Source organism: Coptis chinensis, chromosome 3 (genome assembly GCF_015680905.1).
Source record: "Coptis chinensis isolate HL-2020 chromosome 3, ASM1568090v1, whole genome shotgun sequence".
Taxonomy (NCBI): domain Eukaryota; kingdom Viridiplantae; phylum Streptophyta; class Magnoliopsida; order Ranunculales; family Ranunculaceae; genus Coptis; species Coptis chinensis.
In genome coordinates, this window is record NC_141458.1 from 119,107,714 (window position 1) to 119,214,957 (window position 107,244).

General features: G+C 37.4%; 6 protein-coding genes, 3 long non-coding RNA genes, 2 other non-coding genes and 1 pseudogene across 16 annotated transcripts; 6 read left to right on the plus strand and 6 right to left on the minus strand.

Annotated features, from left to right (window-relative positions):
- Positions 1 to 32,601: 32,601 nt before the first annotated feature.
- LOC147513660 (DNA polymerase alpha catalytic subunit-like) lies at positions 32,602 to 36,118 on the minus strand. Its single transcript, XM_086599550.1, has 6 exons — positions 36,091 to 36,118; positions 35,114 to 35,277; positions 34,866 to 34,980; positions 34,094 to 34,149; positions 32,784 to 33,344; positions 32,602 to 32,680 (listed from the first exon to the last, which is right to left on the minus strand). Exons 2-4 carry the CDS (start codon positions 35,263 to 35,265, stop codon positions 34,105 to 34,107), a joined length of 312 nt encoding a protein of 103 aa, XP_086455676.1. The 5' UTR covers positions 35,266 to 35,277; positions 36,091 to 36,118; the 3' UTR covers positions 32,602 to 32,680; positions 32,784 to 33,344; positions 34,094 to 34,104.
- A 2-nt stretch (positions 36,119 to 36,120) lies between these two features.
- Positions 36,121 to 38,233, minus strand: LOC147513661 (uncharacterized). Its single transcript, XR_015215572.1, has 5 exons — positions 37,817 to 38,233; positions 37,693 to 37,738; positions 36,540 to 36,604; positions 36,310 to 36,452; positions 36,121 to 36,189 (listed from the first exon to the last, which is right to left on the minus strand). It is a non-coding gene; the product is annotated as an uncharacterized LOC147513661 (long non-coding RNA).
- A 4,223-nt stretch (positions 38,234 to 42,456) lies between these two features.
- Positions 42,457 to 44,010, minus strand: LOC147513662 (uncharacterized). The gene is made up of 2 exons (XM_086598938.1): positions 43,576 to 44,010; positions 42,457 to 42,771 (listed from the first exon to the last, which is right to left on the minus strand). Exons 1-2 carry the CDS (start codon positions 44,008 to 44,010, stop codon positions 42,457 to 42,459), a joined length of 750 nt encoding a protein of 249 aa, XP_086455064.1.
- A 1,287-nt stretch (positions 44,011 to 45,297) lies between these two features.
- LOC147513663 (uncharacterized) lies at positions 45,298 to 45,753 on the minus strand. The gene has a single exon (XM_086598939.1). It carries the CDS (start codon positions 45,751 to 45,753, stop codon positions 45,298 to 45,300), a length of 456 nt encoding a protein of 151 aa, XP_086455065.1.
- Positions 45,754 to 52,251: 6,498 nt separating this feature from the next.
- On the plus strand, positions 52,252 to 54,251 carry LOC147513664 (protopine 6-monooxygenase pseudogene; annotated as a pseudogene). Its single transcript, XR_015215573.1, has one exon. The product of XR_015215573.1 is annotated as a protopine 6-monooxygenase pseudogene (transcript).
- Positions 54,252 to 55,751: 1,500 nt separating this feature from the next.
- On the minus strand, positions 55,752 to 58,203 carry LOC147513665 (RHOMBOID-like protein 2). The gene is made up of 5 exons (XM_086596844.1): positions 57,775 to 58,203; positions 56,837 to 57,000; positions 56,524 to 56,687; positions 56,120 to 56,370; positions 55,752 to 56,016 (listed from the first exon to the last, which is right to left on the minus strand). Exons 1-5 carry the CDS (start codon positions 58,059 to 58,061, stop codon positions 55,905 to 55,907), a joined length of 978 nt encoding a protein of 325 aa, XP_086452970.1. The 5' UTR covers positions 58,062 to 58,203; the 3' UTR covers positions 55,752 to 55,904.
- Positions 58,204 to 61,027: 2,824 nt separating this feature from the next.
- On the minus strand, positions 61,028 to 62,450 carry LOC147513666 (large ribosomal subunit protein eL24). The gene is made up of 5 exons (XM_086596845.1): positions 62,315 to 62,450; positions 61,916 to 61,991; positions 61,707 to 61,808; positions 61,449 to 61,597; positions 61,028 to 61,334 (listed from the first exon to the last, which is right to left on the minus strand). Exons 1-5 carry the CDS (start codon positions 62,323 to 62,325, stop codon positions 61,178 to 61,180), a joined length of 495 nt encoding a protein of 164 aa, XP_086452971.1. The 5' UTR covers positions 62,326 to 62,450; the 3' UTR covers positions 61,028 to 61,177.
- Positions 62,451 to 66,675: 4,225 nt separating this feature from the next.
- Positions 66,676 to 67,875, plus strand: LOC147513667 (uncharacterized). Its single transcript, XR_015217403.1, has 4 exons — positions 66,676 to 66,814; positions 66,926 to 66,984; positions 67,085 to 67,213; positions 67,424 to 67,875. It is a non-coding gene; the product is annotated as an uncharacterized LOC147513667 (long non-coding RNA).
- A 7,226-nt stretch (positions 67,876 to 75,101) lies between these two features.
- On the plus strand, positions 75,102 to 80,216 carry LOC147513668 (uncharacterized). Of its 5 annotated transcripts, none has more exons than XR_015215575.1 (5): positions 75,102 to 75,294; positions 76,966 to 77,030; positions 79,018 to 79,082; positions 79,534 to 79,686; positions 79,793 to 80,216. It is a non-coding gene; the product is annotated as an uncharacterized LOC147513668 (long non-coding RNA). The 5 variants fall into 5 exon arrangements; XR_015215578.1 differs by having other exon boundaries at positions 79,561 to 79,686; XR_015215577.1 differs by lacking the exon at positions 75,102 to 75,294 and adding an exon at positions 76,024 to 76,090.
- On the plus strand, positions 75,588 to 75,687 carry LOC147513669 (small nucleolar RNA snoR126). The gene has a single exon (XR_015219706.1). It is a non-coding gene; the product is annotated as a small nucleolar RNA snoR126 (small nucleolar RNA).
- Positions 75,788 to 75,877, plus strand: LOC147513670 (small nucleolar RNA snoR8a). Its single transcript, XR_015219711.1, has one exon. It is a non-coding gene; the product is annotated as a small nucleolar RNA snoR8a (small nucleolar RNA).
- A 9,505-nt stretch (positions 80,217 to 89,721) lies between the features above and the next one.
- Positions 89,722 to 95,316, plus strand: LOC147513671 (homeobox-leucine zipper protein ANTHOCYANINLESS 2-like). Its single transcript, XM_086596847.1, is given in 10 exon segments — positions 89,722 to 90,388; positions 90,503 to 90,714; positions 90,798 to 90,915; positions 91,006 to 91,390; positions 91,393 to 91,697; positions 91,908 to 92,009; positions 92,112 to 92,324; positions 93,657 to 93,879; positions 93,882 to 94,195; positions 94,435 to 95,316. Coding segments are annotated over 10 exon segments (2,448 nt in total). The 5' UTR covers positions 89,722 to 90,220; the 3' UTR covers positions 94,843 to 95,316.
- Positions 95,317 to 107,244: the final 11,928 nt, after the last annotated feature.

The following is a 107,244-nucleotide window of genomic DNA, read 5'->3' on the forward strand; positions in this document are numbered from 1 at the left end:
TAGTCAAATACTATGTTGTGTTCATTTGAGTCTATAGAATTGAAGTGCTAGTTTTCTATAGAAGGAAATCCGTTCTATCTTGGGAGATAGTTTCTCATCAACCTTCAAGAACCGCCCTGGGGAAAATCTGTCTTAAGGACATAGTGTATCTACACTAGGCTCGGATTTAATTAAGAAGTACAAGACACTTACAAGACAAAAGGTTTGTATAGTTTGGTAATTGGTAAAGAGTAAGTACAATTAAGTTGTATATTCCTAACAACTTAAGACAAATCTCCTTTTTCTTCTTCTTCTTTACCGAACAGAATTTGTTTTTCTTTTCTTTTCTTTTTTGGTTTAAGGAAATAACGAAGGTGTGTTTCTATTTTAGAATAGAAATGACAACACCACCAGGTTCTCCTATTCATGCTGTTCCTATTTCATTTGTTAGACCTACTAGTTCGTTGAATGGTATGAACATTTTGGTCCCCGATGACGACCTTATGTTCGTAGAAGTGGAACTCAATAACTACGGGTGTATACTAGCAATGGTAGATACTGGTTCAACTCATACGTTAATCTCTGAGTATGTATACGAGGCTATTGGATTGAAACTAGCAGAATGTACAGGCTCTATGAGAGGCTTGAACCAAGAAGCCGAACCGGTGAAAGGACTCGCTTTGGAAGTTGACATTAAGATGCACAACTGGCGAGGAAAGGTGGACCTGATGGTAGCTCGCTTAGACCATTTTCAAGTCATTCTTGGAATGGACTTCTTGAAAGCAAACAAGGTGGTGGTAATGCCACACTTGGAGGGAATTATGATCTAAGATTCCGAGAATCCTTGCTTCATTCCAGATGTTAGGAATGGCTGGTGCTAAAAGGGTTCTAAAAATATTGTATTATTTGTAAGATATATGTGTTTTACTATTGCGCCAAAGAGTGTCAATAAAAAAGATTGCTTAAGATATTGTTTTATAAACATACTTGTAAGCAAAATTGAGGTCTTAGAAGTGTTTTCGACACTATATGAATGATATGTGACATTCATTAAGAAGAAGCCTCACTTGAAAAACATATATCTAAATGGTTTTCCAATTTATTGACTTTGTCATGAGAAATTGGAAAAATGTGGGGGATTATGTATCTTCTTGAATTACTCAATTCAAAATTGAAAATTTGTTGAAGCATTACTCAAAAGACATCAAATGTGGTGTTTTGCTCTAGGAGAGATGCATAAATTTCAAAGAAATCCTTATAGCAAACGTGCATAGCAAGGTCCACTATATATGGAATCAGAATTCATAGCGTTGGACGAGGCTGTAGACGAAGCTGAGTGACTTTGAAATTTCTTAGAGGATATTCCAAACGGGCTAAACCTGCAGGGTGGTGTGTATACACCGTGATGGGTGTAATCTGCTATTGGTCGAGCACGAGTAGCATGTATAACGGAAGTCTCGACATATACGCCGTAGACATAATACCGTTAGACAATTGCTCTCAAATGGAGTTATCTCAATCGCGACTATGTAAGGTCAAAGATAACATTGCGGATCCGCTTACAAAAGGTTTAACAAGAGAGCAAGTAGAAAGATTATCAAGGGAATGGGCTTAAAGCTTTTGAGATAATCAACCAAGAGTCATCATAATGGAAAAACCAACCTAGTTATTTGGAGATCCCAAGATCTAGGTTCAATGGGCCAACTGAATTATGTTAGTGACTCGGTTAGCACCGGAGAGTAATATTATACTCTAACTCATTCCTATATAAGACAAATGCATATCCGGCCAGAACCGTGATAAGTCAAGCTTTTAATGATTTACTATATCTTGGAAAATTATGTTATCCAAGTGGAGTATTGCAGATATACTCTTTATAGAAATCACCTATGTTAGTGCGAAGTGGGGCCGCTTCTATGAGAATTTTAAAGACAAATGTCTCAAAAGCACTATCTGAAACCAAGAAGTGTTCAAGGCCAAAATGAACACAAACGTGAGAACCAACAAGATTCGGTGACGCTTGCATCGCGGAAGATGATTGTCTAGGTTTATACAAACGGCTGACAGTTCAAGGACATTAATTGAAGTCTACTGATCGTCCAATTAAATCCGATCGTCTTTCACTAAGGCAAGTTCAAGGCCTCCCATGCTACTTGACCTGATGCGGTATCTTTTCATTTGTAAAGAACGAACAAATCCGATGTTTATGATAGAAGAAGCCAAATTTTCATTCATGTGGGGGATTTTTTCTAACAGAGATTACACAGGGAACTACTTGGTAAGCACATTTCAAACCGTAATATGCAAAAGGAGGGACAACTAAAATGGTAGCAAACTCTCACCGATAGATTTTGGTGCGATCTACCAAACCATTTCCCCGTGTCACCTACCCAAAGACTTGATTCATCCTCCTCTCTGCTTAATACAATTTATGTCATAGAAAAATTCCAAATTTAATCTAAGTGGTGAATTTTTACCATGAATTGTCGCCTCAAAAAACGTAAAAAAATCAATTCAATAATAGAGACGGACTACTAATCTACACAATAAAGATAAATAAGCAATGAACAACAAATTTAATAATAAGAAAAAGAAACAAAAATATCGGACCAAAACTATAAATATATTGATAGGAAAAAGTATAACACAATTGAACAAGAAGAAAAAGCATCGACATGAGAGAGGAAAGTTCGGACTAAACTCTCTTTTTTGTCGAAGTCCGAACACAACATAGTATTTTGACTAAGAACGGAGGAGAAGAGAAAGATCGAGAACTCAGTGTGATCGGTGTATCTTTCTCTCCAAATTCATCCACTATTTATAGGTGAGTGGTGCCTTTTCAAAACAACATTGACTCTTTGGAAAAAGTAAGCAACTCTTTGAAAAGTCACATGTTTCGAAAAGGACACACCATTTTCGCATATAGATCGTTTGTTTCAACCGGTGCCTATTTTCGAAGGTTGCACCTTTTCGGCATGATAATGTTCGTTTCAAACCAAATTTCCATTTCGAAAGGTCGCGACCTTTTCGCATAATGCACTTTCAAACAAATGCATCATTTTGAAAAGGTTTTTCTCACATTACGCACGTCTTTTTGAAAACCCATTTCATCTTAAGTGGGGTAACTTGGGAGACAAACTACTCATTCATATTTAAATGGATTTGAGCAAATCATTTTTCTAACAATGATTTGACAAACCAAAACATAACTTTAAATCTACACTGTTTCTTTCAAATCAGTTCAAGATAAAAAACTGCTCAAACCCATTATCTTATTTTCTTTGTATCTTCTGTTGGTCAAGACCCCTTATCTTATTTTCTTTTGTATCTTCTGTTGGTCTAGAGATTGAATTAAAAGGCTATGAAATTGTCATAAGGTAACAACATAGCCTTCTACTTGTCTTCTCAATGCGTGACTCTTATTTTTTCATTTCAAACTTCATTCAACTACAACGATCAGAAAATGAGTTTTTCAAACAGTTCGAAAAGTCCGAATCCTGGAAGGGTTAAGTTCACACAAATTTGATATACACCAAAAGCCACTAATAGTTTCGGTGAAAGAGCTTCAATCCTATATTAATGACTGGAATACACTAAATAATTGAGAAGAATATAGTCTTTGATGGTGTATGCATGTTTAATATTACACTTCCCTTTACCTCCGTTAAACCCTTGACTCCCTTTGAGCACATGCCAAAGCCTCTAATGATATATGTAGTAAACATCAACTAATATACTAAATAGACATATGTTTCTGTGCAAAATAGACATACAAATCAACTAATCAAGTAGAGTCCAGTACCTTTCACATAAAAGATATTCTATCTTCATTTTTCAGCTCAAGGTAGGTTTTGGAGTAAATTGTCTCCTCCCTATAGTACGGAGTCATAACACTGAATGAGAGCATCTTACAGCCACTTTTAAAACATGTATGTTTTTTAAAATGTGCTTCGTCCTGGCATTCAATGGATGGTAAGCAACACACTAGGGGGAGAGAATTTCAAAGACTTAATCACTGATGCCATCGTACACGCTCTGTTTTTGGTGCCTTCGTCTTCGGCCTTGTCATACCCAATGGACCACTTGAAAACTTCTCTTATAGAGAAGCTGGCCTTCACCTACAAAGTTTTTTTTTTTTTTTTTTAAGGCACTTATCTTTTAAATTAGCTATATTTAAACAATTAGTTGTATGGTTATTTGTGTTACCTGAAATTCTTTAATGGTGCTTTCTCAAATATCAGAAGCAGAGGACTTTCGCAGCAAAGATCAGCTAGCGCAATTTGATATTCATGATAGTGGCACTCAACCCTTAAAGTCAGATTGTTAGTAAATGTATATTGAAAGCTCAAACATGGATATTAACAAAGAAAGTCCTTTAGCGCGTAATTCTTCAGCAGTTCAAAACCCATCTTCCAAAAAATAATAATTACCTATATATTCTATAAACTTTTAGGATTTTATGGTTACCTTTTTTATTTAGTGAAACATCTTGAAAATTTATTTGAACTGTGAAGAACTTTGAGAAAGAAGTGAATACCCCACCTTGATTAGAATGTTATCTTCTTCGGTATTATCATCGTTTCGTAGAATCGTAGACGCAACTGAAGATATATGAGTTTTGGTAAACCTCTGTTTTCGGTGTTTGAGAAAGAGTTCTAGGGCTGAGACACATAAAAGCCAATAGAGATCCACATGGATCACTTCTTAACAGAGAAAGTACCACTTAGGAATTAAACTATCCTAATATAGAGAGGTGATATAGATTCACATTCATATGTCGAGCCCATTTTTGCTGCAATTTTCCTATGGTTAGTTTGTTTCTGGCTGTAAAGGTGTGATGTGATTATTCCCTTACAAACAGTCTCTGGGGGACTGATATGGATGGATGGGTGAGACCGAGTTCGGCTTTGAGAGCGAACTGCCTACGTATCTTACTCTGGGTTCTTGGGGTCAGAGTAGAATCAGGTCTGGCGTAGTTCATAGGAGTGGTATTTATAGAGATTGAAAGTGTATCCTCACCCTCCACATGTAAAGGATGTCACCAACGTGGGGTGTGGATCATGGGAGCACGTGAGAAATATCTACATAGGTCTGCTGTGATGATGAGGAGTGGCGGTCGTGAGTAGCTTGCTGGCCGCGGACCCGATGACCGATTAGGGATGAGTGCAAGTACACCTTCACCATGATTGCTTATGGATAGGGTCTGTGGTCACCGCTGGGCGAAGTTCGCATGATGTTGCGATCCGGCCCCGTGGGCGCGATGTTGGCTCATGGATGCGACACAGGGACCATAGGTCGGTGCATTAGTTCCACCATGTTAAGCGTCTTTGGATATAGAGAATATCACTCCCCTACATTGCCTCTCGGTAGGTTGTGATAACGACTACCGAGAGAGAACGTGGCACGCGCAGCGTACTATGTGATAGGTGGGAATCTGCCACGCGATCGATTAATAGAAACGACTAGTGTTAACCGCGTGAGCAAGTTGGTGCGATTATTGGCGACGCTGCGGTGCGAAGACGATGGATCCGGCGATTCTGCGAGAGAAAAAAACGTGGCGACCGCTTTTCGGGATGTGAAAAGACAAAGACAGTTGTTTGGAAGTCGTGGGCGGCTAGGGCTAGGGTGTAATCATAATGCCTTGGAAACTGGAGGGGCGGTTGTTCAAAAATTTTACTTGCTTGGCTGAGACTTCATTTGGCTGCTTCATCTGGTAGAGAGAAATTCATTAGCGCATCAATCTTCAGGTTAGTTCTCTGCCATTTTTGAACCCGTTTCCCTTGTTTGGTGCTAAGCTTCTGTGCTAGAGTTGTTAGGGTACTCTGTTAGATACTAGTAGCTAGATTTGTTAAGTTTAGAGGAGAAAGATGTCGGATTCTGACGACACTTTCTTCGACGAGGTTCGTGAAGTTTCCCTCGGTTGGGAAGATGAGGAGGAGACGCATCTAATCGGTTGGTATCTTTGGGTGAGGGTGATGGGGATGAGGCTGTGAGTGAGGAAGGCGATGCTCGACCGCTCCTCGGTTCGGGACGTTAGCACTTCGGGACGCGCGAGAGGTCGCCTTCGGGCGAAGCTGCCGCTAGGGCTGTGGATAGACACGCTTTGAGGCGTTTCCATATCTAAGGAAGAGATATGGTATAAACGTGGAAGGTTTGGAGATCCACGAGCCCGAAGCGTAGGCGATTTGGTCTTTGGCGAGGTACGCCCCACCGCACCACCTGGGTGATCGTCTGCGAGGGGGTACCGAGGGCGTATGACGATACCATTTTCGGTTGGTTTGCGAATTTTTGAACCGTTGTGGCAAAGCTACCGCGGTTAGGTTAAATTGGGTAACACGCGGCGGTTGTTGAAGGTGTTCGACTGTTGAACGCCCCGTGAATACCGGATCGGTCGCCGATATTATTGAAAGCACTTCACTTTGAAGCGATTTAGGGCATATAACTTTAGCTTGCAAACCCGAAGCTACTCACGCCTCGCTCGATGGAGCGAAAGTAACGAAGTCTTGGGATAAAAGACCGCTCCTCGTTAATCGGTAACTACCGTGTGAGCCGGTTTAGTGTGGACAGAAGACGCGTGGATTTTATCGGGTGGGTCCCAAAGACGCTTTCTTAGGTTTCACGCGATATCGACCGATCCCCGTATTGATCTAACATTTGTTATTTTGTCTTTTGTACGATAATTCGCCCCGCATTGTGAGACCCGAACCGAAGCGGTGATCGAGAGCTTCGCTTTAGTCCGACTCCGGTGAAAAATCGCTAAGTTGCCGAGGTCGCCGGATTCTTTAAGGAGCGCGGGAGGGCTGTCGTTCCGGAAGAGAAGGGAAGCTCGAAAACAAGGGCTCGTGGGGAAGGGAAGCCCAAAGTACGCATGTTATGGAGAAGCGTGGGAGTGATCCGGGTGACCGAGAGGATAGAAACCGGGCCAGCATCGGGTGAAGCGACCCTGGGTGCTTTGGGCCTCCGGTCCGATCGGGAAGCGGTCGGGAGGACGCTCCTTTTGATGTGGAGGACGCTCCCTCCGACATTCCGGAGTACCGACCTGCTAAGGCTGCGAGTGGGCCCGCACCGCATGGGTGGTGGTGCGAACGGGTGGGAGGGCGCTCCATGACCCGAGGTCGAGGCCGATGCCCGACTTCAGCGTCCTAGTTGAGGACGGCCCGGAGGATACTCCGGAGGCTGCCCCGGAGGTCGCTCGACCCCGGGTTGTTGGAGATGCCTCAGGCAAGATGAAGGGGAAGGTTGGCTCAAGAGATGCCGGTAAGGGGGCGCCCAAGATCGGGTAAGGACGATCCGGAGCGCAACCCGATGTACATTGAGGTGGTGGGAAGAAGCCGCTATGTGAAGAGGTCGGATCGCAGCTACAAATCCGCACCCATAGCCGCTGTTTGTTGGAGGGGATGACGCTTTGATGGTGATAGGAAGGACCTTGATGCCAAGGAGCCGGAGTCGAATCGGTAGAAGGGTGGATAAAGCCGATTTGTCCGGTAAGTGGTCACGCTTCGATTTGTGCTATTACTTATTGTACAATCGCTGCTTATCGCTTGTTTGTGGTACTATGTCCGAAGCCGGCTGCACCGGGTTGCCGGGTATCGAAATTGAAGATACCGCGACCGTTTCGCTGAAATGGAGAAGTCGGAGGTCGAAGTCCTTGATGCTCGAGGTCTCTCGATCTCCGGCGATATAGCTCAAACGGAGAAGGTGGAGCCGGATACTCGGAAATACCGTCACGCTTATCTCCGAGAGGACGCCACCGTGAACGAAGGCGATTGGGCTGAGGCATTGAGGTCGCTGATCTAAGAAAAAGGGTGTTGCTGCTAATGCGTCGCTGAACGGTGTAAAGCTACCGCGATGGAGGCGGAGAGGCCTATATTGCTATCCGTGTGGCGAAATAGAAGAACTGGAGGCGAGATACGGCGACCTGCCCGAGGAACCAGCTCAGGGACCTACAATAGACCGACAGGTCGATTCGCTAGAGGTCGGTAGTGCTGGTCCTGCGGTCGTTCTCGCCCCGGCGGTGAGGTGGTTGCTGACGCCCTCCGTTGTTGGTGGTCCGGGTGGGACGCTTAATCGGAGGAGTGGTGGCGTCTTGTCACACCCCGATTTCGGCTGCATCTCGAAAAACATTATTTGTTCCCCGACTCTTCGATCTCCGAGGTGTGACGACTTCCACTTCCAAAAGCCCATAAACAGCTTTAAAATATCTGCGGATAATTAAAACCAATAAAAATTTTAACTTAAACAAAGTCCTCTTCATTATAAAACAATTTACAAAATGAAAATGCAAATAATATTATCTCAACCGAAAATCTATATCACCTCGAGGAAAACAAAACACAACCTCGAGATGAATGCTAACGCAAAACCACAAGCAAAGAACCAATCTTCTTCATCACTAAACCTCGGTTAAAGACTTATCAACTATGTTCATTTATCGAACACACCCCGATAAGCAAACATGCAATCGGTCAAAGATTATAAACAATGCCGGTGTGAGTAGCCCTAAAATACAAATATACTTATACATATATATACAATAATCCACAAGGCGCTTAGTTCCTCCACCGAGGCCTTTTTAACTTTCAACGACAAATACAACATCCTTAAGAATAATAATTAAAGGCGGTAGTTCCTCCAATCGAGGCCTTAAGTTCCCACTAACCACACAACAAACTATACACATAATAAATAAGGCATGTAGTTCCTCCATCGAGGTTTTAGGTTAAACTAAACAAATAACCAAACAAACGTATTATATAATGCATTCTCATTCCACGCTTTCAATCACGAGGTCGCCTCCTATAAGTAATTAATTTGACCCACCCTTCAAGAAAACTATATATAATCATCTATCTACGGATACATCATTAACAAATATATTACCATAATTATATTAATTAAGGTTTTCTTTTCATGTCCCTAAAATCACGTCAGATCTATGTCTTTACCTAGTTTCCGGCTACCACAATCGCAACCCAACGCCGAACATGTACATCCACATGCCTCCCCTTACATAATGAGAGCCACTCCGTATGTAAATCCACTCCCGAAATGGATGCCGCGACACCGTAAAATCCTCACACGGAAGCCAAATCTATGTAAGCAAGATCGCCACTATTAAGATAAAATATTATGCGATCATCGCTCTATTTTGCGAACGGAATAATCAAGTTAATACTATTCGACTACGCCAGAGGAGGGCCGCCAAGGCCATTCAAATTTTAACTCGAACGCCGTATAAGGGCGGGCCCATTCCGATTAATCAAACGCCGTAGGGCCAATCACATGAGTTGTGGTAGTCGTTCTAGGATTTTCGTTATGTAATTTATTCAGTGTCATACATTAATGACTCATAAACATTTCTACTATATCATGCGGGTCAATTACCTTATTGCACTAAGCCATAATATCTAGAAACATCTCAATTATATCTCATAGTCACTTTCGTTCTTTCACGCCAATATATTATTGCACTACACCACACTCCCCGTGAATAAATATTCACCGATACTATATTAGCATCTCACATATAAAATAATGGAGTGTATATACATTTCTCCAAGATATTGCATTAATATAAATATCCCAAAGATATTATATCATGTCACAATGCTTCAACGATCGCATACATTTTATTATAACGATTAGGAATATAATATCTCCTAACATCTCAATATCGCCACGTGTCAAAAATACACAACATCAAGGTCAAATCTTTCTTAGATAATGACCACCAAATTATACAAGCTTCCACAAAGATTTTATTACGATATGTGTCCATATAATATACACATAAAACGTGATCACAAATAAACAAAATTCACGCCCACAATCGAGCCCAATATATATATGCTTTACACACTACTCACGCCAAATCTAAATTAGATAATGACCAACCAAGTTATACAATCTCAACCATATTTTATTACTATATTTATCCATATAATCAAACATATGAAAAATTGGAAAAGTCAACATTCATACCAACGGTCAAAGTCAATCGGTCAACCAATCAAAAGTCAATCGGTCAACGGTCAAAGGTCAACACCTCGGGGTTAAGGTCAAACTCAACATGTCATGGTCAAAACCAAACCGGCCATCGTCAAAGTCAAAGGTAAAAGTCAACCGTCCATGGTCAAAGGTAAAAGTCAACCACAAAGTCACCTGGCCGATGGTCAAAGTCAAACCGTTCTAGTCAAAGTCAAACTATCCAAGTCAAAAGTCAAACTGCCGCTGTTCGACAAAGTTCATGGTCATAGCCATGGTTCATGGTTAAGGTCAAAGTGCATGGCTCTTCATGGGCTCATGACCAAGGTCATGGTTCGGACCAACCGCCAAGCCCCCAAACCTTAAACCCGAAAAGTCTACACGCTTTAAAGACCCAAGTAGATCTATTTTAAGTCCAATGGACCGTCCATGCAATATTAAAACCCCCAAAAAGCCGTTAAGTTAAACCGGGTCCACAAATACAAATGAAACGGACCCATAGGCTAATATTAGAACCGGGTCCAAAACACAAATGATAATGACCCATCAATTTAACCGAATCGGGTCCACAAATCTTAATTAAATTGATCCAAAAATTTCAAACCAAATAGGAAAAGGGCCCAACCACTTAAAGAAATCGCCCAAGACAAAAAACAAGACTAGGGCCCAAGAACCAATCTAAACCGGTCCAAAACTAAAACAAATGTAACCGCCCAAGCAAACAAAACAAGGTCGACCCATATAGCAAGTGGATTCGCCCAAGGCCCAAACCCACCGACAAAGCAGCATCTTCTTCACCCATTTCTCTCTTCCACCACCACCAAAAATCCGGCCACCACAAACCTCCACACAACCACCCATTTAAACTATGCGGTTTTACTCCAAATGAAAAACCCCACATCTTTAATGAAACCTAAACTCCATTCTTGTGATTTAAAATCGTCCAACCCAAAACTAGATCTAAAAATCGTGACCGCCATTAATGGCTTCCCCCAAGCTTCCAACAGCCCCTATCGACAGCCCACTACCACCATTCATCAATCAAACAACCCACAACATTTCCACATACTTCAAACAACGAAAAATCACAAATCACAAACCGCAAGATCACGGTTTACCGCTTTCACCGCAAAACACCCAACCCAACACATACTGGTTCATACTACACATACAGGGAATAGTAATAAATACTAGTAAGAGGGACTTTAAGTGTTCTTTCTTGAATCCCAATAACAAGACATCTAGCAAGAGCTATCTCAGTAAGTAGCTTGAACTCTCTAGAGATTTTCGCAAATCCAAAACGTCTACTCTCTAAGCTCACCCAATTCACATCGAGAACCATCTAGTCTTTGGATAGTCATATAAACTAACAAGTTTTCGATACTAACCATAAGAATCATCTTTGAAGAGACGAGCAGAACATAAAAACGCACAGTTGAAGTAAACTGTGTCTTATATACGAGAAAAATATAAGAAAAAAACTGCCACACTTTTACGGTTTATGTCGACGGTAAAATGAATATATGACATCGAACGTAACTTAACTTGAACAACGAGCAAAACTTATATAGCTTGGACAAGAAACCAGAATTCAAAACCGATTTAAAATCTTAATTTTTAGTAGTCGCTGAAAGATAGAATCTACTCACTTGTATGAACAAAATCCTACTGAATTTCTCCGAGTCCGAGCCGTCGTCAACCCACCTTCCGTAAATCCAAATTTTCATGCTCTGCCTCCCATTTTCATTATTTTTTATTATCTTTTAAACCCTATTCCCTAGAAAAATGTGTTTATATACTTGGGTCCGAAACCCAAGCCCAACACCGACTCGGGCCCAAAACCAGGCCCATGTATCCCGAGTCCAATCCGACGAATTTTGAAAATAATTAAATTAATTAATTAAATAGATAAAAATGTATTTTTAAAATACGGGCGTTACAGCTATACACATCTCAAAAGGATCTCGTCCCGAGATTCGGAAGTAAAGCTATACGAACAACAACGTTGGTTATTAACTTAGAACCTATACGAGAATGTACGTTGATTAAACTTAAGCAAGATAACATTGGTATTAATTTTTTTTTTTAAAAAATTCCAGAATATATGTCCTCATGCCATTACAAAATCTATTACAGTTTAACTGTCTATATTAAAACAAATTATTACTTTCACTTAAACGCAAGATAAATACATCATATCTTTTTAGCATGCAGTTTCTTGACACGTAGCAAACTCTACGAAAATAATATTCTACTTAACTACTCAATAATATATGGTAAGTTCATCCCTGCATAAAACATTATGGAGTTTTCCATTATCATGCGTAAAAGAAAATTAGTGTCCTAATACACTTAAAACAAAAATCACCCATGTCATTGATACTACAATAAACTTTATATTACTTTAGTCATGCTCTCAGAAATATTAAATTTAAACAACCCTTGAATCCTAATTCATGCTTGCACTGGATCAAATATAGCACGTATCAAAAAAAATAATTTTTCATATTCCTCTATCAAAATCATATAGACTGAAACAAAACAATTAAGAGTAAATACTCGAATATGCCAAAATCATGTGAAACAAATTTAACAATATTAATCTATCGTGTCATAATTTATCGGCACGAAGCACACTTATAAGACAAAATAAAAATCCGTTTGTTGTTGAAATACGATCATCATTATATTAGGACATCCTCTACATAAATTCCAATATAGTTTAAAAATAACAATTATCACCATTATTTTAATTAATCATTAGTAACGTGACCTTAAGAAAACAACCTACACATGCATGTTTTCTTGGTACAACAATATTAATCATCACATACGCACAGTAATAGTTCATCTATATACAATATATAAACGTGTATACGCAGGTATACACATCTCAAAAAGAATACACGTGTATACGCAAGTATACACATCTCAAAAAGAATACACGTATATACGCAAGTATATACATCTCAAAAAGAATACACGTATATTTTATTATTATATTCAATCTATTTCTAACTAATCACCTCTAACATATTAATCTCTTACACTTCAAAATACTATTCATCCATTACAATGTACGAGTGAGGCGAGATAGTTCCTCCAACACCGAGGCAATTAGTTCCTTACTCAGTACGTCACAACGCCATCAGATAATACAACTCATTCAATATAGATTAAAAATATCTCATTATTTCTTGAATAATATCATACCACTCAAATACAAAGTTCACAGACATGTGGTCATACTTAATCCATACTCCACGTGAAAATGAACACAAACAATAAAACAAGATTATAACAGCACACATCATTTTGATCAAATCCATTAATATTTAACATATTACAAATATACCCACTCCTCATATGATAAGGAAAAAAAATAAAAGCATCTCATATGCACTCCACCAGAGTAACTAATATAAATATACACATTACACATACAATCAAATCACGAAAAATATTGACTCTCTTTATTTTTATATCTCTTTCATTTTCTTTGTAAAAATAAAACAACTAAATAAATAGTTTTGAAAAATATTACTTCTTAAACACTACCCATAAACCACGATCCGAGAATCACCTAGACTCACCCTAGTCTAAGCTAACCAAATGCTCGATATTAAATCGTCACACCCCTAATTTCGACAGGTTGAAAAACATTATTTGTTCCCCGACTCTTCGATCTCCGAGGTGTGACGACTCTCCACTTCCAAAAGCCCATAAACACCTTTAAAATATGGATAATTAAAACCAATAAAAATTTTAACTTAAACAAAGTCCTCTTCATTATAAAACAATTTACAAATGAAAATGCAAATAAAATTATCTCAACTCAAAAATCTATATCACCTCAAGGAAAACAAAACACAACCTCGAGATGCAATGCTAACGCAAACCACAAGCAAAGAACCAATCTTCTTCATCACTAAACCTGTCAAGACTTATCAACTATGTTCATTTAATGAACACACCCGATAAGCAAACATGCAAATCGGGTCAGCATTATAAACAATGCTGGTGTGAGTAGCCCTAAAATACAAATATACTTATACATATATATACACAATCCACAAGGCAGTTAGTTCCTCCACCGATGCGCCTTAACTTTCAACGACAAATACAACATCCTTAAGAATAATAATTAAGGCAGGTAGTTCCTCCACCGAGGCGCCTTAAGTTCCCACTAACCACACAACAAACTATACACATAATAAATAAGGCATGTAGTTCCTCCATCGAGGCTCCTTAGGTTAAACTAAACAAATAACCAAACAAACGTGATATATATAATGCCTCGTTCCTCGCTTTCAATCACAGAGGGTCGTCTCTGCCAAGTAATTAATTTGACCCACCCTTCTGCAAAAACTATATATAATCATCTATCTACGATACATCATTAACAAATATATTACCATAATTATATTAATTAAGGTTTTCTTTATGTGTCCCTAAAATCACGTCGATCTATATGTCTTACCTAGTTTCCGGCTACCACAATCGCAACCCAACGCCGAACATGTACATCCACATGCCTCCCTTTACATAATGAGCCACTCCGTGCGTAACCACCTGAGCCGGGATGCCGCGACACCGTAAATCCTCACACGGAAGCCAAATCTATGTAAGCACCGCCACTATTCGCATAAAATATTATGATCATCGTTCTATTTTGCGAACGGAATAATCAAGCCACTATTCGGCTATTCGCCCGGGGAGGGCAAGGCCATTCAAATTAACTCAAACGCCGGAAGGTCGGCCGAAGGCCATTCAGATTAACTCAAACGCCGGAAGGCCAATCACACGAAGTTGTGGTAGTCGTTCTAGGATTTTCGTTATGTAATTTATTCAAAATGTCATACATTAATGACTCATAAACATTTCTACTATATCACGCGGTCAATTACCTTATTGCACTAAGCCATAATATCTAGAAACATCTCAATTATATCTCATAGTCACTTTCGCTCTTTCACGTTACCCAATATATTATTGCACTACACCACACCCCCGGGGCAAATATTCACCGATACTATATTAGCATCTCACATATAAAATAATGGAGTGTATATACATTTCTCCAAGATATTGCATTAATATAAATATCCCAAAGATATTATATCATGTCACAATGCTTCAACGTGATCGCATACATTTTATTATAACGTGATTAGGAATATAATATCTCCTAACATCTCAATATCGTCACGTGTCAAAAAATACACAACATCAAGGTCAAATCTTTCTTAGATAATGACCACCAAATTATACTGAGGCCACAAAGATTTTATTACGATATGTGTCCATATAATATACACATAAAACGTATCACAAATAAAATCCACCATCCCACAATCGAGCCCAAGATATATATGCTTTTACACACTACTCACGCCAAATCTAAATTAGATAATGACCAACCAAGTTATACAATCTCAACCATATTTTATTACTATATTTATCCATATAATCAAACATATGAAAAACTGGAAAAGTCAACATTCACAAATCCAACGGTCAAAGTCAATCGGTCAAATAAAAGTCAACGGTCAAAGGTCAACACCTCAGGGTTAAGGTCAAACTCAACATGTCATGGTCAAAACCAAACTGTCATCGTCAAAGTCAAAGGTAAAAGTCAACCGTCCATGGTCAAAGGTAAAAGTCAACCGTCAAAGTCACCGGTCGATGGTCAAAGTCAAACTGTCCTAGTCAAAGTCAAACTATCCAAGTCAAAGTCAAACTGTCGCTTTCGTGTTCGACAGGTTCATGGTCATAGCCATGGTTCATGGTTAAGGTCAAAGTGCATGGCTCATGGGCTCATGACCAAGGTCATGGTTCGGACCCAACTGGCCAAGCCCAAACCTTAGAACCCGAAAGTCTACACGTTTAAAGACCCAAGTAGATCTATTTTAAGTCCAATGGACTGGTCCATGCAATATTAGAAACTGGCCCAAAAGCTGTTAAGTTAAACTGGTCCACAAATACAAATGAAACGGACCCATAGGCTAATATTAGAACTGGTCCAAAACACAAATGATAATCGCCCATCAATTTAACCTAACCGGGTCCACAAATCTTAATTAAATTGATCCAAAAATTTCAAACCAAATAGGAAAAGGGCCCAACCACTTAAAGAAATCGCCCAAGACAAAACAAGACTAGGGCCCAAGAACCGAATCTAAACCGGTCCAAAACTAAAACAACAGAACTGGCCCAAGCAAACAAAACAAGGTCGACCCATATAGCAAGTGGATTCGGCCCAAGGCCCAACCACAGCTACAGTGCATCTTCTTCACCCATTTCTCTCTTCCACCACCACCAAAAATCCGGCCACCACAAACCTCCACACAACCACCCATTTAAACTATGCGGTTTTACTCCAAATGAAAAACCCCACATCTTTAATGAAACCTAAACTCCATTCTTGTGATTTAAAATCGTCAACCCAAAACTAGATCTAAAAATCGTGACCGCCATTAATGGCTTCCCCCAAGCTTCCAACAGCCCCTATCGACAGCCCACTACCACCATTCATCAATCAAACAACCCACAACATTTCCACATACTTCAAACAACGAAAAATCACAAATCACAAACCGTCAGTATCACGGTTTACCAAATCAACCGCAAACACCCAACCCAACACATACTGGTTCATACTACACATACAGGGAATAGTAATAAATACTAGTAAGAGGGACTTTAAGTGTTCTTTCTTGAATCCCAATAACAAGACATCTAGCAAGAGCTATCTCAGTAAGTAGCTTGAACTCTCTAGAGATTTTCGCAGTCCAAAAACGTGTCTACTCTCTAAGCTCACCCAATTCACATCGAGAACCATCTAGTCTTTGGATAGTCATATAAACTAACAAGTTTTCGATACTAACCATAAGAATCATCTTTGAAGAGACGAAGCGTAACACAAAAAGCGCGACAAATTGAAGTAAACCGTGGTCTTATATAATGAAAATATAAGAAAAATAACCGCCACACTTTACGCTTTATGTCGACAAAATGAACGAAGTCGATCAAAACTTCGCTTTGACGGTCCCAAATCACCGATTTTGACGTGGACCACGAGTGCATCGTTAGCGGGGAGGCGACCTTTGTTGAGGTCGGCCTCCGGAGAAAGTGATGTCTCCTTCTCATACGCCTGAATGCAAGGTGGTACGGCTTGTTTGGAAGAGAAATTGTATACTTCATGGAGGCACCTACGCCTTCTTTTTCCCATGAACTTGAGACGGAATCATCTTGGAGAGTGATCATGTGGATGGTTCGTCGGCTCGCGACCTCTTGGACGGGACGGCGATCTTGATGGATGCGTTCTCCGAGCGCCCTCTCGCTATGAATGGCGACTTTGAGACCTCGAGACCTCGACGCTCCGCCCGGTGGGGACTCGCTTCAGATCCTCGCGGGCCATGAGTTTGTGGCGCAGTCGCCGTCGGATTAGTGTATTATCTTTGATGTGCCCCAACCGACACCCGTGTCTTGCAAAGTAATGCTTAGCCCCCCCAGACGCCGGGTCTCGCGTGGCAATTGGCGCGTGAAAAGCGCAGTAGGGCTGGTCCGGGCGATCTGTTGGTCGCCTTTATCTCCGGTCGGTAGAATGCAGCTCGCTGATCTTTTCTAGTATGTAACTAGAGATCCGGTGAGCACGGCCGAATTCCCCCATCATTTCTTGGTTTGGTCCGAGGGTTGCCCTTGCCGTCGGTCGCTTTCCTGAGGATGATGCTACTCCGTAAACCTCTCCCTCTTACGTTTCTTCTTCCGCTTCGTTTCGCTTTTAACAAAGCCTCTTGCAGCTTTTGATGTATTTATCCACTCGAAGGCATACTTCGGCCAACGTTTCGGGTTGGTCTTTTCAAGAAGAGCGACACTGGTTAGGTCGGTGTTCATGGGCGGGCGGCGGGCAGTGAAAGCCAACACCGCGCAAATGATTCCTTGAGGCCGCTTTCCATGTCCAAGAGCTCTGTTTTGACCGGCAAAGAAAGGAGATGTAGGTTTCCTCCTTGCCCAGAGCGAAATGGAAGAGTGAATTGAGATCACCCTTCTTGCGTCTGTGGTAATGCGATTGGTTCGCGAACGCCTCGGTAAGTCGCTCAAAGCTTCAGATGGAGTCCGCTCGAGGGAGAAGAACCAATCGAGTGGGCCGCCCTTAAGCTTGCTGGAAAGAGCCACGATCGGAGATGGTCGAACTCTGGCGGCGCTACCGAGAGTCGCGGGCTTTGAGCATATCGTGCTATATGCCGGCCCGGGCATAATGCGACCGCCATATCAAATGGGAACCGTGGTTGGACAAAATCTGGAGGGAGACCTTGTGAAGTACTTCAAAGAAAAATGGAGATGCACGATAGGTTTTCAGCATTTTCTGCACTATCTGGGTGGAATCTTTCTTGACCGCATTCTTGTCGAGCCTTTGGTTTAGCTCGGTGATCTGTTGACTGACGTTGATGACGTCGTCTTCTGCGGTGCCAGCTAGTGGGCTCTGTGTATCAACTTGTGCACGTAATGTGATGTTTTCTTGTCTGAGTTGGGCAATTTGTTCATTCATTGTTCCTAGCTGGTCTGCCAAAGTGTGGAATTGAGCTTCGAGGCTTGCCATGCTTCGTGGGCTTGAGAATCTTTTGTTTTGATTTTTGGCTTCTGATTGTAAAGTGGTTTGGTTTCTCAAGTAATCGAGACCACAGACGGCGCCAATGTAAAAGTGTGATGTGATTATTCCCTTACAAACAAATCTGGGACCGATATGGATGGATGGGTGAGACCGAAGTTCGGCTTTTGAGAGCTTAACCGCCCACGATCTTACTCGGGGTTCTTGGGGTCGAGTAGAATCGAGTCCGGGTGAGTTCATAGGAGTGGTATTTATAGAGATTGAAAGTGTATCCTCACCTTCCACGTGTAAAGGATGTCACCAACGGGGGTGTGGATCATGGGAGCACGCGAGAAATATCTACATAGTCCGCTGTGATGATGAGGAGTGGCGATCAGGCGAAAGTAGCTTGGGTCGTGGACGATGATCGACAGCTAGGATGAGTGCAAGTACACCTTCATCATGATTGCTTATGGATAGGAGGTCCGTATCACCGCCTGCTAAGCGTGGTTCGCATGATGTTGCGATCTGTCCTGTGACGCGATGTTGGCTCATGGATGCGACCTGGGACCATAGGTCGGTGCATTAGTTCCACCATGTTAAGCGCGTGCTGGATAGAGAATATCACTCCCCTACACTGGCCAAATCAAAAACTGTTGTGGACATGTGGTCATTGATAACGGAACCAAGAGTTTTACTCCATTTTTGCTCTTGATAGTGACTAAAAGGCAAATTTAGCTTTGTCAGTCCTTGTCAATTCAACTATATACCACCAAGCCCACTATAAAGCAATTGTTTTGACTTTTGATATAGAAATTTCCTATCACTACTGCAGAAAAGAAAAGTGCATAGATAGCATAAAAAAAACTTTATGAATTTTACTTGATAGCATTTACAAAACGCTATCTATGACCATGTTATGCTTTTTAAGATAGCGTTTGTGTTCAAAACACTATCAAATTAATAGCTTTTTGTTTAAAAATGTTATCAAAGTGATAGCGTTTTTTATAGCATTTGTTAAGAATGTAATAGATTCTATAGCGTTTTTGCCTCAAAACGATAGCATTTCTTTCATGCTATTAAACTTTCATAACGTTAGGAAAATGCTATTGTTTTTGTTAATATAAAATTAGAAAATTCAAATGCATATTAAAATTATTAAATTAGCGAATGAAAAAGAAATTGGATCTAGATGGATTCAAACCATCAACCTCTCATTTATTTGAGCGCTCTTCCATTTCGAACTTATGGATCCATTGTATTTCAACCCCCTAATTTGTCATTTTACATAATTCACCTATAATGATACGGAAATACTTAACTACAATATCTCCAGACTATACACATAATACATAGATATAAACATGGTTAATCCATGAAAATTACTTATACAACATGCAAGATTTGTACTATGCAAAAGTTTCATACTTATTTTAATTCAATGGAATGTTATAAATTTTAAAAACATAATAGAATAGGCAATAGGTATATACTAACCTCAATAGGGATTTTGTAACGCCCCAAAACTCGAACAATTGCAAACCTATGATACGTGGCTTTTCTAGTAAAATTTCGACAAAGTCTCCTCAGTATTTTCGATATTACATAAACATAAAACTTGTTATAACCTAAAAATCAAAACAATATACATCTCATTGATCAACTCAGCTAGAAAACCGTCTCGACTAATGCCAGAACAATTAAGTAACCAATGTACAAAAATGAGATCACTACAACATTGAGACTGAGTACTTGAATGTCTCGACGACTAATGCCAGATCATCCAAGCACATCGTTCTAGTCAATATGAGCTTATACCTATGCTTGAACTCTTGCCTCTAGTTTCATCTCAAACTTTACGAGACGGAATAAGGGAATGCATAGTTGACACAATCCACACGTACTACCCCATCTTCATCCTTGCTATCGAAAGCCCTTTTTCTAATTGTGATTATCTCTGAAGTTTCATAGCTTTATGAAAACTAGACAAAGGAAAAAAAATCTTTTGCTTGTAGTATAGGACTTTCTGTCGAACCAACAGTTTACAACAACCTCACCCTGCAGTCTACAACATCAATACCATTTCTCCAAAGGCACATGGGAATGTATCAAAAGTAAATTTCGAGTCAGACCTGATTTCTACTGCTGACAATAAACAATTAGAAAAGGCAACAAATTCAGTGTCCATTGCTTAAATCTGCTGCCTTGTGGGAGGCTACCATGGGTGGTATGTTCTAATTATAGAGACACAGAGATCATATAAATCGCTATGATAAGTCAACACCAAATCCCTTATTCTGTAAGCAAATCCTAGCATAACCAAGTCTATACGGCCTTTTATCTTTCGAGAAAGCAACCCTACTTACAAGAAACTAACAACCTCCATTTATGGGGTGTTGACAATATCCTAGAGCAGCAGCCTTAAGAGAAACGTATTTGAGCAAGCAGTCCCTACATCGCAATGTTTTTAAGACAAAACATGTTTAAGCCTAGAGGAGGGGCTAGCAAGTCTCTGAGATGTTACGAAGCTTAAGCCCAATTTCATAGAATATATAAACTATTTCTAAAATTTCTAAAACAATAAAATTAAACCAAGAAAATATGTAACTCATGTAAGACCTCACGTCTTATGAATGAAGCAACTAAAACAAGCGTAAAAGTAATTGAGCCTATAAGTTTTACTTTTACTTTGCAACTTCCAGTATCCAGCTTCATATAGCAAATCCCAAACAAAACAAAGTGGCATAGAACTAAAAGAAGATAAAATCTATTGAGACCACACTTTTACTATCCTATGTGATTGGGTAAATATATCACCTTATCACCATTTTGTTGCAGTCCTCATGCTTGACACTATGCTGAACCATGAATTTAAATTTGAAAGCAGATGCTACTATTTAATCCTGAACTTTGAAAATTTGTAACCAGACAATGCCATATGCCAGTCGAAATTAACCTCAAACTCATAGTCGAAATTAACCAGACTAAATGTGTAGGTATTTCGTAGCTAGAGTTACCCTGCTTGCAAAAATAGCAAGTAAGCCACAAGTTAGGCTACCATCCACTTTTGATGATCTTCCTTGTCACAAGAATTTCTGTTTGAAATGCATATTCCAGCATTTGCGGACTTCGTAGCAGCTAGGATAGATGCTTTTCTCCTTCCTTTTCCTTTTTTTAGTTTGTTTTGAACTCTGTCAACATACCAACAAATATTCTGTTAAATGAGAAACAAGTGTATATACAAACATTATCAACAAAAAATCTTACCTCCGCTTTCAACATTTGGTTTAAAGTGTCCTTAGTTCCTTGTCAAAATATTGAAATGACAACGACGCATAATAATGTGGCCGAAACCATCGATCAGGACATAATAACCTCCACTTTTATACTAAATTTTAGAATATTAAGTGCCAAACAAAACTTATATGAACGAACGACCCAAGTGCCAAAAAAAAATCATAACACATATTTTTATGAACTAAAAAACCCAAGTGCCAAACAAACCTTGAAAAATTCAAAAGAAAAAATATATATAACTAAGCAAAAGATACAATGTGGTAGTCATGTAATCAAAGGGTTTCAAACTAAAAGATACCGATGCGATGACAATGTGGTAGTCATGTAAGCAAAAGGTTTCAAACTAAAGCCCAATTTGTAATCTGGTGGATCGATATGCGTGTCCATTAACTCATGTGTCTAAAGCTGAACCTTAACCACATGGCTTGCCACTAATGTACGTAAATTTATATTCAGATTCGTTTCTTATCAAAAAGATAATTATCAGTTGAGAGTTATATTCAATCACAATTACTTAAGCTACAAGAATACTTGAGTTACAAGGAATCTCTACTCTACCTATATAAATACTAAACTATTTTTCATAAAGAACTACATTCTTGAGACTTGATCTCATCGATAATTTGGGTACGTAGGCAACCGAAAGGTACGGTCTCAACATTCACTCAATCACCATCACTTTTCTCACTATTTTTCTACGTTATTCATATCTTTCGTCACTACTTAGTGTTTTGATCATATTTGGTCGAAACATAATTGGCGCCGTCTGCGGTTCCTATTCAAAACCGACGATCACGTTCTATAAAAATTATGACGAATATTTGACGAGCCTAAGTTCTCGATGCACTTACTGACGATCATCACGAATGTGAGGTTCAAGGTCACCCTAACGGTATCGGACTACTCCTTCATATTCCTTTTCAATACCCGATTGCATGCGACCTGGCTACCGTTCCACCGATGCGCCAAATTATTCGGCACGAAGTTATTACCTCTGACGATTCTTCATCATTTGTTGCGGATAATATCAGTCATATGTCTCGAGAAACACTTCTTCAAAAGTGCACAAGTGTACGACAAACATAACAACTAATACAACCGTCGTAAAAAACGAACCATTCCTCTCGTAGATGATGTTGTATTTATCACACCACAACGTCACACACGCCAACAATATAGTTGCATGTGGGTTCATTTAAGTGGTGATGATTAGATTCTCGTTATTCGCAATGGTTACCCATGAGTTCAAGACAATACATACGGACTTCATAATGGTTATTTTTTACGAATCTCAACAAAGCGTATCTAATTCATATTTGTCCATTGTCGTTTGATAGTGATGATGGTCGTCTCATATTATTTGTTAGTACGGCTCTTATTTCAACTGAATAGAGGCATTCTTGCTTTGAGAAAATTGCATTGGCCTTGTTTCATGTTGTGAGACGTCTTAAGCTTATTTGATAAGTTAAAACTTATCGAATATCCGTTGTGCAAGTTTTTTCGCAATGTCTACAGATCGAGTCGCAGAATGAAAAAGTTACCTTAACGCTTACAACATTGTCTCTGACACTCATACAGTTAAAACGAGACAAACTTTGGTTTTGCTAATGGCTGATTTTCTTATCGATGATATTCCTATGTCGAACGTATTACTCGATGAGAAACACGTCGATCCCTAATTGTCATTACCTCCCGGGGGCGATGACTTGAAATACTTATCGGATATATCAGCTGATTGTTAGATTTACACCGATAGTTTGCATAATAAGTCTGGCTTCAGTCTTGGTTTTGACATCTTGAAACTGAATGAAGACATAATTGGAGGTCTTTACATTTGGGTTTTGACGCTTCACATAATATGACTGAGTACGAAACTGCCATTTACAGTATACGCACAACTCTTCAGTTGGGGGCTATTAAGTTACGATTAATTATTCTAAGCTAGTTGCTAGCCACTTTGAATGATAATATGCGGTTCGCGATGATAGAATAGGACGTTTATTTAGACTTAGTTCAACGAATTGCATTAAATTTTACATCTATCAGTATTGTACAATATCCGCGTTATGATGTAAGGCATCCTGATTCTATCGTATACTTATCCGTGGAAAATCAAGTCATCGCTGTCACGACAACACTGGATTAACCATTTATGCTGTTAGATGATTCCAACGAGCTTGACACTGATAATGTCTCGGTATCTACCGACGATGATCATGCAGCTGACGATGCTCCGAAATTCCTGATGACCAAACACTCTATCGCAGCGACACAAGTCTCAATCCTGCCTTTCGTTGTTTGGGCAGAACGAACGATTTACTAGGCCTCGAAAAAATTTATTCAAGACTATGTGAACACCACTCCCGGGGGCGAAGTCTCGCTCACATGGCAATGACCCAATAGTATTAGTGACCGTACATATCAAAGGATGTTAAATGTTTGTCTGAGAAGTGTATGCCTTGTCAAAAACATGATATGTGATATGGGTCAAACTTCCCGTGATGAAGCGCCATCCAATCCATAAACCTTGGTCATTTGCAAAATGGGGCCTTGACATTGTTAGTTTATTTCCGATAGCCTCGGCAGTGTTCGTTTCTTGCTTGTTGTAATAAATTATTTTACTAAGGGAGCGGACAAAATAGACAAATTGAACGAAAAACTGGACAAAAATTTGTTCGTCTGTTTCCAATTCAATAGTTTTTTTCCGTTATTATCTTTACACTTTTTAAGATTTGGTGTTCAATAAATCATTTCTTTCACTTCAGTTCTAATAATATCATTTTGTTTCCATCGCAACATTATTATCGCTACGACAAAATCTAACGAAGTTACCGTATTTAGCTTCGTCAGTCTAAGTTTGAACGCTTTTACGCTCGCTTAGTTCATTACTATTGCTATGACAAAATCTGACGAAGTTACCACGTTTAACTTCGTCAGTCTAAGTTTGAACGCTTTTACGCTCGCTTAGTTCGTTACTATCGCTACGATAAAATCTGACAAAGTTACTACGTGTAGCTTCGTCAGTCTAAGTTTGAACGCTTTTTACGCTTGCTTCGTCTGTTACTATCGCTACGACAAAATCTGACGAAGTTACCACGTTTAGCTTCGTCAGTCTAAGTTTGAACGTTTTTACGCTCGCTTGGTTCGTTACTATCGCTGCGACAAAATCTGACGAAGTTACCACGTGTAGCTTCATCAGTCTAAGTTTGAACGCTTTTTACGCTCGCTTCGTTCATTACTATCACTACGACAAAATCTGTCGAAGTTACCATGTTTAGCTTCGTCAGTCTAAATTTGAACGATTTTACGTTCGCTTAGTCCGTTACTATCACTACGATAATATCCAACTAAGTCACCGCGTTTCGTTTTGTTAGTCGAAGTTTGAACGTTTTTACACTCGCTTAGTCTAATTTTGCCAAGTTAAGTTAGCATTGGGGGCGTTTTTCTCTACATGGAAGCGTCTCGTTCTATTTCATTTCAACTACATAAATCAACAACATTGTCAATTTTCCGCAGGTATGTTATCTGACATCACAACAATATTCAATTGCCAACACATACTTTATATTTTATTTTCATCACAAGAATTTTTAATTCTATGGTATTACGTTCACACAATCACATAATCATTGGTTTGGGAATATCCAATGGTTCATTATCAGTTTTTTGCTTATACAACAGCGTACAACTATTTTCGTTTCAAGCAAAACTATATGCCAGCTTAATTATTTTTTCTAAGGCATTGTACCGATCTTTCTACGAGAAATTTTCGCTTTCGTCAGCTTCATTATTTTTTCTAAGGCATTGTGTCGATCTTTCTACGAGAAATTTTCCGAGCGAAAATTTTCGTCAGCTTCATTATTTTTTCTAAGGCATTGTGCTGATTTTTCTACGATAAATTTTCCGAGTAAAATTTTTGTTAGCTTCATTATTTTTTTAAGGCATTGTGCTGATTTTTCTAGGAAAAATTTTCTGAGCAGAAAATTTCATCAGCTTCATTATTTTTTCTAAGGCAAAAAATTTCAACAGCTTCATGTCGGTCTTTCTGAGCAAAACTTTTCGAGCAAATTTTTTTGACGATTTTGTTATTTTTTCTAAGGCATTGACTCAATTTTTCCGAGCGAGTTAAAACTTTCCGACAGCTTCATTATTTTTTCTAAGGCATTGAGGCAATTTTTCTCAACGAAACTTCTGTCAGCTTTTTTATTCTTCTACAACATTAATTGACATATGCACGAAACCTTTCTCCATCGACTCTTTGTAAATATATTTTTCTCGTAATACCGCGTGTTTCTCCGTGCGGCAAAAATTCGCATTACTAATATTTTCTGTAGTTTTTTAAGTGACCATCTCCGCGGCTTCGTGTAGTCGTTGTATCTATCACCTTCTTTCCACCTCACCAAGTCTACGATCGTCATTGAGGGGTTTTTTTTTTTTTTTTTTTTTTTTTCGATTATCTTTCGCCCGTATAATATGGCCGTTTCTCACCTGCCAAAAAAAAAAAACAAAACAACAACAACAACAAACCGGGTCAGATAGCTCAAAAACCGGGTTCCCTAATTCCACAAGGGTGAACCGGGCCAAATTAATGCAACACAGGTACGGTACCCTTCTTTTGCTGGTGCTGCACCGTATCATGTTTGTTAATTTCAGTTTTTGAATACTGGCGTCACCATCATCTCTCGCCACCACAGAGTTTTCGTTTTTTTCTTTTCACATCTGCAGCTTCCTCCACATGCACTTTTCTTTTTCTATACACACCGCCCCCAAGACTTTATCTCCACAAAGCTTCATGGCGACAACACTACAGCGAATAAACATCGTGTTTGTTGATTTCAGTTTCGAATATGGGCGCCATCTTCTACAGCGTTTTCTTCACAGAGTTTCGTGTCCTCCACATGCAATTTTCTAGTTTTATCCACACCAATGCAAGTCTGTATCTAATCAAAGATTAATGGAGAGAGACGTACCTGTTGGTCGACCCGACAAAGGATCACAGAGTTATAAAGCAGCAGTGTTGGCGATACTGCTGACGACAGAGCTGACAACGCGACTCTCTTTGTTATTGTTTTGCACCACGAACACGTTGTTGTGCTATAGCTTTCTACGATTTCAAGGTACGGACGTGCAGCGCTCAACACTGATAACCCTTGGTTGTCGTATCTGCTGAAGTAAGGTCGTGTTGGTTGCTGAACTTCCACGTAGAACTCTCGTCAGGTTGTTGGGTTTGTGTTTCGACAATGGAGTGACGATACTTGTTTACGAATACTTGCCTCAAGGGAGCCTTAGCCACGTTCTGTTTGATGAATCACTGTTTTTTCCTGGATTGGGACATGCGGCACAACACTTATATAAGGTTTTGTCGAGCTGTTTTCCAGTGCTGATGGGATTCTTTTCTAATCCAATTTCATCTCTAATCTCAATTCTTATCTACTCCACATTCTTATCTCATCCAAACACTTTGAGTCAAATTAGTATTTAACTTCTTTTTATTACTATTATTACTAAACTGCCCCTACATTTAATTTTAACTATCTAATCCTAATATAAATCTTCCACTGGCATGAGTAGTCAAAATCAATTTTATTATTATTACGTAATTATTTCGGTACAGTTTTTGCCATCAATTTCTTTTGCAATTTTTTATGTGCCACCCATTTCAATTCTCACTTCAACCATCTTTCATTTAACTACATTGCATCCCATAGAAGTTAGTTTGACATTATTTCGTTCACAATAATTCATTCACGAATTTTTTCCGACAGTCCATTTTCCTATCGTTTACATTCACATGACACTTTGTTATATATTTTGCTCACTCTTTTCTTATTCCATTTTTTCCTTAATTTTTCTTCTCTTCTTTGCCATATGAACTTTGTTCGCATGCCAAAGAAGGGGCGGTGTTTCGACCCCCTACCTACGTGGCAAACATCCATTAGTAGGGGGTATCTATTTTATTCGTTTAATCGACAGGGCTAAAGCCTAATTTGCAATACCACAGATCAATGTACAATCCCATTAACTCATGTGTCTAAGGCTGAACCTTAGTCACATGGCTTGCCACTAATGTACGTTAATTTATGTCCAGATTCGTTTCTTATCAAAGAGATAATTATCAGTTGAGAGTTATATTCAATTACAATTACTTAAGCTACAAGAATACTTGAGTTACAAGGAATCTCTACTCTACCTATATAAATATCAAACTATTTTTTATAAAAAACTACGTTCTTGAGACTTGATCTCATCGATAATTTGGGTACGTAGGCAACCGAAAAGTACGGTCTCATCATTCACTCAATCACCATCACTTTTCTCACTACTTTTCTACGTTATTTATATATTTCGTCACTACTTAGTGTTTTAATCATATTTTGGTCGAAATAATTATAAACGGGTAAAGTAAAACCTTAAGGACCATACATATATACGCATATACTAACGAAACCATAGTACATGAGATTATGAGAACTAAATACTGATAGATCAACAGCCTTGACCTCTTTTTCTATATTTTTATTCCTCTTTTGATGATGTCTTAGCTAGACAATACCTTGAGACAAAGATTCCTGAGAAGTGTTTTTCTCACATGTAAATTTCTTTTATACTAATAGCCGATAATGGTCCTCCTTATCCCAACTTGTCCAAATCAACTTGTTGATTCAACCCACTGATGTTTATAATTTTAACATCTTATGCATTTCTAGTGATGGATCATATGAAGATGTATGTACCTGTTCTGGTCATGAGGAAAAAGTAAAGAACGAGCATTAAAAGAGTACCTAACCAACATTTCAGGCTGAATTTAAACTACATCACTACAAATAAACTGCAACATACAAAGCATAATGTGTGACTAATGGAAGTTGAGTGAGAAATGAATGCAACATGTCAACAAAAAGTTACTCTAGTAAATCATATCGATGCTGGATTGTTGAGTAGCTACGACAACTAATGGCTGTGATCATCTTCATTTACTTTTTTAAATAACTAGAGGTCAGCAAGGTACATTTATCAATTTCCTAGCCATATACGATCCCAGTGAGCAAGTAAAAAATGTAGTGCTGGAGGAACTAATGTAAATGTGTCCTTACCTAACTTCTTGTTTACTAAAAACCTATACTAAATTATGGTGATTGCCCAAAACACACATACAAACAATTGAATGAAAAGACACAATCGAGAGCTGTAAAAGAATTGGATCATTGTAAATTACCTTGATCGAAAGCAATAGACCTCCCCCCCCCATAAATTTCTCGTATTCTCTTCTTCAAATGAAATCCAAGACTCAATTTTTATAAAAGTCGCAGTCTTTAGCGTCCGCAGTTCAATCAACCTTGAAAAAAAATCAAAAGAAATATTTGTTTTTGTTAAAAATAGAGATAAAACTGTAACAATTGAAGATTGAGTTTTTTAAGATGGAGAAGATGAGTACCGATATGATAGAAGTTTTTGCTTTGCTGTTTTTTCAACTTCAGGAGAACTACATGTTGATGAAAACACCAAAAAAACACCAAACCAAACACCAAATCGACCAATATTTGGTTCTAGGTTTGGTGCTGTATTAAATCATTCACGCGGTTTTGCCAAAACAGTATGGTTTTTCCAACACCGCGTGGGCTTGGGCTGCTAAATGGGCTTCTATGGCGCAGTTTTGGCAAAACCGCGTGGGCTTGGGCTTCAATGGTTTTTGCCAAAACGCGTCGTTTTTTAAAAATAAGAACCGTGGTGCATAGAACTTGAAAAATTATGAGTTGTGCATAGAAGTTAAAAAAACAATTGTTTGAAGAAATTAAAATTGTAATTCAAAAATCAAAAAATTAAAGAAATTAAAACCTATGATTATGATTATGCGGTCCAAAATCTATGATTATGATATAATCATATAATATCCAAAATAATCCAAAACCTATCATATTACATCAAATTTATTTAGCTCTCTTCTTCGCCCCTTACCACTCGATCCTCTCCTCTCTTTTGACGCTCAAGTCGCTCTTCTAAGTTCCTAATCTGATAATTATGATTTTCTCTGTCTGCACGGAGGTTAACTACTTCAGCCTGAAGTTCCTCATATCCCTGATGTTGTTGCGTGTACACTTGTTGCATATCCTCATACGCTTTTCGAGTCTCGTCATACGCACGCTGGGATTGCTGATATGTCTGAGAATATGCCTCCTCTCTTTCTTGGCTATAATGATACAGGGCAGTCCTCATCCCATCAAACATAAGAACCTAGTTCTCATATCTTTCTAGAACCTCAGCCTAAAAATCCAAGAAAATACAGTGTGAGTACATATTATATATATAATGAAGAAGATAAATAAAACAATTAAACTCATCATGGTATACTGATCAATATGTGGCTCTAACTCAAAGAAACGAGCATGAGGCACCTCAGGAATGGAAATATAAGTAAGCTCCCCATCGGTCCACACCGGCAAACATCCGAGGATTCTTGGCGGAACCACGTGAGTCGGCCGATATGCATTCAGAGGTTGTGGGTTGTAAACAGGCTGTGGCGGATGAGGAATAGCGTAGCTCACGTCTCATCCCTTCCAGGCCCACAAACTCGAAGTTGCTAGCCCGACCAACAAGAGGCAACAACGGACCCATGGAGACACGGTTCCACCATCTATAATACTGATCAGCAGTTTGTTCAACAACAAAAGAAGACGCATCTAGCCAAGGACCACCACTGGCATGAACTTTATGAACTTGAATTCTACCCCACGACTTTGCATCACTAACATCTGGCATGGGAGCACATGGAACTCTATAACGTCCAGTCATCTGCCTCCAACATCTGTCACCACAGTACCAAACCTGACAGTCACGTGCGGCAAAAACAACTTTGTGATGTGACAACACACAAGCATGTTGTACAACTGGATCGTCAAAGGCAGTAGACAAACGCCAAGGTCTCCACTCAATAGATGACAATGATCTAATATCAATCTGAGCACGAGCCATACAGATATTATTCCTAATCGCCTCTTCTTCACGAGTCAAGTGAGGCCCTGACCAACTAGCAAATCTAGGGCGAGTATTAGCAATCATGTCTATGTTAAGACAAAGACATCGAAAGTACTCATAAAACCAAATCTCTAAAGTCCCGTGAATCCTGCAATCTGAGGACTTCTACTTCCGAATGTCTGTGAAGCTATATCTAACACCGATATCAATGTGGCATATACTGAGCTACCCAGGAACTACACCATAACAGGCTATTTGCAACGGCAAAAAACCGTTGCTAATAATTTTCGCAACGCTTTTTAAGTGTTGCAAATATGGCGTGGGTAAAGTGTTGGAAATATTTACAACGGTTAATAATCGTTGCAAATAGAAATTTCCAACGGTTATTAACCGTTGCAAACAGAAATTTTTAACTCTTTTTTATAACTTTCATACACAAATTTAAAACATTTGCAATGGTTTTTTATTTCACAAACGCTTTTTAAGCGTTAGTAATTTGTTAAAAATATTACCAACGGTTCTTAACCGTTGCAAAGTTGTTAGTGAATTTAAAAATAAAAAATTTAAAAATCGTTTGTAACGGTTATAAACCGTTGCTGATGGGTTGCTGATAAAAAAAAAATCTCATATATTTTGAAGTGAGACCAGCTAAACCTACAATAAACATATATTACTATGTGCCCGTATTCATAGCCACGCTCACACACATATACAATATGGTGTATCACACTCTAACAAATAGAAAGTCATATCAAACTAAAGAAATTACTAAACTGATCAAGAATTTTCAGTAACCTTCAAGGAACAAAAGCTGATCCCACAGAGACCATTACTCTAGATAGATTCCCATATTATGTGAAGATATAATACAATTTCTTCATATACAAAAAGTGGTGTTAAATTACCAAAATCAGCAGGAGATTTCAGTCGCTCAGGAGTACATGCTTGAGATTGAGACCTTGAGTTCTCAGAATTCTTAGATCTGGTGCTTTCCTGACGAGGAACTATCGAGCTTTTGGACAGAGAAACACCAATCTGTTCTTTCTGTAGTTTATTCCTATCAGGATGCTCTTTGTCCAATTCAAACCTATTACAAGACAAGGAACAAACCGAGTAATGTTGGCATGAACTGAAAAGCTGATAATTTGCATATAAGCCGATATGTGAAGCAAATATAAAGGTTCCAGCTCTTACAACTGCCTACATTAAAATGGAAAGCATGTTTGTCAAATTAAGGGACGTTCCATGGTCATTAACAATAAGAAGTGCTTGCGGGACCATTTACAGAATAAAAAAGTGATGGTCGAATTACACTACTTATTTATCAACAAAAAGAGAAGGGAAAGGAAAACTACTTTCACCATTGTACCTGAGCTGAAATCTCTTTTCGTCCATATGTTTTTCTTTGTATCTTACAAAATATATTGAGTTTTACATTGAAGAGGTCAGGAAATTCAAAAGAGCTGATTTTTGTATGACTTTCCTACTATGGAGATAATGTTCATCAAGTACATGTTGGCAATCCATTAGTTACTATAACCTCGTAAATACAGTCTGAAGTTTTTTGGAGTATGGCGCCATTTTTATTTTTACTTTTATTTTTTCATTCTAGTTTTCGCTTTCCACACTTGTATAGCATTACTAATATGCTGAAGTGCCAGGATTGGTGAGATTTTAATGTCTAACAACTTATACATATATATAGTAAAGTTTCCAATGTTCAATGCAATATAGCAAAACAAGCAATTAATTAAACAAATTCAAGTACAACTTGCTTACCAATGCCACATACTCTTCTGCAAGGCCAGGCCCAGCTACAGCATGCAATCCAGGGCTGCTTTGTGCTTTGTCAAAATTCTGTTCATCACATCAAGTCACAAATACAATAGTTCATATACATCCACTGAAATATTAAGCATGCTCAGCATACACGAATTTGAATTTCACCATAGCTACTCACCTCATTAGTGGAGTTAACCACACAGCATCAACTTCAAGGTTCCAAGGATTTCCCCGCCACAAATATATCTTCGAATTAACATCATGGTCAAATATAGGCATCCCGCCTCGAGTAGTGGCTGTAGCCACACTCCTATACATATTCCTAATCCAAAAATCCTATATCTTCGATACCCAACTCTTTTTACACAGCCACAAATCTCAATTCTACTCCAAACTCCAAAAATTAACTAAAACAATCCACACCAAAACTTTATTACACTCACTTTTCAAATCAAAACCCCATATTACATAAATTTAAATCCAAAGACCTGAATCCAAAGACCTGAAGCGATAACCACTTGGCTATACTTTCGTTGAATTGCGCTGAATGCCAAAGACCTGAATCGAGAAAGAGTATGACAGTCTTATCGCCAACCCAAACTTGTAAAGTATAATTCAATCGGAGAAACTCCAACATTAAAGCAATACATTGAATATAGTATGGCGGAATATTGTTCAGAACCTCAAAATCACACCTTAAATTAATTCCATTTTGTCCTTCGCTTCAACACCAAGCGAACTGTTCATATTTGAAAGAAGTAAGAAAAAGTAGCTAAACTAATCAAAACCCTATACAACTATACATCTTAGTTGACAAATATGACAGTATGGCCTCCTTATTCAAACAATAAGGGTCACGCATAACTTCTCATAAGTCATATCAGCACTCCATACACATGTGACACCATTGCCTTAGCGAATACCTAATGAGAGAATATTACATTAATGATGTATACACCTAGGCCTTTTCTTTTCAGAAACAGTGTTAAATTCCTAAGAAAGAGTTTGGAAAAAATGATTTGGGAGAAAATGGCAAAATTTTGCCTTAGCCTACAGTTCAAACAAGACACTATAAAGCTCATTTACAAACATAATTTCGCATATGGTAATACAATGATCACATGGCAATCTACTAAACAAACGATGGTGGAGAATCTCAAACACTCTACTACATAAAACAGGCCATTAATGCCTATATCTCGGATCTATTATTCGTCATACCAAACAACGTGAAGCATTCATTCAATAAGCTCCTAGTGACGTTTACAATTAATGACTTCTTCTTACTCCTAAAAGTGAATCAATTGTTAAAACTTATAAACATGAATTCAGTGCATGTGCCTGTGACGAACATTACTGACGGTTAATTTCATTGTTTATATAGACAAGCCAAACAAGTATCCAAAACAAGTAGACAAGTTGTACTTTCTACTAAACATGGGAAGTTATCAAAACAGGAATTTGATAATAAGGTAGCAAGAAACTTACTTGCTCATCTGTTATTTTGCGTAGCGGTGATCTTCCCCCGATATTGAGCTAACAATCTAATTAGAAACAAAAAAAATTAACAAATATTGAGCTAACAATCTAATTAGATTACTCGAAAATCAGTATATGCAAATAAGAAAGTTAAAAAGTAAAGATTTGGAAAAACTTACCCCAAAACTCAAACGACAATATTCCATACTCCTCGAAGGTTTAGGGGAGAGTCTAATGCTCGAAGCACACCTGAGTACGGGAGAATTAAAAGGAGTTGGACACTTGGAAAACTGACGACGGGACTGGCTTGATGGACTAGGATTGAAAATTACACAAGGTGTATAGCTAAGCAGGCCTTGGGTATCAAGTTTCGGTGAAAACAACCTGATATTCTTGGAGGTTTCATATTCAAGGAGGTTCAAAAATATTAGATGAAAAATATATCACGGGTTAATTTCTGATTTATTCCTTTCTCCCACTATTTTTGGTTGTAGATGCATAAAAGGTGCATGTAACAGTCTATATGCATTCATTACCATTTCATACATTGATCACACTAGTTATTCTGTTCTATATCGAGGATAAAATAACAGTTACCATAATGAGTTGATTAGAAGGGACAGGTTTTAGACTGTTCACATTTAAACATTGAGTGATTGAGATAATATTAACAGTATGAAAATCCAAGGACTACCTGCTAGTATGCTACCATTTTGTTCATAGTAGTAGGTATAGGAACAAATGAAGAATATCGTAAATTCGTAATATATTAAAATATAACCTGAGCTCTGTGGAGAAGAATATCCAAGTCAAACCTAGATATGTTGTGCCCAACAAGGACATCACTGTCCAATTTGTGTAATTCAAGCATCAGGCGATTCAACAAGGCTTTTTCACTGCAAAATAGTTAACTAAAAAATTGTGAAATTGATTTGCAAGAGGATGATGGTAAATTTTTCCAGAAAAACTGTTAAGATGTTCTCTTAGAAAGATGAAATGGAACAATATCACATCAGAAACAAAGTTTACCTGCTTTCAACACCAAGTATATTCAAACCAGCCTTTAAATTTCTATCAGTAACCTCTTTCGTGAAACCCATTGGAAAGATGCCTCCTTCAAGCTTTCTTATAACAGTAAAATGGCTAAGTGCTCCAAGTCTATTCAACTCAGATGCCAACATAGGAGTGTCAATCTGGAAAGCAGAAAAAAGGACAGATCGACATTATTTCCATCATTGCTTGTTCCTCAGGAAAAATTTAACACTACTAACAAAAACCTTGGTTATAAAGCTCCATCAAACAAAAGATATTCTTCAAGTCCAAAAGTCATGTTAATTCCTAGGCTTAAGAACTTGCAAATTTTTTAGGCCTTAATTAAAAGTTCACATCAATTTTCATGTCCAAGTAGTGCTGTCTCATTAATACAACTCCATGAACAGCAATCTCATGAATGAAAAAAAAAAAAACTGCTATTAGCTTGAGCAGAACATGAATGCTGTGATATTACAGTTATTGGAACTAGACTCACATAGAAAATGCACCAATAACAAATAACAGAACTAATGATCTTTATTCAAAAAAATTAGATGATTGAACTCCTGGAGAAAACTTCTTGTAAGCTATAAACGACCATTTTTTATATACGCCAGTTTCCAGTTTTGAAAAACTACTCCCTAGTGGCGTCCTCCTGATATTGGTAAACCAAAGCCAGCAGATTGTATAATGGAAATCAGTTGGCGTCCTCCTGATATTGGGTTTGTTAAAGCCAAAACAGATAAAGTGCCTAAGTAAAAATATCATGACTTTTGGCATCCAAGAAGCTTGGCATTGACACCAGGCACAATCCTGTTCTCTGCCTTCCATCTAACATAATTAGTGCGAGAGAACTTGGTGAAACCCCATCCACGTACGTCCTCCTAACTTAATAAGGGTTTGGGAAGACAAGACAAGACATATCCTCTGTTCATATTCTTAGTCTAGACATAATTAAATTAACAAATTATTACCTGAGATGCATTTCCAAGCCCTAAAGATTGTCGCCTCATAACCTGAGTTACTGCTTTCACACGCTCTCTTCTCTCTTTGAGCAATATCCTTATAAGGAGCTGAAATATTAGATTCAGTTACCATAATGAGTTGATTAGAAAGGACAGGTTTTAGACTGTTCACATTTAAACATTGAGTGATTGAGATAATATTAAACAGTACGAAAATCCAAGGACTACCTGCTAGTATGCTACCATTTTGTTCATAGTAGTAGGTATAGGAACAAATGAAGAGTCCAGCCAACAGCCAATAGCTGACAGAAGTACATTGCATACAAGGGTATGGCATAGAGCAGTCTGCAGATCGCAGCACAAGCAGCTGACTATGCCACCAAAATCCACAAACAACAAACAAGGTCATAAAAAGTGCCAATAGCTAAGGAAAAGATAAACAAAAGATATTGACTCACCTACTTAATCATATACAGATGCAAACGAGCAACTAGTTACTTCATGTTCCATAGGACCAATGAAGCTGGATAACAACAGGGTATGATAGGAGAAACACTGTTGACCACGATTTCAAGAGAGAAAGAGAGTTGTACAGGTAGAAGAGAGTACACGCGGTTCAATAAAATATTATGTACATACAATTCAACTAAAAAAAACAATCAAAATTTTAAACCAAAACAAAGTTTAATTTTGTGATAAAAATCTCAGTTGGTAGTAAATAAATATCGTGAAAAAGGAAAGCCTACTACTTTGATTTGCACCAACCAAATCAAATATTTCCCATGCCCCTCCCTCAGTTTGTTCTCTTCGAAGAAAATTATGAGGGTAGAAAATGGATTATAGAAGCTTCATGCTATCTCATGAAAATTTACCACAACAAACTGAGTTATGCACCATGGATTTTCTCTCGTGCAAAAAAGAAAACATAATTTTGATAGAAATGTATGCGTTATATTTATCCCACCAAGGACAACACCAACAACAAAACCCCTCTTTTATTGCTAACTGCCCCAAGTGAGAAGGAAACACCAGCCAAGCCACGCATTCATTCAATCAAACACATAAAAAGCAAGACAAGCTATTTAGAGAACAACCAACAAACTACAGTGAATCATCACAAATAAATCTTAGTAGAACATTTATTGCAAGTTTGACTAAGAAAAACAAGTACAGATATTTATGCTACAAATCAGTATTTAGTATAGAAAAATATAAATGTAAAATCATGGTCACTCTGGAACTGATGAAACTAAAAGGAACATAATTTGCATACACATATCACTTGGTGCACAAAACAAAAACAGAAAGAAAACAAATAGAAAAATAACAAAAAAAGGAAGTTGCAAGCAAAATGAAGATACACAATGTAAACTTCTCAAGCTCCTTTACAGCACATTTATAAAATCCAATTGCAAGGGGGTCAGTTTTTTTTTCCATTTTGCACAGCAGCATTAACATTGCAATTCAATTCAAATATGTATGTGTATAGATATATATATTACGATAACTACATTACATTAAATTACTGTAAATCTCAGCGATAAGACCACATGCCTAATAAAACTATTAAAGATCAAATAAGATAATAATAAAACATTGATGAAGCCATACCAGTAATCCGAACCATGGTTTCCCTTCCAGAGAAATCAGTAACATGCTGCAGTTCAAACAAACACATTTCAACTCTCAATTATCTAGAAACGAACTGAACAGAATTAAATGACCTAATACTTACAATGAAGGTGTCATTAAACGATGCATAAATATGGGCCACGCCAAAAACATACTCCCCATCTCGTACAGCAGGTCCAAGGCTTGTCACATCTCAAACTTAATTGGCAAGAAGTCTACTAAGATTTACTCAGAGGAGTAGGAGTGTGATGACAAACATAGATCAAACACCAGAAATTTCGAAGTATAAACTCGAAATTCTTACAAGATGAGAATGAAGAAAATCGAAAAAGGAATCAGAAGATCTTGTGAAGCACGAAACGAGAAGAACACAACCTGATCTCTTAAAGTTTAAAATTTACAGTCATTCAAGTATACAGAGAATAGAATTAAAACAACAATGTCACTAAATACATAAACAAAAAAAAAATAGTCTTTTCCAAACAATCTATTCAACCAAGAATGATTTAACAAGTAGACATAGCGAATATGAGAAAAGGAAAGGAAAGGAAATTATAACGAACAAAAACATACGATTGTGAAGATAGCTTACAGAATTTCTTCATTGAAGTTTCTGGTTACTTGACAAAATCTCTTAACAAACGCTTGTTCAAACGATACAAAACAAAACCACAAATATTTCTTCAAAAATGCATAAATTTAAAAACAAAAAAAAACAAATGACTAGAAATTGGATTGGGATCAATTTGAAGAGCAAGAACGAGAGTGGGCTGCAGAAGTTTGGTTGCACACACACTGATCTCTTAAAGTTTGGGTTCGAATTGCAGAAGAAAGTTTAAGCCTACGGTTTGGAGTTGGTGGAGTGTGTGTGGGCAGAGAGAAAGAGAGGGAAGAGACTGGAGAGTGTAGCGGCGGTGAGAGAGAGGAGAGAGAAAGTAAAGTTTTGTTTTATATTTCTAATTTGTAACACTTCTCAAACACTTTTTAAGCGTTAGCAATTAATTCCTGAAATTCACCAAAATAAAGTAACACTTTACAACATTGCTAACGCTTATAGAGCTTTGACCAACGCTCTATAAGCGTTGCAAAGCAAAAAATGTGCGTGTTGCAAATATCCTATTATGGTGTAGTGTCATAATCTCTCATAGTATGCAAATCATATACATAAGCATAATATCCCAGTCGTACCGTAGAATGACCATTGGAAAACAAAACATGCCCAATAAAAAACATCAAAAAGCCTAACATCTTGAATCGGCAAAACATCAAAAACGGTCAAAGCTAACTCCGGCTTCGTGTATCGGGGATGCAAGAGGGTTCCATATATCTTGATCTTAATATGAGATAGCTTAATCCCGGAAGAATCATAAGCATCCGCGACCCAAACGAGGAAAACTTCAAAGCATACTATCCATATTCTCATAATTTGTATGAAAATGTATCGGTTGGCTATCTACGATCTCAACCCGTAAATCATAGTGAAGTCATGAACCCAACTCCTTTCGCTCGAAATGTATGAGTTCTACTCCACCATCTTTCTACTAAAGCTATGACCCGGCTGCTCAATCGTCTTCTCATAATCCGTCCATCAATCAAAATACCCAAAGGTGTATACAAAATATCTCTCAATATGTACAAACTCATAAAACTCCTAATAACCTTCCACCACTCTCTAACACCAAGTAAAGCCGATCTAACTTCGGTAAAACATCTTTGATATTATAAAAAAAAAAAATCATTATAAGATAAATAATTAATTGGTCAACTCAACTAATTAATATTCAAAATATTTAATCAAAACTAATTAATTACGGTATTAGCCATCGCTCGACCGTGTTTTGTATCACGTGTAGAAGACACAACTTCCATATCAAGTGCTTCTCCAGGTGCAAATTGCCAATCGAAGTCGTTTATCTGATACTCCAGTACATAGGGATGTCTATCAGTCGGCACGACATCCTCCGGTTCTTCTTCCCCACTGTCTTCTCCCCCACCATATTCTACTTCCTCAGGTTTTTCTCCCTCATCGCCAATGTCGTCTGTGTAGTGCCAATCATCACCGTTGAAAGGTTCAAAATGATCCATATCAAATTTTAAGAGTTTAGGTAGGTTTTTGTTTTTTTTTAACTAAGGAGAGGGTTTTATAATTGTGAGAAGAGGTGAAAGTGGCCGAAACCGTAGCGGCTTTGGAGTTTATATATAAGTAGCACGCGGTGTTGTTTCGAACACCGCTAGCGGTTTTAAAAAACCGCGTGGGCTTGAAACTTTGTCGGTTGGGCTTTAGTGGCGCGGTTTTGAAACAACCGCGCCGGGCTATATGGCACGGTTTTGGCAAAACCGCGTAGTTGCTTGGTGTGTTTTTTATGTTGCTCCTAAAGTTGCTTGGTGTTTTTTTGGTTTGGTGTTTTTTTTGTTGCTCTGCTAAAGATGCTCTAAGGGATTTTGTTTGGAAAGATTAAAAAAAAAAAAAAAAAAAACTTGAGTGGGCTTCTTTTGGGATTTTTGTTTGAGCAGGCTTAAGAATTGGGCGTTGAAGTCCAACAATGACCTGCCGTAAAACGCAATCAATTTTATAGCGCCTATTCATAGAAACGCAATTATTATAAAGTTTTAAGTTGAAAAACTTGATAGCACTAAACCAGAAAATGTTATCCCCAAAACATTTATAGCGTCTTTTTATATATATTATTGATTAAATGCTATCTATTTGCATTTTTGTAGTAGTGTATGGAAGGAAACAAAATGGTGTGCACTTGTGCACCTCTCACGCCCCAAATTTGCCCCAAACTGTAGCGTTTGTGTATTGCTCTAAATTATGACTAAACATTTTTTAATAAATATTTTTAATAAAATGTCACGCCCCGAGACCCAACACACATCCCGAGGACGTGGAATGAATCTCGAGGCGGTCGCTATCCCGATTCTACCAAAAATCATTTCACACGAAAAGCTATTTATATATATATAGTTTATAGCGAGAAAATACAATCTGAAACATGAATATCATATATACATGCATGGTTGATCTGAACTATCTATTTTCTATTTAAACAATTCAAATCATGCATGAAAATAAGCAGACCATATATTGGTATATATGTAGGTTCCTACCTTAGCAAGCTCCGTTCTCCTCAAGCCCACTTAACCGAATCAAGCCCACTTAACCAAATCCACTTGAGATCACTCCTATAACATCGGATGTATATCGTCGGTTAGTTAGAGTTTATCAAACTAACGAGGAAATTCTTATCTACGAAAGTCGAGAAGAATCTCGACGTTAATAATTTGGTTTCGGTTAAATTTTCATCTAACTACCGTTAACAGAGCTACAGGCCATTTCTGGCACTGATACTCTGACCGTCTCCACGGCCTTTATGTCAATACCACTCCTATCAATTCCACTAACGATTAAGATTTTTCCAACTCCAACTACAAACAAATTCCACTCTTCAATTCACCTTAAATCTAGAAATAATTACGGGGTGTTCCTTATCAATCGTTCATCAATCGACCTAATCCTAAACAAGTATATAACTAACATACACTTCTCTAAAATATAGTGAATATTTATAATTCTTACCGAGTCAGTAAGAACAGCTCCCTAGCTAGCTGCTCCACCAATATCGCTCAACTCAATCTTCTCCAAACAAACTACTGCCGACATTCAACAACCAATTTCAATTATTATTTTTTTTTTCAATACATCACAATCCCATCCAAATTTCAACACTCCAACCATAATAACTTCATCAATGAATGGGTGCGAATTTACTCTAATACATATAAACTTCGAATCATTTCTTTTAAAATTCCGAGACATATGAAACAAATTATAGAACTAGAGAATATAAAAGTCTCTTACCAAATCGATAAGAATTCTTCATTTAGCTTTCTTCTCGGCTGATTTAGTTAAGACATTACCTCTCCAAATAACTCTTTGTCCGAATTATACAACCACCCCATTCAAATATCTTGAGAACACATCAAATCCATTGAAATGAGTTTAAACTAGTTGTTTGAAACAAATTAAACTCACCCGGGCACAAGGTAATGCAATGAAAATTCCACTCAATTTGAATCTTCACGCTTGGTTTTAGTGTTACTAAGATTGGGTGTGAAGAATTGTTGGTTTGGATCGATTGAATTTGGGCGAATTGGGTTTCTCTCTCCTAGGTTTTAGTGGTTGGGCGAAATTGGAGAAGGAAAGAAATTGGTGCGATTTGATTTGGGCGATTTTTTACTGTTTTCGCGATTTCGTTCTATTTTGGTGCGATACGTTTTTTTTTTTTTTTTTTTTTTAAGTTGTTAAGACCCAAGCCCAATATGACCCAATTAGGCTTAAGGTCCTAATTAACTTCTAACCCCCACTAATTCGACTTAGCGTCTTAATTATTTTTCCGCCCATCCCGCTAAATTTAATCTCCTATATTCTATCTCACTGCAGGCTATAACGATGACCCACTCATGCGTGTAAAGGCGTTAACTTCGTGCCGACTTGAACAGAAAACCGCTTAACCGCATTTTGTCAAATTTTCGCATATGGGTCGCTTACCTAACGTGACTTATGAGTCGGAGTTAAGTTTCAGTAAGTTACGTACATTTGAAATATAAACCCGACGACCAATTTACATAAATGACCCTAGATTTGATATGAAATTTACAAAAATACCCTTAACGAGAATTTGAGTCTTTACATCCTACCCTCCTTAAAAGAAAATTTCGTCCTCGAAATTAAATCATACCTTAGTTCTCGAACAATTCTGGATATTGTTGCCTCATATCGGATTCTTTCTCCCATGTTGCTTCCTCCACGTTGTGATTTCTCCATAAGACCTTTACCAATGGAATGACCTTGGACCTCAATCTTTTCTCTCTCGCATCTAGGATCTGAACTGGCCCTTCCGGATGGGTAATGTCTTCTTCCAACTCCAAAGATTCCAAATCGACAACATGTAGTGGATCCGGCTCATACTTGCGTAGCATCGAAATATGGAACACGTTATGGACACGTGATAGCCTTTCTGGTAGCTCGAGCTTATAAGCTAGCTCAGAGATCTTCTGAATAATCAGGAATGGTCCCACATATCTAGGTGCAAGTTTCCCTTTCATCCCGAACCTCTGAATTCCCTTCTTCGGGAGATACTTTCGAAATACTCATCGCCTTCATAAAATTCCAAGGGATGTTTACTATCTGCATAGCTTTTCGGCGACTCACGGGTTGTGAGCAACCCGATTCCATTATCACTCTAATATTCTTCGGTGGTGTTACTAACCATCTCGACCCCAACATAATACTATCTCGGTTTTCAGTCCAGCGAGAGGTGTTACGCAAGGTCCCCATACAACGCTTCAAAGCGGTGCCATACCAATACTAGATTGGTAATCTGTTATTGTAAAGCAAACTCAGCCAATGCCAAATGAGTCTTCCAACTACCCCCAAAATCAAGCACGCAAGCCCGAAGCATATCTTCGATGATTTGGATGACTCTTTCCGATTGCCCATCGGTTTGCGAATGAAATGCGGTGCTAAATTTCAGTTTGGTCCCCAATTCCCTTTGAAGACTTCTCCAAAACGAACCGGTAAATTGAGTACCTCTATCTGAAATTATCGAGAGTGGTGCCCCATGCAACCTCAGTACATCTGACACGTAGATCCTACTTAACTTTTCAGCAGAGTAAGTAGTCTTAACAGGTATGAAATGGGTAGACTTCGTCAGTCTATCAACAATGACCCATATAGAATCCATTCCCTCACTGGTCCTCGGTAACCCGGATACAAAATCCATGGTTATATTCTCCCACTTCCATTCGGAATCTCCGGAGGTTTAAGAAGACCGGGTGGTCTATGGTGTTCACTTTCACCTGTTGGCATGTGGCACACTTCTTAACATATTCCGCAATGTGTCGCTTCATGCCCGACCACCAAAACTGACGACGCAGATCTCTATACATTTTGGTACCACCAGGATGAATGGTATACTTCGATCTATGTGCCTCATTCAAGATATTATTACGCAAAGAGTGATCAAAAGGTACCCAAATTCTTCCTCTGAATCTGATGCTTCCATCTCTGGATTTTTCCCAATCAACATCCTCAGCATTATTCACGTATCCTCGGTACCTAGGTCCATCCCTCGATGTATTCTGAGCATTCACAATCTCCTGAACCAAGGTGTTTTCTGCCGTCACTGTCATCTGTGCTAAATAACAACACTTCTGAGGATCTCCACTTCCATTTCCCGTGATTTCAAAACCATAAGAAGCAGCAGACTCCAGCAATTGCCACTCCTTCATCATCATCTGAGCACAAACATGTTCTCGCTTCCTACTTTCGATTAATCGGCAACTACATTTGCTTTACCGGATGGTATTGCAATGAGAATGTATAGTCCTCCATGTACTCGACCCATCTCCTCGCCTCATATTCAAATCTTTCTGCGAGAACAAGTTACTTGAGACTCTTGTAATCGAGAATATCTCAAACTTCTCACCATACACATAATGTCTCCATATCTTTAGAGCATGAATAATCGCCGCTAACTCCAAGTCATGAGTAGGATAATTCTTCTCATGGGCATTCAATTGTCTAGGCATCGCTATCACTTGGCCTTCTTGCATTAAGACACATCCTAACCCGTGTTAGAGGCATCGGTATAAATCACATAGCTCTTCTCGGATCCGGAATAGTCAAAATTGGCATTTGTTATCAATCCGTCTTTAGCTCTTGGAAAGCTTTTTGCATGCCTCCGTCCATTCAAACTTCACATCCTTCGTGTCAATCTAGTTAAGGACGGCTATGCTGGAGAATCCTTCTACAAAGCGGCGGTAATAACCACCAATCCCAAGAAACTTCGATTTCGTCGTGGACGTCGGTCTCGACCAATTATTCACGCCTCTATCTTTGAGCGATCAACTTTGATTCCATTCTCCGATCAACATGCCCTAAGAACCTCATTTCATTCAACGGAACTCACACTTGCTAAACTTGGCATAAAGGCGATGATCAACTAAGGTTTGGAGAACAATCCTCAAGTGTTCCTTATGTTCATTTCTAGTCTTGGAATAAATCAAGATGTCGTCTATGAATCACGATAACAAATTGATCTAAGTATTTCCACCTCACTTTCGGTGCATGAGATCCATAAATGCAGCTGGAGCATTGGTCAATCAAATGGTAACACCAAAACTCAAAATGCCCTAGCCGTGTTGGAAAAGCTATCTTACGTATGTCTTCTTCTCGAATTATCATCGATGGTAACTTTGTTAGAGATCTATATTCGAAATACTTGGCACCCTTAACTCCCGATCAAATGGGTTATTGATCCTAGGCAACAGATATTTGTTCTTGATAGTCACATTATTCAACTTAGATAATCCACACATAGCGAAAAAGACCCATCTTTCTTCTTCTTCACAAATAACACCGTGCTCCCCGAGGTGGTGGCTTTCCCTTATAAACCCCAATCTTTTCAATTCATCTAATTGGGATTTGAGCTCTCTCATTTCAAGAGGAGCCATTCGATAAGGAATCATCGAAATAGGCGACGTTCCCGGCATTAGATCTATGACAAAATCTATCTCACGCTAGGGAGGCAATCCCGGCAATGCCTCTGGGAACACTGCCGCAAACTCACGAACCACGGGAACAAGCTCGGAAGATTCGAACTTCGGCCCTTGGAGACTAAGACCAGCTAACAATCCGTATCTATCATACTTGAAGTCAGGCTTGGCCTCCACAACTCGAGATACCGTATGTCTAATCCCCTTGAACACAACCTCAGGCTGTCCCGGTACTCTAAGCGTCACTGTTTTGGCAAAACAATCTACATGGGCATGATACTTCCCTAACAAATCCATCCCTACGATGACATCGAAATCTTTTAGGTCCATCACCGTTAGATCGACTATCATCTCCCTATCACCTATCTTTATCACACAATGGTGACAAACTTCAAAGAACATAGTTTTCTTTCCTAGAGGAGTAGATAAAATAAGCTTCCTCTCCGTATTAACTACTTCCAACCCAAGAATTTCCACCATATTTTTAGAAATGAAGGAATGAGTAGCACCCGTATCAAACAAGACATGCACCTTATGTGTAAACAAACATATCATACCTTCAACCACTTGATCGGTAAGATATCTACCCCCATAGCATTATATCTTTTGTGGCTTCCTCTTGGGGCGATCACGGGATCCACAACTTCTTCCTCCGCACTAGATAATACACCTTGCCCCGGGTCTCGTTCCACCCCTGAATTGGACTTGGGACAAAACCGCTGATATGCCGGTTTCACCGCAAACTATAGCAAACCACACTCTCTCTCCCCCATTGTATACTCGGTGGTATTACAGATTGCAATCTAGCTCTCGACCACGAGGGCCTCAAATTCTGCTTGACCGGTGTGTCTCAGTGCGAGAAGGAGCAGGTACCCTCGGTGCCATCGTGATCCACTCATCGGTCTCATGGCCCCGGTAGACTCGTGGCTTTGGCCTAACCACATTCAAACCCCTATGTACACGGTGGTGCCCTCCACTGTGGTGCTGCTGGATGACCGCCTATACATCTGTTGCAACCACTGAACCACTACCTTGGTAAACACCGCTCGTTTCCGTATCCTCGCCTTAACCTACCCCGAAATGCCGAATGTCTTACCGCTTCCAACCTCTTTGCCTCAGTAGCAATAACCGATCATCCACTCTTTCAATACCTTGAGCCGCTTCTCACAACCTCGGCATAAGAATCGATCGGAAGGACCGACATCTTGCTCTCTGCATATACTGGTTTCAGCCCGTCAATGAATTTCCTCGCCTTAGCTTTTTCCGTGGAAATCAACTCCTTCCCATATCGTTGAAACGTTGAATTTCTCTTAAGTCTTGTCCCGGGTCATGTTTCCTTGTTCCATTTGAGGAATTCCATTCGCTTTTTAGCTCTCGCCTCGGTAACATACCTCAAAATGAAGAGTTCCTCAAACTTAGCCCAACTCATAGGAAACGCGTCTCCGCCCTAAACACCATCCACCGGTGTTTGGCTTCCCTCTAAGCATGAAGGCAGCCAAAGTAACCCGTTCCACATCGGTACACATCATGGAGTCCGGCATACTAGACATGTCTAACAACCGGTCTTGGCTACTTTAACCTCGAGAAGACCCCACAAATTCAGGTGGGCGTGGCGATGAAATTTGCAAGCGAAACCCCGATTGACTTTGCACCGGTGGTGCGAACTCCTCAACTCTCACTACGGTTGGCGATGCTACCTCTGGTGTTATGCCAGGTGGAATAACAGCGGATGTTAGAAGAGGTTGGGGCTCGTTCCGACTAGCCCTCAAACTTTTGATCTCAGCTTTCATCTCATTTTGTGCTTGAGCCATTTGATTCATCATAGCGAGGAGCCTATCCATTCGGTCCTCTCGACCACGATCCGTAGTATCATCCCCACTAGTACTTTCCGGATCCATGGTAACTATTCTGCGCACATATACACGCAGCCAATTCGATTGCTTGATAAATGAGAGAAAAGTTTTCAAAATTATGCAAGAGGCGCGGTCGGCTCGGGTAAAGGCTTAGGCGGTCGGTCGCTACCGCACCTCGAAATGAAAATTCACCGACCTTATGGTGTCCGATTCGTCAAATTTTTCGACACGTGTCCGCTCTCTCTCGCAAGACAACTACCGTCGCGGCGTCTCGACATTGCTAAGCTAGTATTAACGCTTTTAATGGAACGTAAATACTACTTTGGGTTTTATCGGTTCGACTAAAACTTATGAAGCGCGTCGCGATCGAGTCCCCACTACACTCCCGGGACGGATCTAATAATGGGCGGCTCTAATACCGCGTTACATCGCGCGAGACCCAACACACATCCCGAGGACGTGGAATGAATCTCGAGGCGGTCGCTATCCCGATTCTACCAAAAAACCATTTCACACGAAAGCTATCTATATATATAGTTTATAGCGAGGAAATACAGTGCAAAACATGAATATCATATATACATGCATGGTTGATACGCAACTATCTATTTCCTATTTAAACAATTCAAATCATGCATGAAAATAAGCAGACCATATATTGGTATGTAGGTTCCTACCTTAGCAAGCTCCGTTCTCCTCAAGCCCACTTAACTGAATCAAGCCCACTTAACCAAATCCACTCGAGATCACTCCTATAATATCAGATGTATACGTTGGTCGTTAGAATTTATCAAACTAACGAGGAAATTCTTATCTACGAAAGTCGAGAAGAATCTCGACGTTAATAATTTGGTTTCGGTTAAATTTTCATCTAACTACCGGATTAATGAGCTACTGTGCCATTTAAGCATCGATACTCGGCGATCTCCGCGGCCTTTATGTCAATACCACTCCTATCAATTCTACTAACGATTAAGATTTTTCCCAACTCCAACTACAAACAAATTCCACTCTTCAATTCACCTTAAATCTAGAAATAATTACGGGGTGTTCCTTATTAATCGTTCATCAATCGACCTAATCCTAAACAAGTATATAACTAACATAAACTTCTCTAAAATAGAGTGAATATTTATAATTCTTACCGAGTCAGTAAGAACAGCTCCCTAGCTAGCTGCTCCACCGATATCGCTCAACTCAATCTTCTCCAAACAAGCTACTGCCGACATTCAACAACCAATTTCAATTTTTTTTTTTTTTTTCAATACATCACAATCCCATCCAAATTTCAACACTCCAACCATAATAACTTCATCAATGAATGGGTGCGAATTTACTCTAATACATATAAACTTCGAATCATTGCTTTTAAAATTCCCAGACATATGAAACAAATTATAGAACTAGAGAATATAAAAGTCTCTTACCAAATCAGTAAGAATTCTTCATTTAGCTTTCTTCTCGGCTGATTTCGTTAAGCCATTACCTCTCCAAATAGCTACTGTCGAATTATACAACCACCCCATTCAAATATCTTCAGTAACACATCAAATCCATTGAAATGAGTTTAAACTAGTTGTTTGAAACAAATTAAACTCACCCGGCAGCGGCGGTACGACGAAATTCCACTCAATTTGAATCTTCACGCTTGGTTTTAGTGTTACTAAGATTGGGTGTGAAGAATTGTTGGTTTGGATCGATTGAATTTGGGCGAATTGGGTTTCTCTCTCCTAGGTTTTAGTGGTTGGGCGAAATTGGAGAAGGAAAGAAATTGGTGCGATTTGATTTGGGCGATTTTTTACTGTTTTCGCGATTTCGTTCTATTTTGGTGCAATACGTTTTTTTTTTTTTTTTTTTTAAGTTGTTAAGGCCCAAGCCCAATATGACCCAATTAGGCTTAAGGTTTTAATTAACTTCTAACCCCTACTAATTCGACTTAGCGTCTTAATTATTTTTCCGGCCCATCCTGCTAAATTTAATCTCTTATATTCTATCTCACTACAGGCTATAACGATGACCCACTCATGCGTGTAAGTTTGTTAACTTCGTCTTGACTTGAGCCTTGAAAAACCTTAACCGGCATTTTGTCAAATTTTCGCATATGGGTCGCTTATCTAACGTGACTTATGAGTCGGAGTTAAGTTTTAGTAAGTTACGTACGTTTGAAATATAAACCCGACGACCAATTTACATAAATGACCCTAGATTTGATATGAAATTTACAAAAATACCCTTAACGAGAATTTGAGTCTTTACATCAAAACACAAGTTCACTAATTAAGAGAAATGGAGAATAGAAACTTCCAAAACCAAAATGTAAAAAATTTAGTAATACGTTTTTTTTAAGACCATTGAATTTGGATTTGTATTCTCAACATAAGTTCACTAATTAAAATTTATACATACATTTAAGATTTGTGTGATGGATAACAATGTTTCTTTACAAAGAGTTTTTTTTTTTTTTTTTTTTTTTTTTTTTTTTTTTTAAAAATAAAAATCCACACACTAATGACACTATACTCAATTTTCACTGTTTTGTTTCATTTTATCTCTTGCTACAGCATTACCAAAATCCATCCATTATAAGTGATACTACAAGAAAAAATTAATAATAATTAAGTATCGGAAATTGAAAATGGAGGCATGTAACTAGTCTCAAACTTTGACTCACAACTAGGGTTGATCAGTTGGACTAGGACTTTTGGGCTTGGTTTGACCATTTTAACATTTTTATATATATTTTTTTTTGCTTTAATTAATATAATTAAATAATTAAATTACATTGAGCGAGGCGACAAAGTGCACCGCGAGTTCCTTTGCAATTGCAAATCCTACTCTCAAAAACAAACTTGTTTGCGAGAGTCCCTTTATTTAAGTTTTTTTTTTAAATAAAATAATATCCGACAAGTATAAATATTATATTGTGATATCCGACTATCGTTTGAGCTTGTGTTTGAACTCGAGCTCGTAGTGCAAAATAAGTCGAGCTTGAGCCCCATATTAAACTCGAAGTCAAGTTTGATATACAATTATTGTTCATATCAAACTCAAATGAAAAAAAATTGTAATTTTTTTTGAAATAAAAAGAATAAGCTAGAGACGATATGATCATAGTTCCTGATTTTGAACGGAATCTCGGAATTCATCCGAATATTTTGATTTTTAGAGATATTGAAAAATTAATGTTAGGGCCGAAATATGAATTTTTCTTATATTTTTTTTGGAATATCATCTAGAATTTTGATTTTTGAAGTTTTAAGTATTATTTCGAGAATTCTAAAATCTTGAACTATGGGATATGAATATATGATGCACAAACAATAATACATTTGTGTACCTGAAAGGATTGTGTAATACGAATGTGGGTCATCGCTGGATTAATATTCCCCGTTAGACCTGCATAATGGTTTAATTTAAATAATTTTATCATTTATATCTAACTACTCAGAAAACGGTCCGACTTATAGTAACTCATCCATCATCCATGCCTCCATGGCAAGGATTTTTGTTTTCCAATTCCACCATTTTTATTTACATTACCCACACATAATATCCTAAATAAATTGACATTAAACAAGAGGGTACACATATAATTGCAATATTTAATTCCTACAAATATCCCTATTCAAACACACAACTTACAAGATGAAGACATTATTTTTTCCAAATTTACCATTATTATCTCCTTTAAATAATCTCACTAATAACAATACCACATCAGTAAATTATATTTATGGGATGGGCATATATGTAATTTATTTTAACCCTGCCAAATAGGATCCCAAATTTGCCTTCAGAAAGTCAAATAATTGAATTTAAAACAAAAAATACCTTTTACCTGTAATCATATAGTTCGTGATTTCGAACAAAATCTTGGAATTCCACCGAATATTTTTGTTTTTGAAAAATTTGGAATTTTATGTTGAGGGCCAAAAAATTAAATTGGATATTTCAAAATCTATTCGGAATATACTCGATGACCCGGCTAGAATTTTGGTTTTTGAAGTTGTCGGAATTCCATAAATTCCGAAATCTTGAACTATGCCTTAACCATAGTTTAAGATTTCATAATTGCTAAAATTCCAAAATTTTCAAAAACCGAATCCGAGAGTATATTCGGATATATTCTAACCATATTTCGAAATTATTAATATTTCAACTCTTAGCATATAATTTCAAATCTTTCATAAATAGAAATATTTAGTGGAATTGGCATATAGGACACTATAGATTGTACAGAAATGCTAGTTATAAGAGGAGGAGGAGGGGGTGTTTGTTTTGTCTTGTTTCTTTTTGTTTTGTCTTAGAGGCAGACTGAAAGTTTGAATAAATAAAATTTGACTTTTGGACGGAATGAACTTTGGGTCCGTATTTATTGACAAGTGGAGACTTTTTATTAGACCGGAAACAAAGAAACAAACTAAGCATTGCATAAATTTGACGCAAATTTTAACCAACTCTAAGTGGTCACAAATATCATTTGCAAATTTGGAATAAGGGTACCTTGCACGACATTGATGCGGTCGCCCCCAAATTGAAAAAAAAAAAACTCACGCGACATTCCCACTGTCACACCAAATTGAAAAAGTAAAAAATAATAACTAGCGCAACATTAGCAATGGTGCACAACAGTACTACTGGCGCGTGGTGTTGGTTAAAGTCCAAAAAAAAAATTGTGGCGCAATGGTGCACGACATTACCACTGTCGCTCCGCATCCGCATCCGAAATGTCAAATTTGTGAACAAGAATGCAGCTGGACAGGTAATGCGACCGAATTTGCTTCTACCTAGAATTGGAATTCCGGAAAATTTCAAGTTTCGGAAACAAATTTGAATTTTTTGAAGGTGATACAACCACCTAGAGATGCTCGTATGTCTATACGCAGTCCAAACTCCAAAGAGTAAAGGTAATAAAACAAATATGTATATATATATTGTGGTCTTTGTTTATAGTTAAATATTTGAAAAATGTGTATAACAATTAAAATTTTCTATTTCTTGTAGAAACCGCAACGTAGGTCGTCACCAACTTCTAAGAAATGATATTTTAAATACTTCTATATATCGAACTTTCAAGTCTGGGTATTTTACCAACGTGTTGAAACACTTGAAAAGTATTGGGTATATTATTCCAATTTTCTTCATTGACTGATCGAAAGCATGCATGAAACACCTCTATATAAACCAATCAAACTATGTACTTAAATCACATTCAAATTCATTCCTCATATCTTTTCACTTGAATCCCATAAATATTATACTTCTTGATATCTTCTTCACTTAATTCACGGCGTTTAATTCATATTCATTATCTTCATCTTGGAACATTTCTTATCAAGTCTGGGTATTTCACCACAAAAGTTTAACTAATCGAATTCTCCAACATGATTCTTCAACTGGTATTGGCCCTTCTTGCTGTATTTGTTCTTTATACTAAATTTTGGTACAAATCTGCACCAAGCAGAAGTAGCACTACCAATTATAAAAGAAGGAATGTAGCACCAGTAGCTGGTGGTGCAAAGCCCATTCTTGGTCATCTCCAAATGTTAATGGGAGGTGAATTGCCTCATCATGTTCTTGGAAAATTGGCTGATAAGTATGGACCAGCCTTTATGATCCAAATAGGGCCACACCCAGAACTCGTAGTCAGTAGCTGGGAGTTGGCAAAGGAGTGTTTCACTACCAATGATAAATACTTCACGAACCGTCCCAGCAACATGGCAATGAAGATCATGACCTACGACCAAGCATCGGTTGGCTTTGCACCTTATGGACCTCTTTGGGTGGAAATGCGCAAGGTCTCTAAGTCTAATCTTCTCACTAGCCAAAGGATTCAGATGCAAAACCAAGTCCGAGCTTCTGAAGTGGGCGCGTTCTTCAATGAGCTATACCAACTCTGTTCAACTTCAAACGACACTACTTGTACTGTTACTGATGGTGCTATTGGTCATGAAGTTGGTCAGGGTTCGGTCATGGTAGAGATGAACAAATGGTTCGAAGAGTTGACACTCAATGTGGTTACTAGAATGGTGTCCGGTAAACAGAACTATGGGACCAAGGCGCGGCGAGGTAATAATGAAGCAAAGCATTTCAAAAAAGTGATTGATGATGCAGCTCAATTCATGGGAAACCTCGTGATCTCAGATATATTTCCATCACTTGGATGGTTGGATTACATGCTTGGTCATGTTGGTGCAATGAAAAAGACAGCCAAGGAACTTGACTCCATATTCGGTTCCTGGGTGGACGAGCATCAACAAAAGAGAAAAAGAGTGTCCGGCAATACCGAAAAAGGTGAACAAGACTTTATCGATCTTACTTTGTCAATGATGGACGAGATTCAGCTCCATGGCACTGATCCTGAGACCTTCATCAAATCGATATGCGTGGGAGTGATCCTTGGGGGGAGCGACACAACATCAGTGGCCTTAACATGGGTCCTTTCTCTACTACTAAACAATCGAGACATTCTGAAGAAGGCTCAGGATGAATTAGACCAACATGTTGGTAAGGATAGAAATGTTGAAGATTCAGATATTAACAATTTGGTTTACCTTGGAGCCATTGTAAAAGAATCGATGCGTCTATACCAAGTTGGGCCTCTTATCGAACGTGAGGCCACACACGATTGCAATATAGGTGGCTACCATGTCAAAGCAGGAAGTCGATTACTAGTCAACATTTGGAAGGTGCAACAAGACCCAACCTTGTGGTCTGATCCTTCAGAATTTCGACCGGAAAGATTTCTCGATGGCAACTCGAAAATGGATGTTAAGGGTCAGCATTTCGAGCTCATTCCTTTTGGATCTGGTAGAAGGATGTGTCCTGGGCTATTGTTTGCCCTAAATGTCATCCATTTGGTGCTTGCTCGTCTCCTTCATAGCTTCGATTTGGCGACACCAATGAATGCTAAAGTTGACATGACCGAAACTTCAAGTGTTACCAATTACAAGGGAACTCCATTGCAAGTGCTACTCACCCCACGACTCGGTTCCAAGCTCTATGGTCAGTAATACAGGAATATAATGTATAAATACACATTAGCATTCTTTGTAGTGATATACCAAGTGTAGCTGCAGAGCAATTCAAATTCAATTGATTCAATTCATATGTTTTTTAAGAGAACAGTAGCATGGCATAGCATCTCAATTGTTTTGTCACTGAATTTAATTTGTTCCATATATTTAGACATGTCCACCAATGTGTTATTCTATTGGCATGTGTCAAGTGAACTAATTCAAATTCATGTGTAGCTGCATAGCAATTCAAATTCAATTAATTCTGTTCAATTTTGTAAAGGGATAGTAGTATAGATTCGTAGCAAATATCTCACTTGTTTTGCCACTGAATTTAATCTGCTCCATATATTTTGACATGTCCACTGAGGTATTCTATTGGCCTATTAGGTCACGTCAACTAATTAAGTGATTGGTCTGATATGGCGCCGTTGCACATCAACACCACATAATCCAATTGGTAGCATGAAGCAGAGATTGGTAATAAGAGACCAGCAGTAACTAAATCTCCAATTGTAAATCTACCTTTGAATGATAAAAGGACAAACTCAAACATTGTCATACATTCACGTTTTTTCACATAAACATATGTTGCCAGTAAAGTTCTATTTCATATTTTCATCCCAGTAAAGTTCCTCAATCCAATCATGATGAATTGCTTGATGATCCATCAAGACGTCAACGAATTCTATAACGGAGTTCTCTACTAACTTTGTCAAAGGGGAGGGCTGTCAATGGGTTTCAATAACCCGATAACCGACCGACCTGAACCAAGCCAATAAGATGATTTAGTTTTGGGTTTGTCCCCTACCGAACCGATAAGAGCATCTCTAGGTGGCTTCAAATTCAATCGCATCCTTCAAATTTGAAGAAATACTTCGGAATTTTCCGGAATTTCAACTCTAGGTGGTAGTAAATTCGGTCTTATAACATATTCGTTCGCATTCTTGTTCGCAAATTTGGCAATTTGGATCTTTGGATCTTGGATCATTAGTAATGTCATGCCGCAACCATTGCAAATATCACCCCAATTTTTTTTTGACTTTGACCCGATTACCATGGCGCCCTTGCTACTATCAGCGAAGTTTTTTTACCTTTTTAATTTGGTGCGACAGTGAGAATGTCGCGTGAGTTTTTTTTTCAAATTGGGGGCGACATTGGTAATGTCGCGCAAGGTAGCTCTATTCCAAATTTGCAAATGATATTTACGACCACCTAGAGTTGGTCGAAATTTGAGACCAGATTTTTCAAAAAAATTCTTCAAATTTGAAGAGTATACTACCACCACCTAGAAATGCTCTAATATGACATTTTAGTAATATTTATAATTAATTATATATATATTTATTAATTAATTGTGTGGTTGAAATTAATTGATTTTAAAGTTTTCAGTTCGGGTCGGTTCGTTTCAGTTTGTAATATATCTTATCGGTTCGGTTTGGTTTCAGGTTCCTAATTTTCTTATCCGTTTGGGTTCGGATTTTCGAGAACCCGACCTAAACCGATCCATTGAAAGCCCTGGTCAGGGCAGTGCAGAGACTCCTTCAGACCATCTTTAAGAATGATAAATTAACACCAGGAAAAATATATATGTAGTAATACATCAATAGGTTCAAACAATGGTTAATTAGAATAGGAGGACTAAGACAACCTCCACCAATGGAGTTCATATAAAGAATTTAAAGCAAACCAATTTATAGTGTATAAACTATGCATGTACAATGAAAAATAACATAATCACAGGAAATGGGAAACTGCTTCATCAATTGTCACATTTCCAACTTGATGTCGGAACACAGCTAAGGTAATGACACCAATTACAGTGATCATTTCCATTTACTCCTCGGAACAGCATCACCAACCCCACGACAAATCTGCAATATTTGCAACAAGAGAAGTCTAAGTTAATTTGCGACAAAATGCAAATGTCTGCAGGACACGGTTTCAATAGTGTGAGTTTGTATTTTTGAGGTTTACCCAGCAATCAACAACGCAAAAGCTATGATCCACAGTACGTATTGGTACATCTTGTGTTTAGATTTGACACGAACATCAGCTGGAAGATTCAAACGTTCCATCCATCCATATTGAGGACGAAGCAGCATTACAAAGCCGAGAAGGAAACCCGTCAGAAATCCTCCAATATGGGCAAAATTATCAACATGAGGCAGTATTCCAACAGCTAAGTTGATAGCGATGATGAACACAAGCGTGAACACTGCTGCTGCCTACAGGAGAAGAACAGCCAAGTAAGATATTCAACTCATGGTAACTGCAAACAACATATTAATAATTTGCATAAAATGCACGAAATAACATATCTTCACCAAAATGAGTGGCGTTTTAAACATTCATAGAAAGCAGAGGCGGGTAGGTCTGACCTTGTTGGTATAAATAGTCCAGTTGGTAAAAAGTTCCGAGAGCATTGCGCCAAGAAGTCCAAAGAGAGCGCCGGAAGCTCCAACAGAGATACTGTTTCTAATGAAAAGGGTTGAGAGGACACTCCCGCCAAATCCTGACAGAAGGTAGATTATCCCTATCCTGACTGAAATATCGTAAGTGTCAGGAAGAACTTTTCGTGACGAAAGGGAAAAACAAATTAAAAACAAAGAGTTAAATTCAACTACATAGATAATAATTAAGCTTCAGTATATTAGAAGTAACAATTCAGATTGTAGAAAATGTAAAGCTTACCAAATCCAAATTGTTGTTCAAGGCGAATGCCAATAAAGATCAGGCTCAACATGTTTGCAACCAGATGGACAATACCAGCATGCAACCACATACAAGTGACAAGTCTCCATCCTTCATGCTTGTGAACAATTTTGTTCCATTTGAGACCCCCCAACTTCTCTAACCTGTGAATGTATGAGTGGTATATAATGAATTAATGAAAGGCAAATTGTATACATGTAGCAAGAGCTCAAACTATTTGAAGAAAACTCAAATCAAAAGAAAGGGGAAAATAAAAGTGAAAGATAAATCCGACCAATGAAACTGACTATAACAATGGATTACAATACCAAACTAACCTTTGCACATTCAAATATTGTAATCTAGTAAATTTTGTCAAGAAGACAAGGTTCTTACATAAAAATCACCCACTATTTACTATAGGATTAATGTCGTGAACATCAAAATGATTTGATAGAGTTTATGTGGCTGTGACGATGCCAATAACGGGGGGCGACGAGAGACCTACCCATGGAAATAGGACTTGAAGATGCAAAAACTGCCTAAAAGATAGAATGTCATGCAATCACAGAGGCATACTTATGACTTGTACACAACAGACATCTTTCTAAATCCTCAACCACGACATAGGCTGAGGCATCCATCTTTGTTGAGTTTCTTGCCCAATTAATCGTAAAAAAATTTTCTAACAAAACCTTAAACAAAAGTGATTAGAAATTTAGAATTAAAAGTTGAATGCAAATTTCTAAAACTGCTTAACAACTATCCAGACAGTGCAAAGCCCACACTGGTTTCACTTCAATTCAAGACTTCCCAATCAAGAACAAAACACCAAAATTCATTTATAACAACATAGATCAAAGAATCAAAGCCACTAGAAACCAAAACAACTAAGAAAATAACAAATAACAAATAAAAGGGTACGTAAGAATCATTACGTGGATGAAGAAGGGCCTAAGAGTGGATTCTCTTTGAGGGGTTGAAATGAAAACCTTCCAAGAAACCTTGCAAAACATTTCCGTTCAAATGACTGAATGTTGTCTGGACAGTTGTTGATATACATAGCAACTACGAACACAACAATGTTTGCCACAACAAACACTGGAATCAACCATGATGTCCAAACTTTCTCCGTATTCTCTTCATAAGTTGAGTAATATGAAGATGGATTGTTTCCATTTCCTCTGTTTTTCACTCCCCTGCTTTCTAAATCTTCTCCAGCCATGTTAACTCTCTCTCTCTCTCTCTCTCCCTCTCTCTTTCTCTGAATGAATGAATGAAGGAAGTTAAGAAAGGTTTGTTGAATACTTAAATTGGAGTTGGTTATAGATAAAGAAGAAGAGTGGCTTGGAAGGGAGTTGTTGGCAGTTGTAAAAAGAGAAGACTCCTGAACGAGTAGAGAAGATTTTTAATTTATCATATGATGGGTCCCTTTATTACTGAAACTGACAAGAAGGTTCAGTGGAAATGTGACATATTTGATTTTTTTTTTTTTTTGTTAACTGGCAGAGAAGTGGGCAAGGAAGCTGATGAGAGAATCAACATAGATAAGCTCAAAAGAAATAAAATGAAGTACTGACAGTGGCAGAGTCCTTGCATGAGTTTCCTAAACAATGGCAATGAGTTTCCTAAACAATGGCAGCAAGTTTGATTTAATTTTGGTAAATATTGGTGTTAGGAAGTAATTTTAGAAAATCTACAATTATTAGAACAGGTTGGAAGATAAACTAATAATGAAAAGAATCTACAAATTAAATTGTTACTTAATAAATCCAGTGGTTATAGTCTTTTAGATTACCAAATTTGTTATCAATTTTTATATGGGTCAGACCAAGGTGGAAACTAAAAAATATTAAGGCCTAGATCAGACAGAGTTCTACCACATGTGCTATATGCCTATATATGTTGGCTCTTCAAATATTTAATCGTGGCCAATCATGAAAATTTCGTTTATCGCCATATGCTTTATATCGCTTTTAAATACATGCTGGAATGGATCTAAATGCATTTAAATGATTTGCTAGGAATTTCAATATTACCAAATAATATAGAAATATATATTTCAAGAATTCATGTCACATTATGCATAGCATGAAAACTTTCACATTTTCTAATTAGTGGACAATGTCGAAGTATTAACATTTGCATAAACATTGTTCAAGACTTCGAAATTACAAATGGCATGAACGAACTTCCTCCACGAGCAAAGAAGGGAGCTAGCAAATTTTCAATATTTACACGAAGTAACTAGCCATATTTGGATGGCCTGGTCGGCTGGTCCACACGGTTTCAGATACTATTGAAAACAAAGTTATCAAAATAATTATGTCTAATGAGGCCTGTGTCTTAGTACAAAAGTCTTTCAACAACTTTACCATTACAAAACGGGAAAAGAAAAAGTCACCAAAAAAGAAAAATAGTAATGAAAAGAATAAAAAATGTGAACGACGCAGGCTGATCTGTGGCATTGGAAAATCTTTTGTTTTCCCTCTCAAACATAATTTTATATCATTGCCGTGTTTCTAAAATACTGTGGGCATTTTCGTCATAATGAAAATGAAAAGGTGCAATCGTGATTGTGAGTTCACTGAGTTGACTTGTGACTGCTCAAGTTTATAATCGAACAAATGGGACAGCCACGTTTAACAGTTAAACACCCAAAACACGTTATGTGAGGAAGTGGATTTAGTTGGTTTGTCCAGAAATTAAACGTGGAACGGTTGGGACTGGGGAGTAGTTCTGTTTGTTGCTTACAAGCTACTCTCCCTCGTCAGAACGACAGATATTCAACCTTAACTTCCTTCTTTGCATCATCAATTTATCACCGCATTCACCAATTGGCAACATGTGGCACTTGCTATGAACACAGATCACCTACGCCATTTGGTTCATGACAAGTCTCAAAATTCTTGTGGATAATTTAGCTTTGAAATTAACTTGCTGCCAAGTGCCAGGAGTCTCGGTTAGCAATTTAGCACGCACTCGGTGTTTAACTTGAACATTGCGTGTAATGAGAATTCCACGGTTCACACAATCGCATTTCTGGGCTGGTTATTCTTTTACCTTTCCAACTTTCTTTTATCGATTTTTTGCACACCTTTCCAACTTTCTTTTATCGATTTTTGCCCAAAGTAAATTCACGTTGTGATGAATGAGCATTCGCTAGTGAGTGCATATTGAATTCGGACGTGGGTGGGAAAGATCATTGGGCCAAAAAATGTAACACAGTTAAGAGTTAGGACTTAAGAATTTTGCACTATTCACTATTGTTGCTTACCTCTTCTCAGAGATGACTGTGGAAGCCGCTGACATTTGGATCCATTTAAGATTTCCTAACATACTAATATGGTATTGCACGCCATACTTGATTAAGCTGAAGAAAATCTAAGGTTGGTAGGTGCTTAGTCGCTACTTACAAATACTTGGTACCAAATCTGATACCAATTTCTTCCTTCGACTTCTAAAAATATCTTTATTAATAAAGACAGTAAAATGATCCTCACACAGGAAAATGTCATTTCTCTAGTTATCTCTAATTTAACTAAAAACACGCTAAACTTGGTGGGAACCTACTGAAAAAGAGTAACCGCCGTAAACAGTTTCCCCATCAAAGGCTGCCTACAACATCGAGCTCATAGAAACACTTTTAAACCACCACTTTCAATCTGATGTTGTGTGCATGAGAAATCACCCTCATCAATTTAAGATTTATTAAATTACTAGAATGGAATCCAGATATCAGCAAGTCGCATAGCTAATTCCAGAGACTTCTGTTGTTTTCATTAGTTATATATGAATCTATTCCATTGCTTTATCAGTGAAGAATTCATTCCTGTGAAATACTAACTAGGATGAAACAGAGTAAATGCATCGACCTTTACAATACTGTAGAATAAATGACTACTAATATTTACTCAACGGTGAAACCACAAAACTCTAAATGGTTTTCTGATTGAAGTATATACCACTAGAAAGTAGAAACTGATACAGAGGTGCCAACATTCCGATATAGATACCACTTTGATGTTGCCACAACTACACACATCATTGACCCTTACAAACCTTAAAAAGAAATCTGCAGACAACTAGATGCTTTTTAAAATTATTCCCCATACAAGCGATGGAGACAGTACGAATCTGTGTATCTAGGATTTTAGGCTAGCGATCCAAAACCAAAATCGAAAAAAAGAATAGAGAAAGAAAACAGTTCATAAGTAAAAACATCCAAACATAATGAAATCATAATAAACAAAACTAATATCACCCTACAACAAAATTCATAAACAAAATCCAATATTTAGGTGTCCACTATATTAAACCAGTGAAAGAAGATATGCTAGCTCAGCGTTTCCCACCACCGCCTCCAAGTTTTGGGCCCTTCGGTGCACCACCCTTGGGCATATTACCTTTAGCCGAACTCTTCTGTGACTTGGCCATCACCTCCGCCTTTTTAGCCTTCTTTTCGTCTTTAGTTTTCTTGATCCTCTCCTTAATTTCACTGCAGAAGACATGAAATTGTTCAACAGTGAGAAAAAGTTCAGAAATTCCAACACTAAACAACCTTAACTCACTGCCACAGGATCAAAAGTGCACTGATGGAAAGAAACCTTACCGAAGAGCAGCCTCACGAGCAGCATCACGGACTTCAGCCTTTTCAGTTCTTCTCTTCTGAATCACCTCCAAGGTAGCACCAACAATGGACCTCGAGTAGGGTTTCTTGGTCGCCCGACGCCTCTTCTTCACAGCTTCTGCAGCAATGTCCTTGAAGCATTGCAGAATAATCAATCAACAAATTCAGAAAATGGACAACCTTTAAAAACAAAAATGAAGCTGAGATTTGTAAGAAAATGGCCGTGTCAGAAGTAAAGACCTTCTTATGCTGCTTCCTGTACATGGCTGTCCAGGTAAGCTTTGATGGCTTCAATTTGTTGTGGAAGTATCTCTTGCATTTGGAATTCAAAAAAAGGAAGACCTATATGAACAAATCAGGCAAGATATTGAAACACGAAAAGGAAACTATGATAAAATTGGGAAAAAAAAAAACTGCGACAAGAAAATAAAATATAACTCCCAACTTACCTGCGAATCAGCCCGAACAAATCTGATACCCCTACCAGGGTAAATCTTAGCCCCACTGAAGCGGCAGAGTTCAGTCCTAATACCCAAACATACAAATTCAGTTTAAAACTTTCTCCAAAATACTAACTCCAACAAGAATATTATTATAGAGTACAAGGCAATATTATCTCCCTTTGAGCTTTTGTGTCCAGCAAGGCAGATTTTATTTCTTTTAGTTTACATTGTTACCACTGACCACATTATCTACTACTTAAACACAAAATGCATTTCATTTTCCATCGACATACTCTTACTTCAATCATGGTGCTTAGATTACTCATCAACAACAACACTAAACCACTACTGTCTCATTGTGTATTAACAGAGACTATTAGATTGAATAAAGAAATGCATACTCACTTGAGAACCATGGCGGCTACTAATCTTGATCTCTCTGTGTACGTACCTACCTACCTTGCCGCTGCCGAGTTCAGAAAAACCCTATCGTTTCGAAACTCTAAATATATCAAGCATGGAATTAGGGCTACAACCTTTACATTGTACCCACTTTTTTACTTATTATTTACTAAACTACCATCGCATCAATTTGGGCTGGGTACGTTTTTCCTATTTGGTCTGGGCTCTATTCATATTTTATATTTACCAGGATTTATTTGCCCATATTATGTTTCTTGAGCTGGACCGCGCAGCTTAATCACTACGCATCTTATATTTTACGCTAAGCATATACCTATATAAGGGCATCTCCAATGGAGGGTAAAAATCCGCCCATCCACATAGGCTATATATAGACGTCATTAGGATTATACACTCTATCTAACTCCCAAATACATAAAGTATATATTTTCTATTTGTGGCTCTTCCAATGGTAGGTGGAGACAAATGTGTAAAAAGAGATAACAACGGACTTAAACTATCACAGCCCATTCAAAATAATGAAAAAATAAGAGTTTGGCCCGTTAGTGGTCCACTTTCATACGTCATTCAAAACAACGTCCGTGTTTTGCAATAAGTTATTAATCACTAAGCGACAGACTTAGACCATCGCAAACAAAAAAATAAAGCTTCAAACGTCAATTGAAGTGATGCCCGAGTTTTTAAGTTATACAGATGTTGCTATAAGTGGCGTCCGGGCTTTTTTATCAATTAATAGTCTAATGAGAAATTCCCCACCCCATCTATTGACTAATAACGATAAATAACCCCCATTTGAAGGAGTTTTTGACACTTAGAGTGTAAATTTTACACTTTATACTGTTTACACCCCCATTGGAGATGCCCTAACTAACCCAATCCGAACTGAGTAGTCCCTTTTTAGCCACAACAATTGCATAAGTCACTAGTGCAAAGATATGTTTTGTTTATTTCGGTATTTATGTTGTTTGCTTTCTAAGGGGTCATTTGTTTTTGCCTCTTATAAGACCTTGAGGTCTTATAACCTCTTATAAGATGTGGCCCAATGATTTATGACATTTTTTTGTTTGTTTTTTGCGTCTTATAAGAGACATTCTACTATAAATGTTTTATAAGAGGTTCCAATTCTATAAGTACCAAAATTGGATCTACTTCAATTCTATAAGTCTTATAACTTGAAAAATGACTTAAACACCCCTGTCCATATACTCCTAGCTAGGGGTGTGCATAAAACCAATGTACCCGACTAAACCGACCGACCCGACCCAACCCGAACTATACGGGTCGGTTATCCATTTAAGACGGTTCGGATCGGTTTGTTAAATAGCAAAACCGAAGCGAAGTCGGTTCGGTTAACTTTCGGTTTGGATTTGGTATAACCGAAAATAACCGACCCGATCCGCAATATCTTAATACACTAGATTAGTAGAAAATTAAAAATATATCGTACTAATCAAATTACCAATTAGTAAAAACTAAAAAGTAAAACCCATTAACTAGGGTCGAAGCCGCTTACATCCCCCACCAATCTAGGCGCCACCATTCCTCCACCACTCTTCCATCAATCAAAGCATCATCATTAACAAAGGTAATAACTAATAATTTGGTTTCTTTCTTTCTTTCTTTTTTTTTGTTTTTTGTTTCTGTGCTTCTCTCAAAAACAGTAGAGCCAAAACCAATCTAATTAGTGAATTAACAACATTACAACAACATCTTAATGAGCCAAAAGCATTGATGGCGTGTTTCTACAACAAATATTCCCACATCGAAGTCCGGCCAAGCTATTATTCTATTTACGTCATAGAACTTTTTGTTGTTGTTGTTGGTTAAAGAGATGTTGAAAAGGTAACATGGTCATACTGGAGATCCAAAATAACTACCCAGTATACAGGTGTGGTTCTTTTGTTGTTGCATTGTTGTAAGATTTAAAGACAACAAATAAAATACCTATATCAAACCACCCTTTCCATTAATTATTTTTGCTTGGAATCTTGTGGAGGTAAAACAGGTATAGAGGGGGGGAGTAGTAGTTATATTAGTTTTATTGTTGTGATTAAAGATGCTAAAACGTTGGTCCTATTGTCACTAAAATGGGTTTTGTGAACAAATTTACAATAAAGTCTTGTCCCTTTTCTGTAAGGTACCAACAAAAGGTGTTTTTAGTCCCCAAGAGTTTTCATAGAATTCGTGCCTAAGCAAGTGGTCCTATTGTCACTTTAAACTTTTAAAGAGTTATTATTCTATTTCCTTTCTTTATGAAATGGTGACCCCTTTCTCATTGACTACATATCTCGATTCAATTTATTTGTCACATGGTTCCCCACTTCCCACAATTAAATATAAATGAGTGCACTTTCAGTCTTTAACACTTGCTAAATTTATCGATCTATCATAGGCTTTTTGTTTTATCTCAATTGCTAATATGTGTCATTTTTATTAGATAGCTTCTACTGAGGTTCCTAGTGATGGTCCATCTTTACTGATCAATCATCGAAAATCCTACTGGATCACGGTCGATCCTACTATGGCGGGGTAATAAAAGAAAATCCTTATCTTCCCCTGCTTGGGATCATTTTCATAAGATAGAGGTTGTGATCCCAAAAATCCAAGAGCCAAATGTAATTATTGCCCTGTTAGTTATGCTTGTGCTTCGAAAAGTAGTGGAACTTCAAATATATTGAGTCATATGAAAGTATATAAGAAGAATCCTAACAATAAGGTGGTGGCTGATAAATCGCAACAAATATTATCTTTCAAAGATAAAGAGCTTGTTGCTGTTAGTTTTAGCTTAAAAGCTTGTAGAGATGCTCTGTCTAGAATGATTATTATTGATGAGTTGCCGTTTAGTTTTGTGGAGGGTGAAGGGTTTCGACATTTTGTGAAGGTTATACAACCCAAGTTCACAAATTTGCCCTATCGAACTCAAGTTGGTAGGGATTGCATCGAACTTTACATGGAGGAGAGAAGAAAGTTAAAGAGTTTTCTGCATGGTAATAGAATATGTATAACAACTGACACTTGGACATCTATTCAAAACTTAAATTATATGGTTTTGACTGCTCATTTCATCGATAGTGATTGGAACTTACAAAAAAGGATTTTGAATTTTTGTCTAGTTCCAAATCACAAAGGTGAGACCATTGGAAAGATGGTAGAGAAGTGTCTTCTTAATTGGGGTGTCCATAGTCTTTTTACTGTAACTGTTGATAATGCAAGTTCTAATTCTGTTGCCATTGATTACTTGAAGAAAAGCAAAAAAATTGGGAAAGACACCGTTATGGAACATAAGTATTTACATATGAGATGTTGTGCTCACATCCTGAATCTTATTGTTTGTGATGGCCTGAAAGATGTTAATGATGCTATTTTTTTCAGATGCATCTTTGCGAGGAGGTATGTGAGGTCATCTCCATCTAGGTTGGCCAAGTTCAAGGAGTGTGTGAAGGAAGAACAAATAGAGTGCACCAAACTTTTATGCTTAGATGTGGCAACTAGATGGAATGCGACATTCATGATGTTAGAAGTTCTTTGAGAAGTTCCAAAGTGCCTTTGAGATATTGGAGCTTGAAGACCCACGATTACACCCCTTTACTTTGATGATGACAAGATCAAAGGGCCTCCAACCTTAACTGATTGGAATAGTGCTAGACTATTTGTGAAAAATTTCTAAGAGTTTTCTATAAAGGCAACATTGCGATTTTCGGGTTCTCGTTATGTTACCTCGAATAATTTCAGTAGTGAAATTCTAATTGTTCGAAGAAATTGATTCAGTTTAATGGAAGTGAGGATGCACGTTTGAGATCAATGGCATTATGCAAACTAAATTTGATAAGTATTGGGATATGGATAAGATTAACATTTTGTTATATGTTGGTGTTGTGCTTGATCCCCGCTTCAAGATGAAGTATGTGTGTCGTATTCCTTCAAACAGTTGTATGAAGAAACTAAAGCTAATGATGAAGCAAAGAAAGTGAAAGATGCTTTGGTTTGCGTTGTATGAGTGGTATGTTGGGCACTATCCTTCTTCAAATCAATACATATTGATGTGAGCGTGAGCCAAACAGCAAGTTTAATGGATGTTGATGATGATGAGCAAGATCCTACTATACTAGCCGCTGAATTTCAGCAACACTTGCTAGAGGAAGATAACTTACAAAATGAGTCTGAGGTTGAGAGGTTTTTGGCTGAAACTAATGAAGTTGGTGGGGATAAGTTTGACATTTTGGGTTGGTGGAAGATCAACGCTTCTAGGTATCGGATCCTTTCTCTTGTTGCACGTGATGTTTTGGCGATTCGATATCTTCCGTAGCTTCGAAAGTCCGTGCATTTAGCACGGGGCGATACTTGACCCTTTCCGTAGTTCGTTAGCTCCTAACACAGTGGAAGCCCTTATTTGTGCACAAGATTGGCTTCGTTCTCCATCAATTCCAATTAATCTTCGACAGTCAATGGATGATATCGAGCAATATGATAAACTAGATGGAGGTAATAATTTGCATTGCAATGTTTAGTCTATCGTTATTTTCTTATGTTAAAATATATACTTGTGTAGTTCGACTTACATATGTATATGTTTGTGTTTTTTTTTTTTTGCAGAATTATTTGGATCGACTTCTTTTGAGCCTAATGATGCCAATGCTGCGGAGAATTGATTGGTAATCAGGTTTTTAAGTTTATTTTTTTGTGAAGTTCATTCACTATGTCTATTTGTGAACTTGAATAAGTTGGATTATTTTTGTTTGTTATGAAATGCAGTTGTGCTTAGAGCTTGATAGTGTGGATAGGCAGATAGATGTAGATCATGTGGATAACTTTTGTTTTGATAGCTGTGGCTTATGTGGATAATTTTGGCCTTTGTGGATGCTATTGGTTTTTGGTTATATAGTAAGTTATTTTTTGTTTAATAATGTTTCTGATGAAGTCGATTGGAATGGAGCATTTGATTTTTTAAATTGAATTTGGATTTTTTTATCTAACTGCATTGACAAAACAAGTCTGTACATTTTATACTAAACTAAGTTTAATTAATTACAGTCTTAATACGGAGTTGTGCAATTGTCTCATATATTGTTTTGTGCGTGGTTTATGAATCAGCTGATCTTACACAACACATCTGTACAGCAGCGGAAATTAAGTTCTACTTCGAGAGTTTTTTCGGAGGGGGTTCAAAGATTACGATGGAGCTTAATCAGAATTGTAATTTGACATCATGCATGGAAATCTGGATGTGTACCAGGATGGGCTTGTACTCCCTTGTAGTGTTGCCTCTAGTGAGAAAGTTGACCTTGAAAATTCTAAGAACATCCCTGCAACTCTGCAAGGACTCTTGATTGTCAGGCTTGTTTTGAAGTTCTATTTAAACTTCTTCAGTAGTATGGTGTTCAGGTGTTGGTATACTATCTGTTTTGCTCTCAATCTATGGCTTGTTTACTATATATATTTCTGCCGTTAGAATCCTCTTAGGCTCTTACCATATTATCATGTGTTGTGTGCTGTTATTATTGGAAAATAATGTTGTCTTTGTGAAATGGTTAATATTTGAGACCGGATGCTTATATCTATTCTAGGACCTGATCATCACGGATGCTTTTCTTCACTGCTTTGAATCCTTTGATGCAGCATTCACATAAGAAATAGTTGGTTTAATGGCATTAGCCATAACACTGCAAATTTGCAGCTCCTATAGTCCTATCCCTGACCAGATACTACTCAATCGGAGTTCAGTTTTTCATGTCCTGATGTCCAAAGAGAAGAGGTACACCTATATGATTCTCTTCTATCGACTTGAAGTTGTATATATGCTTCCTTGTAGAGACTAACTTCCTCAATCCTCATGCAAGGTATGTATCCTTTTTCTTTGTAGTAATAGTGTATTTAGATATGGATCTCTCAAGTGTCAAACGTATACTTCCACATGAAGTTGTCGTCGACAAAGGTTGGAAAGCTACTGAAAAAGTGACCTTGTAAAGAATCACGACTACTAGGATGACTCAATCCTTCTTCGGTTCTTCCTTATCACCCCCAACTATCTTAGTCTCCAAATCAACAACTGAAACAGACCCCAAATATTCACTACTTAAAGGCACACCACCCTGTCTTAGACGTCCCCTTGGCAAAATCTGACACTCCGCAATAGTACCCACATTGCCTTGTTTCATCCCCATCTCTTCACCAAATTCTCGGTATGCTTACCACCTCGTCGTCTCTCCACAACAGACCCATCCACATTGTCTTGTTCCATCTCCATCCTCTCCAAATTTTCACTGCTTAAAGACATACCGCCTCGTCTAAGACGCCCACCTTGCCGACTCCAATTCACTACAATAGGGGTTTGAGTATTTAAAGGCGTTGAAGTATACACACTGTCTTGTTTCTTCTCTTCAGATTCCACTTGAAGAATGGCAACGATTGAAGTGACTTCACCAATTCTAATCAAATCCCCATCTCTAAGACTCATCCACTTTTTCGGATGAATCAAACAATGATTCAAGAGTGTGCCATTTGTGGAGCACAAATCACAAATAACCCATTTCCGAGACTTATCATCAAACTCAATTAATAAATGTTTTTCAGATACTCCTTCCTCCTTGATTTTCAAACTGTTTTTCCATACTCTACCAATTCGAATCCTCTTGGAAGAAAAACTGGGGTCACGTAATAAGGTTGCTCCTTTTCTTGGACCTTTTACCACCTCCAATTTCAAGACTAGAGGTTATAAGAATTTGGGATCGGGTTGGTTATAATCGGGTAAACCGACCAACAGTCGGTTTTGGTCGGGCATCGGTTAGAACATAATCTGGTCGGGTTGGTTGTGGGTCGGTTGAGTCTATAGGGTTGGGTCGGTTCGGGTACAATATTGCATAAACCGAGAGGGTCGGTTCGGTGGTCAGTTTTAGCCCAAAACCGACCCGAACCGACCCGTGCACACCCCTACTCCTAGCTTTATTTCTCTCTTCTTCCATTTTCGTTATTTTTGTCTCCAAATAACTCTATTACCCTAGCCACCGGCCACCACCACCACCAATCTATTAAAACCACCACCACCACTGCCGCCACTACCACCACCATCATCACCTCCACCACCACTACCATCGTACTATTAAGACTATCACCACTATCATCACCGTACTATTAAAACCACAACGATTTCCACTACCACCACCACCACCACCACCATCACTACCACCTTGCTATTAAGACCAATATCATCACCTCCACTACCACCACCACCGTACTATTAAGACTATCACCACCACCACCATTGTGTTATTAAGACATCCACCATTTTCACTACTACTACCACCACCACCACCGTGCTATTGAGACCAATATCATCACCTCTACTACCACCATCATCGTACTATTAAAACTACTACCACCACCACTGCCAATTAAGGTAGTTTCCTAAAATTGATATTCTAATTATCAAAATTAATTTGAAACCGAAAATCAAATTATACACTTGTTTCAAATTAATATATTCAAATTAAATGTGATGTAAAGCAGGGTTATATTTGTCAAATAACCATCTATAGAATGTCGTGTATTTGTTTTTTCTATATTTACAAATGTTTATAAGAGAAACTTAAAATGAAAAACAAACCACTTTATAAGACCATCTTATAAGACCCTCTTATAACTTAACTCAAAAAAAAAAACAAATATCCCCTAATACAAAGCTAGGATTATACTAAATTGCAACCAATCCTCATAAATTCAAACTAATTTAATGTGGCCGTTATTACTCATTAGAGAGCATATCAACTACTTTAAGTTAGATAACTACAAAACTATGTGTAGATTGGTTTTTTTTCATTTTCACTATTGGTTTCTAGGGAGATTCTTTTGGAACCGGCATTTCAAGTGCCCAAACCTATTTGCCATTTCTATGTGGGGATTTAGGTTCTTACACAATAGACTAATTTCAAAGGCTATGTGGAGATTGTTCAAAACATTCAATATGGGAGAACAATGTTTAGAAATTAGCCTTTGAATTTCACTTGAGCCGTACGATTTTGGCTCATAATCATGGGAAAAAAGTGTTGCGAGGTCGAAAGGAAAACCTTTTTTTTTTTTTTTTCTTTTATTTATTTATTTTTTTTTTAATGTGGAAAATCTAATCGCCACCTTGGAGGCTTGGATGGTGGGATTGTGTAATCTACGTGTGCGCACTATATGGATCCTAGGCTTTGGTTACTACAAACGAACAATTATTCATAAATATTTTAGAGTTTGCATAGCCCCTTATTAGATCAAGCTACCTTCCTAGTCCATACATCGACAGCAATATCATTCGAGGAGGCCTGGACAAAATCCGGTTTGGTGAAATGTTTCGTTTGATTGTTTGAACTTTGAAGTTGGGTCTTTGGGGTGTCGGCGGTTTAAATTTTAGTAACTCTTTTCAAAAAAGCGTTTTAGTTTCGATAACATTTTTTTTTTTAAAGATTACTTTTTTGAGTTGAATGGATTTTATGAAAAAAGATTCTAGTATGGACTCGGAACACTAGATCAAGTACCGAGTTATTATTAGAGCAAGTCCAATGGGGGGTTATATGGGCTGCTAAAGGCAAATATAGCACCCCAACCACAAAAATGTCATTCCAATGGGGCTGCTAAAAGGGTTTTAAATTTGGAAGGAGTCAAAAAACCTAGCCAAAGTTAAGACTTTCGCTAGCAGTTGTCATAATAAGTTATGGAAGACGGACGACATAGTATCAATCGTGCATTGGTTATTTTATGTACAAACACGCGAAAACTATGACGTATGTCTCCCATTTTAATTAAATGGATGGACGGCGCATTAATCGTGGCCGCTTGTACATTTCGCACACTCAACCCGATTTAGACTTAGCCAAATTCAATCAATTTTTCACTCACATGCATTTATTTGTCATCAAAGCCTCAAGCCTCAACTCCTAAACCATCAACTCTTCAACCGCCAACCTCATTTCTTGTGTCAACTTTATAGACCACAAATTTATCAAATTTACCTTTATTCACATTTTTTGCATTATTATTCTCAATTTTGCCTTCACTCACACTTTTTGCATTACTATTATCAACTTTGCAACCTTTCTTTTCACATTCATTATTAATTTTGCAATTTTTTTTTTCTCACATTCAAAATGGCTTATTCTTATCGCTATGTTGAATCAAGTTCCTCATCCGAAAATGAGAACATGATGAATGATGATTAGAACATGTTCGTACCTATTTTCTCGTTGTTGCAAGACATGCACAAAGCTACGTGTGATCATCAAGCCTCGGTCCCCGGTAGAAAGTATATTTATAGCGATTGAATCGACACTCACAATAAAATTATGAAGAATTATTTCGTGCAATACCCGAAGTATCCCTTTGATATCTTCCATAGGAGGTTTAGGATGCACCGCCATCTCTTCCTCCGAATCTTGAAAGTCATCTCCAACCATGACAAGTATTTCACATACAAGATTGATGGCATTGGAAAGCTATGTTTGACGGATATGCAAAAGGTCGTTGCTTGCATATGGTTGTGGTGCGGATGCGTGGGATGAATAGGTATAAATCGCAAAAAACACTATTTTCAAAAGCTTGAGGCATTTTTGTGGTGTCATGTTGGTGGTCTTTAAGGAAGAATATTTGAGGGCTCCAAATGAAGAAGACATTCAACGTCTATTTGCACAAGGTGAAAATCGTGGCTTCTCGGCTATGCTTGGAAGTTTGGATTGTATGCATTGACAATGGAAAATGTGCCCTACGGCATGACAAAGTACACATGTAGGACATAAGAAGAAACCTACAATTATTTTGGAAGTCGTTGCCGATCAAGACTTGTAGATTTGGCACATTTTTTTTGGTATGACGGGTTCAAACAATGACGTCAACGTGCTTCAACGTTCTCACCTCTTTGACAATCTTATGGATGGTGATGCTCCTCATTGCAATTAAATCATGAATGGTCACCATTACAAAATGGGTTACTATCTAGCCGATGAGATTTATCTTAAATAGGCTACACTTGTACAAACAATCCCTCACCCAATAACTCAAATAGAGGGGTTTTTTGTTAAGATGCAAAAAACGTGTTGCAAAGATGTGGAGCGTGCATTTGGTGTCTTACAAGCTAGATAGGGGATAATCAAGAGTCCGACGCGAATGTGGAGTAGGGATGATATTAATCGGATAATGAAAACGTGTATAGTTTTACATAATATGATTGTCGATGATGAACGAGAGAGATTGATATTGAAGATTGGCAAATTGACATGGATTGGGAGCCACCAGTCGCATTGTATGTTGTCAGGAATCGAAATGAGAAAATTGCAAGAAGACTCAATACACTTCAATACATTCGTGAGCAGAGAAACTAATGTTCAACTAAGAGTTGACCTCGTCAATCACCTCCGGCTATTTCGATGCAGGATCAATGAATTAGGGGTGATAAAAGGGCGCAATGGGCTAGCCCGCCCCTCAAACCATAAAAGCCCTCATGATTGAGGGTCACCTCCCCTATTTTTATATTGAGGGCCGGGTCGAGTAGGGTCAAGCATGAAAACTCAAGCCCTTAACCCGCCCCTCGACCCTCATTTTTTAGGGCCAAATGAGGGCCGGGTCGGGCCCGGTCTAATTATACTTCACTAGTTTACTATTTTTTTTTGTGATTTTTTTTTTTAATTGATTTAATGATATGTATATAAGTATACAAAACTAATTCTTATATCTTTAGAAAAAAATAGATAGAGATGGTGGAAGAGATGATATTCTTAAAACATCTACATTTTTCATACTTAACTATGTTGTTAGGTTGGATTTGCTTTATGTATGACTTATATACATATCATTAAATCAATTACAAAAGTCCATATATTATATTATGTTATAATTTATTCCCTATTGAAAACAAATTTAATGATTTTTTTATACAATTTAGATAATTATAGTATAATACATAAATATATATTATAATACATAAATTATCACTCCTATTTTGGGTTTACACAAAATAATCATAGTTCACTTTTCTTTTTATATTTGACCTCTTTTACTCAAATTACAAAATACCCCATATGATATGTGGTAAACTACTATTATTAAACATTATTTGTAGTGAAAACATTTAGTTCAAATAGAGATAATTGTGGTACCCTACATATATAATGTAAAAAAATAAAATATATCTTATCGAAAAAAAAAAAAAAAAAAAAAAAAAAAAAAAAAAAAACCAAGGGGGCTGGAAGGGGCCAAATGCGGGCCGGCCTATGCTCCGAACCTAGACCCTAGTACGCCCCTAACAAGCATGAGGGCGGGCCGTAACCAAAAATCTGTGAGAGGGCCAACTTTGGCGGTTTTGACGCCATTTTTTTAGGGCCGGGTCGGGCCGGGTTGAGGGTCGGAGGGCCAAATTATCACCCCTACAATGAATGTAGTATGAGTATTTATATGTTTGTAGTTTGAGTATTATATATGTTTGTTATATAGTTTGAGTATTATCTATGTTTGACTTTATGTTGTTTCAAGACAATTCAAACTAAATTTGAAATTACAATATTGAAAATGAACTAACAACAATAATGGAAATGAAATAACAATAATAATGGAAATGAAATAACTAAAACAACATTGAAATTAATCTAAGTACTAGAAGCACCACTTGGAGTTCCAAACGTTATACTCTCTCTCTTTTGGCGAATTATCTCTATTTTCATCGTCTTGAAGTATTCGACAATTTTTGGCTCAAGAGTAGAAGTATCTTGTGCTAATATTTTGTTGTCTTTCTTTCCACTTCTTGAGCTCCATCATCTTCACCCCATCGGCGGTGGCATTCATCATTTGTGCCAAATACTTCTCCATCATCTTGTAATTCTCTCCTCTTTCTTTCATCCTATCTTTCTCACCCCTTGTTCCGATGGTCGTTTTTTCTTGGTTCCACTTCCACTTCCATCCCCAACTTGTGTAGAAAATGGATCAATTGGAACGACACCAATAGTTGCCGACGGCGTTGTAGGTGTTGAAGGCATGACTTCGTCATCTACATCGAGAATGACGTTGGTTCATCTCCTCGATGTAGTTGTGGACCGACTCTCCAATTCTTTATTCCATTTTTGAGCTATCCTTTAGGAGGACCCAACAATGCTCAAATTAAAAGTGTGTGTTATGAGCCAACATATATGTTGTTTTTGCCTCGACCAACCAATCTTGGATCGTTGTGCCACTTCTTGCGTCCTCTCCGAATACGAGATAATTCCTGCCCACCGGTTGCAAGCTTTTTGGATGTGTCCAAATCGAGTGGACACTGAATCCTTGCTTCTTTTGTTGTTTTCGCCAACTCTCTCTCGAAATTTCTCTAATATTATTTCCCAATAGTGTGTGACTCGTTGCCTCAAGACTAACAAATTGGATCCTCATTAACATATATCCACGTTTTACAAAGAGCCTCGTCTTCTTGAATTAAAAAATTGGCGGACCTTGTAGATTTATTTTATTTTGATGTGGTTGCATGTTTATTTGGATTCATTGTTATACTTGGAGCAGTGATTGTTGTAGTTGGAGTATATAGAAATTGTATGAGAATTGGGAGCAAATGCTGAGAGAGTTGTGTGAAGTAGTTGTTATAAATTTGCAATTTCAGAAAAACTAGCCGTTTTTAGCCGTTGGGATCCGTATCCTGAACTTAACAGTTGCTAAAAGTTTCCATTGGACTGATTTTTCGAATTTGGGCTGCCAAATTTGGCTGAGCTGCTAAAAGACCTACGTGAGACCTTTTAGCAGCCCATTATAGCTGCTCTTCATTGGACTTGCTCTTATTTACTCCTTATCACCCAAAGGACAGATACGTACTTTCATAGAACCAATAGCCCATTAGGGTTAGGGTTTCCCCGAAGTCCGAAATTTTGTAAGTTACTAGATTTGGGACTCTTGGTTGTCTATATAAAGTAACGCAAACTCATAACAGAGCTTCACCGCACGAACATCTTCAGTTAAAGGTTTAAACTCTTTTGTTTTTGATTCATATGCAACTTTGGTTCTTATATTCATAGATTTATTTTTCAATTGGTTTTCGTTAAATATTTATTTTTCTCCTTTTCGTTTGAGGGTGGTTGTTATTCTGTTTGCATTGGATCGATCAACCGATGTAATGTAAAATAACCACCCTGATATGGATGAGTGGCGATTAAAGCCTTTATCTGTCGAAATTTAAAAACTCAGAGATTTGGGTTACGCTCGCCTCCATATTTTTTGTTTTTGTTTTCTCTGTTTGCAAATTCTGTGAGAACTGTGGCTGTGATGACAGAAAACGTTTCTCGATACTGAGTCTTTTATTTAATTTAATTATGACATAAAATTTTGATGACTGTATTTGTGCGTGTCTGAGCCTATATATTATTTGTTTTTTTTTTTTTAAATTTATCAGGTAGTAGAATTGCTTTGATTACAATTACGATTATGATTAAAGAGAGATAAGAAACTGGTTTATTGGTGATTGCTATGATTATACAAATTCCTCGTACTGACTTGCTAATGCTATTGCATGACAGACTCCATATACACCCATAGAATATGAGCATCACCACCGCCAAAATAGTTTCACATTTTTTTTAGTTCATTTTTCTTATTTGGTTTTTGTTTGAATAATTTTACTAGGTAATTGGTTTTTAAACTTTGATTCGAGTTTTTTCTTCATTAAGAGTTTTAAACTTTGTTTAGCAGTACTTGCTTGAGCCGAAGCTACTGCAAACTGACTAGTCCTTTTTTAGCCACAGCAATTGGTAGAAGTCGCTGGTGCGAATGAATATATGTTTTGTTTATTTCGGTATTTATGTTGTCTGCTTTCTAATAAAAAGTTAGGGTTGGACCAAATTGCAACCAGTCCTCAGAAATTCAAACTAATTAAATGTGGCAGTTATTAATTATTAGATGCTCTGTTTGGTTCGATGTATTTATATGGAATTGCACCTATTTCCATGTAACCACCCACAAAACAGTATTTGGTAGCAAAATGTAAATAGGTGGTTGATGCCATAGTACAAAATATCTCAATATATTGCGATATTTGGGGATATCTATTCAGATTTCAGAAAAAAATATATAAATATCACGATATGTTCGATATGTTTAGAGATATATACGACTGTAAATATCAGTGATATTTCGATGATATTTACGATATTTGAAGATATTTGATTATTTTGTGTATATAATAATTTTATTTAATATTTATTATTATATTTTAAATAAATATAAATAATGTATCATGATATATAAAAAAATATCTATAATATCTACGATATTTGTCGATATTTTGGATATATCTACGATATTTGCATATGAAACAATGTCAAATATCTCCAAAGAGAGGGATATATTTACGATAAATATCTAGAAATTGAATATCGATAAATACTCATATCCTGATATTTTGTACTATGGTTGATGCAACAAGTTGTAATTATATGCACTATACAAGTAGTTTCCGTGACAACTATACAAGTAGTTTCCGTGACATCCACTTGCAGACACAAGTAAATTGGATGTAATGCAATCAGATGTAATACAATCACATGCTATTTGCAACTGTTTGTCATTTGCAACTCGGTGCACCGAACCAAACAGAACACCGAGATTAAAAGCTGAATGCTATTATTTTCCTTTTTCAGGAGCGAGAAAAGGAGTTGGAATGTTTGTATGCCAGGGTTCATACTTTCCATATCCCTTGTCCCAGGTCTGTTTTACTACCAAAAATTAAATAAAACTAAGCGCCTAATTTTAATCATTGCCAATTATCAATTATCTATTTTGTGAAATTTAGTCATGTTTTATATGTGGAATGGTCATTATGCAAGAGCTGTCTAAGCAAAATGAATTATTTTGACCCACTAATCTTTGAAAAGGTCCCGATCTTTTTAGGGTAATTTTATTTTATGGTGACTAAGAGCATTTTTAGGAGAGAAATTAAGAAAATACCAAATTTTTTAACCAAATTAAACACCAAACTAAAAAAACACCAACCAACTTCAGGATAAACATCAAATATTTAATATCAAATGACGCAGTGGCCTCTTAAAAGCCCAAGCCCATGTGGTTTTCCAGAAACCGCACGATGTGTTGTAAATCAACTTTATTTTTTTTTTCTTTCTAAATCTCCGCATGATTGAAGCCCACACTCTAGCCTAAACCTATGCGGTGTTCAAAAAATCGCGTGATTTGAGAGAGATTTGATATAGCACCAAAGCTGGAACCAAATTTTGGCTGATTTGGTGTTTGGTTTGGTGTTTTCACTACATGTCTCTTCGGAAATTTGATAGTATCTCACCTAAAGATGCTCTAAGAACTCCATAATCATACTAGGGCTTGTTATCGAATTGAACTGTTCGTGAGTAATTTGAGTTCGGTTCGTCAAAGGCTCGACTCAAGTTCATCCGCACAAAAATATGAGTCAAACTTGAGTTTAATTTAAAGTTCAATCTAGATAGCAAGTAGTTCGAGTTGGAGTACGAGCTACTCGATTTGGCTCGAGAAGCTCGCGAGTTATTTGTTTTATAAGCCCATACATAGTATATAATTTATAATTTATATGTCATTTTATACTTTTTATTCAACTTTTACAATTTATACTAGTTTTAATGTTTTATATATATTTTTTTGAGTTTGAGCTCGAGTTTAAGTTCAAACGAGCACAACTTAACTCGAGCTCGAACTTGCTAGAGCTCGTTATGTAAAACGAGTTGAGTCAAGTTGAGCTTGTCTATTAGTAGAACTAGACGAGTCGAGTCTGAGCTTTAATATTAAGTTCGAAGGTGAGTTCGAGTTGAGCTTTTGCATGTGCGAGTCGAGCTCGAGTATAGCAAAACTTCACTCGGTAGCTCGATGACCAGCCCTAGCCAAGGCGGTGGATTATGGAATTAAAAGTGATGAAGGTTTCTTTTCTTTGTTCGTTTTTTGCTTTTGCTTGGTGTTGCCAATCATTGGGAAGGAATTTGTTTATCTTTCTTTCTTTTTTTAATTTAGTATTATTGGACCGAAACTCATTGACCTGGTTCCCTTTTGATTACGAAGCTTATGCTAAGGTTGGTTGCTCTGTCTGTTGGAATGGAAATTGTAACTTGTTAATGTCTTTTAATGTCTTAGTTGTTAATGTCTTTTAAGCAGGAAAAAAAAACGGGAAAAAATGTCTGTTCGTCTAGGACATAATTTTAATCATTTTTGCAGCCCAAAACCTTGTTTGTCTTGCATAGTTCATGTGAATACATCCAATTATGCGTGACATGTAGAAATGGAGGTATGATTTAATGTATTTGGCAGACTATTGTAGATGTCCGGGTACCTTTTCTCATTGAAGGATATTTGGATCGTGAAAAACTAACCTCTTGGATCCTTGGTGGAAGGTGGTCAGAAGGTCATAGTTAACTAATTGAGTAGTGGTATAGGGTTTTGATTTATTTTAGTCATGTGTTCTTAGTTCTTTTAAATCTGAACAGTTTCACTTGGTGTCAACCAAATAAATTGTAAGGCGTGAGGTAGAGTTACATAGAAACAATTTGCCGTTCCCATATATATGACTTGATACTTTGTTTTAATTTGCTATATATTGGAGTTGTTTGGGACTGGATAATGATTTACATTTTGGGCTAGACCACTCTCTGGCTCTATAGGATTATCAGCTGTCATTTCAACTTAGGCCTCAACATTCTACCTTTACTTCTCTGTAGGGTTGAGCAAGTTATGAGATTTAGAGAGCTGATTTTTTGGGTGGTTATGCAGAAATGGAGCAAAGGCAAGTTGTTTGGTTATGAGCGCTTTTGGTAGTGTATGTCTGTGAATGTGTTTCCTCGAATTGATTGATTCATAAGCTCGAAATGGTAAGAGCTTTCCTAATTGAGAGGTTGATGGTTCAAATCCATTTGGATCCAATTACGGGAAGGGAATTTGGTTTGTTGTTTGCAAATAAAATAGCTTGTGTAATACACTCTCTATAGTTTGTTAATGCTACTGATAAACTATGATAGCGTATAATTGCAATTAGGCCAAAAAGATACTAATCTTTTGTATTCCATTCATGTGGAGAAAATGATATTAGGATACGTTGTGATGTTACATTGTGATTGGAGGAAACGAGAACAAGCTATATATTTATTAGCGTTTGAGAGAAATGCAGTTGTAAGATAGATGGCATAGAGCCTTCATTTTATTAGCCTCTGTTTTTTCTTGCTGGGTAATATATACAGTATGATGCAATAGCTGTTGATCCTAAGGTACAATTTTTAATATGTGGCGACGTGGAGTAGCATGCACTTTTGGGTGCCACCATCCAGCGGAGAACTGGTTTTGTTGTGCTGCAAAGATGTCCACTTCCTTATCGTGAAAGAAACCATTCTCTAGTAAGTCACATGTATCCATTATTATACTTTCTCTTCATGTATCATAATTTATGCATGTGGAAGATTTCTAAAGGGCTTCTATGGTTATCTTGGTTGCTGGTTACAGTGATTTACTGAATTATCAACTTGGTGCTTCTCTTGTCATGCATACCTAGATGCTCAACCCATTTGGCAGTTCCAGCTATTTTGGAAATCGTCAATCGCAGAGAGGACAAGCATATTCATATAGTTGAGAGACAATGAAATTACCATCAGTACATAACAATACCAGCGCTGTGGCATAGAGAAATGAAGGGAACCTCACTATGTGTTTTTTTATTTTTTGGATACGTCTATTAGCATGATTTGGTGTGACAGGATATTTTATGGTCAAGGAATTGATGTGACAATGAATTGTTCTCTTCAGAGTTCAACCAAAGGAAAATAGAGTAAATCTGTAATGTGTTGAGCAAGCGTATTAGTTGAACACTTGAACTGCAGGTAAAGGAATTTATGAAACAATAAATTGTACTCTTCAAAGTTTAAACAAATGGAAATGGAGTAAATCTGTTGAAGATTTCAGAGCAAGAGCATTAGTACAGATCGCCACAGGTCCACAGACAGAGACAACCTGATACAGAGCCTATTGAAGAAATGGGCTCCGTGCAAAGGTTGCATATTTTTTATTCGTAAATAACTAATGGGGATCCACACCTTGGTGTTACCCAGCCTGTACCAGCCCACTTGAGCTGAATAGCTGATTACCCAACTAACAAATTTTGAGTTTTTGAAAGAGGGTGAGCAATTTGACTGAACCTTGTGAAACATTTGAAGTGTCAACTTCATTATGCACCCAACGACGTAGTGTTATCAATCCAAATCTTACTATTTAAAAAAAAAACAATGATTTGGTGAACAGTGGCGTTTTCCAATTATATTCCTATATGGTTTTAAAGAATGATTTGGTGAATAGTGGCATTTTTCAATTATATTCTTATATATGTCTAACTCCTATAAAGAAAACGAGGGCTTCAACAGTAAATTCATCATGCCATTAATTTGTTTTCCGATTTTACCTCTTGCCAAACACGAATAGTACATCTCAATGTCATTTTTTGTTTTATTTTTTTTTATTTTGTCTTTTCACAGGAATAAAATGGTAGTTTCACGTCCATAAATTAATGAAAAATAAAATAAAATTGAGGATTGTTAACGTGGCGGAGACACGTACAAAGAGGCTAGTATGGTTTTAATTATTATGATCTCAGACACAAAGACATTATGTAATTATTGTTGCTGAAGGGATAAAATTCAGATGTTTCTCTCATGATTTATTACAATGCTTTTTATTTTACAAATTATTGTGAGATTGCCACTTACCCGAAAATTGGATTTTTGTGTTGTTAGGCCCAAACCAGTTGACCACACACGTGGCGTAGACGTGCCAAATAAACGTTAGGTAGGGCAAAATTACACCTCTATCTCAACTATAGTCGGGAGAGAACAATCTGTACGAAGGTAGTTAGGGTACTTGTGTAGTCATTACTTCGTCCCCGACAAAGAGTTCAGGGTGTCTCTTTGTTTAGCTCTCTTGCTAAATTACACCATGGCGGTGCATAGTACATACTAATTATGTGGTCACAAAATAACTACATAACTAAATGTCGCTCGACCGGTTGATTGATTATTAGTTTTTTTTCCGCTACAAATCACACATTTATATATTACAGAATTGAAAGGATACACTGAAAGTCTGAGCAATATTTGGATAAAGTACCCATGTCAGAGAAACTATAAGCCTATTTAGCTAGATCATGAGTGTCACCATTAAAACATCTTCATAACAATCTAAAACATGAAAACTTAAATTTATTAGCAGTTCTTATACTTACTTTCGTAATGCTTTGTAAAGACTAAACAATACTAGACTCCTGAGAGCTCAAACTGTTGATAACGTTGATATTGTCCCTCTAAAAAAGAATTTTTCCTTTTCCTAAGTGTTGTGCCAACTTCACTGCTACCTCAGCTGCAAGAAGTTCCCTCTCCTCTGCTGACTTTGCTGTGAATCTCCTCAATGCAGCAGCAAATAAAACTCTTTTTTTATTCCAAACCATAGCGGCCAAAACGGATCCCGACAGAGATCTATTATTGAAAGCAAATGGCAAACCTAATATTTACTGAGAATCGGGCATGTAGTGTTATTTATATGATAATGCAAAGTAGATATATTATTATTATTACTAGTAGATGTTGAAGCATGTGGGTATGGTTTGAATTTATATTCCTAAGTGTAGTATTAACATAAGAAGTAAGGTTTGGATTCTCCCTGTCAAAAGCTTTAAGTCTTCTTTCCCACTGAATCATAGTAGCTATTAGTATAGACTCCATATCCGTTGCTCCTTTATCAAACTTCTCCAGATTCCTATTATCCCACATAGTTTGTATTAGGGTGTATGCATACATACCCAAATTTGCTATGTCAGGGACCTTGTTTTCACATCATTCAATGATTTCATCCACCCATCTTCATTAGGACCATCCTCTGTTGACCTCTGTTCGTAAACCCAGTGGCGAAGCAAACCACAAAGCTTTAGCCCAAACACATTAAAAAAAGTTGTGTTCCACCGTTTCTTTTTGCCTGAAGTAAAAGCAACACGTAGTATCATTGTTTATAATCCTCTTCTGTATTTTCTCTCAAGTTGGCAATATGTCCATATCATGAAAATGTGTTCCCTAGCTAGCTGCCAGACGAGCTCTCCAAATTCTTCTGATAGTTTTTGTTTGAAAAGTAGAGTCACTTCCCTCTCAATCCTTTGCTTTGAACATATGAAAAGCAGATTTGACAGAGAATTTTCCTTTAGTAGCGGGCCACCAAGTTAACTCATCCTTTCCATCATCATATAATCCTTTGCTTTGAGCATATGAAAAGCAGATTTGACAGAGAATTTTCCTTTAGTAGCGGGCCACCAAGTTAACTCATCATTTCCATCATCATGTGGTCTAATGTGTGTTCCCTTGATAAGCCCTGCTACTATGGATCAAAAACTTCGTCAATAAGTTGATCATTCCATGTTGATCCTTCCTTATTCATGAGATTTTTTACTTTTCAGTATTTCTGGATCCCCACAAGTGGGTGCAAATCTTTTATCAGTATAGGGTGATCATGGAGCATAAGCCAAGGATCATTGAACACAGAGATGCGAGCACCATCCCCGATGGTCCAGATAGACCCTTTATGCATCAGATCAAAACTTTTATTGACCCCTCTCTAGAAGTAAGAGGCATTAGGTTGTAACTTATGTTCTGTCCCCATACCTTTTTTTCCATAAGCCGCATAAAAAGTCTTAAACCAGATGAAATTCTCATCCTTTAAAGCTCTCCAACTTTGTTTGGCTAATCGAGCTTTGTTCATATCAAAAAAAATTCTGAAACCTAGTCCTCAAAGGGACTTAGGTTTGCAAAGTTTATCCCACTTAATAGTGTTGATACTCTTAGATTCATCATGCCCATGTCACCAAAATTCCCTTACACACTTTATCCATATTGACACAAACAGATATAGGGAGGGAATACGAGGTCATGTCATAAAGGGGTGTAACTTGAGCTACAGCTTGTATCAAAATTGTTTTACCAACTTAGGATAAAAGTCTGGCTCTCCAACTTTTTATCTTATTATGTACAATATCCACCAAGTAATCAAAATCAGCTTTCTTACTGCCCGTGAGTAAAATAGGTACCCCTAAGCATTTATCTTTATTTGAAAAATCTCTCATGTGCTAGTATTTTCTCAAAAAATTTCTATGTTTAGTATGCACGTTTCTACTAAAATAGATATTAGATTTGTCACAATTGATCTTTTGGCCAGAGGCCATACAATACTCACGCAAAATATCTTTAAGAACACCTGCTTCACTTAAAGAAGTTTTAGTGAAAAACAATAAATCATCAGCATATAGTAAATGAGCAATGAGAGGAGCATACTTCCTAATTTTAATACCATGTATAACATGATCATTTTCAACTTTATTAATCATGCGAGAGAGAGCTTCAGAAATAAGAATAAAGAGATAAGGAGATAAAGGATCCCCTTGTCTCAATCCCCTTTGAGGGAAGAACTGTTCCAAAGGAGAGCCATTAAGGAGCACTTTAAAAGAAACAGAAAATAAACATTGATTAATAAAAATTAACCATTTTTCACATAAACTAAGCTTTTCAAAAATATTATTTAGAAAAAATTACTCTACTCTATCACAAGTCTTAGCCATATCAAGTTTTAAAGCTACTCAACCTTTCTTCTTCTTATACATGTTCTTCATGTTGTAAAACACTTTACTAGCAAGGCCTATGTTATCCCCTATATTTCTACCCTTAGCAAAAACTCTTTGGAAAGGGAACACTATCTTATGAATATGACACTTTAATCTATTAACTAAATTTTTTGAAATAATTTTATAAACAAAATTGCAAAGAATGATAGGTCTAAATTTTGAAATATGTTTAGGAGAGGAAATTATAGAAATTAAATAAATAAAAATTTCATTGAACGGTTGATTGATTCTGAGTAAGCAGTAATTTCTCATATTTTTGTGGAAGCATGAATGTATGATGTTTAAATTGCAGGGGTTGGGTAGGTTGGATTTGTTAATAAACATCTAACTAGTGGTTATCCAATTAATTTGTATGATTTGTGACCAGTTGATTAAAATGTGGTTTGATAGAACAAGCTTCATAATAGTAGGGTATGCAACTATGCATGTAATGAATGGATGATAAGCATACATATGAACAGAGATGAATTTTTATTTAATCGTGAGTCACTCAAGATCTCAATATCAGAATATTTATTATAAGGAGTCACAATTTAGAATTATTGTATTGTCATATCCAATAGGTTTGGAATTTATTGAACCAATATACATAATAAAATTCAATTGCTCTAACTCACAATTCACAAGTAATGTGAGATTGTCAATGGTGAAAGATGAGAAGCAAGTGCATCCATCTTTTCGAGTTTTTGACTTGCCATCTTTTATGAACCTTCGTCGTCGTCATTGTACTGTTAGCTGGGGTCTGGGGTCTTTGATGTGTGAAGAATTTAAGACGGTTAGTTATGCTCCCCTTGCTACATTTTAGATGGACTTTTATATTTCAAAGGGACACTCTAGGTCTGCGGTATACTCGAACGTATTATTATTAGTCTCAGGCTGCTCTCTGTCAACTTTGAAATTAGTTGTGTCGAATGTAGAATTGCAATTACAAATCCAAATCAAACTGGGAATTTAATTGCAACTAGTTTGACATTCGTGGCATCTATTTAACGTTCAAAACTTCAAATACAAAACACAGCCTTACTTAATTTCTCTTTAATTCTTCGGAGCTCAAAGAAGTGTCCCTGCTACTGTAGATCTCCCGCAATACTCCTAGTAGACTATCACCACAACACCAACGAATCTTACACAACTTAAAGTGACCGATTTGTGGGAAACGTCATTGTTAAAAGAGACATGACTGCTATCGTATGTTCAGAGAATAATTCAATTGTCATTTCATTTAAGCCATTTATTGCATGATATATACGACATACCTCCTATACGAAGTTCTCTTATACCTTTTTAATAGTTAATGCTCGATAGAATCCTTTACTCAAACTTTTTTTTTAGTCTTTCCTCTTTATGTTATCCTATTTGGTAAAACTTAAATCCAGTTAATTTGCACAAGGCACACTTAAATACTTAATGTCCTTTTAATCACCAGCTTGTTCGTTCTTTTGGCACCTGTATCTCCAGAAATGGAGATAGGAACAATGTAAAGAATGGTTCCGATATGACGGTCTTAATTCTGTATGATGTATATTTAATCTCAAAAACTTAGCAACCATACGAATATTAAGAATCCTGTTTTGATATTGAATATATTGCAGTCTCCTTTTAATTGTTTTAAGTATCATCAGTTTTATTTGGTATATAAAAAGCATTAATAGTACAAAGTTACATTTCTCAGAACTAAGCCTCGCTAAGAATTAAATATATATTTACTAATATGACAATCTGTTTATTATGAGCAATGACTTATCTCAAGGGATTTTAACCCCAAAATTATTCAAAACAAACTAAATGCTCCCATTCTCTAGATCCCACATTGATACCTCATTGTCATCTCGTTAGCAGGGTGGATTGCCAGTGAAATTCGTCATAGTTCCCGATAATGTTACTCAATCATATCGAAGACACGAGCACATGCAATTTATAGAGTCCTCGATCACATCACAAACACGAGCACAATTTATAGGGTCCAATTATACAGTGTGAGACGATGTGGATATATCATGGTATGCCTCCTGCACATACTCACTTTTTGAGAAATGCTAGTGCAAGTAAGCTAGATGGTCAATTTCTATTGGATTCTACAACTTAACTGACCCGGTATTTTTTTCCATAATCTTTTTCTAATGGATCGGGTTAACTTATTCAGTAAAATTTTCCATTAACTTTTCCTCAACACATGGATGGATGGTTGCAATTGGGATCCTAGGACTAGGAGGCTCGGACATGCTATGAGTTTTGGTTCTGTCAAAATAGAACTCTTTAAAAGGATTAATTATATCATTATTAAATTAAACACAAACTAAAACGCAGAATACGCAAAATATGCAAAATACAATGGTAGAGAGTGTGGTTTATCATGAACTGTTAAGGCTAAAAAGGTCAGATATATATATATAGCTAAAATTCGCGGACCGTAAAAATTCAGTACAGTACGGAAATTATTCATCAAAAATTCGAAATTTTGAATAATAATACGTTTAAAAATTTGGTCAAAAAAACGCTAAACATATAATTCATCTCTTATATGTATATAATACAAAAAAAAAACGGATATACTTTGTTGCATTACAAGTTTAGAATACAATAATTTGTCATAATTGCTCATTAATTGCACATACATAACTCAATTTTTCATTTATATTTACTTGCTAATACTTTAGTTTTTCGATATTCTTTAGGTATGGAAAATTCTAATTTAAGTGGATTTTCAAAATCTTCTATTTTGAAGTTACATCATATTTTTTATAGTATGTTTTTTTTATTTTAAAAATAAGGACTTTATTATTTGGCAATTATAAGCCTGGATCATAGAATTCATGTATTAATCCATAAGTTTAAAACGTTCGCCACATTATTTATATTATACGTAAAAATGTATAAAACGTATATAAAATAAGTATTAAACGCGAATTTACTAGCTATAGAGGAGGGATTTGGAAAGGCTTTGTGACAGTCAATAAACATTCACGGTTGTTGTTTTCTAAGGCTAAGTCCAATGGTTTGGTGCGGCAAAACACCAAACCACAATAGCACAGTAATGCCGTTAGTGGGATAGCGAAAATCAAATCCAACGGTTTATTTTTTTCACCCAAGATCGCTGGCGCGTGCACCCAAAATATTTAATATAAAATTGACTTTTGTTACCCGCCATCGCCAGCATGGCGGCCAATGAATAAAAAAAACCCGGCTTTTGTACGCCACTCCACAGCAGCCTTTTTAAAAAAAAAAAAAATTTTTTTGCGCCACTCCCACAGCGTAGCTAAAAAAAAACATCTCCCCATTCTACCCTTTCAAAAAACACCCGGGCGACAAAAAAAAAAAAAAAGTAGGATAGAATGGTAATTGCATAAATTAAGTTATTAAAAAAACAAAAATAGTAATCAATTCTAACCGCCATTGGGAGTGGCGGGTGGAAAATAATAATTGATTTTGACCGCCATTCAGAGTGGCGCGCAGGTTGTTTGAATTGGATCAAATTTAACCGCCATTCCCAATGGCGGCGCGGCAGTCAGTCATTTGGATTTTTTTTTTGTTGGCCGCCATTGCGAATGGCGGCCAGAGCATACGCTATAACGTTAAAATTGACTGCAAAAATAGAGAAATTTATAAAGATAGCGTTGGCGTTATAACGTTTTAACGTATCATTGGATCACATTTTACGTCAAATTTGGTGTTTTGCCGCACCATTGGACTTAGCCTAACAATAAAAGAAGAGAAAATCTAGTGTGTGCAGAAGAGAGTGGTGTAGTTAATGTAGGCCACTCATCACACCAAAAAATATGTGTACTGTATCACGAATTACTGCATAAAAGCCCAGATTGACTGCACTAATTTTTCTCTTACCCCGCACCCTAGATTTTCTCTTTTAATAATAGTAGTCAAGTGAGACAAAGGAGAAAAAAAAAAAAAAAGTTTAACTGATGCGGGGTTAGAAAAAGGCAAAATAAACTTTAGGGCATTGACTAAATCACTATAAAGTAAGTCAGATACTCAATCTCACACTTTCTTCAGATTATCTGTTTTTTTTTCTGTCAGAAAGATTCATCTCTAACTGATCCGGTAGTCACGCTCCCAAAGTCCAAATCCTAGTTCCTGCCTCATGCCCACAAAATTCTCTTTGTTCTATTGCGAGATTTTTGTTTGTGAAGTTAATCTTATTATAATGGGCATTAACAAAAGAACTTGGTTGCCAAGGCATTCAACTTGAAATTTGTTTGGGAGTTTAAACTAAAGTTATAGGAATGCTCCCAGACTGAAGGTGCGCCTCACACCCGTTTAATGAGACCAGCATTTCCTAAACCTAGAAGCCCCAAAGGGATTTGCACTTTGAGAGGTACGACCTCTTGCAAGTGTCGGTAATTTGGTATAGCCTGAACCATGTTGTAGGTGCGGCCAAAAGCGATGAAACTCGGTTTGGGATTGTTGAAAATGAATGTTGTTGAAATCAAGGCCCAAAATATCGATATCGATCAATATATCGGTGTACTCAAAAACCGATATATATCAGATATATTAGATATTTTGGTGACTATTCCAAACTATTTAAAATATCAGAAATATCAGACATATAATATCGAAAATATCGGAAATATATTAGAAATATCGGATTTATATTAAAAAATAGTCAAAAAGTTAACCGATATATATTGTAAATATCGGATATATCAATTATATCGGCAATATAAAGTTTTATATCGGAAATTCCGATATATATCGGAAAAAAAGGATTCTATATTCGGTGGATATATATCGGAAATATCAATATCGATATACCAAAATACCAATATATATCGACGATATATCGGATATATCGGAGATATTTTGGTCCAATATATATCGACGATATATCGGATATATCGGAGATATTTTGGTCCGTGGTTGAAACAACTAAAGATACACATATAAACTGATTGTAATTTATTTTACGCAAAAAAAAAAAAAAAAAAAAAACTAAAATCTAAACACTTGAATACATAGATGGATCCAAGGGGTGCAATTTTGGAAAAAAGTACATACCTTATTAGTAATTTGCTCGAAAAATGGCTAGACTAAAGGGATTCGCACCCCTGAGATTTAAGTTTTATTACCCCTCCCCTACAGTTCAACAATAGTTCTCAACTACTGCACCCCTGGATGTTGAATCTGGTTCCGTCCCAGGCTCCCTGCCCCTGAATGGATCCTAAATAGTAACTGAATTTTTTTGTAATTCCTGAAAAAATTCCGTCTAATTGATGCATCTACAGTCAGTCAGTCACACACTATCCCAAGTACTATCAACAGTTGGAATCATATGTATGTATGTCACGTGGAGTAACTTATTTGAGTATGGAGAGTTAACACCAAAATAAGGGTGTGCACAAAAAAAAACTCCTTAAGTATACGTTTCGTTTCAGATCCCAAATCTAAGAGAGAAAGAGAAAGAAAACGAATAAAATTACACTCTTTCATCTCTCTCACTGTATCTCCACTCTGTAAAAATTTTGTTCTTTTTCACAGTTTGCATGTAAAATTTATTAAAAAAGTGTGAATAAAGAAGAAACTTTCACACAAAGTAAAAAAAAGCAGATGGATATGCTACTAAAGTTTTGTATGTGGACTCTTCGAAGCCTTACAAATACATGAAACCAAAAATGTTGTAAGAAAGAAAAGCAAAAAGGTCAGTTGGTTGACTATCTTCACTTCTCATTTCTCTCTTTTCTATTATATTTCTCTCTGTCATCTTTTTAAACCAGCCTTTCGTTTTCTTTACAAGAAAGCTTTTTTTCAGCTCAGAGTCAAATCTTTAAAAAAGTGTTTTTTTTTTCCTCTCTTCTCTTGTTTTCAGTTTCCTTGCTTTCATGGTTGTGGGTTTTGTTTATGGTTTTGTTTAGAAAAGAGGGAGACGGGAAGAGAACGTAGTGCAAAGGGTGTTTTGCCTTCTTTCTCTTTCTTTCTCTCTGAAAAAGAGAGTTTTTTTTTTTTGTTTTTTTGGTGATGTTTTGGGTTTTTTCTTAGATACACCTACGTCGTTATATTTCATGTTTGTTTTGTTTACTGTTTTGGGTTATTGAAAGTTTGTAATGTTATATGTAAAGGAGGATTCTACATAAAACTGTTTGAATCTCTAACAACTCATAACTTGAAACGGGACTTCTGCAGTTTTTCTTCCTGCTAACGGGCTTGTTTGGTAAGAAAGAAAGAAAAAAAGGGTTTGAGGAAGAAGATAAAAAGGAAAGAAAAGATTATATTTGATGAGTTTTGGGGGTTTTTTCGATAATAGTCCTAATGGTGGTGGGAGAGTGGTAACTGATATACCATATAGTAACATGCCTGCTGCTGGTGCTCTATCTCAACAACGTCTCGTTTCTCCTTCACTGGCCAAGTCCATGTTCAGTTCACCAGGACTTTCTCTTGCACTTGTAAGACTAGTTTTTCTATCCCATTTCTTTGTTTTTTGTTTTTGTTGTTGTTGTTTGTGGTGGTTTGTACTGACTTGGGTAATGGGTTTTTTTTTTGGGAAAAAATGGATGCAGCAAACAAACATGGAGGGACAAGGTGAGATGGGTCGTATTGGGGAGAATTATGATGGTGGATTAGTAGGAAGGGCCAAGGAAGATGAGTATGAGAGTAGATCTGGAAGTGGTGACATGGATGGTGGTTCTGGGGACGATCAAGATGCCGAGAAGCCACCGAGGAAGAAACGATACCATCGCCACACTCCACAGCAAATTCAAGAACTCGAATCGTAAGATTAGTCTCTAGTAACATCTTTGTAAGTTACTTATGTTAGATTGTAACAGATGGTGGGTTGTTTATTTTGGTGTATAGTCTCTTCAAAGAATGCCCACATCCTGATGAGAAACAAAGGATGGAGTTGAGCAGGAGGCTTAGTTTGGAAAGCAGGCAAGTTAAGTTTTGGTTTCAGAATCGGCGAACTCAGATGAAGGTAATAATAAGACTCTTTTATGTTATTGATTTTATGTATTATCTATGACTTTATACTAATGGGAACTCATATTATCATTTCTGGAATCAGACCCAACTTGAACGCCATGAAAACTCAATACTTAGACAAGAAAATGATAAGCTCCGAGCTGAAAATATGTCGATTAGGGACGCTATGAGGAACCCAATCTGCAATAACTGTGGTGGCCCAGCAATGCTTGGAGATGTGTCTTTGGAAGAACAACACCTGAGGATTGAGAATGCCCGTTTAAAAGATGAACTAGACCGAGTTTGTGCCCTTGCGGGCAAGTTCTTGGGCAGGCCAGTCTCCTCCTTGGGAAATTCAATGCCCCATCAAATGCCCCATCAAATACCAAACTCAAGTTTGGAACTCGGTGTTGGAAGCAATGGGTTTGATGCTTTGAGTACTGTGACCACAACTATGGGGAATGGTTATGGAGGTAGTGTCTCAAATGCATTGGGACAGCTGTTCCTTCAACTAGGTCTGGTGTGAGTGGCATTGATAGATCATTAGAACGGTCCATGTTTTTGGAGCTTGCATTGACTGCCATGGATGAGTTGGTAAAGATGGCTCAGACTGAAGAACCCCTTTGGATGCCTAGTTTAGGCGGAGGGAAGGAGACTTTGAACCAGGAAGAATACATGAGGATGTTTCCTCCTTGCATTGGAATGAAACCCAATGGGTTTGTCAGTGAGGCCACAAGGGAGACTGGCATGGTAATCATCAACAGCTTGGCTCTTGTGGAGACACTAATGGATTCAGTAAGCAATTTAAACCTGCTTGGTACTTTAGATATAATCTGCTTTTCGTTATTAGATGACATTGTATTCTAATTTTGAAGCTAGCTGATTTTTCTCTCTTAATTGCTACAACAAGCAGCAACCATTGAAATAATGTCTACTGTTCACTCCAGTAATTCTCTTGTATTTTCGTTACATTTGGTAATTTGAGTTACTTTTGTGATCTAATAGAGTCGATGGGCTGAAATGTTTCCTTGTATGATTGCTCGAACGTCTACTGCTGACGTTATTTCCAGTGGTCTTGGCAGCACAAGAAATGGTGCACTTCAGTTGGTAAGTCTTGTCACTCTTGTGTTTTGGCCTGGTACATCTAATGCTCCTCGGGGAGTACCATGTGTGCGTAATCAATTCAAATTTTCTTAAATTTGTTTGCAGATGCATGCTGAACTTCAAGTTCTTTCGCCGCTGGTCCCAATTCGTGAGGTCAATTTTATAAGGTTTTGCAAGCAGCATGCTGAAGGGGTGTGGGCAGTGGTTGATGTGTCAGTTGACACAAATCGAGAATCTCAAAATTCAGCTTCATTTGTAACCTGCAGGAGGCTTCCTTCTGGCTGTGTGGTACAAGATATGCCCAATGGCTACTCCAAGGTATTTAGCTATTGTATGTATTTTTCTAAGTGGATCTTTAACTTTAATGAGCTGGGGTTTACTTTGCTAGTGTACCCCTTTCAACTCTTTATTAGGGTAGTTGATTTTTAACAAACACTGGGAGCGTAGCTGAGAGCATTGAATTGCCACTGAATCAAGTCAAAATCATAGGTGTTTGTACTTTTCAGTTTTAATTGCTCATTCTTCTATGGATTTTGTTTGTTCTGGTTCATACACTCTACTCTGATGAAGACTTTCTTCTTACTCATATATTATAATTTCCCAAAGAATCTGGACCTTCTACTACCATTCTTTTAATACACTGGGTGCTTATTCTACTGAAGCTTATATATATGATAAAATTCAATTTTCAACACAAGCTTGCTTAGTGTCTCTAATCAACTATTGTTTATAAAATCTAGACGTCCTCTAATCGAGGTTACGAACATTTTAATATCAATAGAAGACTCTACGCCTGTTTTCGTGCCCCAACACATTAAATATTTAGCCCATTATATGTAGGTAAGCTATGTAATCTTTGCCTTGGTTATATAAATATATATTTGATGCTTCTATTCCAATCTGTGATTCCTTCTCGATCTCCTCTTAGATATTTTAATAAGTTTCTGGACCTTGGCATGGACCATAAGATTGTGTATGACCTGGTTACAACCCGTCTACAAATGCATTGTTTTTATATAATCCATGAAGACCTTGAACTTCAGCTTCTTGAGACCGACACTGTTTTGTTTTTTTCCCATTACTTAATAATTTTCATGTCTTGATATTTTTCCTCAATCCTTACCAAGTGAGTCTGTAGTTTCCAATATGTATGTGTTTCTTTAATGAGTGCATTATACATTTTTTTTTCTTCACTTTTAACTTGTTCTCATTTTGCATGCGTGTTTAGACATAATCTCTTGATTTTATGAAGTGATGCTTATAAAGTTTTATTCTGTGTGTGATCGTGTGTTGGACTTACTGGGGTGAATTGCATTGGTTCCTATAATGGGGTATGCTTTTGCATTTATTTTGTAAATTAAGGATTGAAATTACTGGGGGAATTTATTCAGGTGAAGGACATCTAGAAAGGGTGAATTGAAGACAAATCCCTGATCATTGGGAAAGTGTATTGTTTTTAATTAAAGGACTGAAACTGATTTTACTCCAGATTCCACGTTCACAGTATCTGATGTTATCTGTCAGCCACTGGGTTAATTTGTCTCTACCAACCACCCCTTGACAATGGCAAGTGGGTGGTGCTGAATAATACAATGCAGTGAAGTGTACCTTGAGAAAGTAAAACTGCTACTAATTTCCAAGTAAATGCAGGTGACTTGGGTTGAACATGCAGAATATGATGCCAATATAATTCACCGTCTTTACCGCCCACTAATCAGTTCTGGTATGGGCTTTGGAGCACAAAGATGGATAGCCACCCTGGAGAGGCAATGCGAATGCCTAGCCATTTTAATGTCTACAGTCCCTACCAATGATCACTCCGCAATAGAACCGGCCGGTAGGCGAAGCATGTTGAAGCTAGCACAACGCATGACTAATATTTTTGCGCTGGCGTATGTGCATCTACAATTCACAAGTGGAACAAACTCAGTGTTGGAAATGTGGATGAAGATGTTAGAGTTATGACTAGAAAGAGCATTGATGACCCTGGTGAGCCACCGGGTGTTGTACTGAGTGCCGCAACATCGGTCTGGCTACCTGTATCTCCACAGAAGCTTTTTGATTTCTTGCGAGATGAACGTCTCAGAAGCGAGTGGGACATACTTTCTAATGGTGGGCCAATGCAAGAAATGACCCACATTGCCAAAGGCCGTGATCAAGGCAACTGTGTCTCTCTTCTCCGTGCTAGCGTGAGTTTCATTCTTTCCATAATATCCAGTTAAATTTTTCCCACGATTCTCCTTGATCTTCTGTTTAAATCAGTTTGTGTACCCTGCACACTGCTAACATGTGAACTTTGGACTCATGTGAAAGTCAACAAACAAGACACCTGATAACTTTTTGTCTTTTTGTATAGCGTTTAACATTTGACTTTGGTTGCAATAACCTTTGACTGATGAAAACACCCTGGACTTTTACTGAATTACAGGCCATGAACGCAAATCAGAGCAGCATGCTGATTCTTCAAGAAACATGCATAGATGCAGCAGGTTCACTTGTGGTCTATGCACCAGTGGATATACCAGCAATGCATGTTGTGATGAGTGGTGGAGATTCAGCTTATGTGGCACTTCTTCCTTCCGGGTTTGCTATCGTCCCTGATGGACCTGGATCTGGTACTGGTCCCAATGAGCCGACAGCTGATAGTAAACCCAATGGGACCACCACACAGATAAGCGTTGGTGGTGGTGGTGGGTCCCTATTGACGGTTGCTTTCCAGATACTGGTGAATAGTCTACCTACAGCCAAGCTCACGGTAGAATCGGTGGAGACAGTTAATAATCTGATATCATGCACAGTACAGAAAATCAAAGCCGCCCTTCACTGCGAAAGTTGATCAAAAGCGGGCCCACTCATGATAATTTTATCCATGACTTTCCTTTTGTTGTTTTTGGTTATTTTGTTATTTTATAGTAATTTTTATAAGTCAAAATGTGAGTGGGACAGAGAAGGACTTGGGTCTGACATAGGGGGTTGAGTCAAGAACGAACCTCGCGATCAACAATCCTTGCAAGGTGGTAAGAGCTGAACGAAGATTCAAACCAAACTCGAATTCATGAATTGGGGAGTGGTGTTGAGATGTTGGTTCTTAACACAATGCAAGGGTGGTGGTTCGGGTATTGACTCGTCGACCTGCAGAGTGTCCCGAGATACAAATAGAAAGATATTTAAGGGGACATGAAAAGGAAAAGGAGTTCCTTAAGAGGGCGATTTGTGTCTGTTAATTGTTTTTACATTTGTTATGTTTGGACAAGAGTAAATGGATTATTATTTTATAAAGTCAGCAAGCCATGCTGGCATTGTTATTTTATATCACTGAACTGTTACAAACTGCTTTATCTTAAAAATTAAGAGTTTCACACTTTCGTTCTAGTGGTCAAGGCATTTGATGTAAATATGTAATACTAACTATTAACTGCGTCTTGAAAGAAGGTAAAAGTGTGGACATGAAGGGGACCATATATGGCGTGTATATATATGCATTTAATGAATGGGACAGGTACTCCTGTCGTCTGTCGATCGTATTTAATGGATATGATATTGATTGATGGATGGATAATAAGGAGGTCTGCATGAAGAGACGGACAATGGCACCAATCTGTAAGCTGTGTGTGGAGTCTGATAGAGGTATAATAACGTTGACAATAAAGTCGCCGCTTGTTAATTGGATAGAGTAATAGCAGCTGCACAACTTGTAGAGGCGCGTGAATTAACTGAAGCAAACTGTGTTGTAGGCGTGTAGCTGATGAATGTGGAATAGTAATGATTGTATGGTAGCGTCCGTGAAGTCGCGGCTAGTATCAATTGTGGGCATAATTGGAGCGTACTTGTAAAAGTGGAAATCTGTAAAAATTTTGCAGATTGGGTCAGTTGATTTTAATATTTATAAAAAGTACTTCGGTAAGGTGCTAAAGGCTAAAGCGCGAACTTCAGTAATTCTTCGAAAAATGAACAAGGCTGATTTCCTGTTCAAGACCATGCAATCTATTACAAAATACTTTTTTTTTTTTTAAATTTTCCACTCACTGACCAAGATCACTAGCCACCAAAAGTGAAGTTTGAACTTTGGAGACAGCCAAGTTTGCCTGAAGCCCTGAACTGTTGGATGCTCGATTTTGAATCGGTCGGTTCTCGGTTGCAATGTAGGTGAGCATGGGAACGGAACTTATTAAGGTTGTGAAATTGAACCAATTAAGCAAGATAATTTTTTTCCTGTAGTACTAATAGCCATAGACAGTACTGCGTTCTGCTTCACTCTGGAGTCTGGACTGGTTTCAAATCTTTAGGTGGAAATTATCGGGGAAGTTTTTCTTCCTTTCGATCATAACTAAATTGTGATCGAACAAATTGATATTCCATATTTTCTAATCATTGTTAGCAGAATATTGAAGTTACTACACAACAGTCCAGTTTTACATTTTTTACATTAAAGAGTTGAGACATTGAGTGATTAAGACCCTACTGACCTAATGGCAGGACAGTTGGCGTCCGACAAAGAGGTCAGGCGATCAAACCCTGGTAGGGGGATGATGATGAAGGCATGAAGATGACAAGGAGGTATTCTAAAATACCATATTTGTATTTGAGTATTAGGCTAAAGGGTGATCTTGGACACACCCATAAAAACACACTCTCTCCTCTCTTAATTTTGAAATAAATATATAATTTTTTACAGTATATTTATGTTCTTAATTTTTTTATTAGGCGTATCCAAAACAAAACAAATTATTTATATATGATAAAAACTTTTTGATACTTCAACGATTATAACCGTAGTTACACCATATGTCCATACAAGGGTTTATTTCCACTAATCCATTTTAAAAAACATCATGAACTCATCAAATCAGTTTAAATTATAAACTTCAGAATAAAAATAAATCCAAATCATAACATGATATTGTTTCGAGTCTGTGTACATTTATGTACCAAATTGCATTTATTTATATATTGCGAGACTCGGCACAGCAGATGATAAAGCTAAAGGTTGTAGTCAAGTCTATTTGTTTGAAATCTAAATATGAACCCGACTAAAGCCTTTAGAAGAAAATTACCGAAAAAAAGGTCACGTTTTTTTTTGCTATGGAAATATGGGGTATGGGAGTGTTTTTATGGGTGTGTCCAAAATCACTCTTGTCCAATACTCATCAATTATTTTGTATTTTCTTTTATTATTATTATTTTTATCTTTTTAATATATTTAACTTACCCTGCCAAAAAAAAAAACATTGAGTGATTATTTCCCTCTCCTCTTTCAATTCCAATCAAGTAATCTAAGGCTCTAAGTTGTTCCAAGAATCATGTAGAGATAGGTATGTGGACAAAACGTCTTCAAGTCAAGAAAATGAAAGGCTATCCGAAAGATAGATCTGGGCCTTATTACTGAAACTGATTTGAATTATTCACGCTTCGGGGCAAGTCAAAATTTTGTAGCTCTCAACTGTGAACGACACATGCAAGTGGGACGCTTAACAACTTCTCTCAACATCTGTGTACAGTTTTCAATAATAAGGAAAATCACCATGACGGCCTAGCTGCTTGTTGGCACCATCTACCTCACCAAAAAAAGACAAGGTGTGTACGAAGAACATGAACTAGTCACCCCCATACCATCTATAATTCTACGTATATTTCATTATCACTTTGTCTCCCTCATCCTGCATTTAATGACTAAAGATTGGATTTTGAATTTGGACCGATTTTGACTTCAAGACGTACAGCAGTTTAGTTTTGAAAATAGTGGTATTTGTTCACACTCAAAAAGAAAAATATTTGTTTTTCTTTCTAGTTTAATAACTAGACAGAAAAATATCATGAAAGAAAAAGAAGAATGTTAGAGGAAATCTAGGGACATTTAATGCAGTGAATTGAATGAACTAGAAGTAGAGATTATTAAACTTTGAGCTTTAAATGAGAATAAAAGCAAGATGGGGATAGGTTGGTGTCTGAATAAAATGATAGAATGTGTCGAACTCTTCGGTTCATTTAATGGATATATAGGTCCAATGAGAGCCTTATTACTTTGGTTGTCTGAATTCTGAAATGCTAATTGAAATAGGTGAATAATTGAACTTATCTACGCCAAGAATTAGAATTTGGAATTCTAGTTGTCCGATTCAAAAACGCACACGTCCCCTACCAACCGCGCAAATTCTGATTAGTTCTAATTAGTTCGATTGAAAAAGCAACTTGGTGCATGTTTTCATTGATTGAACAGCCAGTTCAGGTTGCCATGAATAACAAAAAGTTTCGAGTTCACTGATCTTGTCAGGAAGTTGTATGAAGTATAAATCCATTGACGTGCGAAAATCTTGAAAGTGACCTTTGTACGAAGAATAAATTCATGCATGATATATGCACACGGAAAGGTGTTCAATTGTTCATACTTCATACCGAGCATGAAAACAAGCAAGGAACTGTCAAAGTGTTCGATTGATTGTCCCATGTGGTCATTCTTTGTGCATGTTTCATACCTCATTACCTCTAGTGCTAGCTCTACAACTCCATGCAACCTAAATTGTATGTGTGAATAATTGATTGCTAATATTGCATGGTCACGGCCACTCTTAGGGAGAAAAGTTCAATTCCTAATTCAGTTTCGATAAATCTTCATAAATAGTTAAACAGGAAGATTGAGAAATTTCTCTACATTTTGAACTGGATTGGATATATATTACATTAATTTATTATCCAACCATATTCCCCCCGCCCTTTATTGAATTGAATAAATTTCTTTGTTTTTACCTTTTCCAGGTTTGTTAATTACACTATGGGAACAGACATTATTTGACAATGTCTAAAATTTTGTGACGATGATGAATCAATAAAATTTTCAAAAAATTATCCTCTTGAAACCAAGGCCCAAAATATCAATATCGATGAATATATCGGTGTACTCAAAAACCGATATATATCGGATATATCTATTTTTTTGGTGACCAATTCAAATTATTTAAAATATCGAATATATCAGATATATCGGAAATATCAAAATATATTAAAAATATCGGATTTATATTAAAAAATGGTTAAAAAATCAACCGATATATATCGTAAATATCGGATATATCGATTATATCGGCGATATAAAGTTTTCTATCAGAAATTCCGATATATATCGGGGAAAAAAATATTTTATATTCGGTAAATATATATCGGAAATATCAATATGGTGTACCAAAATACCAATATATATCGGATATATCGACAATATTTTGGTCCATACTTGAAACAGCCAAGTAAAAAAACGTGACTTATTGACAAATCACTTGGAGTTTTAATGGATGATATATGAATTTACTTTCTAAACACCCATGTCCGTCCATGGATAATAGGATTTCGAAATAATTTAAAGTTGACCTCGACAAACCATGTGTATGTGGGAGCATTGGGCTCTGCACATAAAACAAACCGGAAAAATGTAAACTTCCACCTTTTTTTTATTGACATTTTTCTGTGTTGTGTTGTCACTCGTAAGTCAATGTACTCCGCAGTTCACATGCAACTGTCCTCAGGAAACGAAGTGGAGAATGGACCACCGCGGTGCCCATACGAGAAGCAATCAAGCAAATTAAATAGTACGTAAAAATGAACGCTATGTCACTCTATTTATATATAGATGAAAAATTGAGATATTACACGTGATTTGCATTTTTAGTGGGGGTGTGCGTGGGGACTATATTTGCATCATTTTCTTCGCTGAAAGTACCAATCGAGCTAAATTCTTCGCTTCATTTGAGGTTAAATTGGATAACACTCGAGACCTGTGGATCCGTACTATTTCGGTCCAAGCCCAAAAGTGGTGCCATTGTGATCTATGGGCTGGGTTTAACAGGGCTATTTGTTTTTTTGGGTTAAGTTATAAGAGGGTCTTATAAGACCATTTGTTATAAGAGGGTCTTATACGATGGTCTTATAAAGTGATTTATTTTTCATTTTAAGTTCCTCTTACAAGTACTTGTAAAAATAGAAAAAACAAATACATGATATCTTATAGATGGTTATTTGACAAATATAATCCTACTTTACATCACATTTAACTTGAATAGATTAATTTGAAATAAGCGTATAGTTTGATTTTCGATTTCAAATTAATTTTGATAATTAGAATATCGATTTTAAGAAACTACCTTAATTGGCGGTAGTGGTAGTGGTTTTAATAGCACGGTGGTGGTGGTAGTAGAGGTAATGATATTGATCTTAATAGTACGGTGGTGGTGGTGGTAGTAGTAGTAGAAGTGGTGGATGTCTTAATAGCACGGTGGCGGCGGTGGTGATAGTCTTAATAGTACGGTGGTAGTGGTGGTGGTGGTGGTAGTGGAGGTGATGATATTGGTCTTAATAGCACGGTGGTAGTGATGGTGGTGATAGTAATAGAAGTAGTGGTGGTTTTAATAGCACGGTGGTGGTGGTGGTGATAGTCTTAATAATACAGTGGTAGTGGTGGTAGAGATAATGATGGTGGTGGTAGTGGTGGTGGTGATAGTCTTAATAATACAGTGGTAGTGGTGGTAGAGGTAATGATGGTGGTGGTAGTGGTGGTGGTGATGATGGTGGCAGTAGTGGTGGTGGTGGTGGTGATAGACGGTGGTGGCTAGGGAAATAGAATTATTTGGAGAAGAAGATAATGAAAAGAGAATAAGAGAGAAATGAGGTTAGAGGTATATGGACGGGGGTGTTTGAGTCATTTTTCAAGTTATAAGACTTATAGAATTGAAATATATCCAATTTTGATACTTATAGAATTTGAGCTTCTTATAAGACATTTCTAGTATAATATATCTTATAAGAGGCAAAAAACAAACCAAAAAAATGTCCAAAATAACTGGGCCACATCTTATAAGAGGTTATAAGACCTCAAGGTCTTATAAGAGGCAAAAACAAATGGCTCCTAGTGTTCGTCCCGTGCAACTTTTGGCAATTAGTATTCCGTGCCCACTTCTTCCATTATTAGTGTTCCGTCCCCACTTTCACAACAAAACCAAGTCAGCAGTTGTTGACTCGAATCCGTCTATCTTGTGCATTTGTAAGTACACCTTACCTCTCCACAAGTAAAATCAATGTTATCAGACCTATCCCGGGTCATTGGGTTGGTGGTTCAACTAGTGGGTTAAACTGGGTTACTGAGTTGAACCGCACAAATAAATATATATAATTATATAGGTTGTTCTATGTACATTAAAATTATTTTTTCTCCAATAGATAGAGTGCATGGCATTTTCACGATAACCCAAGGTTCAATCCCACCCAGCAACACTTTACTAGTTTTTAAATGCTTTATTTTATTAACTTTTAGATATTGTACATATAATTTAAGACCCAACACCTATCATAACAAGCTGTTGGTTAGTCAATCAGCCATATGAAGGAACCTGGTTCAGTGGTAAACCAGCCGGGTTTGTTGGGTTTAATTAAAAATTGCATGAGGCAACTGGTTTGAATTGGGCTAACTACACAAACTATCCAATAATCAACCCAACCCGGATAGGAGACCAGTTTACCGGTTTATTGGGTCAACCCATCACCGGGCTAAGCCGGGTCTGATAACACTGAATAAAATGACTTAAAAACCCATTGACTATCCCAAGACCAAAATCATTCCAATTGCCACGTATAAGCATCCTATCAATTTAATCCAAAGCACACAATTTTTTTCTTAAATGACTTCTGTTACCCCTACTCACCTAACACGTGTCACCATCACACACCAAATCAACGGTCGACAACATCTAAAAATCATAAAATTTGAACGGTTGTGGGATTGGTTTGATTTGTTTTTGGAGTGATGATGCCATGATGACATCACCATCTTCTTCCATCAAACAAATGACACTAACAGAACTTTGATAAATATTTGAAAGCCCCAAGTTCCGACCAAAATTCAAAGCAAATCAAACCAATCGGTGATCAAAATTCAATAATAATTTTCCAATCAAACAATTTCAAAACAAATCAAACAAATTAAATTGGTGATCAAAATTCAGTGAGACCCTCTATTTGCTCTTGGCTTCCTGGTTCAAATAGGCCGGGTTGTCAATGGGTTGGGCTAGGCTCAAAGCCTGATTGAATCCAAACTAATAAGATAGGGACTTAAATTTTAAATATTGTCTGATAAGACTATTGGGCTAGTTCTGGACCTATCTCTAGTTTGATAACAACCCAGTCCGAAAACTAAAGTAGTTTTGTTAATTTTTCAATTAAATACTAGTACATTGTCAAATATTAGCATACATAAAAAGTTTGAGACTTGGTGGATTAGTGATATAGTGCCACACGTAAAGCATGGGTTCGAGTCTTGCTATACTCAATTTCAATTTTTTTTGGAGAAATCACAAAAAAGTTAACTATTTCCATGTAATCTTATCGGACCTAGGCCAAGCCCGAATCCGATCATGTCCAATGGGACCTAGAGCAGGCTTAGACCTTCTAAATGTGAATATAATTTGAGGCGGGACCTAGACATAGGTGAGTCATGTTCAAGTCCGCCCGTTGACAACCCTAAATTCAAAGTGGTATCAACCCCACCCCCCCCCCCCCCCCCCTATCGTTCCTTCTACTTGTTTTAGTTGTAAGTCGTCCTTGCTTCTGCCACCGTTGCCTTTGATCTCGCCTTGTTGCTAAGGGACAAACATGACCTCGTTTGGCACTTCCTCTTAGTGGTTGTAGCTATTGCCTTTGCTAGTAGGCTTTGAACTCCACTTGTAGTTGTTAGTCTTATTTCACACTCCCCTCTTCTTTCTATAGTGGGACTTCCCTCTTGGCAACACTGAGACTTGAAGCTTAAAGCCCAGGAATAACTAAACTACGACCTGCAAAGATATTGAACCGACACAATTTTAGCCACATCAAAAGATCCCCCTCTTTCTAAAGATTAATATACTCTACCTCATCTTAGAAAGTTGCACTTCTAAGGGCATCTCCAATGGGGGGTGTAAACCGTATAGAGTGGAAATTTTACACCCCAAATATCAAAAAACTCTCTCCAATGGGGGTGCTATACCGTAGGTAATAGTGTATTAGCTAATAGAGAGGGTGAGGAATTCCTCCTCTCGCTATTAGTTAATAAAAAGCCCGGGCGACACTCAAACTGACGTCTGAGTGAAATAATTTTCGGACGTCATTTGGAGTAACGTCCCTTTCTAATTCTAAAGTAATTTTTTTAACTCTCGGGCGTCAACGCAAAGTGGCGTCCGGAAGTTAAAAAATTACTTTAAAATAAAAAATGACGTCCCAGCTTAAATTAAAGAGGGACGTCACTTGGAGTGACGTCCGAAGTTTAAAATCTATTTTTTTTCTGCACTCTTACATTGGGAGCATAGAGTGTGGATATTTATAAAATTTATCTGATAATATCTGATTAGAGGTGTAAAATCCTAATGGCACCTATATGGAGTCTAGGTGGAGGTGTAATTTTACACCCCCCATTGGAGATGCCCTAATAGATGGGTATGTGTATGTGTGTAAATTGGATTTCCTGATTTGGGTTGTAACTTGTTTTTTGGTATGATATCATTTTGACTTTTCATGGAATTTAAATGATGGGTAGGTCATTATCTTGGCCGTGGGGGGGCTTATGCTTATTCACAGTCTCTTCCATCTATTTGTTGTTTTACTTTGTTTGAAAAGAAAAATAGAAAATAAAAGTTGATAGAATGGTTTGAGTTGCTGGTCCACTAACTTAAAATGTTAGTTTGTGTGATGATGACACATGGTGAAATAGGTCGTCAACATGAGTGAAGGTGCTAAGGCAGTATGGAGTGAGGATGCTAACACGGGGCACATGAGGGCAAACATTGGTGAGGGCATTTTGGTTATTTTAGGTTAAAAAATGTAGTGGGTGTTATTTAGGAAAAACATGTGTTCGTTGGATTAAGTGAAAGTGATGATGCTATGTGGCAAATTGATTGAATTTGGCTTTGAGAGAGTCAATGGGTTTTTTGGTCATTTTACCTGTGGAGGGGTAAAAATACTAATACTACACCGACCCACTTGTTTGACCTACTATTTAAACCTACTGATGTGTCAAAAGTCTCAATCATTGATTTACATTGAGATACGTGTCCGTGTGTATTACTGATTTACACAAATTCTTGTCGTTTAGAACCTATAAATCAATAAATATAATTTTCAAACATGCAACAATTAAAAAGAATAGTGGTAAGTTAGAGTCGAACCACACCTTGAAATGGGGAAATTTGAACGAAAAGAATTAATGAACCAATAACTAACTAAGTACGTGAGATTTAAAACAATTTTTGGATTTTTGATTTTATCAAACTAATTTAATCTAATAATGAAAATTTGCTTATATTTTATCAACTAATTAAACCAAATTTTGTCGGTTTTCAAGAATTCAATTAATGAGAAATCCTAATGGTGAATGTCTTCATCTCTATTTTTAAAGAATAGATTATTTCAATATTTCCAAATATTTATTCTCCTTTCTATTTTATAAATTTCATCAAATAAACTCCAATGCTAATTGCAAGTTTAATGGATAATTTTCACTAAATGTATTTTATGGATGCTAGTCACATTTTTTTAAAAGAATAAATCCTCAAAATCTTCAAGCATTATAGGAAGCTATCTAAGCATGACAAATCAACTCAAATAAATTAAAGTAGTATAAGTCATCAAGGATAGACAACTAAAATGTAATTGAACAAGCTTTAATAAAAATAATAATGATGAAATAAACTAACAATGATAAATACCCCAATTATTATGGTGATAGAACTCGTGCATATTTTTGTTTCAATATTATTAATTCATACGAAGAAAATCATTGGATCTTGTTTTACCCCCACCTACGTGGCAAAACGTCCCATTAGTAGGGGTCTTTATTTTATTCATTTAATCAAACGTATTAAAGCCCAATTTGCAATATCGTGGATCAATGTAATGGCCCATTAACTCATGTGTCAAAGGTGAACCTTAAGCCACATGGTAACTGCTAATAATACATTGATTTATGTCCGGATTCATTATCGGTTAGCTTATATTCTATCACAATTACTCAAGCAACAAGATTACTTGAGCCACAAGGACTCTCTACTCTACCTATATAAAATACCACATTATTTTTCATAAAAGAACCTACGTGGAAACTTGATCCCCAGAGAACGGATCTTGGAGTGCGTAAGGCGGCCATTATTTGGTTCGGCCATCTCCCCAACATCAAAATCCTCTCGTTTTCTTAGATGCGTTTGTCACCATTGCTCGTTGTGTTGAAGCGGTTTATTGCCGAACATAATTGGCGCCGTCTGTGGGACAGAATTCATTATCACGTGAAACAATCAAGATGGTAAGCACGAGAAGTAGACCAAATAAATCAACATATTCCTCCTACTAACAAGAATCGCAACCCCGAAATTCAAATCGGCCGATGCATGAACCGTTGAACAATCAAGTTGCTCCTAGTAGTAGGATCAATTCTCAACATCCGATCAGAAGAATGAATCCGCCACCGCCCGCCTCTCCAAAAGGCGCGATAAGTGCCGCCACCCTAACAACCTTGCAACAAGAAAATCGACAAGTCGGTAATCCTCCATGCGGTCGCCGTCCATCCATGTCGATCCTTCACCGACATGGATATGGGCGTGGACATTACTCTCCGCGCCAACTAAGCGGAAAAGGTGATAAATAACACCAATTCACCCCTAATACGGTTGAAATGGAGTTACGACGAGTCAAAAATTTAAATAGGAATTTGAGAAGGAAGGCGGCAAAGAGGCAAAGGCCGGTGGACGATGTTGCAAATTCAACAACATCAAAGCGACCCACGAAGGGGCGCGGAGGCCATCCCACCCGTATGGGACCGTCTTGACGATCCACTTAATCCGCCCTCGGCCAACTTGCTATTTCTCAAGCACAATCAACCCGATTAACGCTCTCTAGGAGTAATGACCCTATTACCCGTACTTATACGGAGAATCGGATTGGCGGGGATAACTACTACCCTGAGACATGTCCGATCTCAAAAGGAAGATTTACCTCGAGAAGCAATTTCGGGGAAGACCGCCATCCGAGATATATGTCCGACACGACCGGAAGGCGGGCATCCCGCAACAAAACAACAAAACATGGAAAAGTGGTATAATTATTCCGACCACCCGGCCAGGGTGACTCACCGCCTAGAGGCAAGTTGGTTTGAGGGGATAGACAAAGACAATCACCGGTTTGAGTCGATCGTGGGTACCGCCAAAAGATCTCTAACTCCAATAAGAGATAATGGAAGGTATCCTTCCACATAGGCACGACCGGGCGCCCAAATTGTTCGAGCCAATACTTTAACTCTAACAATAACAACAAATTGAAAGAGTTGATTGCAAAAGAACTTAACGATAGAGAGTCAAGGGATGTAAGAACGAAAAACTTGACGATCGAATGATGGCGTGCTTTTGATAAGTTTTCGGTCGACATTCAAGAAGCTTACCACCATCCCGACTTCAAACAACCCGATTTTAAACTTTATGATGAGTCGGAAGGAGATCATGGCTTGCATGTTCTATCGTTCAAAAATAAGTTGGTGTTATGGGGTGGAGATGATCCGCTCATATGTAAGCTCTTTCCATCGACTCTAAAGTGGAGAAGCGTTATACCGGTTTAGTGAGTTGCCTTCAAGATCAATTCACCAATTCAATGAACTAGAAAATCGGTTTATTAATCGTTTCCGCCACAATTGCAAAGACGCCAAAGGATGTCGACTCACTTCGAACATCAAGCAACAACGTGGCGAAGTTACGTACTTTTGTTACTAGGTTCAAAGGCGTGAAAATGTTCCGAAAGTTTTCGATGGGATGCTTCTTTTAAGCCTTTAAAGAAGCATTATATTATGAAAGAGACGAAGTTCAAACTTCATTGTAAGGGATCTTTACCACTCTCTAATTAAATATGTCCCTAAAACTCGATACGATCTGTATGTTAGGGCTGAACAACACATCCGTATCGAGGAGAACCTATCGGCGAAAGCAGCAAGGGACAAAGATATTCGGAGTAAAGATTTTTCTGAAAGCAAAAATTTTAAGCCGAAGCAAGGACAGTCAGATCAACAACATAACGATGGAAAGAATGACAATCGGAAGCAAGTCAATTTCAATCGGTGATGGAAAAACTCTACTTGAGCTAAAACCCAACCGCCCCTTTCAATGCCAAGTACTCGCTATATATGAGAAGTTGAAAAGTGGGAATCTTCTTTTCCTCACCGTATCCACTTTGAAAGATACCAAAGCGACAAGGG

Excerpts from the sequence above, each read along its gene's own strand:
- LOC147513660 (XM_086599550.1), bottom strand. The coding sequence starts at position 35,265 with ATGTTGGCATCTGAGTTGAATAGACTTGGAGCACTTAGCCATTTTACT. Across the intron at positions 34,981-35,113 it reads ATACTTGGTGTTGAAAGCAG|TGAAAAAGCCTTGTTGAATC; the intron begins GTAAACTTTGTT and ends ACTATTTTGCAG. Across the intron at positions 34,150-34,865 it reads TTCTTCTCCACAGAGCTCAG|ATTGTTAGCTCAATATCGGG; the intron begins GTTATATTTTAA and ends GTTTCTAATTAG.
- LOC147513662 (XM_086598938.1), bottom strand. The coding sequence starts at position 44,010 with ATGATGAAGGAGTGGCAATTGCTGGAGTCTGCTGCTTCTTATGGTTTT. Across the intron at positions 42,772-43,575 it reads AGTGTGCCACATGCCAACAG|AAGATCTCTGAGCTAGCTTA; the intron begins GTGAAAGTGAAC and ends CTGATTATTCAG.
- LOC147513663 (XM_086598939.1), bottom strand. The coding sequence starts at position 45,753 with ATGGTGGAAATTCTTGGGTTGGAAGTAGTTAATACGGAGAGGAAGCTT.
- LOC147513665 (XM_086596844.1), bottom strand. The coding sequence starts at position 58,061 with ATGGCTGGAGAAGATTTAGAAAGCAGGGGAGTGAAAAACAGAGGAAAT. Across the intron at positions 56,371-56,523 it reads GGACTATTTATACCAACAAG|GCAGCAGCAGTGTTCACGCT; the intron begins GTCAGACCTACC and ends CTTCTCCTGTAG. Across the intron at positions 56,017-56,119 it reads TTTGCGTTGTTGATTGCTGG|ATTTGTCGTGGGGTTGGTGA; the intron begins GTAAACCTCAAA and ends CAAATATTGCAG.
- LOC147513666 (XM_086596845.1), bottom strand. Across the intron at positions 61,809-61,915 it reads TTGTTCGGGCTGATTCGCAG|GTCTTCCTTTTTTTGAATTC; the intron begins GTAAGTTGGGAG and ends TTGTTCATATAG. Across the intron at positions 61,598-61,706 it reads ACAGGAAGCAGCATAAGAAG|GACATTGCTGCAGAAGCTGT; the intron begins GTCTTTACTTCT and ends CAATGCTTCAAG.